The 144179-nt window shown below is 35.0% G+C and overlaps 1 protein-coding gene and 2 pseudogenes across 1 annotated transcript; all 3 read right to left on the reverse strand.

The window, feature by feature from the left end:
- Window positions 1-9338: 9338 nt before the first annotated feature.
- On the reverse strand, window positions 9339-9510 carry LOC117038574 (uncharacterized; annotated as a pseudogene).
- A 17087-nt stretch (window positions 9511-26597) lies between these two features.
- On the reverse strand, window positions 26598-96009 carry LOC117037880 (alpha-enolase-like; annotated as a pseudogene).
- Window positions 96010-107074: 11065 nt separating this feature from the next.
- On the reverse strand, window positions 107075-108944 carry PABPC4L (poly(A) binding protein cytoplasmic 4 like). The gene has a single exon (XM_033134604.1). The coding sequence runs from the start codon at window positions 108543-108545 to the stop codon at window positions 107433-107435; it is 1113 nt and encodes a 370-aa protein (XP_032990495.1). The 5' UTR covers window positions 108546-108944; the 3' UTR covers window positions 107075-107432.
- Between the last annotated feature and the right edge of the window lie 35235 nt (window positions 108945-144179).

Here is a 144179-nt window from a genome sequence, read left to right on the forward strand (position 1 = left end):
CCATGGCTGAATAGTATTCCATTGTGTATATATATCAGATCCTCTTTACCTATTCATCTTTTGACAGGCACTTAGGACTTAGGTTGTTTCCATATCTTGGCTATTGTGACTAGTGCTGCAATGAACATGGGAGGACAGATATCTCTTCGATATCCTGTTCTCATTTCCTTTAGGATATATACCCATAAGTGGTATTGCTGGATCATAACGTATTTCTATTTTTAATATTTTGAGGAACCTCCATACTATTTTCCATAGTGGCTGCACCAATTTACATCCCCACCAACCATGTACAAGGGTCTCTTTTTCTCTATATCCTCCCCAACATTTAGTTCTTGTCTTTTTGATAACAACCATTCTGACAGGTGTGAGGTGCTATCTCATTGTGGTTTTTCGATTTGCATTTCCCTGATGATTAGAGATGTTGAGCACTTTTCCTGTACCTGTTGATCATTTGTATGTCTTCTTTGGAAAATGTCTATTCAGTTCCTCTGCCAATTTTTTCACACAGAGTTTTTTTCTATTAAGCTGAAAAAGTTCTTACATATTTTTATATTAATCCCTCATCAGATATATGATTTGTAGTCCTTTAATAGTATACATGAGGATATTAAAATGTATATACAGCATGTGATTTAAGCTTGAAGAATTGTATGCACTTTATTGTGTAAGTCAATCAAATTTACACTTCTATTTTTCTATTCTCTGGCATTTAAAATTGTGATAAAAGCTATCCTTTAAGATACAAAATAATGAATTCTTTTGAATAGTTCTTAAATTTTGAATTTTAATGACCGTTCTATATTATGTTCTGTGTTACTTATCCTTGCTTTAAATTTCAACTCACTTTATGAGTCTAATGAGATGCATAGAAAAGGTACCATCAATTCATATTAAAAATTCCCCAAATCCCTTTACACTGATTCCCAAAATAAGTAGCATCAGCCTCCCAGATACATAATACTAAATTTATTGATGGATACCATCAGAAAATTAGCAAGCAATGCATTCTAAGTTTCATTTTGAAAATCATAGGAAGAAAACTAATGAGCATGCTGGTGTTATGTTTTTGGACTATGCTGAATATTTCCAAGAATATATTACTGAAACAGTTCATAAATACTAATCATTTCAAACTAAATGAAAAAAAAGGTTAACACATTGTAGAGACAAATCACCTTAATATTCTTTTTTCCTAAGCTTCATATTTATTCAATATGTAAGTAACAATCAGAATGTGTGGTAGGTTTCTTAATACAGGGCTATATTTTCCATAATCACTATGACAGTATTTTTCTAGCACCCTTATCTTAAATATCTGTATACACTTTGTTAAATATCTGTGCATATGTTCACTTTTGAAGATTTGATTTTTCAGTTTTGCCAGGTTAATCCACTAGATTTATTCAATAGACATAATTTATGGTCCTTGAAATTTCATTTACAATACTTTTTCATTGGTGATCATAAAAAATAATTTTCAATTTCCAGAATATGTCCCCATTTAAATTAAAATATACTTACTTACCAATTGACTTTTATGAATAAAAAGTGGAAAATTATGAAGGGGAGAAAAAAAGATGGCTTTAAATTTACTGTTAAAGTAACTCTAGTCTGATTTCTTAGTGAATTTTGAGTAAATGACTAAATGAAGGGCGCAATCTTTCAATATTTTATAAAACGTTTGAAAATATCTTGACATTTTTTTGTATGTCATTTCTATTCCAAGTGTTATTTGTTGCTAGTGGTATAAAGAAATGTAATCAGTTGGATTGAAAAAAAAATTGATTTGAATAGCATGCATAAATGATTTAAATGCAAGTATCCTTTCATTGAAACAACATTTAAATAATAATTAGAGAAACATGGCTTGGAGGATAATAATTGCCATATGAATGAAATTGAATAAAGAATGAGAGAAGAAATCTGTTTGTCAGCCCAACTCATAATTTTAATACTGAGCATTAGCATTCATTGGACTTGAGTTGCTTAATAATCAAAAGATAAATTGAAAGCAGTTATATTTCAGAGAATAATATCAGTAAAGTGAGAACGCACAATAAGCACATAAAATGAATAGCTGAATTCCAGAAAATATTTTGGGTTTAGATGTTAGAAAGTGTAAAAATGCCCTTCATAACTTCCTTCTTGTTTGAATAGGGCAGTGAAGCAGATTCTACTAAATAAGTAAGTTGAAATGAGATACTTAATTTGGATAATTTAATGAGGAACAATGAAGTAGAGCACTATAGGAAAAAAATAAAAACAGAGATAAGTCACTTAAGTGACATCTGATATTTATAAGTTAAAACAGGAAATAAATACCTAATGTGTTCATAGTTTTAAAAATAAAAGCATACTAATAATTACAATCTAAATGAAAAAACACATTAGAGTTTATCACTGGTGAACAACCATGTAGGTATATCAGTCTGGGTTATGCTACAGTACCAGACAACAACAGAATCTTCGTAACTTTAAACAACACACTGTTTCTCAGCCAGTCTGCATGCTTATCACAGATGTTCAGATCTATAGGGAATTTCTGATTATCATTGTCATTCAGGACTCAAGGATGAGGAAAAGTCCCTATGGCTGTAGGCTCCCCCAGTCTCTGTATCAGAGAAGCACGGATGCACAAAGCAAAAGAGAAAATCCTGTTTTTGAGGAGAAATTCAGTGGAATTACAACTCTTCTAAGCTGGTATTCTCAAGAAATTACTCATGTAGAAGGTGAACAGAGAGGATTTGAAGCAGGGGGCAAAGTGTGTCTGGTTATGGACAATTGTTTGTTCTCCTAAACCCTTTCCCTGCTCATTAACTTTTCCAATGTGAGTTTCTTCCAGTATGTCTTTAAAAATGAGGCACCATATCACATGAAATTTGAATCTTCCATTTAAATATTGCTTCTATTTTTGCATTCCCTTTCCCAGACTTTTTTTTTTTTTTTTGGTCTTTCCTTCATTAATGCTATTCCTGGAACCTCTGGACACTGTCTCCCCATGAGATACAGTTCCTTTAATGTAAGTGAGGAGGTTGATGTACAAAAAACTTAACTGAGGTATTAGAGATAGGTAATTAAAACAAATCAAAACAAAACCCCCCACAAAAACAATTGCAATATAGGAACAGAAATTTTATAGCTGTGTGCTGAGGTACATTTTCCAAGTCTAGAAAAAACCATCCAGATATGTCAGATAGGTTTCCACTGTCAGAATACCAATGGTGTTAACCAGGTTTCCTTATCTTGTCTCTATCTTTCCCAAACTCCACTTATTCTAAACACCATCTTCTAAATTTCCACCTACAGGGAGTGAAACCGATAATTACCCCAGGTTCCAGGATCCAAATTTCCTAATATAGGTATATGCGTAGGATCTTCATATACTCAATACACAAATATACTTAATAGCATAATTCCCTAAACTTGACACATTTCATCTTTGAGTAACATCCCAAAGACCTTCAGTGATGAATACTGACACACCAGGTAAATTTAAATGCGAGCCACAGACCCTCAGAGTTTGACATCCTTCAAGATCCCTGTAACTATGAGAAAAAACACATACACACGCTCACAGAGGAATTGGGAGTGCTGTTAAACGGTATAAATCTTAATTCATTGAAGATAAATATTTTCCTAACTGACTCAAGGCTCTGATACATGGGGGCTTATCAAGGCCCACTGTAGTATGTGTATGCGAGTATTTCATTCTACAGATCTCGCTCTGTTAAGTATATTGCTAGTCTGTAGGTTGAGCTGTTCCAACAAATACTGCAACCCCAATTACTGGTCACTGAGTTGAGTTCTTTTCAACATCACCCTGAAACATGGGGATTTTGTGTGCACTGCTATAATCAAGTCAGTCCCAGCAGCAAAGCTTCTGGTTTTCCTGTCGTGTCTCTCCTGCCTTTGTAAAACCATCACACTGATGGAGCTGGGAGGGAATGAGGCAAAACAACACACATTGCAACTGATTTTGTTTTTATCTGTTTTTACGACAGAGTTAGTCGTTTTTCTAGAATAATCCCTTCTCAATTTCTCCCATGCCTATTGTGTTTAAACAATTTCCATGCCATTTATTTCATTATAGGCCTGGTATCCAAAAGTTCCAAGAATAGCATTAATGAAGGCAAACGCAGAAAAAGTCTAGAAAAGGGAAACGTAAGAATGACTGAGATTATGATTTTAAAAACCAGTATTTAATTTCTTACAATGGGAGTTGATATTGTTCCAAATAGTCAAGAATTTTCCTACCTAATTGGCCATAACTATTTGACATTCTACCCAAACTAAAGACTCTCTCTAGGAATTGAATTTGAAACTTTTAACCAGAGAAGCTGGCAGTGTGTGCTATGATTTTCAGAATAGGCAGTGTTTCCCTAGGAAAAAAAATCCAAGACTTCCTATTTTGAGGTTCTTGTCTGGAGCTCTGCTCATCTGCTCCTTCAATTCTGTCATCCACTACAATATTCTTCCAGTCCTTTCCCTCATGTGGCATAAGCTAGAAAGAGTGTTGTCTATCACATTATAGGGAACCTAAGTGTTTTGTATTGGAATTTTTCGGTAGCGTTGCAAATTATACAAGCTTTAGTAGACGACATGCTGAACTCTGTGAAAGGATTCATTTTGACAACATCAGTCCTAATATTAAGGAGATAAAGAATCAAAAATTACTTTCTATACGTAATTTTAATAAACATATCATTTTCATTTAAAATTGTTGACTGCAGAATATGTAATAAAATAGAAAACATTTTTAAAGCAGATGTGATGAAAGAATAGTGAAGTAGTTTTATGGATATAGGTACAACTGAAAGCAGCCATTCAGCAATCCATACGTCCCACAGTGGAGAACTTCTGTCTGGCATATGATCTACAATCCTTACAGTCTGGTCTAATCCAAGTTTGTTTCGGTGTAGAAGTTATAAGCAGGTGATGCCACTTTCTTTTATAGTAGCTCCTGCTCTTGAGAACTATTACAGAATTGTCCTCTTGATTCTTCTCTAGCGTAAGCAATTCCAAAGGTGTATTGCTCTAGTTATTCTATAGATCTTCTTAAACTAAAATACTTAACGATGTTTACATGTCTTAATTGATTCATCCCCTATTGCAATTGGATGTCTGCTTATTTGTTTAGGCTTTTAAAAAAGTCGGTATTACTAATTGTATTAAGGGGGGGGGGGGAAACACTAACAGACCTGAAAATTAAGAAACATAAGAAGTTTGTGTTAGAGGACCTGATGTTTTATTTTGAATACGCTGATTAATGTATCAATTTGTTTCATTATCTAACTGGATAAAGAGCTGTAAAGAAAAATTTTTTCTTTAGAAAAATAGTAAGAATTCATAGATCGTACTATAAGCTTCGTGCCTATATAAATAAACAAATATAAGATTTCCACTTCACTTGCATTAATAGTAGAAGGTACTTTTGCTGTAGATTTCAGGGTTACTGAACAGGACTCATAAATCTAAAAAAAGGCATACCTCTTAAAAATCCCATTGATTTCAACACATTTATGATCATTAATATATATTAATTAGAATGCATTAACATGAGACTGATTTATATAATAGCAAGTAAATGTGTTATATATTCAAAAATGTGTAAAGCATTAAATACAAATAAAATAAAAGTTGGCTAATTATAGTAAATAATTTAATTTATTGATGTAGTCCCTGACAATTTCTCCAGGTTTATTTTTCAAACTCTCTATTAGGTTTAAATTCTTTCAATTCTACTAAGTTGAAGATTCTGTCAGCTCTGAATGTTCACATATTCTATTAACTTCCCTGAAAAGCCCCTTCTAAACACCAGACACATAAACCCAAATTTCCCCGTTAATATCCTACTTATTCTTCAGTTGTAAGGTTCAATATTCTTTTCATGTAGACTCTTTTTAATAAGTTCCCATCACATTTGTGATCAGCTAGCTTTTTGATGTTTGTCTTCCCAATTGAAAATTCAGTCCAAAAGAGGAAACATGCCCATTTTGGGTACTGTTAGAGTTTCGGTTCCTAGCACAGGAGCTGTGTGTCATTAAGTACTCAGTGAACAACTTTGCTAATACGTTGAATTGCATCATGTCAACATTATAAGAGTGAAAAATCAATATTATTTTCAGAACTATGCATGTGATGATTATGTTTCATCTATTTAACTTCCTTAAGGAAATGATTAAATGCTCACTAGCTGTATGCATCACTAGAATAAACATATATTTAAAAACGTCTTGTATAAGTTTTGAGTTTTCAGCTGGAATGTCTCTTTTTTAAAAAATCTGAAGTCATTGAGAATAAAAATGTAATGTGATAATATAGTCCTGGATCTTACTACATCATAACTGAAACTAGAGTCTTGTCAGTTATAACAGAGGACTTTTTTCCTAACTTATTTATCCTTCTAACAATAATTTTCCATTTGCACTTTAAGTAAAACTAAAGATCGACATGCTATTTTAGAATCAAGGGAAGAAGGGATATTTTAACCATACTTATACACAGTTAAAAGTAATAAATGATGTCCTCTATTTTATTTCCATTTTTAATAGTGTATAATATTAGTGGCAATTTTAAAAAATATTGAAGTTCTTATTTTTTGTTCTTTCAATGTAAAAACAAAACCAGGTTTTTATTTTAATCATCTTAGTCACCCTGGTATTGGACTTATACTTGGCACTTTTTAAATGGTCAGTAAATTACTAGTCGACTATAAATGAAGAATGAGTGAATAAGGAAATACAGGCATAGTGGAAACATTTACTGTGTATATTCAAAAAAATAATTTTGTGGTGTCTTCCATACTTCCCTGTTACCTGACATTTTCTCAAAATAAGGAACTGTGGTATGCAAAGCTGGCCCAATAAACAAATCAATCCTGCCAATATTCACACCTTCCTGTCCCCTTCCATCAGGGCTTACCCTACCTTATGAGTTGGATTATGTCCCCCAAAATTCATACACTGATGTTCTAACCCCCAGTATTTCATAATGTATCATTTGGAGATAAGATCTTTGTAGAAGTAATTAAGTTAAAAAGTGGTTCTAATTATATGACTCATGTCTTTTTAAAAAGGGGAAATTTGGGCACAGACACACACAAGGAGAATATTATATGAAGATGAAAGCAGAGATCCACAAGCCAAGAGATGCCAAAATTTGCCAAAAATCACCAGAAGCACAAAACAGATTTTTCCTCACAGCTCTCAGAAGGAACCGACGGAGCCAAACTCATCCAACCCACAGAGGCATGAAATCACATTATAAACTATTTTAAGTCACTAAGTTTTTGATGAGATTCTTCTGTGGCAATAGATAAGTGGGTTGCCACAGTTCTTTAGTTCCTTTAATGTAGTTTGATGGTTCTCAAAATGTTCTCACATGTACATCCCTGGGGAACTGTTACAAATGCAAATTCTTGGGCCTGAATCAGAAACTCCGTGGGTGGGGCCCCACACTTTGTGTGTGAACAGGCTGCAGGGGATTCTGCTGCACGCTGCAGTTTGAGAACCACTTTAACTTCTTTCTCATCACATCTTCTACATTTTTAGTTTTGTGGAGAACAAAGGCAGGCTAAAAAGTAGACCTTTGCCTGGCCTGCAAGTGCTTGTTCCGTCAGCCCAGTACCTGCCATTCAGCCTCCCCTCATACAAAGCCTTGGCCTAAGATATGTGTTCCGGCCAGAGGCTTACCTCAGCCCCTATTTCCTACTTGCTCTGTTCCCTCCACACATCCATGCACAGGTCACTGCTGTGTCCTGAATTTCTGTCCCTTTTTCTCCTCAGCTCTTCTATTAACCCTTATGTCTCAGCGACACTCCACTTCCTTAGGGGAGCCTCTGCTGAGCTCCTTCACTAGGTCAACTGTCCTGTTGCTAGGCCTTCAGTGCCCTGTGGACCTTTGATGTAGACTACTTCTTACAGTTGAACGTGTCAGTGCAATCATTTAGCAGTATGCTTCTCCTCAAAACACACTGTAAACCCATGAGAATAGCGACAATGTGAGTGTGAGAAGGAACAAAATGAAAATTAGCAAACTGATTGTTCAGTAGAGTAGTAATGATATTTATGCAAACTCTCCTTCGCACTCTTTACAGACATGTATATTTAGCTAAGTACCTAATTTAAACAAACTTAGTAAATGGCAGTAAGATGGTCATCCTCGAGTTACGTCGAGTTTAAGGCAAAATTTGTTTTCTTGTCTTTATTCCATGCTTATCACACCTTTCCAAAACAAACAAAAACTGTTCAAACATGGAGTGTGTTTTATACCTTAAAGCTGAAAATGTTCTAATTACCAAGCAATAATATTTTACAAGAAGGGTGCTTTAAAAATATTTGAGGAGGCTTTTTATTCAACAATAACTAAGGTCATGTGTTTTATACACATCTTTTATAGGTATATTCAGACGTAATTATTAAATAGAAAACATGAGCAATGACTCTTTTCAGGGATTGCTTCATATATATATATATATATATATATATATATATATAATTGAAGTTTATTGGGTTGACATTTGTTAGTAAAGTTACATAGGTTTCAAGTGTACAGTTCTGTAACACATCATCTATATATCATGTTGTGTGTTCACCACCCAGAGTCAGTTCTCCTTCCATCACCATATATTTGACCCCATTTACCCTCATATACCACCTTCCTTCTCCCTTCCCCTCTGGTAACTATGAGTTTTTGTTTCTTTGTTTGTCTGGTTCCTTTGTTGCTTTCAGTTTTATATCCTACATCTCAGTGAAGTCATATGGTTCTCGACTTTTTCTGTCTGACTTATTTCGCTTAGCATAATGATCTCAAGATCCATTTGTGACAACATGGATGTATCGTTTTCAATATTTTTTAACAGTGGGCATGATATAGACAACAAGAAATCGGAGGGGTACCTTCCGTCATGCCCCAGACAGTCCAAGAGGACCTGTGCTGTACCAGGCATGAATTCTCTCTTCCCAGACTATGGCTTCCAGGTGGTCTGAGGAGCTTCATGGCTTCCAGGTGGTCTGAGGAGCTTCAGGAGAATGGCCACCATGACCTGGGTACTGGGGTGGGGTGTTAAGAGGGATAAGCTCAGAACAGAGATGGTATTCACTCACAATGGCTACTGGCAGCCCTTCAGTCTGGTTCTGTGAACTCCAGGGTGAGTTCAGACAAGTAGGACATATTTCTTGTTCCTCACCACACCTACCTCCTTAGGAGGCTGGGGGAGCAGACTCTAGTGGACAGTCTCTGCCAGAAAACAGTAGGGGCAGTATGTAGGGATACAGCAGTAGTCCCCACCTCGTAAAACTGGTCTAAGACAGAGCAGATCCTCAAAAAATATTTGTTGAATAAATGATGTTTCTAAGAAATGTACTTGAATTTCTGACATCGTGGGGAGAAATGTTTCTTGTAAGAATCATACACCTACGCAAAAATTAAATTCTATTTATATTAATAGAAGCACTATTGAAGAAAGTTTTACTACACTTGATCTTAGCCAAAAGGCCGAGAAGCGATGAAGAAAGTTTTAAAACTACCAAATCTACTTCTCTCTAATCACATTTTTTCTTATTATTATGCAATTTTATTCACTTGACTTCATTTGATCTCTATTGTTGGTATGGACAGATATCAGATGACAATATCTTCTTCATAATCAAACATGCAGAAATAAAGGAGGAAGGGGAGGAAAAGCCATGGGGACAACACTGACACAAAGCAACCCTATTTGACACTATAACAAAAGCACAATTCCTTCAGATGGGCCACTCTGGGTATTTGTTTTGATAGTTCTAAAAGAACCATCTAATATGTGTTCTACTTAAAATTACACCGGCTTAATTTAGGCCCAAGACACATTTCTTTAGCTATAGTTATCCAGCCAACTAAGGTTTATGTATTCCACTAATTAAAGCAAGGTGTGGGTAGGTAGCAAGTAAACTGTGATGGGAGAAAAACTTACTCCTTGAGACTGGGAGGGTGTGAAGAAACACAGGAAGAAGAATCTGATTTAGAAACACAATCCACCAATTATTTTCTTGTTTTCTACAAGTATATATTCACCATTTATCACTTATTTATTTGCAATAAATCGCATTTCAACTTGTTTTATAGTAACTAAAGGTAACTTACAAACTCTAGCAAAGTGAAGTGTAATTAGAAGAAGTAAGCAAAAGGGAAAAAAAGTACAGAGAAAAGAAAGAAAAGAAGATGAAGCCTGAAATGTTTGATATATAAGTTATATAATATGAGGTATAATAAACATGGGTTACAAAGTGAATAAAGAAGAACCTGCTATCCAACATAACAAGGAAAATCAAGTTGCAAGAATAAAAACTCCCATAATTGTCTTAGAAAATAGTAACTAGTCTTGCTATTTGGATCAAAGGTGATATGTTATTTTTATTATAAGATTCTATAGTGCAAAATTTTATGCCTTGCCAATTATTGGCTGTGAATGTTTCCCTGAATTAATAAATAAATGAACCACTAACTGCTTAGAATGAAAGCTATCATTAATACCTATTTCAACATTTTATATTTTAAATAGACATGTAAATCACCTGCAACATTTAGAAAACTGCTTTGGTAGTGACATTTTGATTATTTGACTGAAATAAATTAAAATTATTTACTTTCTTCAAATTATAATATTTGTAAAATGTCTCCTATTGGTTTAAATCCATGTTGTAAAATAGATGTGCTTCATGTTTGAAGTTCTATGATAATCTATGGTATATGACATTCTAGGAAGGAGAACACAATACTTATTCTTAATCCAATTTACCCTTAGTCAGTGGCCTCAATAAACTAGAAAGCTTTCTAATTTCCCAGTTTGCTATTATCAGAGTCATAAGACATATAAATATATTGAGGTACAGTCATGAATCCTTAGTCATTTTCCGAATATGGTACTTCAGGGATAAAATCTCATTGACTAACTTGAGTTCATTATTATGCTGTTATACTATGGTTGAAATCAGACTTCTGCATAATACATATCATGTTTTAATGTACCTTAATTCATCTGCTTGATTTTATTTTCCCCCCTCTAATATATTTCTGAGTTGTTTGATTTTTTTTTCCCCTCTCATTTCCTAAAATTGGTCTTGTTAAAATTATACTGCTCCCTTAACACCACAATATTATAATTATCTTCATGAACTCAATCTCTCAGTCAACTTGCTTGTGTATATGAAGTTTGGCTGCTAAATATCCATTTAATAGCTGTGAGTTACAACTGTATCTATTAGCAACTGACCAAGATGAAGTAACTACTCGTTTCACACAGTGTAAGTTCTTTCGGTTTGTCCAGAATGAAGAAAATCATATGAAACAAGAGAAATTTTGCCCATGTAGCATTTTGTCATTATTTCTATTTTTTTTTCACACATCTGGTCTTCAGACAATAAACATACAGTATTATACTATTTATTTAGACTAATCTTTTAAAGTTAAATTTAAGTTCCTCAAGAAATGATCTTTTGTCACTCAATTTATTCACTCAAGAAGATTTATTGACTGCACATCATCTGTAGGAACTATTTTAGGTGATTTGGTAACTATGAATAGGCTATAAATTAAAAATAAAAGCACCTTCAAGGTACTTTTAAACAGTAAATTTTTTAAAATGAGGTAATGGTATATTTTTATATCATTGCATTTTTGTAGAATCTATATACTTTTACATGTCTTACGAATTGCTCTTTATTAAACAATAATTCCATTTTCTAACTTGTACAAGTAAAGGAATGGTATTTATATTCTATCAGCAATCCCACCAGAGTTAGGATGAAGACTTCTATACCTGAAGTGACCACTGACTTGTTTGTCTACACCAGTACAATTTGAAACAGAAATGAACAGGAATTTTGTCAAACAACAGGTTTGAATCAAGACGCTCAAGGCCAACCCTACTTGTTGTCCCTGTAATAGTTTTTCAGAACTGGGAAAGAGATTTGTAACCAATTTTGTGTGATTCTAACCAACATACGAGACATTCTGCCAACCAACCAGACACATTAGAAACAAACAGTGAAGACAAAATGGTGTAACTATCCGTTTTGAAGTAAGCCAGGTGAGTGAGAAAGACAGCCCCAAGTCCGTTTTATATACTTAGAAGCTATGCAGTCACATCTTTTCCTGGAGGACTCTACATGCTATAGTCCAGTTCCTATTTTTGCTGTCATTAAAGTGGAGAGCTTGGGGGTTTGTGAGTCAGTGATCTCTTTCAATCATCACTCAGTTATTCACCAGAAAATGATGGTCTTTTCTAGTGTTTTTGCATATATTATTTAGAAATCTCTGGGCACTAGATTTCTATAAATCTGTTCAAATTGCTTAGTATTAATTTAATGACGACATTTTGTTTTCCTTTTCACCAAGGGATGAAACAGCTTCCTTCGAGCTGTTACAGTCTAGAGATGATGCTTTCTACACTCCCTGTCTCATGGAACGGGAAAGTTCTATTTCCCACATCACAACGAAAGTTCTATTTTATTTTCTGAAGTCAGATTGTATTTTCTCCATAGTAATAACCACTAGATGAAATGATATCCATTTATTTAAATAGCATTTAAATTATTTACTTATATTATTAAGCAATGATTAATTTATCCATTATTTGAATATTTATTATTTAAATGGATTTGATTAGTGACTGTTCTGTTTCTTGAAAATGTAAGCTATATGAGGGCTGGGGTTTTATCTGTCACTACTCTGTCCCCAATGACAAGAATGCCTGGAATAACAGGTGCTCCATCAGTATTTCTAGGATTATGAAAATATTTGGCTCTAAAATGAAACAATACTGAAAAGTTCACCAAGTCACCGGGTTTGGGAAAATATTATAAAATAAAGATGTTGACTGGAACATAGAAGGGAAGCAGGTACTAAAGTAACTTTAGCAATCAAATGTATTATAGCTAGAAAATTTCACAGCAACAAACTGGCCAGTAAGATACTTTAAAAAAAGTGAAATGGAACAGACACATCTGTGAATGAGATAATTTTAATAACCATTAAAATCACTTTAATAAAGCACACTGTGAAAATCTGAAAATAGTACATATCTTATCCTGATTTCTGAATGAGAACAAAGGAAATTTAATGTAAATCAGAATTTATATAAATGACAAACAACATCATTAGGATTAAGGTTTTTTGATAGATAGTCCAATCCATATATGCTATATATGTATGTATGCATATACACTTCTGAGATATATACTCATGATTTAGTATCTTTGCAATTATTGGGGTGAGTTTTACCATCACTAATTTTAGGCATAGTGCATAGTGCAAGCCATAGGTTAGATATGAAATAAAACTGAGTTCCAGAAACTCAGATTAAAAGCACACAGAGATGTATAATGCTTATTAATGGGAAAATTGAATGCTGGCAGTCATTTGCAACATACATTGATATTGTGCATTTATGCCTCAGCATTAGAATGATAAAATTTACATTTAATAGCATATTATCTTCTACTTTCTCTCCGTACCTTATTATTTGTACAGCATTATAATTCTCACATAATATCATATCATTTCTCATTTTGTTTTGACGGAAAGAACTAAAGCGATGAGATAATTCCTCACACAGGCCATCATGAGTAAAGCGATGCATTCTTCAAATCAAATATCTACCTAACATTTAGTCTGTTAATAGTGGGCTTAAAGTTGTTGTTTATAATTTTCCTCATCTTTCTTCCAAACACAGTTTTATTTTATTTCTTCATCAAGAAGAAATTTTTTTTAAAAGTTTAAAGAGATAGCACATTTAAATTTTACACTTTACCAGTAGTATGCATTTCTTTGGTTAGCATTATCCTCTGAAATATTAAGGTTAAATTTGACAACTTGTATAAAATGAACAATATTAAAATTATCGGAGAACTATTTCTGAATACTAATCCTGAAAGATGTCTCTTCACCATGTAGAACGACCCTCATACTTGTTTACAAACATGAACCCTTTAATCATTAGCTCTGTGTGCTCAGTGTTCTCATCTACATAGTGAGTATAGCAAGATCTCCTGGTCCTAGAGATTGACTGGGAGTGCATAGGGTTTAACGTAAGGAAATGTACATCTTTTTCTGGGAAAAGTAGAACACTGATGCTTTCTTTTCTTCTAGAGTTAGTGGCATAAAAATATAAGAATTGGAAGTTTTCAAACAACACAGGTATTTAAAATCATGAGAAGTGCATAGAGCTTGAGAACAGACAAGGATTAAACAGTTTCATTTGTCTTCTAGCTAGCAATATGAGACCTACTCTCTTTGCTGACAGTCAGGTTTCCAAAAAACGATGTCCTTTGGTAATGAGACCAAGGCCTTGTGATCTTACCACTGCTGTCCTAATTACTGCCCCACTCTATAGTTTGAACGGAACTCCACCCCCTTCCTTGATAACTTTCACCTTCAACACAAGCATGCTGGGTAGCAGGCTTTGCTGTCATGCAGATTGTTATTCATCTTTTCTGAGATGTCACTGTGGCACATAATTTATAAGCTATGGTCTCTAATCTGCTCACTATAAAATCACGTGTATCTGGGACCTTAATGAGCGCCCAAATTCCCCCATTACCATTGACACTAAGTTTCATAAATCTGTATTGTTTTCAGCTCTTACACACACACACACACACACACACACACACACACACACACACACACGCTAGCTTGCAATTACGTGACAATCTGTGACAACTTAAAAGCAGAATCTATGTCTACAAGTATGCCTTCCTTCCTTCCACCATCATTTGCTGTTCAGAATTAAAGTGGTCTCAAAGCATGGCCATACATCCTCTTGAGGGAGACAGAAGGGACTGTTAGTGATTGAAAGGTTAGATTATGCTTTAAAGTTGAGTTTCTTTCATATTGTAATGGTCACTCAGGAGTTCAGGAAAGAAAATACCTCCCCTGGAATTCTCAATTCAAAGCAAGCATCATCACCACTCTGCAAGCAGAGGTGACAGTGTTTTGGGTCATATCTGTTTCCTTCACAATTCCCAAGCCTACTCACTCATGGTCAGCCTTGAGCAAAGAACACAGAGTGCACAAAAACATGATAGAATAGTGAGAGTTCCATATTACCATGGGAACCTGCTCTGTTTACATCTGGAATAACTGTCTCATAGCTAGAGGCACTTCTCTAAACTGAGGTGAAATAATTATTTCCAGAAAATTAGTATTGGAATATACGAATGGTTTGGCTCTCATTAACACACTGTCACAATTTACTTCATTAAATTAAGGAATCGGTGCGCTCAGCATTCAGCAAATTAAAAAAAAACAAAACAAAACTGTTTTGCTTCAGGAAACAGAACAGAGTGCAAACATCTCTCTGGGTGAGAGGGTGGGTCTACAAAGGTCTCCACAGAGAACCCTGATGTCCTGAGGTGGTGACTAAAGCCTGAGGACTCAGGTACCTCAGGTAGGCAGGCTGCACTGAATCTAAAAGCAATTCTGATTTTTTTTTTTCTCTACAGTTTACCCTATGGTCGTTCCTGATATGTTCATGCTTAGAGTGTGCCAGGACATGCAAAATGTCTCCTTTATTTTAACGGGGGTTGAAGAATGAGACTAGATCTGCAGACTTTACTATGCTACACGCTTGCTGCATTCATTTTGACATTTTTGGACAGCACAGATGACTGAACATTGGAATGAACTTTCAGAAACCATTATAAAATATGCTTTTTCCGAAAAGCTTCATGTATTAAAAAAATCAGGAACTATAACTCTATTTACAGGTCTTTCTGAAAGCAGAGTATAAAATTAATGACTTTTCAAGATACATTCTCTCTTTAAAATAATAATTTCATAAGATTTTGTAACTTGAAGATAAACATCTTTTTAAACATATGTATGTCAATGTACAATAAACTAAGAAAACGTAATTAACACATCTCTTTGCCATACCTAAATCTGAGGTTAAGATTTAAGAATACACAAGCACTTCTTTGGCCAAGTACAAGATAGGGTACCAATTAAAAATTCATCCCAGTTGAAATTTTCTTTCACCATTTAAAGCAGTAATATACTCAGATTATTTGAAAGTATTTAAGTGAGATGTGGTATCATGAGAGATGAATTTATGTTTTTCATTTTAATCTACTGGAGGTGATGAATCTCTGGTAATTAGAACAATTCCTGAGCTTGCATCTTTATGATCATTCTTCACAGGTGACAGTGAAAGAAACATTACATTGTATCACATTTGCATAATTACTTTGCGTGTCAATTATACCATATTGTTAAAAATACAATTATTATACCTGGAATACTTTCATTTATCTATTTCCTGCTTTTTTTTTTTTATTTCTTGCTTATAGACATAATAGTAATGTTGGGTCTATGGTTCAGATCACATTTTCCCGTTTTCATTTCCGTCTGATTTTGAATACTTTACAGTATAAATAAATAAAAACTGACTATGTGTAGCAAAATTATCATCACAACACTTTAATTATGTGAAATTCCATCTGAATTATTTAATGCTGGGATAGGAATATTAACTGCTGCAGTAAGGCAGGAGAGAGTGCATTTTGTGGAAGTACTCGTAGATACACTTCCTATTTATCTCAATTTTCTAGGTTGTAAAGCTTCTCCTGATTCTATTGTTCCCTGTGTGTGAATAATTATTTAAAAATGGTCAAATTCTAGATTCAAGAATAATATGCAGCACTTGGGGTTTCTGGGTCATAGTGCCATTATCAAATGTTTCAACTTCAATACAAGGGATTTAAGTCACCATCCAAGTCTATATGAATTATACCTAATATAATCAGTCACTAGTATCTGGTCCCAAGCTTTCCAATTACCCATTTTGATAAGACACTAATTAATGCTTTGAGTTGAACTACTAATGCTTTCAAACAAAAACAAATATTTAGCATCAAATCTACACTGAGCCAAAGTCATTATATTGAGGGAATGACAATGAGAGACTCTAAATTATTCAAAAAAGTCATGCTGATCACAGCAGCTTAGTGAATGACAAAATAATCAAGTTTCAGAGATACAGGTGCCTTTCCTCATTTATTTTTTCAGGTCAGTTAAATGAATACCATCTTGTCAGCAGGAAAACAAATGTTATTGTTTTCTTATAAAGCATACAATCAAGAGAAAGTCTGGCTATAGGTCAACATAGTAATTGGATATCTCATTTTATTATTTGTGCTGAATTATCTCCTTACTGTGACAAAAAAAGAAAATGCAATAAGGATTTCAGCAATGATTACATGGGCAACTTGGTAAATTTTAATACTTAAAGACCAGCCTCCAGAGTACCAGGCAATTCAACATGTACTTGTTGAAAAGAGCTGTAGTGTAGCTAAGCTGTCTTAGTCCATCCCAGCTCCTATACAGCAGAAATAACAAAAAACTCAAATACATTCTGGAGTCTGGGAGGTCCAAGATCAAGGTTCAGGACAACTGGGTGTCTGGCAGAGGCCCACTTCCTGATTCATAGATGGTCATCTTCTCCCTGAGTCCTCCAATGACAGAAGGGGTGAGGGAGCCCTCTGGAGTCTCTTTTTTAAGGGCACTAATCCCATTCATGAGAGTTCCACACTCATGACTTAATCACTCTCAAAGTTCCCACCTCCTAATACCATCACACTGGAGTTAGGTTTTAACATATGGACTTTAGGGGAACACAGACATTCAGTTTCTAGCATCACTGACTACCTGGCAATGCTACTTGTCACCACTTAGGCTATTTGTTACCACATTTTGCTTTATCTCCTATTATCAGATCAGGATTATGTATTACCTTTAGGATATTTGACATCACTTTTTAAAAGACTGGAAGTTAATTTGGAAATTATTTAATCAACATGTTATAACATTAACAGTGTTATCTGATAATCAGCTATCAGAACCAAAAATGGTGAATGAGTCTAATTCTTATCAATGTATATTTAAACTGTAAAAGACAATGAACGTCATTTCATAACTTCAGAGAAATCACCTTAGTATGCTGAAAATTAGCATAGTTGTAAGATGCCAGCATTTTGATCTTTGTTCACCAGTAGGATCAGGCTCATGTGTCTTGAAGATAAATTTAATTAAAGAGTTTGATATGTTGTGATTACCTGGTGTGCACTCTAAAGACTAGATGAAGTATAGTGCTAAAATTATTTAATAAGCAGACAAGAAAATTAAGAAAACAATAAGAAATTAAATAACAACATTTTAAACCTTTTTTTCAGCATCATGTAGGTTTAGTCTTTCAATAGGGAAAGTTAGGGACAGGTTGGAAAGTCATTTAATTAAGAGACCTCGGGAACACTCAAAGATAGTTCCTAAATACTGAAAAACCTGCCACAATCACAGACACGACCTGAAATTATCCCTTATTGTTTCCTATGGATGACAATGATGAAACAATATCATGATACATCAATTAATTCCTGCCATAGATAGAACATTGTAAGAATGCTGCAATGAAGTACAAGATAGTGCGTACAGACATAAATAGGTGAAACAATTCCATAACTATATAATAAAAAAGGACAGAGATCAGAGTTCTATTGAATTATAAGTTGTTGGTATTAAAATCGCAGATGTGAACTGACAATTACCTCTGAACAGCTTATTGGCCGATTTCTTCTCTATGTACTCACATTTAGAAGAGAGTTTATAGGAATGTAATAACTACTCATCCAATTCTGCAAGTAGCATTTTTGGATATATTTTAATTAATTGTTCTATTTCACATTCAAAGTTATCCTAGCTACAATATAATAAAAGCTATAATTTTTAAGGGTCACCAATTCAGTATCACAAAATGTATTTGTGAGAATAACAAATCCATACTCGCATGTTTTTGCTAAATCCCATTCTCAATTAAAATAAAGTACCTAAAATAATAAATTATACATGAAGCATCAACATGTTATAAACCCCAAATTTGAAAATGCTATGTCCAGTTTTCTGGATATCTCACAGGTGGGTGGAATAGGAGAGTCAGTGACAAGGTGAAAGTAGGACAAAGATGACATGAAAATGTCAATGAAATGAAAATAACTGAAGCTCTAATAGTGTTTTTGGCCTATATTAACACTAGTCCTGGCTGTTTAAACTTAGGTTACAATTTTTCCAATCACAGTGTAGGAAGACACTGGCAAAATGATATAGCTAAGAGTTTTCAGAATCTTTCAGCTGATACAATAACAACGATCTGAGTGATGCCACAGTAGGTTTTAAATCCAAGACAAGTCAGCTTCAATGCAGGGAATTCCCACTGCTAATCAGGAATTCTGGGTAAAAGTGCTTTAAATAATGGATGTAGTCAAAATAAATTTAGGTACACTGATTACTGTAGCTTTCAGCGTAAGGAATTTTATTAGAAAATGTTCTTTTTAAGCATTGAAAAAAAAATCTTTAAAGTGTAAATAAGCCTTGGGGAGTTATTGCAACTAATGACACAGCCTGAAAATAACTGAAGATGCAAAATTCTATGTCTAAAGTTTAGATTGATTGTCACTATGGTATAGAATTTTATAGCCTCTCTGGAACAAAGGAAATATCACCTTTTAATGTGAAGTCATAATTTAATTTTCTTAGCTGATGTAAACTATTTTGCTGATTTTTAATGAACCCAGGAAAATGCTTAATGTGTCTATAACCTGAGCTGTAAAAATGGGTTGCGGGATTGGATATAAATTATATGGGATTAGTTTTTCCTTTCGTTTTATGTAAAGTATTTTAGATAAATAACAAGTATAGTTGATTAAGAAAAAGGAGAAGAGTAAGTTTTATTTTTTACCAGACTATATAAAAATGTCCTGTCTGTTGAAAATGGGGATATAGAGTACTGCTGATTAAAAATATGTTTCTGGACATGGTCACTGGAGACATTGGACTGAAATAGCTTGAGACCCGTGGACTATATCATCTACCCTTGGTCAACGTAGTCTGCTTAATGCCACAAATACTTATATTAACATATGCATAAGTCATAATAACAGTAGCCCTCAAATTATTCTAAATATATATTTTAATTTATTATTAAACACTTTAATTCTTGTTAAAGAATTTTTTAACATTCATATTTTTTTTTAAATTCATATTTTAAAAGGTTTGAATGTATATATAACAAAGATGTATTTTTAAGATTTTTCTCCCTCTTATTTAGAAAGTAATTTGATATTCTCATCAGATATTTTCTGTTAATATCAACTACTTTAATAAATTATTCTTTAGTTTTTGAATTTCACTTTGTAAAAATAGGTACTATCCTCAAAAAGGGGAGCTGTTACTATGTGTTCCGTGATCTTTGTCAAGGTTTGTTATGCAAGTTATCCATGGTGAGTTAATTTCCCTTGCCACACAAAATGGAAAAAGGCCAAATGTACAGTAAAAAATGACCACAGTCCTAAGGGAAATCATTCGTAACAGGAAAAGCCCCCATACTGGCATCTCTGACTTTTTTCTGAAGGTTTTGAAAAAGAAAACTATACTTATATGGTTGAAAGGAAGAAGGTACAGTTATCACAGGATACATTTAATACAACTGGTATCGTACAAACTTGATGTAAGGGCACTTGGTATTTTATAGAGAGAAAAAAGTACATACACTGTGTTAAATTTTAGTTTTATATTACCTCTCGTAAGTTATAGTCACAAATAATTCATTTTTGGTGTTCTAGTGTAAACTTGATAGACACAAGTATTTAAATGTACTAAATTAAATATTTTAAATGTATTTTCATTGCAATGGGGGCTGCAATAATTTTCCTTTCTTTTTAAAAATTATGTTGCCTCAGTTTAGTGGGTACCAGAGAGTAGGGGAGAGAGGGGTGGTGGAAGAGGAAAAAGGGGGTCCGATATATGGTGATGGAAGGAGAACTGACTCTGAGTGAGGAACACACATTGTGATATATACATAGATGACATATTATATAAACGTATACTTGAAGCCTATATAGTTTTAATAACCAATGTCACCCCAATAAAATTAATAATAATAAAAAGAAATTCTGTTGCCTCAACTAGCTATCAATAACATGCATCATGGACCCACTGATAAGGGCCTCGTTTCCTTGAAATTCTAGTTGCAAAACAGAGTTTGACCACACTAAACAGGAGCAATTGTTTCTCATTTAGTTCAACTTCAACAAATTCTTTCCTAAAGCCACTAGGAAAAAAAAAAAAAGTACAATTTAATCAGCCTTGAATCTATAATAGTTTTCAGAAATGAACTTCGTACATTTTTCAATTAGTTTTATATGCACAACTGCAAGCTATTGCTTTGATTACTCAAGTCGCCAAGTGCTGCTGAATGTGGGTGGGCACCTTGTTTACTGATATACAGCAGTATCTCCCCGCCGGGTAACGTAAACGAATCATTACCTGTGGGTCATTAATGCCTGAGTGGGTGCAATGATTTCTTTACAGGCATGCAAAGCAAAGTAGATCAAATCAACAAATACAGGGCCAAGTCCAGAGTAACCACCCTGTAGAGAATAGGGGCAACTATCGGGAAAATTCTGTGGAAAATATAAAATATTTAGGAAAAATTTAGGATTAAACACACACACACATACACACACACACACTAAATTCACCCAGTTCCCAACATGTGTCCCAAACTGTAATTAAATCACATCTACTCCTCACCCCACCATTCTTGCCCTAAGGGGACAGGGACATTATTTCAAGTTATATATGGTAACCCAGATCTCATTAAGAGGGCATTGGTAAATACTTCAGTGAAAGTAGAGACTGGAGTTTTTATTTTTTGTATTACTTACTAAAGGACTTGACGTTTAGAATAATGTGCTCACTTTCGTTCTGTGGTCTAGTAGTGTGAAAAATATGAAATGATATTCATTGTATCTATATATCCATAAAAGAAATCAGGATGCTTCTATCTCACTCTTATATTTTTCATAGAATGATCATATCCATGCAAAGAACTCTAAACACGAAATCCCTATATTGAACGAAACCAAGCACTTCATGAAGAAAAACAGAACAAAACCTGTGTTAATTCCTTGTAGTCATCAACAGCACCTCTCTACAGTGACAAACAAGGAGTGAATAAAAGTTAATTAAGACATTTACCTCTCAACAAATAATGTACTCTAAGAAAAGTAAGAGAAATGTTGCTCCAAATGAATTTACAAGTTTAAACTAGTTACATTGAAGCTTTTGCTCGTATTGTTTTGACTATACTGCCTTTGTTCATAATGTTTTGATTTTTTTTTTAATCAAGAGACCCTTTATTGTCTACATTAAACCTAATTACACAATTATTTCTATTCCTACCTCACTCAAAGTTAAAATCCCTGAGGACTAACTATGTTGAATATCTTTCATGGCCCTATACAAGGTGTGATCACAAAATACAGTGAATGTTTAAATTAAATTTATTGCAGTAACAGGCACATTGCCATTAATCCTCCTTAAAATATACCCCCTCACTTTGAACGCACTTATCCCATCGTTCTTGCCACTTCGTGAAGCAGTTCTGGAAGTCCTCTTTCATGAGTGTCTTTAATGGCACTGTCCTGGCTGCCTAGATGTCCATAATCGATTCAAAATGTTTACCTTTCACAGTCATTTTGAGTTTGGGGAACAGCTAGAAGTTGCAGGGTGCCAGATCCAGTGAATAACACACCATAATGTTTTTATTTGACAGAATTTGCCAGATACCAGAAGCGATGTGTGACACGACGCGCTGTCATGATGGAGGATGAAACTGTTTCCCCATTTCACGTTAATGAGTTGTTCCTGATCCATGATTTACGGCACACTTTAAAATACACCTTCTGTCAACCGTAGCTCACACCCGACTGACTGCACTGCACAAATTCAAACTTGTCATACACTGTTATTAAGGTTCGTCGCACCACTTCCCTTATTGAAGATCCCTGATTTTCTGGATGACACTTGGCAGCAGCATTCACCGTACTTTGTGATCACAGCAGACAGGCTCCATATCACACATCACTTCTGGTATTTGGCAATTTCTGTCAAATAAAAACATAACAGTGTGTCCTCATCTACTTTATTCACTGGATCTGGCACTGAGCAACTTCTGGCTCTTCTCCAAAGTCAAAATGACCATGAAAGGTAAAGGTTTTGAATCGATTCAAGACATCAAGACAGAAACGACAGCTCAACTAAAGACATTCACAAAAGAGGACTTCCAGAACTGCTTCAGAAAGTGGCAAGAATGATGGGATAAGTGTGTTTGAAGTGAGGGGGTGTATTTTGAGTGGTATTAATGGCAATGTGTCTTTTACTGTAATAATTTTTTTTATTTACTGTATTGTTTAATCATACCTCATATGCTGTTATGAACTAAATTGTGTCAATTTTCATATTTGTTTCCTAAATTGACTTGCCTAATAGTTTGTAGTATTAATTGCACTTTCCAATTTACCCTGCCACAATCCTTATTCCACCCTCTAAAAGAAAAACAAATCCCTTATCCATTCCAAGCTGTTAATATGTAGCACTGGGTAAGGTGTAAAAATCTTCAGGTCATCAAGGAGACAATTGCAAATATTGATGCTGCTGTTATTGTGAACATTAATTGTAGGAGAACAAAACTTATTACAATTTAAGAGGGTTCCAATTCTTAGATTTCAACAAAATTAATTAAAACTTTATTGACAGATGGTAAATCATGAAAACTATGTTTAGGACATTTTACTATGCTATTTTGACTGTGACACTTAATATTATAAAAATAATTGAGTGATATCACTGTAACAAAATTCTGACCAGTTTTACCTAACTTGAAATGTGGAAAACAGTTCTTAAAACTTTCATCAAAAAACGGTAAGAATAAAAATAATGGGAAAGACTGAATCACTTTACCAAAATAATATACAGATATGTGCTGCATAACATTTCAGTCAACAATGGGCTACATTTACAACTGTGGTCCCATAAGATTATAGTGGAGCTGCAAAAAAATAATTCCTATCGCCTAGTGATGTCAAAAACATTGTAATGTCATAGAGCATCACTATCCCGTGTCTGTAGTGATGCTAGTGTAAACAAACAATGTGCTGCTGGTAATAAAAACTATATTATACTTATGTACAATACAGGAGACTTACTAATGATAATAAACAATTGATGTTACTGGTTTATGCATTTATTATACAACAATTTGTATTGTTATTTTAGAGCGTACTTTCTCTACTTATAAAAGTTTGTAAAACAGTGTTACTGCTGCAGCAGCCTCATACATCTGTGGTGCTGCATCACCTGAATGCATCATTTTCTTTTGTGGTTGATTTAATCCCATGGTGTTTTGTTCATCTTGGCCCCTAAGCATACAAATCCACTGCTAATGTTGCCAGGAAGAGGCCGCATTGAGTGACTGACCTGGAAACAAAATTAAAAATGATTAAGGAAAAGCAGTAATGGTTATTGCTCTCCAGTCAAGCGTGTCCCATTCCACCAGAGCTACAATCTTGAAGAACAAAAACAAAGTGACAGAAGCTGTTAAAAAGATCTGCTTCATTGACGGCAATGAGACTAACTAAAATTCCAGACAGAACTGTATAAGACACGGAGAAACTTCTAATGACATGGACTGAAGACCAGACACTGAAGTTTATCCCTCTCAGCACCACCACCATCACAGCCAAAGCAAAAATGTGTTCATGTTGTTGAAAGAAAAGTCTGGACCTGACTGTGATGCTGAATTTATTGCTAGTTCTAGGCGATTTAAGTGATTCCAGAATCGTTATCCATTAACTAACGTGAAAGTGAATAGTGACTCTGTGAGAGCTGATGTGAAGGCAGCTGGAGAATTTTTGAAAACTCTGGATAAGCTGATTGTGGAAGAAAATTATTTGCCAGAGTAAATGTTCAATATGGATGAAATTTCCATATTCTGGAAACAGATGCCTGGAAGGACTTTCGTGTGTAAGGAGGCCAAATCAATGCCACGTCTCAGGGCTTTTAAGGACAGGATGACAGTCTTGCTTGGGGGCAGTGCTGCAAGCTGCACATTGCACCTTTGTGACCTGGCACAGTGAGAACCCCACGGCCTTCAAGCACATCAATAAGCACCCACTGGGAGTGTCTTACAGGAGCAGGAAGAAGTCATGGATGGCCCAGCTCCTCTCCCAGATGCCTCCTGATTGCTATGCCAGTGAAAAGGAGAAGTACCATTTGGAGAATAACATACTTTCAAGATTTTGCTTATTGTCCATAATGTTCCCGACATCCTCCTTTTATTGGTAACTTTCACCTCAATATCAAAATGGTGTTTCTCCCTCCAACACCACCTCCTTGCTCCAACCAATAGACCATGAGTCGTAGTAGCTCCGAAGGCCTCCTGCCTGAGGAGGACCTTTGCCCAGGCTGCTGCTACAACTGAGGAGACGCTGATGCAGTTCTGGAAGGATTCCCTCGAGGACGGCATCAGGAACCTTGATGGAGCTCGGGGCGATGCCACCAAGGAGCGTATGGATGGCATCTGGAAGGAGACACTCAGGAGGTTCTCCCATGATTTCAAAGGATTTGCCAAGGATGAGGAGGTTGCAAAACTCACGAAGGCTGTGTCTGAGGTGGGAAACAACTCGGACCTGGGTGTGGGTGAGGATGTCACTGAGGGGCTCCTAGAGGGGCTTCCAAGGAATTGACCAAGGAGGACTCGTGGGAACTGGAACAGGAGCGCACCGCTGGAGAAGAGGCCAGGGAAAGGGAAACTGCAGGAGGAGAGAAAGAAGAAGGACTCCCAAGAAAATTCACAGTGAGAGGGTTTGCAGAAGCTTTGCAGACCTCAACAAGCTCCTTAAAAAGATTGAAATCATGGACCCCAACACTGAAAGGTTTTCATTAATAGAGAATTAATATTCATGTTGCGTTATCTGCTTGCAAGCAAATTTATGATGAAAAAAAGAAATACAAAAACCAAGCAAACCACTACTAACATGTTTCTGAAAAGGGTGATACCTCCTCAAAAAGAGCCTCAGGCAGGTCATTCAGGGGGTGTTCCAGAAGAGGCCTTGTCGTCACAGGAGATGACAGCTTTGTACATATGACTGCCCCTGAAGACCTTCCCAATAGGAAAAGAGGTGGCCATGGAGACAGTGCTACTGATGACGCTGACCCTGAGTAGACCTGGGCTACTGTGTATGTTCGTGTCTTAGTTTCTAACAAAATAGTTTAAAAAATTAAATAAAAATAATTTAAATAGAAAAAAGCTTATAGAATGAGGATATAAAGGACTTTTTTTTCCACAGGTGTACAATGTGCTTATGCTTTAAGCTAATTGTTTAGAAGAGTCGAAAATGAAAAAGAAAGTTTATAAATAATTACAGTAAGCTAAGGTTAATTCATTGAAGAAAAATGTTTTTATAAATGTAGCGTAGCTTAAGTGCACAGTGTTTATAAAGTCTGCAGTGTGTACAGTCACATCCAAGGCCTTCACATCCACTCACCCTCACTCACTGACTCACCCAGAGCAGCGTCCAGTTCTGCAAGCTCCACTCATGGTAAGCGCCCTATTCCGATGGACTTTTTTTTTTTTTTTTATCTTTTATACCATATTTTCACTGTACCTTTTCTATGTTCAGATATGTTAAGATACACAAATATTAACATTATGTTACAATTGCCTACATTATGGAGCACAGGTACGTGATGTCCAGTCTCGTAGCCGGGCTGCAATAGGCTGTGTCATGGAGCCTCGGTGTGCAGTGGGCTACACAGTCCAGGTGTGGGTAGGTGCTCTCTATGATGTTCCCATGACGAAACTGCCTAATGATGCACTTCTCAGACCGTACTGCTGTTATTAAGGGATGCATGACTGTATACCCACAAATGATGTGTAACCTATTCAAAAGGGGCAAGGGACATGCATTTCAAACACAATGCTAATTGGTTCAAGTTTAGAAATCATCTATTAGGTCCCCATTTTCAGCAACGCTGTAGTAGGAGGTACAAACTAATCTCCCATTTGACAAGTAAACAAGCTGGACAGCATGTTTAAAGTATTTTCTTCAAGACTCTGTTTGAAGGCTCTGTGGGCAACCAAAGCTGTGAGGACTTAGGAATACAAAGGTCAAGAGGTAGGAGAGAAAAGCCCATAAAGGTAAACTTAGCTTTTGGGGTGACTTTCAACTAATAGAGACATGTTATCTATTGCCATAGTGAAAGGAAAGCTGTGCAAGAAACTAAGCTAAGCAGAGCTTTTAATACACTTTCTGGATTGAGGGGACAAAATTTAGATTCTAGGGACTGACAAGGAAAAGGTTCAGTATTAACCGTGCTCTCTTGACTGTCACCTCCTCTTGAACTCTTAGTTCTCTTTAATTTCTTAATGCAGCGCTGTCAACATAAAAGAGAGCAGCAAGATAGGGCAAGACAGGATACCTTATGCTGAGGAGAAGTGAGAAAGGTAAATGCCTGGGTAAATCTAATTAATATGGACTGTATAAAGAAATAATACAAAGAGAATTAAAATATTTAAAATATAAGCCAACAATACTAAAAAAAAAAAACACTTGCTAATACTGACCGCATGTTAAGTCACAAAGGAGAACTCAACAAATATCAAACTTACCAGTTATTTAAAAAATGTGACTCACGCTTTTTAAAATAAGGACACTAATTTTCAAATACTTTGTATTAATCTTAATTTTGTTTAGATATAAAATCTTGTCATTACAGTCAGTAAACAAATAGTGATAGCTGGGAAATAAAAAATAAATAATGTTATTTATCTTTGTTCTTAATAAATACATTTTACTGTTAATAATGTTAAATATGAAATAAAAGTTTCTCTGACAATCTTTTCTATATATTTTAATCTATTTATAAACAAACATGTAGCTAGAGAAATTAATTAGGATATTATAAATCTATATCAAAGTAAAAATATAAAAATTATCCCTAAAATATTTTAGGTGGCAAGCACTAATTTGAAATACCAATTACCAGGTTTGTATCTTATTCTAAGACAAACTACACACATAAAAAATAAATAAATAAATAACAGTGAAAAGCAAAGCCATTCTCTATGATAGTTAGTTTTGTATATATTTAAAAGATGTGATACACATTTTGGGAGGAATAGCATTTAAATCCAATGAGTATTAGCTTGTCCAAATTAGAAGTTGGCCTTGTTTCCTATTAAAAACCTAGGGGAAACCAGATAGCAGAATGCCAAAAAGAAATCAGGTCAATCAAACTTCAAAAGAAGGATTTATGAAATCTGACAATAGTGTTTACAAAGAGTCTCAGGGTACTTTATTATTAAAATCTTAATTTTTAAAATGTAATTAAACATATTTACATGTAACATTAAAGAGGAAATGTAAGAACTTAAGATGAAGACCATTTGATTGACATTAGAGGATAAATGGAGATGTAACTAACGCAATGGGAGAGTTGCTTTGGGAAGAATAATGCACATTGTGTAAGTGTGATCTCGTAATAAGGATAAAGCCTACTTCTCTCACATCTCCTAGGGATGTACTATTATTCTTGACCATCAGAAATATGTGTTTGAAAACTTGTGCTAATTGAACCTGGGGCAGTCTGTCAATTTTGATTGACACCCCCACCCCACCACACACACACACACACACACACACACACACACACACACACACACACACATCCAGATCAGTATTAAAGCCTTTGGTCTTTTTATTACTCTATTAATTAGATTCCCGTGGTCATTCCTTGTGCCTCTCACACCTCCCCATGCCTTCTGAGGGAGACTGTTCTGCCTTGAACTGAACTATGGGGAGTCCTTATTCATACAGATAACAATATTTGAGATAATTTTTATAATACAGTGAGAACCAACTCTGTCACACATTCGTAAGGAATCTTACGTGCATTAAGAATATTCTTGTGGCAGACCTGTGAAGTAGTGGCCACAATCTCCATTTATATAAAGCCTGGAAGTTGTAGCAAGGAGGTCAATTGCTCAATATATAGCTGTTGTGAACAGTGGCATTAGAACATTGTTTATCCATCCCCACAACTCATGTACCTAATACCCCCATGTAACTGCACAGGAAGCATGTACTCAACAATGTGACCTCATCTCTGTGGCTGCAGCAACTGAATATATTGTGTGTGTGTGTGTGTGTGTGTGTGTGTATGTGTGTGTGTGTGTATTTGGAAGGAGGCTGAGGAAGTTAAAATGGAGTCCTTTTATTTTCTTTGTAAATTGAGAGGCACACTAATTTGCAAAGAATAAGAACAAGGTGGTGGGGCCAAATATTTGCAAAGAGTAAATATTTCAAAATGGTACAGAGAATGAGAGAGTTAGCCAATTTATAGAAATCTCATGGAATTCCTGAGCAGTTTACTTGGCCCTGTTCATACAGGAAGGGTAACTTGATAGTTGTCTGGTTGAGTGATGATCTTTAGTAATCCTGGCAACCCAGACATAAATATGGACAAAGTAAACCTAGGGAATCCTCTAGAATGTAGGTTTTAGCTACATAGGAATGATGAATGGACTAATGGGTACAAGGATTTAACATTGAGGAAATATTCACTGAACTTATAAACAATTTAATATAAGCATAATTCAATAGAACATTGCTATAGGACCTGAAAAATTAGATATCATTTCCCTTTGGGGGGGGGGGGAACATGTGTTCACTTTTTGCCTGAAATGAGTGAGGAATTCAAGAGCAATGAGTGACACTAACCATGAAAATGTATTCAGACTTCCTCTGCTCCCTATCAAATGCACTCTCATATAATACCAAGCTGTTATCCCCACTAGTTCCAGCACTTTCCATAAAGATGGGATTATCCAAGTTAGTCAACTTGTCCAAACTCCAGAGTTGGTTTGAATCTATCAACTACGTGTTCACATGGCAGCTCTCTTCCTGAGCCTTTCAGCTAATTCTGTACAAAATATTAGACCTTGAAGCAGGAGCAGGCCAAGTGTTATAGTTTATAGTTTCCCTCAGTGTATAAAATGTGGCTTCATGTTGATATTCTGTCAAAAGTGTGTGTGTGTGTGTGTGTGTGTGTGTGTTTGTTTTTTTTTTATCTCATTTCCTTAGAACACTAAGGTGTATGTTCCCTATAGTTTATAGCAACTTGAAAAGTGGGGAAGCACAATTTGCAAGAGGAAAAGCATAGGTACTTAGATGTTTCCCACAGATCTTCTCAGCAAAGAAACTCACATATTTTGGTTAATTGTTTAAAGACAATGGACAATAATCAGTCAGTTAACCTCATTTGAATGAGAGAGAAAAATCATTACGTATTTATGTCACGTGATATTAAGCCACGTGTGACAATTTATGAATGTCCCATAACAGAACTGAAGCCTAAAAGTGTCTGTTAAGCAGGGAAAGCACACAGAGGTTAATGGACTGGATGTCCCCAAGGAAGTTACAGACAGGTGACGCTGGGTTTTGTTCAGGAAATAGCCTATTGAGATCTGAGAGCGTCTGATGTCAGAAGTGGAGCACTTTCAAGTGAGTACAATTTAGAAGATGTGAATGTGGGAGTGGATGGCAGATGTTTGAAAATGAAATTCAGACAATAAGGAGGCCAAAAGGGCTGAGAGGCCAGGATTTAAACGGGTCATCTATTTCTTGAACCTATCTAGATTCATGGCAGTTCTGAAGACTAAAAAGTAACTAAGACAGTATCTCCACTGAGTAATTTAATGAATGAATGGATTATAGCCATATTGTGAAACTTCAACTGGAATGATATCTGCAGCATAAGTAACAAATCACAAGTATTATTAAGTAACAAGTATTATTAATTATCTGAATTCTTCTAATAGCCTAAGTGGACTATGGTCAGCCTTTTAGCTCTTTCCAACATAAGTATTCCCCAAGCCGTCATCAGTTATTTTTGGTAATGTGCTTTCTTACAAGATGACTTCCTGTTTTCAAAAAATAAAACACAATACCCTCCACAATCTAGTTTCAATTTAATTTTCCATTATTATAGTCTGACTTTCCTATCCATTAAACATCCATTACTTGTTCTTTATTCTCAGTGGACCGCGTAATGTCTTATGTATTTGACAGCATCTGCTTTTTGTCCGCCTAGCATTCCTGGCACATTCGTGTACATGCATTCATCCATTCATTCAAAAATATATAATGACTCTATATGACATTCAAGTGCTCAACAACAAAGATCAATTGGTTAACAAGACAGATATTTCCAAGAAATAAGTAAATAAACACATGAACAGAACAATCACGACTTACGATAGGCCTAGCCAAAAAAAAAAAAAATGAACTATGTCATGTACTACTTCTTCCTCCTTTTCCCCTTTTTGGAAGTAGTAACCTAGAGATCTAATTTTGCTAGAATTTTAGGGAAAAAACTTCTCACAGGAGGCAAATTGGCTGCAAGATGAAGGTAAGTGCATTTAAAGTGGGAAAATCGGAGTTCCAAAATGCCAAAGAAGCCCTGAAGAAGAAAAAGGATCTGAAAAGTATCTGATGACCAGACTGTCAACAGATGAGTTCAGGAGCTAGGCTGGGTTAAGACAAGGTCGTTGGATTTTATTAACCCTGACATGGGAAGTATGCGAGGTGATTTAACAAGTGACATGATCTGATTTACCCTTTTGCTTACGCTCCCTGGGGAGTGCCGAATGGACTGACAGGTGAGGCAGATGTAAGACCAGCAACAGCAACGGAACGGGGACATGGTCACTGCAGACAGAACGGGCACATGGTTTGAGGCATGCATCCACAGTGCTTGCTGCTGGCTTATACATAGGGGTTAGGAAAGGAAAGAATCAAAACATATACTTCCAGATTTGAGCAGCTGAATAACAACTGGTCCCATTTAGTGAGAAAGTAAAACTGATGGAGGGGAATGTGTTGGAGCCATAGTAAATCTAAGGCTCAGCTGTACACCTGTTAAATTTGAGATGCATGTGAGATATCCAAGATGTCCCACGTAAGCAATTGGGCATTTGTGTCTGGAGCTTAGAGGGAACAGTGAATACAGATATGGAGAGAGACAGAGCTAAAGACAGAAACAGATATCTATGTATACATATATGCATATATCTTCATATAAATGCATAAATGTGTATGTGTGTATATACACTATACACCTGTATATAGATATGTGTGTATCTATGTATGCATATACATATATGGATATGTATATATGTGTGTCTTATGCATGTATAATATATATACTTATTATGTACTTTGCGAGCACCTCATCATCTAGATGCCATTTATGTCCATGGAAATGAATGAGAGTAACTGTCATGGTTTTAAATCTCCTCCAATGTTTCCACTTTCATGCCATTGCCCATTGTAACATTTTTATAGTGCTGATAGGTTACCTCATATGTAGTTTGTTGTACACGTTTGTTACTTCACATAATAACAAACTTCTTTGGAAAAAGTTTGATGTGTTATTCTTTTCTGTATCTTCTATAGTGTTTAAATTGTGTATGCATGCGTTTCCTATACTACACATGATTGAATTAAAGTTTCCTAAAATTTGCAATCTTGAACACTTCTGTTCAATAATGGATGCTTTTTCTGCTACATTTGTTGAACATTGCTTTCTTTATATTAATTTATCCAGTGTAGCCACAAATGTGAGCAATCTGGGAACACAGTCTATTTTTTTCTCCCCAATAGTAAGATTTTTGGTGAAAGCCTAACACATTTGTCATCTTTGCTACTTTAAAAATACCACTGTTACATTCAATGTTTTAGAGTTGGGAATGAGGGAATAGGAAGTTTAACTACATTGTGCAAATCAAAAAACCCTAGATAGATTTATTGGCCTGGGTTCTGGGTGGCTAACACATAGGCGGGGGTAAAATAAACACGATTTTTTTTTTTTTTTGGAATAAGTAGATTAGCGACAACAACAACAAAAGGCTATAAGTGGTTTCTCTATGAGTAGTTCTGCAGGTTTTCATCTCTTACCTAAAGTCTCTCCTTAGTAATGAAAAGAAAAAAAAATGTCCTATGTCCTTTCTGGATTTTTTTGTCTCCCTATATCCTACTTCCTTGCCACCCTCCTTAATCATTTGATTAATTTCCCCTATTTTAGGGATTCTTATACGTGTTTATTCTTTTGGCAGGCTGTTTTTAATATAAAATGATAGTTTCTTTTTATATATCTTGAAGAAAATATAAACAATATATAAAGGTTGCTTTCAAGTTTGTACTTACGTGACATGTAGAATTTGATCATGCTTTGGCAATTAATTAAATCTTTTTCTTTAACTAAATGACATAAAACATCACTGACTAGGTAAACGTTCACGAGGGAAAAAAAACAAACAAACAGAGGTTCAACAACTTTAGGACCAGTAAATTATATAACAAATTGTGCTCATGCAACTACTTACCTAAAACAACCTGTTAGAAACTAAATGTTTAAGATGATAACTAATTTAAAATAACCCTTCCCACTTTAAATAAGAAACACTGAAGTGAAAGCTTATATAAATATCTTTATGTTTACACCAAGCACAAGAGCTATTTAACCATTTTTGCACGTCCTATTTTGCTAATCAAGGCATAATGTATTCCCCGTACTTTTCCATAAATGGAATAAGGAGCATCAAAAGCTTGTGCAGAAAAACAACAGATGTGGGCGGCTTTCTTTTCTGGTTAATATCACCTGTGGATGTGTCACACAATGTGTATTGAAAGGATCTAAAAAGGAAGTGGTTATTGAAACAGGAAATGAAACCAGTGTCACTAAGACATGAGCTTGCTCTATTGCTCAACATTAAAAAAAAAAGAAAGAAAGAAACAATAAAAGAGAAAAAGGGAAAATACTAGAAAGGATGGCATCCTGGACTTAAGTTGGTCAGTCTGGAAAATAGAATATTCATAGTTGATAAACTCTGATAAAATAAAGACTCCAGTGACAGGAAAAGATCTGTTGTAGTCCCAGAATTAGTAGGCTAAATTTCCTACACAGAGATATGCTTTGCAACATTTACTTTTCAAAACTGTTTCACTTTCTAAAAGTGACAGTAATAATGCATAGATGAATGGATGTGTGTGTGTGCACGCACATGTGTGTGTGACATTTTCCCTTAATTCACAGAGAGATAAAATACTATTCTATTGAAATGCTGAATATAACAGCTAACTAGCATCTATGAAAAACCATAGTGATTCTAAAGTTTAATATTATTTTATAAAATGATTTATATTTGTGATAGCCATTCCAGTGACAGGTTTTTAGTAAAGTTAAACTATAAGAAAAAAAATAAATTATTGAAATGACCTGAAAAATGCAACTGATCAAATGAATATAAAACCTCATATTAGTTTTACTATTTCTCTTCTTATTTTTTCATGAAAGGTTGTCTTTAATCTGCGACATTTCATGCTTCAAATATTATAACAAGATTATTTCATAGTGAATAATATTGCTGGAAATAATAGCTTCAACTATGAAGAAAAATACATGTGGTTTACTATGGTGTTTCAGAATATTTGGGAAAATATTCTGCCTTTACATATGCATCTATTTTGAATTACAGTGTGAGTTAGAAATCAAGATTTGATCTCTTATTTCCACCTGAACTACTTTAATCAGATGCCATACTTCAAAAAAGAACCTAAGAAGCGTCCTTCAGGAGTTTGTCACCTCTCAGAGGTCATCTTCTACAGTTTGCTGATATACCCAGAGCGATGTTTCTCTTTCCCTGGTAATTTGCATCTGGCACTATATCAGGCATTGATTTGCACTTCTGTTCCCAATACAGCAGTAACACTTGGAATCTCTAAGTTGTGGTTAATATTTCATTTGGGAGTTCTTATATTCTTTTGTTGCCATTAAAACCTATTTTTCAGAGGACTGGAGTTAATTTTTCAGAGTAAGTGTAAGATCTTTAATGCTTTAATCTGGGAGGGGAATTAACTGTGATACTTAATTTGGCTAATGAAATAGGAAGGGGTTACCCAATCTTTTGAATAATAAAACTTCATCATTATATATCACAGAAAGCTTCAAAAACTGTTTTTACATTAAAAGATTGTAGGAAGTTACAGAATAAAAAAATAAAGATGAGATTTTGAAAAGTTCTTTTTCCTTTTAAGAATTTTCTTCACTTATAAGAATTAACAAAAAGTTTAATACACTGAAAGTAAGCTTGAGACAATATTAGTCCATGTTTAATCTGTGTAGAACTACACATTATTAAAGCACACTTAAGAAGTTTCCATAAATATATCAGTGGTCACAACACAATGTATCACACGAGATTGAGAAAGGTGACAGCTCGTATCTCTCAAAACTTCTGCAAACAAACACATATGATAATTTCTAAGGTAAAATCAAGAGATAAGTCATTTTATGAGTCAAACTTCAAAGTAAATAATTTTACTTCTATTATAGATAATGTAATCTATTCAGATTTAAGTGTACAGATGTCTAATATTTATTTTTAAATGCATATTCATTAAAGGCTCTGAAAGAACTTGGAAGCAAAAAAATGTACGTTAGAAAGGACTGTTACTCTGAAAGGCTGCTAAAAGTGAGACTTAATAACCTAGATAGGATAGAAAGAAACTGTTTTTTGAGTAGATGTGTTCAAATGGTGTTTATATAAATACTACTAAAATCACAAAGCTATTTTATTCCCACCTGCTTGGTAGAAACATGTGAAATATTTTATAAAACACAAATAAACTTTTAAAAAAAACCTGAATAAAATGACATACAGTTCTGATTTCCGTTAGAGTCCCTAATGATGCTCATTACAACCTTAACTGCATTTTAATGCTGAAATATAATGCCTCTATTCATCATCAGAACGGAATACGGATGCTGACAATTGACAAAACTTCATAATAGAAGAGTTCACAAAATTCAAAACTCCCTGTGTATATTTTCAGCTTGAAAGGAAATGTATGATGGATGTTGATCGCTCCTAGAAAAGTGAAATGACACTTCTAAAAGAGGAAATAAAGATAAAGTACTCTAAAAAGGTTAAGCGGCATCACTCACTTTAGCGAATAGGTATTAGACTTGCTAAAGCCTTTCTGACAAAAGTAAAAAAATAAAAGGAATTTCTTATTAGAATGAGTTTTTCATTTTTAAGGTTTTATATAAACCAAGTTTCAATAATCCTAAATTCTCAGTCATCTTCTAATATCTTTTAGAAGCCAGCTTTGTAGTTTTGGGTCTGCGTGTGTACATGAGTGTGGTGCTTTTGTTTTTTTGAGAAAAACAGATCTCATGTTTTTTTGTTTGTTTGTTTGTTTAATAGGATCTTGAGTTTAAAAGCAGGATTCAGACATGTGAACCAGTATTAGTCTCAGGCCCAGAAAAATCAAAAGGTTAGTAAAGGTCAGCTACTCCATAGGGATAATTTCTTTGCATTCTCTGTTCTAGCAATTGAACAATTGTGTTGAGATCCTATTGCTGGGATGAGAGATATCACTTTTTGATTCTGTCACTTATTAAGAAGTAAAAAATTTTAAAGATTTGTTTTTGTTTATAATTGAAAAATGTTCATGATAAATAATTTTGTAAATACAGAAGCTATTAAAGACAAAATAAATACCACTCATGATCTCATACTCAGAGATAACCTTTGCTGAGATCCGGGAGTCCATCTTCCCATCACCTTTGGGTTTGTACTGAGATGATCTCGCTATTCTGTCCTGTAGTGTTTTTTTTCCTACAACATTACATTGACAGCATATTTTTCCTGTTCATATGCAAACTTCAAAAAAGCCTCAGATATTAGCTAATAAGACACTACTGAAACTAATATTACCATTCAAAATATAACAGTCTAATCCCAAAATATGCCTTTGCCAGGATGATGTGATTGATGTCACAGGACCTACAAACTGTCTGAGACTGGGAGGTCTTTGGAAGTTTTTAAAATTCCTTTGTCAAAATATCTTGGCTTTGTCCTTTTTTGTGGGGTAGTTTCTTCATTACCTTCTCTATTCTTTCTATGCACGTTTGACTGCATAATCTTTTTTGTGGGATAATTTTGATAAACTCTATTTTCCTAGGAAATTATTCATTTCATCTAGGTTATCAAAACTATTTGGATAGGCCTGCAAAGCAGCCTCTTGTGATTTTTTTTTTTTTTTTTTTTTTTTAAGTTCTCTATTTAAATGGTCATTTTTCTTTTGCCATTTCTTTACTCTTGGCTCTCTGGCTTGCTCTGCCTGTCTGCCTTTTTTTCCCTCACCAAATTAAACAGTGATTTGGTTAAAACAAACAAACAAAAACAAACAAAGGATTTTAATATAGAGATTAGTTCTTTCTCCATTCTCTAACTTTCTGATTTTTGTTTTACTTATTATTTCCTTTCCTGTGCTTTCTACCAATTTACTTTATTGTTCTATTTCTAGTTTGAGCTGAGAATTTAACTCATTCATTTTCATTCTATTATTTTTTTAAATTACAGTTTATTGGGGGTACCAATTGTCTATTATTCTTTAATAACAAAAGTAAATAGAGTTATGAATTCTCCTCTGTTCACTTTTAAAAGCTCATAAACCCTATTGTTTAATTATGCTAATATTTGTGTTTTCCCTTTCATCTAAGATTGTTTAAATATAATCTACTTTTTTCCCCCTTCTCCCACCCCTTCCCTCCTACCCTTTTCCCCCCTACCCCCTTCCCCCTACCCAACTCCAAATCAAGCCACTGTTCTCAGTCTAGTTGTGGAGGACTCTACTCCCTGGACCATGTTGGTATTATGAGCCTTGTGCTACACCCAGCTAAGCTAGTCTGTCACCCACCACCGGCAGGCCTCTCACAGCAGCTCATGGCATCTCTTGCCGGCTGCTGGCCGCTCATGCTGGCTGCCCACTGGTCACAGCGGCCCAGCTCCAGGTTGAACCGTTGTTCTCAATCTTAGCTGTAGAGAACGTAGCTCACTGGTCCATGTGGGAATCGAACTGTTGACCTTGGTGTTAGGAGCACAGTGCTCCAACCACGCGAACCACCGGGCCGGCCTAAATAATCTACTTTTACTATTGATGAGGTTCTTTCCAATTATTATTCTTTCATGGTTTATCTGTATTTTGTAATCCTTTCCGTGACATACTAGTAAGGTATTCAAAGACTAGGACTCTTCATTTCTAATAATTTATAAGACTTCCATCAGTGCCATAGGAAATTAAAATAGCTTTTGCTTATCAAGTAATTTTGAGTGATTTCAATAATAAAATGCTTGGCTTGCTTTGGAAGGGGTTCACTATTTTGCTTTCCATTAGCAATATTTTTTATATAAGCTAACCATTTGGATCTAATTTTTTTTCTGTTTCTATTGTTCTTCTATATAAAATATTTGTTAATTCCTAATATTTTGAAAGCCCCAGAAACAGTTCTGACTATATTTATATGTATATAGTTTATAATATACTTATATATGTATAGTATATATTTATTATTATTATTTTTTAATGCCTTGCTTCCTGGCCCAGTGATTCCAACTACTTTTCTTTCGCCTTCAATCTGCCACCATGCATGGTATCTCTTGGAATTCCACCCTTCAAGAACAGCTTATTTTTCACTCTGAGACACTAGTACACACATTCTTTTAATTTTAATGATTTTACTGGTAATACATATTGGGAAACAAAGGTTATAAAATTAAAAACCTCAATGTATTATCAAACTTGAAGGAATGTTATATGTTATTTCCTTTTTTCCTGTGTATATAGTTTTTACACGTTCTTATTAAAAAACATTCTGAACCCACGAGTCAGCCCCACTTATACCTACCCCACCACATGCAGCGAAAGGTGATTCGGTACATAAAATAGATAGAATCAAACTTATAGAGTGTAAAACAAACTCTGATATCAAAACTCTATATTTGTGGAATATATATTTTACCTTTTTCTATAAAGATACCATAGCTGTAAACTTCCATTCTATCCACTTTGTTCAGTAATAAATTCACTTAAAATGCAAAGTAATATAGCAATTGGAGATACAAAACACTTCAGTTCAAGTGATGGTTTTAAATTAGTTTAAAAATATTGATTACATTTTATTCAGCTACAGAACATATCATTATACTTTTCTTAGCCTAAGGATTATATATGTCTACTCTATGCTTATAATAACAGATTTCTCCACCATTTGCCAAGTTACTAAAAATATGTTATATCACTGAAAAAAATACTTAGCAGACATATAACAAATTGCTATTAATGAAATGATATCAAAGGCAGCATTTTTCTTTTAAAATAATGTTACCTGTAAATTAAAGTGGCAGTTCCTGAAGTAATATCTAAGAAGGTAAATGATTCTGTTCATCTCTTTAGGAAAATGTGAAATATAATTTGCTTATGAGAAAAGAGGATATTGTCATTTTTCTTCTGTAGGTTCCTTTATTTCCTAGACACAAAAATTGCTAACCTATAAAAAACAAATTGCTAGATAAAACAATTGAGGAGATTACATAAGAAAACTTAAGTTAGCATTTTCCATTAAAATCACTGACATTATTTAAGGAAGAACATTAAAATTCATGACCTCTTAATTTTTTTTCATTGGAAGGTAACACTTTTTTTTTTTAGAACAGATTGGTTTTACAATTTAATCCATATTCTTGTTAAACTTATTTCAATAAACATGTTTTTACTTCTTTATCTAGTTTGCCTAATTTTAAGAGAGATCTATAATATAGAGCTTTATAATATATTCCAGATGTCTTCCATATGACAATATTGTTCTGAATGTATAACAGACTTAACAGTGCTCGGTTACCTCTCAAGGAGCAATATCATAAAGTGCAGTACTCACTCTAGTATTATACAATGGCCATAGACTGGATAGATTTTTAAAACATTCATAGTGATCTGCAATTGCCTGTTTATAATTATATCTATTTATTTATTTGTATGATCGTGTAAAACTGCACAAAAAAGATGAAAATAATTATGTTCAGATAGTAGATAGAACATTAAATAGATTATAAACTTGTTAAATTAATTAATCAAGGAGACCATCAGACTGAGGTGGCTTTGATGCCACGATAACGTACATAAGCAAACACAAACCTAAGCCTATGGATTGTTCAAGGTTAGGAAATTGAAACCTAACGAAAACCAACCACATACAGACAACCAGCCGTTAAGCTACAGCCAATCAATAATTTCCTTACTTAGCTTCTGCCTTTTCTCTATAAAAGTCTCTCCTTGAGATCTTTTCGGTTGAGTGTTCTTAACTACCTCTGGTTTGGTGCTTCCTGATTAGAATCAATTTTTGCTCAAAAACTTTAAAAAATTAAATGTCCTTCTCCAATCTGACTTATTTCACTTAGCATGATGTTCTCTAGCTCCATCCATAACTATTACATTCTTTTGTATACCTGAAATTAATAAAATATTAAAAAATAAAAATCAAATCAATATGCCCTAGGTTACCTTTAATAAACTCCGATCTGTATATTCTCTATACTTATTGATAGTGGTCACATACTACATTCTTGGCTTACTACAATTTTGATATCCAATCACCAACTTCTAAGCATGTCAGTGGTTTTCTTTTTTTTTTATCATCTTGTTAGATTTACCTTTTCATGAACCACCCCTTCAATATTAAATTTATCTTAGTTGCCTTATCTTGTTATGTAACATTTTCAGTAAATCATCATCATCATCATCACCATCATTGTCATCATTGCCAATATCTGTGCTGTGTACAGAGAATTCAAATGAAAAAAGGCTATTCTTAGTCTAGTAGAGGTTGAAAAGTGTTATAACAATAAATAAACCAGATGTATTTGGGGAGCAGCTAATCAATAACTTTAAAAGTTGAGATCATATCCTTTCAGTTCTGAAACCCCTCCAAAGCTAACAATAGCATTTAAATCCTTACCAAATCCTGGGTCACAAAGCACTATATGATTACTAATTGCCACTTCCTCTTGCTCTCTCTCCTTCAGCTACATCCACGTTGGTTTCTGTGCTTTTACTTAAACCAAGCATACTCCTACTTCAAGGCTTTTGCATTTGTGTTTCCTGTAGGGGAAATTTTCTCCCTCCAGACATGCCCTTGGCCAACTCCCAAACTTCAATAAGGATTCTGCTTAAGAATCCTGAAATACTCCCCTCCCCATAGAAAACTGCTTCCAAATTACCCTGTGAAAAATAGCACTGCTAGTCACTTCATACCATTTTACTTTACTTATTTTTCTTCAATGCATTTATCATTAATTGACATAATTTTACAATATTTTGGTATTAGTCAGCCCCATGAGAATGTAAGTTCTATGAAGCCAGGAATTTTGGTAGTTTTGTTTATTATTGTATACCTGTGGCCTAAAGCTTTTCTTTGCAAAATATAAACACTCGATGCAATCTTTGAATAAGTAAATGAGTTATTATTTTTAAAAAATGTATTGCATTGCCCTGTTCAGTATCAAATACAATAACAGAGTTTATAAAAAGTGGGGTATCTTCAGAGTAAACTGGCAGATGGAACTGGGTTGAAAGGTAAAGACATAGAAGTGAGGTGCTCACAATGATAGTTGAGGCAATCATTCACAAAGATACATGGAAAGCTGCACATTCTTTTGACACAATGTTTATATACCTCATGCCAGTTTCAGATAATCAATCTCATTCTGATTATTATACATTCCCAGTGGTTTATTATTAAATCAGAGAAAGACACAAAAATGTCTACCATCTTCCAAGTATCTCTACCATCTTCCAAATGTCTACCATCTTTCAAATATCTCTATCAACTCTACAAAGATAATTACAAAGTTTCTCTAAGATCATTAGGGCACATTTTGATAACCATTTCATATACTTCATTATATCTCTAACTAGGGAACCTGCTTATCCTCTAGGAAAGATTTTTAGAAGCTAATGAAATAAACGCAAAGTCAATAGAAAAACTATGAACTATATTTTTGTAAAATTGAACTTACATTTTTAATAACATACTTTAAACCACATTTGGTATCCAGCAAGTTTTAGTGAAACTCTATATTCTTATGCAGATTATGTAAAAATGCTACTTGCATAACATTCTGGGAAGAAGCTTTAGAAAGTGTTATCTTCTAAAGATCATTTAAATATAAGACTATGGAGTAATTATCCATGGATGCTTAAAACATCAGATGGTGGGGAAAAAATCACCTCATCCTGTTCAATGGGAGCAATCTGGAGGCAAGTAGTGTGTATTTTAATTGTTTTATTATTTTCAGTTGAGGAGAAAGTGCTTGTCAGTATTTGATCGCCTGCTTAACTCTGCATAAGCAATTACCAAGAAAAAAAAAAAAATACACCTTGGCAAATGTTGCCTATTAGTCCAAGATGTGCTTACATTCAATTTGTGTATGATGTTTGAAGACAGTTTAAAATTAGAATCTTGCAGATTCTTGACATACTTTTTGAGATTCAAAGATCACATGAAAGAAGACTAAAATGAAACTCATATTGCATCCACTAAACAGCTGAACATCAGACTTGAGAAAGGGGAAAGAAATAATTTTATTCTCAAGCTGCTATATATTTGAAATAACTTCTAAACACCAAATGGAAATGATTTTTGCAAGTTTTACTCTTTGCAGAGGAAATACATCAGAACAGGAAGGGAGGAAGGAAGAAATGTAGGAAGGAAGGAAGGAAGAAAAGGAACTGGACTTTCCAAAAAATGTTTCTTTCTTTTAGATTACATACCCATAATTCAGCTTTGAATTTGCTTCCTGTCTTAACTCCTCTAACTTAATCTAGAATGAATATGAAAGTACATTCTCAGAGGTCCCTGCAGTATTTATTAATTCAGCAAATACTGGATGCCAATTAAATGCCTGGCATCCTTCTTAGGGCTGTAAACACAGCTGAAAACTTACAGAGCTTACATTCCAAAAGGTTTGGTACATTATCTTCCTTTTCCTGTTAACTTTTCCACCTGATGACTTCTCTTATTCCCATTTGATCTTGCTGTTTCTTTTTATACCATTGTTCCTAACTGAGAAACCTGTTTGGATTTACTCTCATTGTTTTATTACCAGCAATATTGACAAAAATAATGGCTATATCTCCTTCTTAAGCATTTGCCTGATAGGAAAAGATTCAGAAATCCATTTAATTATCCTAAATGGTGTTATTATTTTCTTATTCTCCTTTAAGATCTGGAAAATATGTATTCATTAAACACTGAGGCTCTTAACACTCAGAGCAGCCTGCATGCTCTGTACTGTTTGCAAAGGAGGTTTAGGACAATTTGCTTGGAAGGGGAGACCACATGGCTTCCCTCTAACTCTAACTCCATTTGCCTTGTGGCAAGGCAACATGCATGGGCACACAGCACTAGGACTATTTTATATAATAATAATGTAATGTTAATTACAGGAATTTACAGGCAGGTATAACACTAGCATATTTGCTATGGATTACAGAGAGAAAGGAAGGAGAGGATGCCTCCAAGGTAAGGGTTGGATATCTGAAAGGACAGAGTTGCCATTAACTGTGAGGGGAGAAAACATCAAGATTGGTGAGGAGGAGGGAGAGAAGAGGATTTTGGTTTGGATTTTAAACATGTTAAGTTTGAAATACCTACTTAGAACTCAAAGTGGAATTGTCAAGCAGGTAGTTATATGCACACATCTGGAGTTGATGGGAGATACCCAGGTTTTAGATAAAAAGTAAGGTCTCATTATATGAGGTACGGCAGCTACGTTTGCGAACTCATACTAGAAAAAGCGCTACATACCTCATTACTGAATATCACTAGGGTCACCTTCAAAGTACTCCCCTTGGGAAGCTATGCACTGATGCCAGCACCTCATCCACCCTTTAAAGCAATTTTGGAACTCTTTTTCTGGAATGGCCATCAGAGCTGTCATCCTGTTAGCCTTGATGTCCTGAATGTCATCAAAATGTCTGCCTTTAAATATTTCCTTTATCTTCGGGTAAAAAGAAAGAAGACATTGGGGACCGGATCAGGTGAGTAGGGAGGGTGTCCCAATACAGTGATTTGTTTACTGGCTAAAAACTCCCTTACAGACAGTGACTAGTGTGAGCTGGTGCATTGTCGTGATGCAAGAGCCATGAATTGTTGGCGAATAAGTTCAGGTCATCTGACATTTTCATGCAGCCTTTTCAGCACTTCCAAATAGTAAACTTGGTTAACTGTCCAGTTGGTACAAATCCATAACAGATAATCCCTCTGATATTAAAAACTGTTAGCAACATTGTTGCAACAAGTTTGCAAACTTAACTGTCAGACCTCGTCGTATATAGGTGACATTTAAAGTTAAGAAACGGGATTACTTAGGATAGAATATAGATAGAAATGTTAGTCAGACCACTCAGCTGTTGGGAGTCTGAGACACAAGAGAAACCAGCACCAGGAGAATGAGAGGAAGGGAATCTCCACCTGTGATAGAACCAGGGGGTTGTGATGTCCTGAGACGCCAAGTGAAGAAATGATTGAAGAAGGAAAGGGTGATCCACCAAGTCAAACACCGCTAAGTAAGATGAGACTTGAGAACTGGTCATTGGAGTTTGCAGAGAAGAATTTTCTGATGACCCTGCCAAGAATACAGCAGCCACCCCTTATCAGTAGTTTTGTCTACCTTGGTTTCAGTTACCTGTGGTCAAGTGGGGTCTGAAAATATTAAATTAAAGAATTACAGAAATAAACATTTCATAAGTTTTTAAAATTGCTCTCCGTTCTGAGTAGTGTGATGAAATCTCAAGCCATCTTGCTCTGTGTCACCTGGGACTTGACTCATCCCTTTGTCCAGTGTCTCCATGCTGTACACGCTCCCCACCTGTTAGTCACTTAGTAGCCATCTCAGTTATCAGAGTGACTGTCATAGTATCACAGTGTTTGTGTTCAATCACCCTTATTTTACTTCAGAAGGGTCCCAACCTATTCACATAGCTTTTATTATAGTATATTGTTACAATTTATTTTTTATTAGTAGTTATTGATGCACCCGATTTTATTGAATTAAACTTTATCACAAGTATGTGTATGTAGGAATATAACATCGTGTGTAGGGTTCAGTGCTATCTGCTGCTTCAGACATCCACTGGGCTTCTCAGAAGGTATTCCCTGCAGATGAGGAGCGACCACTGTATTTATATGCTTCTATGGATAAAAGCCTGACTCAAGTGGATTTAGGAAAGAAGAAAAAGAAAATATAAACCAGCAACTATTAGCTAAGTCTTTCTAGAATGTACTAAACTGTGGTGGGGCGGGGTGGGAAGAAACAGAGCAGCCATTTACAAACAAGCTGATTTTCCTCTGAAACAAGAATCAATGAGAGTTGTTTCCTGGGAATTATATCCTGTAGTATTTTAGAATCAGCCTGGGAATAGTAATCTGCATTTGTTTTACTATCTTGTATTATAGAGAAGCCGACTCCTTTTAAAAACAAGTATGACTATTTTATTTGGGCTTTATGTTACATGCACCATTCAAAGTCAGGTAGACTGTTGCTTCCAAAAAACAAAAAACAAAACAAAAACAAAATCAAAAAAAACATTGTGCTATAACCTAACCAAGTATGTGAATCTTGGAAAAAATATACTTAACCTTTCTATGTTTCATTTTCCTCATTAACGAAAAACTGCTGACAGAATTACTTGCCCAAAACCAGTATGTAAACACTGGTTATTTGGCATTCATACAATCTTTTAAGAATTCTAAATTATACAAAAACACCATATTTTTCTCTTTTGCTACTTTTTTTTTTTTATTTCCTGAGTCTGTTAAATACTTATTTTGAAGGAAGAGTTTCCTATTCAAAACATTTAGAAATCAATTACATAACTGGGATTTCAATTTCTAAGTCAACTCTGCCATTGTAAAGGAGTTGAATTTGGAAATAAGCTTGATATTCAAACTTCGTAGTATTGGTTCCATTGCTGCTTACCATAGGGATGTAATCCTCACAAAAATAATATTTGATCCCAGATAGGGGAAAAAAAAAGAAAAAATAGATAATGGATTGCCCCTCCACACAAAACCATAAAACAGTGTTCTGGGTTGCTGCCATTCAAATGAATAGAAATCGGCAGCGATTTTAACACCTATCCAGTTTCAATTTTGTAACATCTGCAGGCATCATTCTAGGGAAGTGGTAAACATTTTAATGGTCAACCCCTGTCCACTTATGCATTACTATTTCCAGTATTATCCCCTATTTCTCTCAGGAAAGAGAAACTAAAAGGTGACAGATTGCTGTGAATGAAATGAATGGAGATGCCATTTGCATTCATTTCAGCAGCAGCACACTTGCTACTTTTCCATTCCTTTGTTGTCCTTCAGGGATCTCCCTTATTGTTTTGGAAAATTCAAGAGCCAGACACTACATTTTCATAATGCAGCTGGAACTCCAAGCATCAGCACATGAATTGATTTAAGAGCATCAAACAACTTTATAATTACAGTCCATCTCTTCCTTTTAAATACAAATTCATCTGATTGAATTAAGATGGAAGCTACCTATTCTCTGAAAATTGAATTTTTATTAATACAAAAACCTGTAAGTGTCCAGTGCACATCCACTAAAATTCAGAAACTAAATAGCACATTATCTACTTTATATACATTTGAAAACAGATTAAGCAACCGCTTTGTATTTTGTTTAGATCCCATGTATTAAAAAGATAAGTTGATTTTACTCATTTAGTAACCACCACTAGCCGTGTCATATTTGGAAGATAATTCAATGTGTGTACTGAATGCATGAATATGAGGAGACAGCCTAGATGTATATGCACTTTATCTGCTTTTTTCTTTTGCAAAAGGACTGAAAATGAAGGAGCCATTTTTTAACTGTTTGTAAATGCACCTTCAAACAGAGATCATATTTTATCCCGTATTGCACAATGTTAGGCATTTTGCTGAAGGATCTAATTTCATTTGGTTGATGAATTAATGAAAAACCATTACTACAAAACAAAGTCAAATATCACAGTACTTATTACAAAGTCAGATCAGTGTTACAGTTCAAATTGTTCTTTGAAGGAAATTCCCTTACTATTTTAGAAAAACAGACTTACCCTCAGGGTCATCTAAATGCTAGTAAGTAACCATTTAAAGGAAGGAATAGCCATACGTATAGAGCCTTAACTGGGAGTTTATTTATAATCAAAATGAAAACAGATAATATGATTTTTAATGAGACATTTCCTTTTTTCTGCCTTTTGTCTTCTGAGGGTAATACATATTTCCTGTCAAAAACAAATTGGTTGGAAGGAAACATTAGAAAACGCACAGTAGCCAACATCCTGAATCAGCTCTGGAATAGTTGAAGTATTTTGCTAGTCTAAAGACCTATATTATTAATTTTGTAATACACTTTACATCATGATTAGTAAAGTTGATAACTGTAGTTTAACATTCCTGTTTATTTTTTAAACATATATTTATGGAATCTAAAATCGGGGTATCCAAGTTTAAAAGCAAAGGAGCACTTAACTGAAAGGTGGAACACTGCGCCTCTAACATATGTATTTGCATTGTAGTACATTTTAGTATCAGAGTACTCAGATCTGATCCTACCGAGAATTCCAATTTAGGTAATTAACATACTGTGTTTCCCGGAAGATAAGACCTAGCTGGACATCAGCTTTAATGTGGCTTTTGGAGCAAAAATTAGCATAAGACCCGGTCTTATTTTATATTATGTTAGATAAGACCCAGACTTATAGTAAAATAAGACCAGATCTTAATTTTTGCTCCAAAAGAGGCATTAGAGCTGATTGTCTGGCTAGGTCTTATTTTCGGGGAAACACGGTAGTTCAGGTCAGTATTTTTTTCCTTTACATGGGATAAACTTGCCCAAAATTCTGCTTCCAAACATCACAAATTCTGATTGTGAAAGGCTTTTTTATTTTTAATAAACTTTTGCCTTGGAGTTATCTGAAGTCGTCAGGGGTATTTTACTTAAATAAGAAAAGTTGAAAAAAATTATAGAGAAGGAAGGAATTTTCTCTACCTTTCTCAAAAACAAAACAAAAAACCTCAAATCCCCAAACTGAAGCCCCAAATGTCAATTTCAGATCATAGGAAATATTTTTAATTTTATACGACTCTGGAAATTAACAATCAAACAAGTCAGAAAAATACAGTAAAACAAAAGTAGCAGCAGCCAATTTTCTAACAGTCTTCAGTTGAATGTTGATGCATAGACTGATCAGTGGAATTGCAATAGTGCCATTTATTCAGTATGTGTGTGGATATAGCACGAAACAAGCCCAGGAAATCCCGTCCCAGATAAATATTTGGTAAAGCTTCTATCTTAGCTAAAAATTAACTGTCCTTTCAATTCACATATTATTTTAGGTTATATATAAAAGGTGTATGTTACATTCAACCCAGGCTTTAACTTAGCCTATGTTAACATTCAGCACCCAAACTAGCTGGTTTTCATTTGATAGAACTAAAAATAGTCCACTTCTCCAAAGTGGAGTTTAACTTGTTTTCAAATGATGCAGCCCACACAAAATCAAATTTCACTTGAAAAATATTTTTGTTCCTGTAAATACTAAGTAATTCCACCCCTTTCTACCTAAGATATCCCTAAGTATCCAGACCTCTGCACATAATTTGACAAACGGTATCTTTAGCTAAGTAGTCAAGTAAAACAATTCCTATGCCAGACAATATTCCCCAAGCCTACTGTATGATTTTCTGCAACACATATTTTATTTTACTGAGACATGATGAAGGAAAATTATCTTTTCAAGATAAATAAAATGATATAATGATGTTATAAATTGCTACACTAAGACACTCATAAAGGAGATATAGAACTAAAAAATCCCACTGTTTGTCAAACTTTATAAAGCAGTAGTGCTTGTTTGTTTTCCTTTGGCTGACTGTAAGAATTACCTGGGTCATTTTTTAAAAACACTGATATCCATCATCCCCCGCCCTGCCCTAGAACAATTAAATAAGGATCTCTGGATTTATCCCTGAGAACTACAATGCTTAAAAAGATCCCAAAGGTAATTCTAATGTGCAGTCAGTTTGGAAAACTACTGTCTCAAAGGAAGGCGGATGGGTTTTAATTCTCCATTGAAAATCACTTGTAGAAAGGTGTGGTTTAACGCCAATCATGGAAAAACTGGAATACTCCATCAAACATTTCTGTTGAAGTTGTAAGTGATCTTTATTCCATATCAAAGGATTTCCAAATAATTTAATGGCATGGAAATTTTATGATATGGAAATGACATGGAATAGAAAAAATAAATAAAAACATCAAATTACGATGTCCCAAAAAAGGCAAAATGTAGAATTTAAAATATATATATAATGAAATATATCTATATCTATTTATATATCTGTGATATATGGATATAGAATATACCTGTATATATGGGATATAGATATATAGGACACATATAAAGTATCTTTCAAGACATATTAAAATCGTATGGTTTTATTTTTACATTGTTCACATCTATAATTACATGTGAAGATTTATAATAACCCTTGGAAACTTATCTGCACATTTCACATTCCTCTGATCTGGGACATTTGGCCAAGTCTGGACTAATATTTAGATTCTTGAAGTCCCACAGCAAAGTCAAAGACATAGATCATGATTTATAGTACAATATAATATATTCTATATACCACACTTATATCCCACAGAATCCCTAGGTATGTTCACTAGCTATAGTATCCCTACCCTAGAGTCATGAAAATTAAAGTTTTCCCAAAATATTTTTTGCAGTGATAGGTAGTGTATTCGTTTTCTAGGGCTGCCAAAGTACCGCAGACTGGGTAGATTAAAAAACAGAAACAGATTTTCTCACAGCTCTGGAGACTAGAAATCCAAAGTCAAGTTGCCCAAAGGTTGGATTTCTTCAGAGGCCTCTCCCCTTGGCTTGCAGACGACCACCTTCTCACTGTGTCCTCACAGGTTTGTCATTTTGCCTTTCTGTGATCTGTGTCCTAGCCTCCTCTTCTTCTAAGGGCATCAGTCAAATTAGACTAGTCACTGTCCCCAATGGCCTCATTTTAATCTACCTCATTAAAGACCCTGACTCCAAATACATTCCAAATAAGCATTAAGGGTTAGATATGAATTCTGAGAGGACACAATGCAGCCTATAGCAGATAGATAAAGGAAACTAGATAATCAGAGAGATAACCAGAAAGTTAGACCCGCGGACAAAACATTTTTAGGAAAAGCAAGGTAAGGGACGTGAAGACAGTAGTTGCTCATTTTTTCTTAAAATAATTTCGTTAAGTGAAGAGGTGGAGAAGCCCAAATAAGTTCAAACAAGGATGAATAAATAGCTTGACTGGAAAGGAGGGTGAATGTATAGGAATCATGATGTGTTGCCTTTAAAAGATAACTGAGGCAAGATAAGCTCTCTTACAGACAGTTTCAGGAGGATGGATTTTACTGTGTTCAAATGCATAGAGAATATGGTGCGACTTGTCAGTGTCAGAAAGATAACTATTAGAGAATTCAGAATAAGAGGGTGACGTGCACAACTTAGAGATTTATTTATTTTTTTAATGTGAACCTTTGACAGCACTGACCACGAGTGAAAATTTGCTGGGTGCCACACAAAAATAAGCGTCACTTTCACTTAAACATTAGCATCATCAAACCGTAGATTAGGAGAGAATTATGAAGTTTATCTAGTTCTTCTACAACGGGAATCTCCTGTCTTACATCTACCATGTTTCCCCGAAAATAAGACCGGGTCTCATTAATTTTTTTCTCCAAAAGACGCATTAGGGCTTATATTCAGGGGATGTCATCCTGAAAAATCATGCGAGGGCTTATTTTCAGTTTAGGGCTTATTTTCAGGGGAACATGGTATGAAAGGCAGAGGCGGCTCCATTGTCACAAAAAGTGCAGTGCATACTTATCATGAGGCCACTTACTATGATTTTTGTTTGTTTTGCTCTTCGGTACACTCATTAAGAAAATAATTTCTTACAGTGAGATGACTTGATTTTCTTGTATTTTTTTATCAATTAGTGTTAAATGTATTGCTTCCATGACTTTAAGAGACATATTCCAATTCCAAGGTAAGTTGTGATATAATTCATTTAGCATGGGGTGTGCATGCCAATTAACATTGGTGCATACTCTACAACGTAGATCCTGCCATTTGTCTGTCATCAGGTGCATTTTGTTTCTGAGCTGCTTACGATCCTGTTTCCCCAAAAATGAGACCTAGCCAGACCATCAGCTCTAATGCATCTTTTGGAGTAAAAATTAATATAAGACCCAGTATTATATTATATTATATTACATTATATTATATTATATTACAAAGACCGGGTTTTGGAGTAAAATAAGACAGGATATGATATGATATATGGTATGTGTTGTGCAGGGGACCCTGCTCGCTGCGCCATTTGTCGTGCGAGGCAGCCTGCGGGGCCTCTAGTCCCGCTCCCCACATAAGAATGCAGGATGTGGCTAGGCCCAAAAGGAACACCCATGGAGCCATAGGTAGGGGAGTCATACCACTATAGTCTCACTGGAGGCTGGAGCCACACGACCTGAAACCTGCCGTCCGCTTCTCTGCCTGCCAACCAACCAACCGACCCGACTCCACTGACTCTCAACTCTCGACTCACCAACCAGCACAGCCACAGCAGTAATATCAGGGGCTAATTGGCTCACTGGTTACAGCTGATGGTCAATTAGCCACAACCGATGGCCATCTACTACCCGAGCCAGCACTTTTCCACGTGAGGCCAACAGCCTGGAAACTGCTCTCTGGGACTCTGTCCCCACGAGATGATACAATATGATATGATACGATATATGATATGATATATGATATTATTATTATTATTATTATATAAAACCGGGTCTTATATTAGAGTAAAATAAGACCAGGTCTTATATGAATTTTTGCTCCAAAAGACGCATTAGAACTGACGGTCCAGCTAGGTCTTATTTTTGGGGAAACATGGTAATCGCTTGTTTGTTGTTTTTTTAATCCAACACCGATGCCACGTGCCTTTTTCCCAAGATCGCCTATATGTTCCATTTGCTTTGGTCACTGCTGTTTTCTGATATTTGCCTGGATATCTAAATTATTTGAATCAGTGTCATTCAAAACTAAACTGCATGTTTCTGTTTATCTATAGAATAACCTTCATGAACTCTAACCCTGGTTGCTCCTACAGTCTCACTAATCAGAAGCAAACAAGTCATTGGTTTCTCCTGATCATGGATTTCTTTAAGTAGCCTCAAGCTCCCCAACTGTTGTTTTCAACAGAACTTTCGTTCTGAGCAGGATTCAACTGAGAGTGCTAGTCAAGAAATGCTTCCACTTACTCTTGTCCTGATCCTGACCACCATCAGATGAACACAGGTAGTGAATCACCTAAAGCCTTGTAACTCAGTGTTCTCTCTGGAGCAGTAATGTTTATATCATTTAAGAGCTTGTGAGAAATTCAGAATCTCAGGTCCTAAGTCCTACTAAATCACAATCCTCGTTTTAACAAGGCACCACGGTGGTTCAGGTGCACATTGAAGTTCGGGAAACGTCCATCTTTGGGAGAATACTATGTTCCTGTGTTGGCTAGCCTCTCCTTAAAGCATCTCTCCCAACTCTCTCAGTTAATCCCTAGGTACCCACTTGGTGGTGGTACCCCTGCAACCACATAGCAAGATATGACGCCTGTTCCGAATTCCTGGTTCGCAAGTATTTGGAAAGATTATAATGTATCCTTTAATTATTCTCTTCTCAGGTCAAACTTCTTAGTTTCCTTTATCCATATCTCTCATATATAAGTGTTTCCAGACAGCTTCAAATCTTAGCCATTTAGAATACTCTTCAGATGATTTCTGACCTGTCAGCATCTATAGCAAATGCAGGTTTCCTTTTTGCCTACTGCACAGAAGAAAACACCAAGAAGCAAGTGCAAACGGGAGACAGGTATGACCAGTGTGCTCATGTCTTGATAAAGCTGAGAAATCAATTCAATTTTAGCTTTTCTCAGAGAAGTGTTTCCCAATAAGATACAGAATGATGAATGTTGACCTAATAAAATCACCAAGGTATAAAATGTAACCAAAAGTTATTAATACAACCATGTGATTAAGTATGTCTCTATCAATGAATCACAGTGATGGGATTATTCTAGACTTTACCTGCACGAGTGAAAAATGAGGTCGTTAATGAAAAGCAAATGCAAATATCCTAAGATTCCAGAACATTTCTCTTTATATATTAAAAAAAGACATTTCCAACTTGCAGAGATGTACACACTTCAATTTAAAAATATATCTCCATGGCAAATAAAGTTTTTTCCCCCCATAAAAATAGTCCAGTATTTGAAAGCCTGAAATAATTTTTTAAGCATTTGAAACACGTGTGACTTTTTGCAAAACAAGTGAAAATATCCGAAAATAAAATTTAAAATAAAAAGTATATTACTATGAAAATTTACAATTAAATATGTTCTATATATGTTGTTGATTGTTACAGGCCAACAAAGCAAATATTCTAGATTCCAAAGGTGACTCCTTTTTGTCAAATGCTGTCGTTTTGATATTAAAAATTGAATTTACATTTTAAAAACATGTAGATTTCTATGTGTTCTTCACACACACACACACACACACACACACACACACACAAACTCTTGAAACAAAATAATTGAGTTCTTTGCCTCTAAAATATGATTAGACTTCATCACTAATGAAGTACAAAGAAAAGACAATTTGAAATACATGCCTACTGGCTAAAATGATGTAATGAGTTAGAACACCAAAGGTGGGCTGTGGAAAGTTTTTAATGAACTTTATTCTATAATCAATGGTGAGTTATAAGAGGTTACAGAGAAGGGAAATTGTGTGACCTAGGATTTTAAGTTAATTTTGGAGGAAAAGATAAAGAGGTTTTTAAATAATTCAGACCCAGGAAGACTTATCAAGAGATAGTTATAACTGTCCAGAAGAAAAAAGTTACTCTCCTTTGTATTTCCCGGGTTATAACTTTTTCTATATAGTGATTCAATTCTTGTCCAAAGTCATGTTAATCCTATCCTGTTGCTTTTTTAGGTACACTCCTCAACTAACTCAATGACCCTATTGTGACACAACTGATATTAACTCATAACCTGGTACCAAAATCTTTACTGAGAGCTATGATTCTGATCAAGCCTTGTGATTTCTATTTAAATTTAATTCTTTTAAAATATCAGTATGTTCTAATATGATTCCTACTCATCCACTGTAACTATACTGGACATTGTGTTTGCTCAGTTGCCAGATGATTGAATATTTATCTAGAGTAATTCTAATGAATGAAATTCAATTTAATTATGAAAAGGAAAAAAGTAAAGGAAATCAGCTCATTAATCCATACACTTAAAAAAAAAAAAAGCAAGAAAAATGAAGTCCTCTATGCCAGAAACAATAAAAGGAAATGTAACAGATCATAAGAATAAAGAGATAAGACATAACCATTGATTTTACTGAAATTAATAATTAATGAGGAAAAAGCTGGAAAATAATTTTTTAAAAGTATAATAACCGCTACAATCAATGAGAAACACAGGAAAGGGACTTAATGAGAGTGAGGTGTGAGAATATGCTTCAAGGACAGTTTCTGAGGGAGGTAACAGTTATGTTGAAACTCATTCAATGAGGAGTAACTGATGTGACTTTTTCAGTCCGATTCTGATACTCACAAAATGCAGGCTTTATTTAAGGGTTTAGGGAGAAGACTGCCCCCTTTTCCGCCCCTTATACTAGCATCATAGGATTTTTCCACCACACAGTCTCAAGTGCACAGAGCGGTTTAATGACAGACAGGGTCAGGAGTGGTGAGAGTGTAAGAAACGATGTTATGGGAAGTTGCTCTGCATCCTTCAGATACTATTGATGAGACAAGAACCCCGTTGCTTCTTTGTTAGTTACTTAAACCAAGTGCAGAACAGAGTATTTCCTTCCACTTGAGCATAAAGCTGAGTGATTTCAAGAGAGTTTGGTTCATAGAAACGGGAAATATGCAATCTATGACTCTCTATGTAGGTTTAATTAGTTGCATTTTTATGTTTTCCACATTTCCTGAATCCAAATAAGTTAAAAAGCCTGTGTTTTTAAGTTTGACCTTGCACTCAGTTAAAAGGACTTGGAGGCTGATTGTGGTAAGAAGGCAAGAGGTGGCAGTTGCACGTACACAGCTTTATTCTGATGCTGCCTTGTGAGGGGGGATGTGAGGGGAAATCCCTGACTGACAGCCTGTGACCTGCCACGGGCATAGCCTGGGCCACCAACCAGGAGAGGAAGAAGGCCAGGGGACTCTGGGGGTGGGGGCGGTGGCAGAGGGCACCACTGAGACAGCTTCCATGTCCTGAGGGTGTTGCTTTGTCGCACAATAGAGAGTTTCTGTGTCAGACACCTAAGGGCAGCAGGCAGTGGGGTCTTCCCTGGTACCGGGGTTTATCTTATTTATGGCTTGCAGAAGTTGGGTGTAGTTTGTGGGGTATGCAAAGCAGGAAGGCTTTATATGTCTAAACATCTGCTTATTTCAACTATATTTAAAGCAACCGTATGTGTGAAAATGTGAGTTTGGGCTTTTGAGCTATGGTCCCAGCTGCCTTGAAGACGCAAACAATATAGGGCCAATATACAGGGTCCACCTTTAACTTATTTCTATAACTTATGTGATTTATAGGACTCCAAGAGCATTGGCAAAGATGCTCTTTCAAGTTTAAAGAGTAGCTGATTTTACTAAACTAAGTGGAAAATTTACCTAGTAGGGAAGCCTATCATTTATTGACAATAATATACTCCTTTTGTGACATAAATCCTTTAAAGTATATTCAAATACCATACCCTTTTTTGAGCTTCACTGCAGTCGTCAGAGTTAATTTTCCCCCATTTTCATTTCCTTTTTATCTTACAGAGTTAAAAAGGTCTACCTGCAGTAAACACAAAATTCATGGACATATTAAAAATGATTTAGCAAAATGACTTTGGAAAGATTATTTCACCATCATTTCTTCCTCCATAAAATAAAGTAGGTACATATTTGATCTCTAAGGGCTCTTCCAAAGTTAGGTACTATGATTAATATTTTAATATTTTCTTCACTGAGAATCCTAATGTTACAGTTACCTTAATAATTTGCTTAATAAAGCCTATTACTCACAGAAAATAAACTAGTAAGTCTCAATTTAGTTCAGGCTAGTTTAATTAAAAGAAATAATGAAAATGTTTCCATAAAGTGCCAGGTAAGAACTGGATGAAGAGTGTGCACTGAAGTGTGGGCGTGCTATTATTGGGAACAGGAAGCAAAGATAGGATCGCTAATTTTATCGAGTACTTTTCAGTTTACCATGCATTTTTCTACGTTACTTTGTTACAACAGACTTCTTCAGTAGATAGCGCTTACCTGACTTTAGGGATGAGGAAACAAATCCTCTAATGCATCAATAATTTACTCAAGGTGATTTAGTTTATAAATGGCAGTCTACATTCAAGTATCTCTTCATTAAAACCTCATAATTTGATACACTGTTATGGATTCTCAATTCCAGATGTTCAATTAATAAGATTTCTTACTCCATTTTAAATTAAAATTTAAATATTCTTAACATTAAATATTAAATGGTTTCCATCTAAATATAGCCTCTAATGCTTTCTAAACTCTGTACAGACCCAAAATACTATATAAATGTATTCTCCTGACTCATAAAACCACACAATTCTAATAGAAGAGATATGATTCAGGGATGTATTATAAAAAAATCTAAGTAAAGAGACTGATTTAGACACTTGAAATAATAAAATAAAGAACCTTTCATATATACTTGCAGAATTTTCAAGTCTATTAACAAAGTAAATGATAATTTGATTTTAATTAGAAACATCAACAAGTCATATAATCCATGTCCATATTTTCTGATATCCCTTATTTAGAAAGCACAGGAATAAGTACATACACACACATACACATACAGACCAACATACATAACCGTAGTCTCATGACTGTGATACTACATGATGGCTATTGTAAAAATGTCCCATACGTGAAGTAAATAAAATTATGTGGCAGACGTCAAAATAAGACTCATGTTACTTCTAATTTTGTATTGTGTTGAGTCCTGTTTTAAGAAAATTGACAAGCTTTCCTATCTTGACAAGGGAATAAAATCTTATGGAACAACCTAAATAAAAGCCCACCAAACATTAAGAACAGCAACTGAAATGTGATATTAAGTATTAAATTTCTAGTATTAAAGCCATCCGCTATCGCTATTCAAAATGTTGCTGTAATAATTAGGGTAATTATATCACCCAAACTAAGACTTTTGTCCAGTCTTGCTGGACTTAAATTGTATGTATATTATCTTTAATTGAATTCAATCCAAAATGTAAATTTATCTTTCAACCCTTAAAATTAACTTTATAAAAGCCTTTATACTCTATCCCAATTGAAAATGATTAGTTATAACATCATAACAGGATGCACTGATTTTATTTTTTCTTTCTCAAAGATCTTATTTATTTCAGCTAATTAAAGGAAAAAGACACATTGTTTTTATGCACTGAAGGAGCTGAGAATTTTAATATAGAGTCTTCTCTTAATATTGCCTAAAATTTTCTCTTTCTTCTATTTATGTGTGACACTGGCAAAAGCCTCTAGTCAGGTTTAATAAAAATCACAATGTACTAATTAATAATTAAAGCTGAAAAGAAAATGAAATACTTAGGTCTGTCATTAGTTGTACTAGTCTCTAGCACAGCTTGCATCTGACCACTTGAAGAATACGAATTAAGAAGTGCAGAATCCACAAGTGATGCCTATACATATATTTAGTAATTCCCTTCCAGAATATTTAAACTGAGGCATTAGACAGAACTGCTCTTTTGTATTGTGGAATATTGATGATGGACAGCTTGTGATTTTAATCATGAATCCCATGTATGAATTTTAATGTCTGTTGACTCTTTCTTGTTTATCTGAGGTTAATTTGTTCGGTTGTCTCATTTGTTCTGAGCTAAACATTTAACTGATTTAACTGTGACCATATATGTGTGTGTGTGTGTGTGTGTGTGTGTGTGTGTGTGTGTGTGTGTGTGTGTGTGTGTATAAATATATATACTCCCCTCCCTCCACTTAATTTAGGGATGGTGTTTTCATTCAATCTGTGAAAGCAGACCATTTTGATATAGTCATTTGGACAAATATAAAGGCAGTTAGGAGGAAGTTTTAATGGACTAACAATAGAAATCCTCAACCCAATTCTAAACCATTCTGAAATTTACCCCCATTGACACCTCCCCATTTAAATGAAATGAACCAAACTTGAGAAAAAAACACTCATACCATGCAAGCAGTTCAATACACTGACATGTATCTAAATCAAAGTATTTTATGCAACCCGAAACCAAAGAACCTACATTGGTTGATTTGTACAGTTTGTGCTTTTCATACAAAAATACTACGTGAGAAAAGCAAGATGCAAAAAGTATAGATCATAAAAAATCCATTCAGTTAAACACAAATTATAGTCTTTGCATATGTATATTTGGGTATACACAGAATATGTATTTTTACGTATCTATACATACATATGTATGTAAAATATGATTTTTCACAGAGATAAATTTGATGGCTAGTGGAGAATGATTGCAGTTGAGGCCTATATTGGAGGCTTTGGATATCAAGTAGAAACATGATTATAAACATACAGGAGGAAACTAAACTCAGGCACGAGAATAACAGAGAAAAGAAAATAACAGAAGTGACAGATAAATCCAGGAAATGTAATATACAAATAACAGGAAGAGAAAAACAAATGAATGATGATAAGACAATAATTACTCCAACAAAAGTAAAATAACATCCCTACAATGAATAATGATTTGGATATGCAAATGTTTGACATTACGCTGGGTGGGATTGGTGATAAAACAATACAAACTTTGGGAAATTCAAAAAATAAAAGAAAATCTTAAAGACTCTCACATACCAAAAGCAAGCTATTTAATAAGTAAATTGTTTTTCTTCATTAACACTGGAACTCAAGGCTAACAAATAATACTCACAGCTACTGAAAGTAAAGGATTGCAGAATCCTACAGGTAACAATGACAAAAGTAATAGTAAAAAATAGCTGTTAACTAAAAAATGCTATTGTAACTAAGGAAAACTTCGCATACTTTGATAGCGTAGGGTTTGTTATAAGAAAGTACAATTGTTCTAAATGATACTTTTAATTTTAGTAGAAAGAGGCAGTGGAGAACAAAGTAATCCAGTCAGAATAAATAAATATACATATATATATATATTTTTTTCTTCCTTTTTTTTTTTCTTCTTCTGACTAGATAAGGACCACACACATTATAGAGGGTAAATTGTTTTACTCAAAGTCTACAGATTTACATGTTAATCATATCAACATTTACAGCAACTTCTAGACTGTTTGACTACAAACTGGGTATCATGTCCTAGCTACTCTGACACATAAAATTAACTGACTCAGTCAAATGTTTGACTGATGTTGATACATGTATATAATATAAATCTCTCAGACATAAGGTTTTCTTTATTTACACCTATATTATTTGTGTGTTGATTATATTACTTCTTTATGGTCTTATCAATTATTCATTTACTAGATTTTTCTAAAACTGAAAAAGTTATGTAAAAATTGTGTACCATATATTTATTTTTCCAATTCTTCTTATATTTTGATTGTTTACTATGTATGTGAAAGTATATACTAGTATATAGATATGTATTTTATTAACACACACACACACACACACACACACACACACATCTCATTAGTCTGTTTTTTAGAGAACCCTGACTAATATAATGGACACAAAAACATCTTGATAAAATTTTAAGTCAAAGATCTAAATCTCCATAGTATTTTAAATAACTTAGAAAAGGTAAACAGAACAATTAATAGGTTGGAGATGACGGGAAAAGGAGGATTAAATAGAAAATGGAATATCAAATTATCCAGAAAATGATCACCACTTCATACAAAATGGTGACACAGCAAAATCTGTATCAGAAGAAAAATAAAACTGTCTTACAACAGGTTCTAAAGTTTTTTTTAAAAAATCTTCTTTACTAATGAAACACTAGTTTGCATTTTGTCTCACAAGTTTTACCTCTTTTCCAAGAGTAACATTTGACTATGTTCTCCTTTTTTGCTTGTATACTCCATATTTGTTACTCTAGTAAGTTTCTCTGATTTTAGATAGCATAGAGAAAACCAGTGACCTATGTGAAGTTATCAGCTCAGCTTATAATAATCCTTTCTCTTTAAGAAAGCTGTTGTTGGAAAGAGAACAATTCCATCCCAGGAATTACTCCTTGGATTGACCCAAACACCAGCAACTGACCACGTGATACATAGTCTAAGCCTTCTAAAATCTTTTATAAGAATTCTTTCTACAGGCATTTGGAATTGGAACTCAGAAAAGCAAACAAATTAGTCAGTAATTTGTGTGACCTGGGTGCTTTGTAGTGGCCATATGCTCCCAGAAAAACTGAAAATCCAGAAGTAAAAGATAAAAGGAAGAGACAGAAGAAAGAGACAGGGGAAAAAATACATATTATTTTTTCCCCTGTCTCTTTCTTCTGTCTCTTCCTTTTATCTTTATATATATATATATATCCCAATCTGTTCAATTTTTACTTGTATTCTATTGGCTATTTTAATTCACTTCTTAAAAAGTTATCTTTTTCTTAAGCAAAATTGCAATTAATTTCTATCACTTACATCCTAGAGAACCTGGGTTAAAACCACAGTCTTCAGCCCATATTCTATAATTCATATGCTATGTCAGGTCTAGATTAAGTACTCAGAATATGTATATAATCAGAGAAATGTCAGTGCCCTCAGTGAATGTGTGTAGTACAAGAGTGGAGTATTGTAATAAGAGCCAAAAATATGATAATGCAGAATATAATGGACACATTTTAGAAAATTAAAGAAGAATTTAGAAAATTCACTCAGTTACAGGAATTACAAAAGACTGCCGAGCTGACAGGGGAACTGCATGCTTGAGCATAAGTGACATTTAACCATGTACAAAATGTGGGGGAAAGTCATGCCAGACAGCAGAACCTGCAGAAAGGCCCAGAGGAGTAAGAGAGAAGGTCATTTTTAAGCATCTATAAATAATCAAAAGTGTAGGGAGAAGAGGGAGGCATAATGGAAAAAGGAATATAAATAAGACAGGCAACAAATTATGCTCAACCTTTCCGTGATTGTGAAGGAAGCCAAGAAAGATTTAAAGCTGGGTAAAATGATAAATTTTAAATTTTAGAAGAACACTCTGGAAGCACTTGGGAGGATATGGAATGGCCAAGAAAGCAAGTGAAGAGAAATGTGGAAGCCATTTGAAACTCCTATTTGGAATAGAGTAAATGGCTGAGCTAGGCAGGGGGATATGGTGATCAGAAGGAGAGGATGGTCTCAGGAGACAGCCGGGAATGAGCCTCGGCCAGCACCAGTTCAGACACTTTCAGACTTTTTGCACTTACCACACAGGTAAAAATGTGAAACTCATTCATACTGTTTGTGTGAGGACAAGTTAAATAGTATGTGTCAAAGCACCTTGCAAAATTCAAAAACTGTACATATCTTAGTATTAGCCTTATTTAGCTTAGATTTATTATTCGAAACTGAATAACCCTTTCGGTCACGCCACTTATAACTCATTTTTTTCTTAATTGGGAACAGATCCCTGCTTACTCAACTCTCATCCTGAGCATTTCTCATTCCTACCCCACTTTCCACTTCTGACCCATCCTTTCTTTTTTCCATTTTATTTTTTATTTCCTCAACTCCTGTCTATTTCTTCTTTCCCAGAGAACACTTTTTCAAAATGCAGATACAGGCTAGAAATAGGGATTAATATTGAGTTCAAACATATCCATGTATCGTTTATTGAGCCCTTACAATGGGCTGGATGCTGTGGCCATGAGAAAAAACTTGGTCTCTGTCCTCACTAAGCTGAGAGTTTACTATGTAAGATAGATAATTGAAGAAGTATGTGTTTGTGTGTGTGTGTGTGTGTGTGTGTGTGTGTGTGTGTGTGTTTGTATGTGTGTAGAGAGAGAGAGCTAGAGAGCAAGAGAGAGAGGATTTGACTTTCTATGGGATCACAGAACAATTACCTAATATGCTAACAGGAGTGTCGGTCTTCACCGGGAGAAATAATGTTTAGGAGCAGAACTATCATATGAGGAAGGGTTATTTAGGCACCACTGGGGGTCAGGAGATAAGGTTCTTTTCCAGAATAAGAGAAAGAACTTTTTGAATGCCCTGATGCAGAAAATAATACAATAGCTTCCAGCCATAAAGAAGTTCAGTTGGCCTGCAAAAAAGATGGTGGAGAGAGAAATACTGAGAGAGTCACTGCTGTCAAGGACGTCAAAATTAGTTTCGTGTTACTACATGAAGAATACTACGGTAAGAACAACATAGTGATACCAAGATGTGCTTCAAAGCAAAACACCATCTGAGAAAGAACATGTGAATCACAATATTTCTAATTACTATCTCAGCTGGGAATACAGGGAATATGAAACTGACATGAAGAGAAAGGAGATCATGGAATTTTTATAGAATTAAGTAAATATTTCTATAAAATAATACCACTCTGATTCTATTTTTAAAAAGGTAATGTACTGACTGAAAATGTGATTAAATGGATTGAAACTGTTTGCACAGGGAAAGGAACACACACGATAAACAGACATCATTGCAGCATTTAATGCCATAATTTAATAATATAATTTAATGCCATAAAAGAACTCCAAAATAGTGTTATTATCTCCTCATATGAGGGTCCCTCACTCACCAATAAAGGCAGGGGAAAAAAAAACAAAAAACAACAATTGATAGTCAGAACCTGCAGCAAGGACTGCAAAAAAATGGAACACATCATCTCCACATGGCACGACCTCCATTATCAGCAGACCTGTCATTCACACCTACTCAGGATGCTCTGGGTAGCATTCAGAGAAGTTGACGATTATAAGGAGAAGAGTCACATTACATGTAAGTAAATTGCCTATCAGCCTACAACAGTAGGAACTTCCTAAGAAATGATGCACAGGTCAAAAGAAAAGTAATAAAAAGCCCACTGACCAGCAATGCTATAAGCCATAGTATCTGTTTTAAGTTATAGCTCTTTGATGTTTTCCAAGGACTCAAAAATGTACTAGAAAATCCACAAACACCTTTGTTCAGAAATAAAGGAAAAGGGAATCACTAAAACCCATTCCAGTGTGTGAGAAAAAGCTTAATCTGTTGACCAACCGGAATTTAAGATGTGGACTCATCTGTTTTATTCATTTATTCATTCATTTTTTTCATTCATTCATTTATATCTGTGCCCATAATAAAACAGCTGTTTTTCTTTTATTCAAACAACTAGTTGGTGTCATTTTGTTCAGTAATACTATGTTACTAATGCTTGAAATAAAACATAAAATAATGTTAAGATGTATACATTTATTTTACAATTAGAAGATTTATATCTTATTTTTATAAACTATCCAATCATATTTTAATGGTTTTTAAACTTTTACTAATTTATCAGTTCCTTCATTTGATATGAACTTAATTGACAACTGTACTCTTAGCATATGAATAAAATGATTCAATGTATGCATTCACAAGATAAAATATTTTTTAAAACTCTGTATATTGTAGTTTTACATTGTTACTATAATTATATTTCTGTGATCTTCAGGTTGGCACTAGTGTCCTTTGTTCCTTTCCTCCCTCTCTCTTTTGTCTCTCCTTTCCTTCTGAAGGTTTTACACCCCAATATTCCCAAGTGTGTATGTGGGGGTTTCCACGCACTGTCAATCACTTCTTCAACACCAGCTAGATGTTCTACTACTCACCTCAATTCTAACACCATCTACCTAGAGATTGCATCAGATTGCACAGGTTAAGGGATTAATCCCACAATACTGCCCTCCGTTTCAGAGGCCAGTCTCAGGCCTAGGTTATCACCTGTGCTTCTGACCAAATGGCTGTAAATCACAGGTTTTCACAACCCCCTCCTTGCTCTTGATTAATTTGCTAGAACAACTTATAGGACTCAAGAAACGAGTTAACTCACTAGATTAATGGTTTATTGCAAAAGGCATTAAAGGATATAAATCAACAGGCAGATGAAGAGATATAAAAGAGAAATCCCACACAAAGGAGCTTCTGTCCCTGTGGAGTTTGGACCCAGCACAGTGGCAACTGGAAGTGTTCTGGTTCACAAAACCAGAAGCTCTCTGAACCCCATCCTTTTGGGTTGTTGGAGGCCTCCTTACAAAGGCATGATAGATTAAACCACTGGCCATTGGTGGTTAATTTAACCTTCAGCCCCTGTCTCCTCCCCAGATGTCAAGGGGAAGGAATGAAAATTCCAACTCTCTAATCACATGGCAGAATGGCTGGGCGACCAGGCCTCATCCTTAGGTAATTTCCAAAAGTCACCTCATTAACATAAATCTGGTGTGGGTAAAAGAGATTTGTTATGGATATTAAGACATCTTTATCACTCTTTCCATTTAGGAAACTCCAAGGGTTTTAGGAGCTTTGTGCCAGAAATGGGGACCAAGACCAAATCTATATTTTTTATTATAAATCACAATATCACACTTGCCTTCCTTCTGTCCTTCCTTTTTGTTTTCCCCCGTTTTCCTTTCTTCAACAATAATGTGTACAACAATATGGCAATCCGTCCTTTCCAATCATGGCCGCATAACTAATCTTGAAACGCCTGCCTCGCTGAGGGGGTCTTAGCTTCTTCTCTTTGTGTGTGAGTGGGCTGCTGACCAGAGAGGGAGTGACTACTAAGGCTAAGTAACAGTGAGAAAAGATGTCACTTCCTTTGGAGCACTGAGTCTGAGTACCCTGAGGCAACCATACTACGAAAACCCACAAATGCTCCTGAGGAGAGACCACATGGCAAAGCCCAGAAACTACCTAGAATGTAAAAGCTACCCAGACAGCCCCCAACTTCTCCCAGCCCCCAGAGTTCTAGCTGGAGCAGCCATCTGGCCGCAACCCTGTAGCAGCTCTCCAGCCAGCACTGCTCAGACAAGCCCTGTCTGATTTCTGGAGCACAGAAACCATGAGAGTTCATGAAATTATCATTGTGTCAAGCTAAGTGTGGGGTGATTGCTTGCACAGCCGTACAGATGCAGAGGAAACAGTAAGTTTTTGTCGGTGTCCATAGATGCTAAGGTCACAAAAATGACTGGGCTCTTTTCTCTGCGTTTCACAGCCTAGTTGGAAGAAAACAATTAATACATTAAATATGACAATACCATGCAAACCGCACAACAGAGTTAATTAAACATATGGGGAAGCCCAGAGGACTGTGGGGCGTGGCAGTGGGCCCTGGGCATTCCAGAACATTCTAGCTGAGTATGCCAGGGATGCATTTTCTAGGGTTGTGTTTATAGCACCAACAATGGGTTGTGCATACTGCTTACTCTGCTAGGGGCAATCAAGTTCTCTGTCTGAACCAATAGGGTCATGCCTTCTGCCAGCATCTGTGAGGCAGGGACAGTCTGGCTCATTACTTGGTAAGTGATTTAAGAAACAGTTCAGCGATAGTCATAGCAGAAATTTTATAGCTTCTCAGGTGTAGTTGGGCTAGCACACTCCATGTTGGATAGGCTGACTATTAGACTAATGAGAAACTACAAGTAACTGTTTTAAAATAAAATTTCTGGGCCGGTCCGATGGCTCAGGCGGTTGGAGCTCCGTGCTCCTAATGCTGAAAGCTGCCAGTTCAATTCCCATATAGGCCAGTGGGCTGTCAACCACAAGGTTGCCGGTTCAACTCTCGCAAGGGATGGTGGGCTACGCACCCCGTGCAACTAACAATGGCAACTGGACCAGGAGCTGAGCTGCACCCTCCACAATTAAGATTGAAAGGACAACAACTTCACTTGGAAAAAGTCCTGGAAGTACACATTGTTCCCGAATAAAGTCCTGTTAAAAAAAAAAAAAAAAAATATATATATATATATATATATATATATTTTATATATATATATATAATATGTGTGTGTATATATATATATTATATATATATTATATATATGTGTGTGTGTGTGTATATATATATATATAGTTTCTGAATGACATTTTTAATGGTAGTGGAAGATCATGATTGGAATTAGTGACAGTCTAGAAAAACACTTAGATTGCTAGATTAAAAAAAATTTGATTTAACCTTGTTTGTGAAAAATTAAATGTCCCTTATTGCTGATATTTTAAAATTTGGTTTATCTGAAGCTGGATTCCATCTGTTGGTGTCAGAATTCACAGAGGGCGTTTTCTTTGTTCTTTATTTCCTTGATTTCTACCTTCCATTTGAAAAGTGTATTCCCAAGTTTGCTCCAATGGACTGGCAAGTTCACAATTAGTAATTGACAATTACCATCTGCTTTTTAAAAAATGTGATTGTCTCTTGTGTGTCATAATATGATTCATCCACTTAAAATGTAGACTGGGGTAAAATGGTTCAAGACGATTATATCAAGTAAATTACTTGTGTCTCAAGAACAATATGAAGATAGTTTCTTGTTTTACAGCATCTTTTTTTTTCTAACATTGTTCAAGTTCCTCTCAATTAAAGTACTAACTATAAATGCAATCATCATTATCAATGATGAGTCTTAACATTAGTAGTCTATGTAGTGACACTATTTTTTTTTTTCAATTATATGCTTGGATTTTCAACTATTTAGGTATGAAATTGGACATAAGTTTCTTAAACAAGTATTTTTACATAATCACATGCAAGACGTTGATTTATTTTAAAACAGGAAGAGAACTGAATGATTTAAAGTATCATACTGCATTTTATAAACTAAACATTAAATGACACTAATTTGTTTCTCAATATTATACATCAAGTTAAAGGAAGAGCTATATTTAAAACACAAGCTACCTGAATACAAACTCATATAATTTAAAATGATTTTTTTTAGTAGAAGTATATATATATTTATACAGGCTGTCTTCCTCTTGCACATTGTTTACACAGTGGCTTCCTGCAATTATTTCTGATTAACTCACTCCCAGCAAAGAAACAATGGCCTTCAGAGTGTGGAAAGGAAGATTACGAGGAGAGAATAATGTTTACTTATTGTAGAAAATTTAATTGAAATGTATAGAATAAGTGATTTACTAAAAATATTACACTAGCCTATTTTTATGTAACCTTTCTAAGTTAAAATATAAAGAATAAAATTACGCAAATCTTACATTTACAGGTCAACAAATATTTTTACCTTGCAAACACACCCCGTAAGCATCACCCATCTCAATATGTCAGACATCACCAAATGCCCAGAAAATACTCAGGTGCTCTCTTTCCCTTTTATTATGCTTTTTCTTTCCTCAAAGTTACAAAGTATTAAAAGCGTTCCAAATAATCCACATTGTATCATCTCTGCTGAGTATATGTTATTGAAGATCACTGCAGACCATCTGATCATGTATTCCTCTTTTGTGCATATGGGAGATGGTAGGGCAAAGATTAAAGAACATGACCTGTGTTAACCCTAAGGTATAAAAGTGTATTGCTGAGCACAGAAACGGGTTTCAAAGACATACTGCACAATCATAAAATATCCACAGATAGAATCAGTTTGAATATTTTTCTTGCATAAATGGAGAACACTAAATGAAATTTGATGGAAAAACCCAGAGTTTTACATTTGAACTTGGATAATCCCTCTAGTTTTGTGTGGCTGCTTATCTGCTTGTGCTTCTGCATATTTTTCCTTCAAAAATCAACAATATCCTCCTCTTAAAAGGGTAGCATGAATTCAACCTTTTGTAGAAGTTTATATTCAAAATTAATGGATGTGCATTTTGCTAGAAACTGGTGGCCTGGTTTAAGAAGTTACTACACATGGACAATATAGTTTGTGGTTACAATTAAACAATTTTAAAGGTCATTATTATGTGAAGCAAGAGTATAATGCTGCTATGTCAACAGCCAAACTGTTTTTATTAAAATTCAAGTATAGGCGCTTATTTTTAAATCAGTAAATATATATCTAACAATTGTTAAATCTACTAGTCATATCCAAAATGTGTCTTAAAAAGTACATTAATAAAATTAATGAATCTTGGAATCTGTTCTTTCAAAAAGTCAAAACAAAACAAAACAAAATCTTAGGGTTTAAAATGAACTGCTAAATTGATAAAATCATTCATCTGATGCTCTAAAAGCGGTTTAATTATAATGATAATTTACATACATACACACAGAGCTATTACTGCTTTCAAATGCACATTTGGCTAAACATATATACACTGGAGCTGACTGGCCAGTACCTCGGGAAACAGTAAATACCTGTAGATGCCTGATACCAGTAAAAACAGTAGATGCCTGAATATTGAGCCCTGAATATTGAAAATATTTCTTATAGATAGGTCATATATTCAACTACAACTAAGTTGATAAAATCCCAACTTTATCTTCTACACACACACACACACACACACACACACACACACACCTATGTGTGCGTGGGAGAGAGACAGAGAATAAATGACAGTCCTGAATTTCCTGCCTTATATCACCTACTGACCTTTAAACAACACATTTTCCCATGAAGAAGTTAGGTAATTTGGAGCAATACTAAAATATTCCTTCTACAATATGTTGGTTTATTTTTCGTTTGAATTCAGACGTGCCCCGAAAGCCTCATGCAAAAATTCAACTTGAGCTTCCAAATCTATTCTGTCTGTGACCATTGGGCTTCACTGGCCAAGTCCAATTTCAGGTTCTGTGAAGAGGAGTCTAGCTATTGGCCTCAGCTGGCGGCCTCAGCTCGGACAGACCCTCCACCGCAGAACCTCTTCACAGCATTGACTTTTAATGGGAGACACTTATCAACTCTGGAGCCTCCAAGATGGCACACCATGGAGCCAGTCCATGGCCACTGCTTCTGTGACTCCAGCAATCTCTTTAAGGTTTTCCCTCTAGCCCTGGGAGAGCCACTTACACTGAGCCACACTGACCCAGCAGCCTGGAGACACGAGACTGTGCCCCCTTGGTTGTGACCATGTCAAGGATGTGGAGACCCAGTCTTACCCTCATATTCTCACCTCATCGCAGTCCTTTGGAATATGCCTTGCTTCTTCACTGCCACATGAAGGATCTGCATCCCTAACACTCAGAATCACTGTCCTCTTCCAAGTTTGGTGCTGTTTTCTATGCCAATCAAACAGATCTGGAGGCATACTTTGTTACCAGATGCTTTCATCTGCTTTTACTGAGTTTCAGGTCATACAATGATACCTCTGTTTAGTTTCACATGAAAATTCCAGTTTGCATTACTTTTTCCCCTTAAAATTTCTTGAATTTCTTTTTATTGAAACTAGGTCATCGTTAACTCAGAGCACTTGGTATAATTATTATGTGTACCTTTTATTAAGATTGTTATTAAGGTTGTTAAATGTAAAAAAAAATAGTATGCGCTTAATAATGTAAAAAACAGTCTATTCTCATTTTTTAACATAAATGGTACACTGAAAGAAAAAAAAAAACTATGTATTTGACCCATTACGCATATTTTACTAACAAGTGGTTTTAATGACATAAATGTTATTGGACATTTAAATCTAGGGCTCATATTATAATTGAATTCTTCATATATTAAAATAAAATATATTTAATTTTCCTTTCTCATAATCATCTGATTTTAATGCTAACTATCTAGATAAGGGTATGAGTTTAAAATCTCATTCTTAGCAGCTGATGCCTGTAGTTAAATGTTGTATTTCCAATAAAACCTATTATAAATGATGTAATCCGATTTTCAAAACATTAGGACTAATTGATCCTAACATAAAGGTCAGTTGCAAACATTAATATGTTACATAAGAACTTGAATAACAAAATAGATTATTTCAGTGTTAGGATAATATACATGATGATATAATTCTAGACCAGTTGAAATTCATTCAGGCTTTTTTCACCTGAACAAGCTAAAGGGATTTTTAAAGGCATTAAATTTTCTCTTTAAATCATAAATGCAATGGTGGCATGTCATAATGTTTAAATAATTAAAACAGGGATGTTGACTAAAGTTTAAGTGTGCTGTAGAATAAGAACTATATAATAATAATGTAGTCAACCAAAATAACAATTGTACTTTCGGGAAAACAAACTGAAAAAGTGCTTCTTCCTTCTGCTGTATCAATTTCTTCCTGGGAACTGGATTGAGAGGGAGTTGAATCAGTTTTCAGAGGACCCAGTATAACAAGATGGAATTAAATTAATGGGCAGAACCTGGAACCCCAGGTGTTGCGAACAAAAAATCAATAGAAAGGCGAGATGTGCCTTAAATTTAATACCCGAACAGTTACTTTTGTAAAGAATGGCATCCAGAAAGAAATGGGAACTAGAAAGTTAGTACAGTCAATGAATGATAAAACATTTGCAGAAATGGAAGTAGACCAGCTGGACCTGGATAGATTAGGCTAATCACTGGAAGACAAGAAGTGAACTAGTAAAGTAGAAATACATTTCCTTGAAGTGGGATATACACCAATGTCAGAGAAGAAACTTTGCTCTGTCGCCATTCATCACTTTTTTGCTAGTGATTTTCAGCCTTTTTACCAGTTTAAAGGGCCAAGGTTTCTGGTATTTTCTGATCTTATTTTACCATCTGTTTCTAAAAAGTAGTCACGTCATCAGGTCTCTGTCCTCAGATACTCTGTTGGTAATTTACTAAAATAATGTCCACTCTCTAGGTTTCATTTATCACTTCTAGTCAAATCCTTACCAAATCAGTATCTCAAAACTTGACCTTCAGTGTTTGTTCTCAGATTCCTGATAATGCTTTCCCCCAAAATAACTTAAGGGGACTTCAAACCTAACATATCCTTCACTAAGTTTTCTATTAAAAAAAAAAAACATATATATATATATATATATATATATATATATATATATACACACACACACACACAATAGATAGATAGATAGATAGATAGATAGATAGATAGATAGATAGATAGATAGATAGATGTTCTTGAAAATAAAAGTACAGGTAAGCAAAGAATAATATCCATTTCCCCACTTCCTGATTTCATCTCTACTAATATGGTAAAGTAGTTGCTGCTAGTTTTATTTTTCTATTTTTAAGCCAACTTACTCTATTGTTTTGTAAAAACTGTATATGCTTATTAGAAAAAGTCAAACATGATCACAAAAGTGTGAAGACATACTTGAATGCAGGCTCCGCCATTTATAAACATGACCCTAATTAGGAACATTGTGTGAGTATCAGTACAGAGAACTTCTATTGATTCACAATTTACCACCAGTTCTTCAGCACAGCTACTCCATTACCAAGTTCAGTATTTGAATTCACCTTTTATTTGACTAAATGTAGTGGTAGAGTAGGTAATTTCCCACTTCACCCCAAGAAGGACTCAAGGGTTCTTCTGCTATATTGAATGTGTTTCTATTTAAGAGGTCTGTCTGTCGTTTCTATATCTGAATGGCCTATAGGCTGGAGATACATTTATCAAGGCATTCTGCTCTCAGAGTTTGTATACTTTCCTACATTACCTTTGACATGCATTATGTTTGTCTGCCTTAAAAAGAGAGAGGAAGGGAGCAAGGTAGAAGAGAGAGAGGGAGAGAGAGAGAGAGAGGGAGAGAGGGAGAGAGAGAGAGAGAGAGAGAGAGAGAGAGAGAGAGAGAGAGAGAGAATAGGGCAATCTGATTATCTTTAGCTATGTAATAATTTGCTTTTCCTACCTATATTAAGGAATGTTTTTCTTTTTTCCATCTGGAAAAAATTTGCTGTATTGAAATATGTCTCAGTTTTGTTAAATTCTTTTGAATATAGGTCCCTTTTTTGATATTCAGTTATTTTCCCATTTTAAGAAAATACATTTTCTTTTCCACTCTATATCTCTACACTCTTGAAATACATTATGATATCCCTTTGTTGGTTTTACGTTTTTTCAACAGTTAGAATCATCTCAAGCTTTCCCACTATGACAGTGATTTGATTATTAGTGGTATATCTTTTCTTTCTTGTTCCTTTTATATAAAAAACTCAAATTGGCATTGTGTTGAATTTTGTTACGTCTGAAATCCCCTTTTGAATTCATGCTGTTGTTTAATCATTCAGTGTTTGATCTCTTTTTTTGCTAAATTATATTTTACTATGCTGATTTATACAGCAAGAAGCAATTGTGAGACATTTTCTTTCTTTCTTGAAATGGCTTCTTAGATTTCAGGATGCTATGGTTATTTCTATTATTTTATGTCTCAACGTTTTTCTCACTTATTGGCATATGCTATGTCCGTCATTATCTGCTATTATTTTTGTAAGCTTACTTATCCTAGTCCACTCCTGTTCAACACTGAAATTTGTTTTGATGACTGTGAGAATTCTTGTCATCCTTCCCGCTGTATGTGAGGGCAGTTTGTTTTCCCATCTGACCTATAGTGTGAGGGTTGAGTAAGGCCTGGAGTGAATGGTGAGAGGAGATTGAAATGGAAGCTCAATAGATAAAGCTGAAGTCTATTTAAGATGCTAATTTGAAAAAAATATATGCACCCTTGTGTTTACTGCAGCACTATTCACAATAGCCAAGACTTGGAAACAAACAAAATGCCTATCGGTAGACGACTGGATTTAGAAACTGTGATACATTTGTACAATGGAGTATTACCTGGATATGAAGAAGAATGCAATCTTACCATTTGCAACGATATGGATGGACCTAGAGAACATTATGCTAAGTGAAATAAGTCAGTCGGAGAAAGACAGATACCATATGATCTCACTTATATGTGGAATCTAAAGAACTGAATAAATGAGCAAAATAAACAGAAATAGTCTCAGAGATACAGAGAAAAAACTGATGGTTGCTAGATGGGAGGGAAGTGGGAATGAGGGAAAAGGGGAGGGGATTAGAAAGCACAAATTGGTAACTACAATATTGCCACGGGGATATGACAGACAGTTTGGGGAATATAATCAACAATATTGTAAAGATTTGGTAGGGTGTCAGATGGGCACTTGTCTTATTAAGGAGACACTTCATGGACGGTGAAGATGGCTGACCACTGTACTGTACACCTGAAGCTGAAGCTGAATAGTATTGTATGTCAACTATAAGTTTATATATGTATATGTATATATATAGTCACAGGATATGGAAAACACATAGGGAATAGAGTCAATGGAATTGTAACAGCTATATACGATGTCAGAGGGGTTATTGGGGGGGTTATCCTTTTGTGAGGGGTGACATATCTAACTATTACATTGTTTTGTTCACCTGAAGCTATTTTTTTAAAAAAAGCAAATATAAATTAAAATGTACCCTAAAATTTTAAAAAAACAAAACAGAAAACAAAAAACAAAACAAAACAACAAAAAAAAACCAAGTAAAATTGGCTATGCTCATTTTTCCGAGAGTTTTAAAAATGTCTGTACCGAAGTACATTACCCATAGTGTCAGAGACAGAAAAAAGAAAACAATTTCTATGTGATCCCAATTATTTACTCAGTTTAAGAACAGCCCTGGAGGGTTTACTTTGTTCAGAGAGAATCAGCTCCTTCATTTATTGTCCCCAGACGACCTTCTTACCCCCAGCTGCTGTTTCCACTAATTCTCAAACAAAAAGGAAAAACATATGATGTGCTATTCAGTTTGCTTCTCCCCAGAGTTGAGAGGATTAATAAGGAATTTTTGGGTACTGCTTACTCAACTCCGTGGTACCATTGGATGGAGTAAGTGCTTGTCCTATGATTAAGAATCTTCCATTACTTTGACATTCAGTGTTTAAAAGTACAAGACATCGCAGTATGCTTGGTCCTTTCCTTGATTACCACTTAAAGTGTTTTATTGTGTTTCTTACAATAAGAATGTGCTTATTTCCATTGGGTTTTAGAAAAGTCAACGTCTAAAGACACAGTTCCAAACATCCTTCTCAAACAGCCGGAATTCTCAAATTTTAATTATCCCTATTTAATTATCCCAGCAAACCTATTTTGCATTTGTGACCTATAGGTTGCCACTGTCCTTCCAGTCACAAAAGTTAAAAACTCAAGTTCTTTTTGACTCCTTGCCCTCACTCATCTGCAATATGCAGTCAGCCATCAAGTTACATCAGTTTTATGCCAGAACATATCTTGATGGTGCTTTACCTTTCTTGACACTGAATTACATGTTTTTAGTTCAATCCCACATTCCTTCTATAATGGACTATTAGTCAAATTACTTAGTCAGAATTCTACCAACTAGTCCCCCTAAAAATAACAAAGCAAAGCAAAACAAAACAAAAACAGGCCTTTGTTTATACCAACTATGCAAAATACATTTTATTTATCTCTCTATTCCTCAAGTATTTTGTGGCTCTCATGTTATCACAAACATTTCCCAATGACACTGCTTGCTAATCAGGGAAAGAAGCACATTTGAACCCACACATGACAGAATCCATTCCTGAGCTCATTCCATTACTCTAGATATAGTATTTTTCCATTTCTTTATATAACCCAAGCTAACATATGTAGTTTATGCTTTTCATTTTCAGACAGTTGAGATGATAACAAATTCATTATGAAAATACAGATCTATACAAGACTGATGATATTTTGTACTATTTCTTTAAAAAATACCATTGGGATATTAATTGGGAGTGCATTAAATTTGTATATTGCTTTGGGTAATATGGCCATTTCAACTATGTTGATTCTACTAATCCATGAACACAGAGTATCTTTCCATTTCTTTGTGTCTTCTTCAATTTCTTTTAATAGTGTCTAATATTTTTCAGCACATAGGTCCTTCACATCTCCGACACAGGGCTAATATCTAAAATATACAAAAAACTCATACAACTCAACAACAAAAAGACAAATTATTCAATTAAAAAATGAGCAGAACATGAACAGACACTACTCCCAAGAAGACACACAAACGGCCAACAGATATATAAAAAAATGCTCAACTTCACCAGCTACTAGGGAAATGTAAATCAAAACTACAATGAGATATCACATCATACGTGTTAGAATGGCTATCGTCAACCAAACAAATGATAGCAAGTGTTGAAGAGGCTGTGAGGAAAAGGAACCCTCATACACTGGTGATGGGAATGTAAGCTGGTACAGCCACTATGGAAAACAGTATGAAGATTCCTCTAAAATTTAAGAATAGAAATACCATATGACCCAGCAATCCCTCTCCTGGGTATTTACAAAAAAAAAAAAAAAAAAAATCTGAAAATATTTACCCATAAAGATATATGTACCTCCATGTGCACTGCAGCATTATTCATGGTGGCCAAGACATGGATACAACCAATGTGTCCTTTAATAGATGACTGGATAAAGATGTGGTTCAAATATATATAATGGAATATCACTCAACTATAAGAAAAGATGAAACATTGCCCCTTGCGAGGACATGGATGGATCTCAAGATTATAAAGCTAAATGAAATAAGTCAGCCAGAAAAAGTCAAGAACCATATGATTTCACCCATATGTGGGATATAAAACTAAAAGCAACGAAAGATCAATACAAACAAACAAAACAGAACCTCACACAAACAGACAACAGTTTAGTGGTTACCAAAGGGTAAGGGGGGAGGGAGGTGGTAGAAGAGTGTAAAGGGGGTCAAACATATGATGATGGAAGGAGAACTGACTCTGGGTGGTGAATACATAATGTAATATATAGGTGATGAATTACAGACTTGTAAACTAGAAACCCATATAATTTTACTAACCATGTCACGCCAGTATATTCAATAATATAAAATACACATGAACCAGTATTAGATAGCTGTGGAAGGAAAATAAGAAAATAAGCTTTACTGAACACTCAATGTATGGCACACGATATAGAGGCTACTTTACATTTACAATGTAAATGTAAAAGAGAAAAAATCCTATAGAGCTATACTGTATTTTAACTTCACAGATGCGTCTGTAGAAGCTTACAGAAAGTATTAGAAATAATGCAGTGACTACACGATGGAGTGAGTATTGCAACTCTGAAAGGCTCCAAAGTATGTATTCTATGCACTACTCACTCCCACATCAATGTGGTATAAACAAGCTCCATCCGCCCACTAGACAGTTATCACACATAGATGTACAGGAACTTTGCTGTGCTCTAGAGTTTAGTCAAAGAATACAAGGAAAGCAAAATACAACAGACACAAAAAAGCTCTTCTCACAATATGTTGTATCCACTTAACAAAAATTTGCTAAGTGCCAAATTCATATTTAGCTTTGAATGTATGAACACTTGTTTCTTACATTAGAACAGTGTCAGTCCTCTAAACTTGAAGTGATGTTACTGAATCTCAGATATACTGAGATCGATAATGGGTGGTACATGATTAAAAACAGGTTTTGCAAGCAGCCACTTTAAGCAGAAGAGATCAAATAAATGTATAGTTTCAGGACACAAAGCAATGAAGCTTTGCTGCTGACTGCTAGAAATTGACAGCAATCAATCAATTTGACAGGCAGCAATTAAAACATGGTAGTTGTAATTGAGCAAATATGTCAATCAGCTTAAAAGTGAAAGGGCAGAGGCAGAGGAACAAATAGTAAAAAATCTGAAAACACTGGATCTTTTCATTAATCAAAGGGTGGACTTCATAACAATATTCTGTAATGAGCTTTCCAAGCAATGTCTGTTTTCTTGTTCAAGTATCATCTAAGTAAAAAAATATGCATATAGTAGAGTCATACATAATTAGAGTGTAAAGCTATGTTTTACAAGTAATGTTCTGTGGGCTTAACCTTCATTTTTGTAAAACAATACTGAAAACAAGGGTGCTATGGTGTGAAAAGATTCAAACGATTTTCTACAGCATTTATGAAGTATGATAAAATGGATCTCTCAAGAATGTGGGATGCTTCTTATAAAACAGTGCATTTCAATCACAGTATATATGAAAATTGTGAACGGTGTATAGTGATGCATTGAAACACGAATCATATAGCATATTTTTACACTGTGTCAATTTTAGTCTCTATAGGAAAGTTTAAAAAAGAGAAAATGATTTTAGTAGCAAAAGTAATTATAGGTTATTTTAGCGCTTTTACTGAAGTTTAAAATAAAGTTTGGAGACTAAAGTCCAAGGTGAAATTAAAATAGTCTTAATAATCAGTTTTACGTGACATTTCTCTTTAACTATTTATACATCAGTAAAACACACTATAGTGACTTTCAGCCACACTGACTTTACTGTTTTTACTACTGTAATGCATAATGAGGGGAATGGTAAATGTTAGTCACTTGTCAATTAGATGTTTTACATAAGAGTAGACATATGCAGGCATTTTTAATCAAGTTGAGTATTTCCAAACCTTGACATATGCTGTTGATATATAAATTAGAGGATAAAGACACTAAAAATATTTATGTGCTTTTATTTATGTGCAAAGATAATTATATGCGGATTCAATATGCAGATATGTGGAGCGGTTTGATTCTGTTGAGCATAGTTTTAGACAAGGGACTGATCTTGCAATTTGACTGGATGGTTTTAGCAGATGATGTGTGGCCATTGACCATTAGAAATAATTAAGTCCTGAGGAAAAATTAGATTAAACCAAGATGTGACCCAGATTTTCTAAATCTATCTAGAGTTTACTCTGCTTCATTATATAATGGGTTCCATCATAAATATTTTTGAAACTTTTATGTAGTAAAACAAAAAAGCATAGATTTGAAATTAAGATGTGTGGATTTTATTCTGTAAGGAGAGAATTAGAATGAAGTCACTAACTACATCGGTCATGGAAGCAGGAAGCGAATCAATGGAAAAAAACATTGAACCCTCAGTGCAAAGTAACACTTAGAGTTATATAATTCTCCTGAAAAGGGGAGATTATGAAACCATTCAAACTATCGATGGTTCAAGACACGCAGCCCCAAAAGAACTGGTACTCTCAAATAATGGGCAGAAGATACAAACTATCCCCTATGGCTTTTTTGAAGTGTGGCTGGCTGAAAACAGAGATAGTAAGCAAGATGTATTCCCAGTATTAAAGCTACCAAAAATTGAAAGGCTAAATAGGGAGGAAAAGTTAAATTTAAAAAAAAAAAAAAGAGGAAGTGCTATGCTTTTTTCCTACCCTCTATCTTAATGGGCAAACACTTTCCAAGATGAACAAAAGATAATGTGTGTGTGTGTGTGTGTGTGTGTGTGTGTGTGTATGAAATATATATTTATATAGATTTCACTTGACATTCCTACCAAAAGAGAAAATCTTTGAAACATAGCTGTTTTTATTAATCAAATAAAAGGCAAGAATAGTAAACCTTGCCCAATCCATATACCCCACATACAGTCAAAGGAAAATTTGGAGGTGGGTAATCTGCATGATTCAAGCAATTGTTATTGTTAAATTTTTACAAGTTTTCTGATCAATATTAAGACCTGGATTCAAAACAATTAAGCCTTATCGATTCATGTCATCTTCCTCTTCTAAATTCTCTGCGAAAATGTTTGATTTTCTCTTCTATTTTCCCATGTTGCCTTATTTTTATAAATACCAGCCACTAGGGTGATGGAGAGCTTGAGAGCCTTTCCTTTAAATCACATAAAGGTGATGCCAAAAGGTCATCAGAGATGAGAAACAAGCACATTGTGAAATACTGAACAATGTACTGCCAACCTGCTCCGATAGACACACCAAAAAATATCTCATACATGCAAATGGCATTCCAGAACAAAAGACTGTCACTTCTTTATTTGAAAACTAGCTGTCTAGCTTATCTGTCTTGCCTCACCCTCACAATTGCCTTCGTAAAAGTAGAAGATACACAATGTGGATTAAAAGACACATTCCATGTTTATGCAGAAGAAAATGTGAATTTATAAAAATGAATATAGTGATATGACTAAAAAAATATCCCTATATGCAACATGAAACTCTCAGATATATCAAGTGAACTAAGTAATCTCATGATTTTCAAAGATGTCTAGTATTTATTCAATAGCAAAAACAGGTAATTTATTTTGAAAACACTATGATTTTTTTTTAAAGATAACCACAAAACCCAGGTTTACTAATCTTTCAAAAAAAAATCTCTGCAATTCCTATCAAACTGCCAACGTCGTTTTTCACAGAAATAGAACATATAATCCTAAAATTTATATGGGACCATAAAAGACCCCAAATAGCAAAGGCAATCTTGAGAAATAAGAACAAAGTGGGAGGTATAACAATACCTGACTTCAAATTATACTACAAGGCTACAGTAATCAAAACAGCATGGTACTGGCATAAAAACAGACACATAGATCAATGGAACAGAATAGAGAGTCCAGAAATAAATCCACGCCTATATGGCCATTTAATCTACGACAATGGAAGCAAGAATGTACGATGGAGTAATGACAGTCTATTCAATAAATGGTGCTGGGAAACCTGGACAGACACATGCAAAAAAATGAAGTTGGACCACCTCCTTACACCATATACAAAAATAAATTCAAAATGGCTTAAAGACTTAAATGTAAGGTCTGAAACCATAAAAAACCTAGAAGAAAATATAGGAAGAAACTTCTCAGACATTACCCGGAGTAAGATTTTTACTGATATACACCCTCGCTTGAGGGAACTAAGAGAAAAAATAAACATGTGGGATTATATCAAACTAAAAAGTTTTTTCACAGCAAAGGAAACCATCAATAAAACAAGAAGGGATCCTACTGAATGGGAAAAGATATTTGCCAATGATATATCTGATAAGGGATTAATATCACAAATCTATGGAAAACTCACTCAACTCAACTCCAAAAAAACAAACGATCCAATTAAAAAATGGGCAGAGGACTTGAAGAGACATTTTTCTAAAAGGGACATACAGATGGCAAACAGACATATGAAGAAATGCTCAACCTCACTAACCATCAGAGAAATGCAAATAAAAACCACAATGAGATACCACCTCACCCCAGTCAAAATGGCTATCATCAATAAATCAACAAACAACAAGTGCTGGCGCGGATGTGGAGAAAAGGGAACGCTTGTGCACTGTTGGTGGGATTGCAGACTGGTGCAGCCGCTATGGAAAACAGTATGGAGGTATCTCAAAAATCTGAAAATGGAACTACCTTATGATCCAATAATTCCACTCCTAGGTATCTATCCGGAGAAATCCAAAACTTCAATTCAAAAATCTTTATGCACTCCTATGTTTATTGCAGCACTATACACAATAGCTAAGACATGGAAACAACCAAAATGCCCATCGGTAGATGACTGGATTAAGAAACTGTGGTACATTTATACAATGGAGTATTATGCAGCCATAAAGAAGAAAGAAATCTTACCATTTGCAACAACATGGATGGATCTAGAGAACATTATGTTAAGTGAAATAAGTCAGACAGAGAAAGATAAGTACCATATGATCTCACTTATTTGCGGATTCTAAAGAAAAGAATAAGTGAATGAACTAATCAGAAACAGTTTGGGAGACAATGAGGAAAAACTGAGGGTTGCTAGATGGGCGGGAGGGGTGGGGGGTGGGGGGAGGGGGAGGGGATTGGAGGGCAGTCGGTGACCACAGGATGTCCACGGGGTTTGAAAATTAATCTGGGGAACGTAATTTGGTGGTTACCAGAGCGTAAGGGGGTTGGGGGGTGGGGGATGAGGGTGAGGGGGATCAAATGTATGGTGATGGAGGGGAGCTGACTCTGGGTGGTGAACACACAGTGTGACTTATGGATGATGTGATACAGAATTGCACACCTGAAATCTATGTAATTCTACTAACAATTGTCACCCCAATAAATTAAAAATAAATTAAAAAAAAAAAAAAATCCCGTATCCAGTCATTTGTAGGGGTAATGTTATGAAAAATAAGGACGGTCATCCAGCATGAAATCATGAAATGGGGAGGGACACATTTTATCCAGGGAAAGGTTGGTGGAAGCATCATAAAACAGGTGAACAGTGTGAGAAGTATTCATAAGAATATCCATTATGTGGTGTGATTCTGAATTTTATGTGTTAAATTGACTGGGCCACAGGATGCCTGGCCGCTTGTTCAAATATTCTGTGGGGGAGTTTTACATGAGATTAAGCTTTGAGTATGTATTCTAGGTTAAGCAGACTGTTCTGCCCAATGGGTAGGCCTCCGTCAGTCAGTGGAAGGTCTGAATACAACAAATGGATGAACAGTCAGGTAGTAAGAGTTCCCTTACTACCTCCTACAGTCAGGTAGTAAGGGAACTCTTACTACCTGACTGTTTTGAGCTGGGGAATTGTTTTTGTTGCTGTTGTTGTTTGTTTGTTTGTTTTGTTTTTTCCTGACTTTGGTCTCAAACTTTGGTAACATCAGCTTTTGGGTCTCAAGATTGCTAGCTTTTCGACTGGAGCTACACTACTGGCTCTCCTGAATCTCCAGCTTGCCAACTGTATATCTTGGGACTTTTCAGCCTTCATAATTTGCCTGAGTCAATTACTTATTATATATGCATCCTATTGGTTCTGTTCATCTGGAGAACCATTACTTGGCAATTGACAAAATTGGCAAACACATCTGGTGCCTTTAAGATTGGTATATAAGAAGGGATCAACTAAACATTTACTGGTCACGTATTATATGTAAGGTCACAATAGTGCACTGTTTGAAGTGAAAATAATGAAATTAATAATAAAAATAACAATAGTACATAGTCTATGTTGTCAAGAAATTACAATATAATGGGAGATGTAGGACACGTACACAACTAAAAATAATGTATGCAAGCAGTCATTGGTATAATTAAGAGATACATAAGCTGTAAGGGTACTAAAGAAATGAAGTGATTTAATCTCTCTAATATGGACATTCTAACCTACCTCTTATTGCGTCAGTGAGAACTCCTTCAGCAGAAGTTTTGATTCAGACAAGGAAAACTTACCAATGAAAAGACAATAATATTTTAAAAAAATGACAAATTAGCATAAAGCTTTTGAAATCACTCTTCTCTTAACATAATTATTTGTAGCTGGTTCAATTTCTCTTATCATAACCCTGTGGAGCTTTGGGTGTGGGCCCTTGCCTAGTCCAGGCAATGGCTCTCAACTTGCAAAGTTTGCAAATCTAAGACAATTTTTATAGGCATCGCTCACCGAGCACCTTACTCCTATTGAGTAGGAGTCAGGCTAACCATAAAAGACCTGATACCTAAAAAACTACTCACATAAATAAGTGAGATTCATGAAGTCTATTTCCTTCCAAAAGACAGACTGTAAAACTTCAGAGTTTGTGTGGCAAATTATATTATATTAAAACACATGTGACACTGGGACTACTATACTCTTATGTGAACTGAAAAGAACTAAAAATTTCCCATACACAGCTATAGGAGTAATAAATAAACATGAAATTACTTTAAGTTAACAACGTTGACTGATCCACCATAGCCGCATGACACTGGGAAATACTAATACTCGATTCTTACAGATTTCAGAAATTACAACCTTTATTCTATGGACATTAACATTCTGATCGTGAAGTTTGTATGGAAAAGATATAAGACCCAAAATACCCAACACAATATGGAAGGTTGGAAGACTCGCAATACCCAGCTTCGAGGCTTACTATAAATCTACAGTGACCAAGGTGATCTGGTGTTGCAAAAGAACAGATAAACAGATCAATGGGAAAGAATAGAAAGCCCAGAAATAGACCCACATAAATATAATAAACTGACCTCTTCAAAGGAATGAGAGCAATACTATGGAGCAAATACAGTCTCTTCCACAAATAATAGTGAAACAACTGAAAATACAAATGCAAAAATGTGACTCTTGACACAGATCTTACCCACTTCACAAAAATTAACTTAAAATGGATCATAGACTTAAATATGGAATGCAAAACTACAAAAATCCTAGAAGATAACTCAGGAGAAAACCTAGATGGCCTTGGATATGGCACTGACTTTTTTGATACAACAACAAAGACATAACTCATGAAAAAAAAATTGATAAACTCGTTTTCTTAAAAATTAAAAAAAAAACACAAAAAACACTTCTGTTCTGTGAAAGGTAATGTCAAGAAAATAAGAAGACAAGCCACAGACTGGAATGAAATATTTGTAAAAGATAGAACTGATAAAGGACTATTATACAATATATACAAAGAATTCTTAAAACTCAACAATAAGAAAACAAAGAACACAACTAAAAGAGTGGGCCAAAGACCTAAATGGAACCTCATGAAAGAACACACACAGATGGCAAACAAGCATATGAAAAGATGCTCTACATCACATGTCATCAAGGAAAACGCAAATCAAAGCAACAATGAGATACCACTACACACCTTCAGAATGGCCAGTTCCAGAACACCGACAACACCAAATGCTAGTGAGGACGTGGAGCAACTTCATACATCACACACTCCTGGTGAGAACGCAGGATGGTACAGCCACTTTGGAAGATGGTTTGGCTGCTTCTCACAAAAATGAACATAATCTTACCATACAAGCCAGCAACTGCACTCCTTGGTATTCACCCTAAGGGGTGGAAAGCTCATACCCACACAGAAAAACCTGTACACAGATGTTTAGAGCAGGCTTACTCATAATTACCAAAACCTGGAAGCAACCTAGAAGACCTTCAGTGGGTGAATAGATAAACTTAGGTAGATTCAGACACTGCAATATCCTTCAGTTATTGGGAATAGGTTGAGAAGGATTGGGGTTCATTATCCTTTCAATATTTAGTAACATTTACCAGGGAAGCCATCTGGGAAGTTTTTGTTGATTCAATCGACTTTACTAGTTACAGGCCTGATCAGATTTTCTAAGGTCTCACAATGCACTTTTGGTAATTTGTTTGATTCTAGGAATTTGGTCATTTAATCTAGGATATCCGATTTGCTGGCATATGACTATTTATAGTGCCCTCTTACACTCCCTCTTATTTTTGTAAAATCCGTAGTAATATTCCTACTTTTATTTTTGATTTTAGTTATTTTTGTCTTCTCCTTTTATTTTCTTAGTCAGTCCAGCTAAAGGTTTGTCAATTTTGTTGATCTCTTTGAAGAACAAAATCTTGGTTTCATTGTTTTTCTTTATTTACCTCTGTAATAATCTTTATTATTTCCTTCTTCTGATAGACTTGATTTAATTTGTTCTTTTTGTACTTCCTTATGGTGTAAAATTAGGTAGTTGACTGATCTTTTTTAATGTAAATGTTTGTAAGCATAAATTCCCTTCTTAACATTGCTTTTATTGCGTTTCATATATTTTCGTATGTTGTTTTCATTTTCATAAATCTCAAGATATTTTCTAGTTTCCCTCATGTCTTATTATTTGACCCATTGGTTATTTGAGAGTATGTTGTTTAATTTTCACATATTTGTGAATTTTCCACTTTCCTTCTGCTGTTAATTTCTAGTTCCATTCCACTGTGATCAGAAAATATATTTTATATGATCTTAATCTTTTTCAATGACTTGTTTTGTGGCCTAACATGGAATATCTTGGAGAATATTCCACCTGCCCTTTTTCTCCTTTTTAACTCCTTTGCTTCCCTTTCTTTTATTACTTGCATAAGATGTAACCAAAGCTATAATCTTTTTGCTTATTGCATTTCTTGTTCTAAAAGGAGAAGATAACATATATTCATATTATTCTGCATGCGTATTTCCCTGGTGTGTATGTGTGTGTATGTGTATGTGTATGTGTATGTGTTTTAATACCTCTTAAAAATATTACCAGTTGTTGTTTTTAGTGGTGCATTCTTCTGCCAGAGCTCCATTTGTTTTGAAGAAATTATTGAAAAGATAGTAATCATTAGGTTCACTTGAAAAATAAATAACCTTAATAGTTAAGTAAGAAGAATGTGTTAAGATCACAACATCCATATGTATTGATTATGTTTTGTTTCAAAAATAATACATCCCCAGGCATACTGTCACTGAGTGTCTAGTGTCTATTATTTCAAGTCAGGTAAAACAAAACAAATCAAATCAAATAAACCGTAAGAAAAAAGTAAGCACTATAACTCAGTCTTGAATCAATTAGAGTTCATAAGTAAATTACAAAGATGTATTAATCAGCTAAATACAAGGGGGATTTTAAATGGGTTTAATGTTAGATAATGATAATTAAATTAAAAAAAATTTTAGAAGTGCTTTCAGTTGCCTTTCTGGAATTTAACAGCATGGCTAAAATTTATTTTCAATAGAGACTCATATTTTCTACTATTAGACAAAAAGGAAGGCCCAGGTTTTCAATATATCTATTTTTATTATTTTTACATTGTGGCTGTATATTCTACTCATGACAACTGAAATGTTCAAAAAGAAATATGCAAAATTTCTGATGGGAACTGATTTTATTTAAAATGCCTTAATCTCAAAGGTAACCTCCCAGTCAGAAGCCAAAATAGCCCAAGATTTGAATACCATGTTGTATCAGAAGTCAACATTTATTTATTTTAAAAACATGTTACATTATCTTTTTCTTTGCATTAATCAAAAGCACTGTAAAATTCCCCTGCAAGTATTTATATTTGATCAGTAAAGCTCAGTTCACATAAATTAGCAACAAGTTGGTAAAAGACAGTAATAGAGAATTGGGTTCAACTGAACAACTCTATAGGCAAAATAGTAACTTCCGTACCATTATCCCTGTGTTTCCATTTTTTCTAGCACATTAAATTACAACCTTCACTTGAATTTTCCATCGGTAGACACACCTGTTAAATATCCTCTGTGTATTTATCACCATCTTTCCAATGGGTTGCACAAATCACACTTTAAAAGATTCAATTTTATTTTAATATATATCTATTGATTTCATAAATCATTTATTTATAATTAAAATTGTCCTGTAACTGAGGCAGGGACACAGGAAAAAAATAAAACAGCTTAATGAGCTTTCTCTAAACCATTGACTACCAGCTTACAAAGCAGTTCAGCTTTGTTTACATGAAAGAAATACTTCAGATCAACTATAAACTATGGATTTACAGTTATAATTATTTTTCTCATTGACTTTATTATGCTAAGGATCCTGCTGTGATTTAGAATCTGCTTTTAGATGCACTTTCATCAGACAGCTTTCAAAGTATATTTGCATATCTCAATTCAATTACATTAAAATTATTTTTAATTCAAACTACAGCTTTTAGTTATTTCCCCCCCCCTTCTAATCTGATTCATCCTGCCCTTGTCTATGTAAAAATTTATGCTGTCTTATTTTTTCCTTGTTTATAATTTGAGAACCAACTTTGATGCATATAATTAAAACATCTGTGAAGTACAAAACACAAAATGACTGCCAGGAGATAGTCTGAAGTTATTTGAAATCATTTGAACATCAATGCTCTAACTTTTCATGTCACCCTCAAGTGTTTGCAGACCCAGTAAACAAGCTGCATTATCTTTCTCAAGTATAATTAGTATTGTTATACTATGCTCTTGTGCCTTCATGAGCCTATCTGACATACAGAATTCTCAAATGTTAACAAAATAATTCTGATGATAGGTTGCCTATAGATATGTATTGTTTAAATGGAAAAAAAAAATTTTAAATGAAACAGAATAAAGCACATTTCAGATATTATTTTTATTTATAAGAACAAAGAAAAAGGAAACAAAAGACGGGTAGAAATGTAGGCTAACATAAACAATGAAAAAAGGAAAAGAACAAAATCCCAAAGAATGTTGATAGGAATGAAAAGAGACATTCAAAGAATGTAAATTTAGAGCTATTGCTCAATTTAACTGTCCATATATAGCTGCTTCCTTCTTAGAAACTCGGCAGTATTGCTCAGTGAGTGAGCCAAATGTAAATGGGGCTACTGAAGCATAAATGGAGACCAGAGAGATCATAAAATGCAATGCTACTATTCAAAGAAGCCTCTTAAGGTGGTCATGGGGGGGGGAGGGAAGTACATAAGGGCCAACAAAGAGTTATCCATTTGGTCTCTGAGACTTAGCAGAAATTATACTTAAGGAAAATAGATTCCTAATACTTCCTAAAAATGACTGTTTATATGAATTGAATACCATGTTTTTCTAGGATAGGATTTCACAAACAGTGTAATTCTTTAGGCCTACAAAGAAGTATATATTATCTCAAACAAGCATCTCCCTGCTATTAGACATTTGGAAACATTTAGTTTGGGGAATTTAAACTCGAGTAAAGAAATTTGTGAAAAAGTGGTTCTAAAATAACCATTTCACTCTATGTTGAATATGGCAGTGATAATGTGATTTTTATACATCCAGTCACGGGCAGGCCAATGTCTAAAGCTTTCTAAGACAAAATATGGCTGCTGATTTATTTTGTATTGGGAATGTTTTTTATATGGATAATAAACTTAGTAAAATGTGCACATATGTGAGATACACATATTTACATATGCCCAAATTCTGATAGTTTTTATTTTGGGTCTGTCGTGGCTTCACACATCATTTCTTAACTTGATAACAATTATAATAATAATTTCAAAGGATATATTCATAAAATACAAATTGCTAGATTAAAAAAAAATAGTTGATGCATTCTGTTGAACTTCCTCAGTCATTAAAGTTGATAAAATATAGATGATATAATCAGGGCAAATACATTTTAATTCAGTGTAAGACATTCTCATAGCAAATGGCCATCATATCACTCATGTATAATGATGAAAATGATAAAATATTTGAAATTCATAATTTTAATTAAAATGCAATACAATAATTAAGAATGACAGTTCTTCTGTATAAGAAATTTACTCAGAAAAAAAAAATTAGGAACACAGTAATCAAATTAGTGAAGCATGCTATATTTTCACCTTGATAAAGAACACAACAAAAATATTTTCATTACAAAATAATGCACTTTTATTCCATAAATCAGTGTTTTTCACATAATCAATTACACTGTTTATTCCATTCACTTTTGTACTACAAATTCCTACTTCCGTTAGTCAACAAGTTATAGTGCCATATTTTTAATCACATGCTGACCCAAACTAAAAATCTAAACTTATTTTTTCAGTTTCATTTTTAAAAATATAATGTAAACTAATAAGTAGTAAATACTCTTGCTTGAAAATGATTCCTAATTTAAATATAAGAAAAGGCAATGTTCATTCACCAATGTGGCATGGTGTTTATTTCAATTCCTGTTAACTTAATCCCAAGACATACTTCTGATCCTATACAATTTACCGAGGACTTAACTGTTTTTTTAATATTTATTTTTGAGGAATGAAATCTGACAAATTTATCTGGAAATCCAAGGTCAAGTAAGTAAACAAGATAACCTTTATCTTATCACAAAAGTTTGCTTATTATATGGTAAATAATATTTGTACAGATTTATATAAAACAACATTCATTATATACCTTCATGAACAAAAAGAGAGACAAGGTATTCAATTTGATCTGGAAATACCATTCTATCAGGATCTTAAATAATTATCAGATGACCACCATTGTATACAACATGGGGATTTAGAAGTTATCCCCTCCTTTGATAGCTAATGGTCACAGATCACTGTGTGTGTGTGTGTGTGTGTGTGTGTGTGTTCCTGAAAGAGATACTGAGATAAAATCTTGAGCACAAATAATTATTTTGGAGCACAAATGTCATTGGTAGAGATGTGAGAAAATGATAGGGGAAAAAAAGTAATGATGAAGGTTGTATTTCAGTCAGCTACCATTTGAGGAAATGGAATTTAATCTATTGGAGAAACTCTAGAAAGCGTGTAAAAATCACATTTCAAAATTCTCTCACTTGAGAGGCAAGGGTGCTGTATATTTATTCATCAATTCCCAGAGTACTATAGATGCTACTTAATGTTACTACTTCTTAAAATTAGTCACATTAAAAAAAAAATAAAAACAACAAAAATCCACCAATATAAAATGACGGTTAGTAAACATCCCTGCTGCTGTAGATGGTCCTGACGCTGGCCACAGCTGACATTCTTTATATTTCTCTTCTCCTTCTCATACCAAATTTTCTTTGAAACCAACACTCCAGTTAGGCACTGGTACCTGCCCAGTGTGATAAGCCATACCTTTCTGCCTGAGGACTTCAAACATTGGGTTACCATGTCTTGGTCAGATTGTGTTTCCCACGATCGTTATTTCAGATCTTGACTCAATGAAGCACTGAGAGGAAGCCTGAGGAATCTTCTTAGCTCCAGACATACTTCTTCCAGCCCCCATTACACAGCAGCAACTCCTCCCCCTCCTGAAAATTGTGGTCACTTATCCCTGCCACTATAGTAACTCCTTTTTTACCTATTGTTTTACTGGCATGTGTGTGTGGGGGGGGTGCTCAAAATAACTAAATTGAGTTAATTCTTTTTCAGTTGAGTCCTTAATATGCTGTTGAGTAAACATGCCCTACCTCTCAGAACCAGGTCCTCTAGTCCAGAAGGCCATACGTTGCTCAATGAGGTAAAAATTACTGTTATGTCACTGGGAACAATCGTGAGAAATCACTAAGACGAAGGTATTCTATCTACTGGAAATATTATAGGTATTAGGGTCAAACAATTCCATGGACATTTTGCTCATTGTTGTACCACCTTTGCCACACTGTAATTGATTTTCCAAGGCACTGATCATGATCCCATTATGATAAATCAGTCCATTTCTCAGGCCTTGAGTAGACTACTTACCAAGGCACTGCAATCAGAGAAGGAAAACACAGAGCCACATCCATGTCAAAACAAAAAATGCAACAGGCAAAGTTAAAAAGACAAGGAAGACATTATTTAAGACTATTGCAAAAGAGAAAGAGACTGAATTCACCTCCACTTAAACAAAAGGTGGGAGAGTTTTAAAAAATTGGGGCGAACTAGTGGAAAAGTATTAGATGACTTTGGAGGTGGGATTCATCAATGGTATGTGTCCAGCACATTGAGTTATTCCTGAGTTTGCAACTGTTTTTCTCTGTAATCAGGCTACTTGCTAATTCTTGCCCATTGAAGTTAGGTTCCCACCTTTCCTTAGAAATAGGGTGTTATCTCCGTTGTTATCTCCTTTGATGTCTACATTTCAAAGAGATGTTTCCCAGGTCCTTGAGAAAGACATTTCCTGGAGTTATAAAACTGACAGGAGGTTAGGAGAAGATTTACATACATTTCAGAGGGACAGAAAATTAATTAACAATTGAAAATTTTCTGAGATAAATGTTCTGAGAAAAGACAGTTCTGAAGCCATAGTTAGGGTAAAAACAAGAAACTATCTAGTTTAGTGAAGCTGAGGGGCACTTTAAGGTCATCTTGGTCACCCAGAATATGTAGGTGAATAACTTACCCTACAAGGGTGGAAAGGATCCAATGTAATCAATCAAGGGTGGCTAACTGAACTCAAAGGATAGTGTCATACCAGTGGCTTAACTTTAGTCTCTACTGCTAAATGTTTGAATATTCAGGCATTTGTGTGAAAATCATGGAGCTGTACCTTATTCTATGTACTTTACTGTATATGTATGGCAACTCACAGTAAAAATAAAAAGTATAAAAAGTTAAGATCTCATCATTGTGTATGCAAATCATTATTCCCCAAAAACATGGCTGGATTTTTTTCAGTACTTTGTAAAAATTGTTTTCCTTCAGTTTTTCTTTGTTCACCAAAAAACAAACAAACAAACAACAACAACAACAAAAAAATATGATGATAAGAATAAAATGAAGGGGTATAGACAATTTCTCCTGATATTAACTTCTTCTAAGTACATATCCTTTCCGATAATTTTAAAAAATGTTTTTCTAGTCAACGAGGACTTTTTATATTGCACACGAAACCATGGGGGTATTGCCTATGGATACCTGAGTGATTTCACTGTAAACATACATGGCTGCAGACACTTGGTGGGAAGCCAAGTGAGAAACACAATGATTTTGGCCAATCCCATGTTTATAGAGCTAGTGTCCCACAGGGTTCCGGATTGCGAAGCTCAGCTTCTGAAGCAGTTCTAAGAAAGCAGTGAGAGAACATCCCAGGGATGAGACAGGGGAGTTAAGTACCAGAGGCCCCTGCAATGATCAAATGGGAACTTGACCTGTGAACCTCAGGAGCAGAGAGGCCTAACTGGCCAACTAGTGACTGAAGCGTGAAGGGCTCACCTGCCTAAAGCTTCTGTGGCTAGGTGGTTTCTGAAGTTCCTGCTAGCAAACTTAACCTTGCTGCCCAGATCCTCTTCAACTCTGAGGAACTGGCTGTCTTTGGCCAAGTGCTCGGATTGGCCAGATGCACCAGTCTGGAACTACCCAGCGCAGAACTCCATCCCTAGGTCAACGATGCAGGTATATTCAGTCTCCCAGAATGCTGAATGAGACACCACAATGCCCCACCCACTGGACAAGCCCAGCCTGCACACCTGAAGAGACTTGGTCACGGAGCTGATGTGGTTCACACTGAGCAGGAGGCAGCCACGTGATATCTGAACCACAGCCTTGGAAATCTGCTTCAGGTTCGTCACTGTGAGATTATCCCCTCCTACCTGGATTGCTGCACTGGCAGTGAACTTCGGCAGAGCTTCAGTCACCGCAGCCAAGGGTCTGCAACAGACACCACTGGGTACTCCTTGATGAAGGGCTTGTACCGGTTGGCCAACTAGTGGGTTGTGATTTACCTGCTGGGGTCATCAGGCAACTTGAAGTTCGGGTCACACTTTTCCAATCTGAAGAACTGAGAGGGAGCCACGTCCATGCCAATGACAAGCTTATCCCTGTAGCTGGCTATACCCACTGCTTTTTCAGCAGCTAAGGGCTTCTTTATTCTCCAGAAACACACCTGCCTTCAGCCCCCAGACTGGTGGCATCTTTCACATATTTGTTCTTGAACATATTTTTCAGGTTGTCCTAAATCTCCGCTCCAATGTGCATGACTTCCCTGAAGTTTGTTGCACCAATGGGAGGGACCTTGAACTCCTGCACGGCCATCTTGTTGCCCACAAGATGACAATGAGAACTCCCCACTTATCCCACTGAAGCTGCCAAGGTGACTTCAGAATGATCAGCCAAGACAGCGAAATGGAGGTACCTGGGCAGCCCCTTCTCAACAGCTCCAGCCTCGCTGACCCACCAGGGTCACTCCCAGAATGGTGTTAGCGCTACATTTAGATTTTGCTGTCCCTTTCTTCCATCTATATCATCAGTGTGTCAGTCTTCTGTTGTTACATGCACCCAGTTACTTGATAGTCAGGGTAGGTGCAATAGTTTTACAGATGCACTCAAGAGTCCTTGAGACATCTTTCTTAGGTAGTTCTGCCATATAATTTTTGTAGTGGACTCTTAGTAAACTATATACTATGCATTTTGAAGAGAACAGATTTTATGTGTATAGACTGATACATTGTCATAATATCTATTCATTAGTACCAGTTTTACTCACAATCCCTGACACTCTTCCCTAGCAGATATAAAAATTACACTAATTACTAATGTGGTAGCTTTTTTTTTTTCTGTTTTAGATGTTATATATTAATGAAAGTACAAAGTACTATTTATCTGTGCCTGGTTTTTCACACTCAACAGCATATTTGTAAAATTTAAAAGATGTTATTGAGGATAGTTGCATTTTTTTCTTCATTCTAATTATTTTTATTCCACTGAATAAAGATATAATTCATTGAATCAATCTAGTGTTTATGAATACTTGATTGTTTTAAGTTTTCAGATATTCTGAATAATGCTTCTGTGAACAAACTGGTCCATGTATTAATTTTGAACATAAATACATATTTCTATTCAGTATAATATACCTGTAAACTGATACGGGACTGAATAAGTTTAGTACATAATTCCAAAGGATATTCAAATGGATTATACTAAATTACACTCCCATCAGCCTGTGTAAAATTCCAAATTATCTTCATTCCTGACTACATACATTTTTGCATTTTAATGATCCTAGGGATTGGCCTCATAATTTTAATTTGCAGCAAATAAAGTCAAATGGACTTTTATATTTATATTGGTTATTTGAATATACATATTTTTAAATGTCTTTTTAACTCTGCCCAATATTTTAATGGATTGTCACTATTTTATTAATTGATTTATAGGAGTGCTTCATATAATCTGATATAATTATATCATATAATATTTATCAGATGTATGAATTATAACTATTTTTTCTCTTTCTATGGCTTGTGTTTGTCTCTCTGAAATTTTCTGACGGAAGTAATTTCTTACTGGCCTTTTGAGCCTCTTCTTTTGCTTGGCCCGCTCCAAACTCTTTGGAGTGTACTTTTTCTCCTAATAATGTCACCTTGGGCCCTTGAGCCATTCTCTACTGCTCGGGTCTGCTTCTATTTCCTTGGAGTACACTGTCTCTTCTAATAAACTACGCCTTCACCACTTTAAAAAAAATAGTAATTTCTTATTGTAATATTTTTGTTTAAGATCTTTGCATGTGCTATCTGCAAGACATTGTAATCATTCTTTCAATACTATTTTCAGATTTTGTTGTCAAGAATCGCTGCATTATACGTTAAGAAGTATTATAAGTCTGCATTCTCTGAACAATTTTATGTAAAAATCTTGGAATTTCCTACTTAAAATTTTGGGAAAATTCACTGATGAAGATTTCTGATCTTGAAGTATTCTTTGCAAACAGATTTTAATAATGGATCCATTTTATAAGTAGATTAGACTACATCAGATTTTTTGTCCTTTCTTATTTCAGTTATGTAAGTCATGTTTTTCATGGATATTGTAAATTATTATAATTGTTAACTATATTGAAGTAAATGTGTTCATAGCATTCTATCATTTGCTTAGTAATGACTACAGAATCTGAGTGATGACTCCATTTTAAATTCCTGATAATTTTAGTCTGCATTTTATTCTTGATAAGTCATATACCAAAGTTTCATTAATCATTAATCATTTACAAGAACCAACTTTTGGTTTTGTTGATTTTATATATATTTTAGCCTGTGAAGGTGGAAAAACAATTTCCCTCCCACCTTCTGATTATTTCTGGCTGGGCTAATAATCAAATCAACATGAAATAGATTAACAGGAGAAAATGACCAGATTCATTACCTATGTATATACAGGGACTTCATAAGAACATGAGACCTGAGGACGTATTCGGCAGCTGAGGCTTATATGCCATTCTGGACAAAGGACAGGCAAGGGGCAGGGATTTCAAAGAGAAAGCAGCCTATTCACAGGTAGATGAGAAAGAACAAACGTGGTAAACAAATTCTTGCTTGGACCGCCCCAAAACAGTGGGACACAGAGGAGGATTAACAAAAAAACCCACTCAGATCTTCCCTGTGTGCCACACTTAATTCGTATATGTAGGTGCTTGTGCTAAGGTGAACACGCTAAGGTTCCCTTCCTAAAGCAGCTTTTTCTATCTGAATTCCTTTAGGCAGGTAAAAGGGTGGGTCAAAGGTTCTTTCTTTCTTTCTTTTCTTTTTTTAAACAACAATTTCATGTTTTACTTTCTTTTTTATTTTGTTAGTTTCAGGTGCACAAAACAAAGTAATACTTAGACGTTTATCATTTCTATCCCTCACACTGTGTCAACCTCCCTTCCCCCATCCACTATCCCTCTGACATCACACACGGCCATTTTGCATTTCCACTGTCTCTATTCCTAATGTTGTACTCCGCTTCTTGTAAGTATATACATACATATATACATATATATATATATATGTATATATATGTATATATGTATGTATATATATATGTGTATATATATATGTATATATGTGTGTGTGTATATATATATAAACTTGTAGTTGACATTCATTATTGTTCAGCTTCATCTTCAGGTGTACAGTGCAGTGATCAGGAATCTACATCTTCCCTGAGATGGTCTCCCTAATGAGACAAGTGTCCATCGGACACCCTACAAAATCTTTATAACATTATTGATTACATTCCCCAAATTGACTTTCGTAACCCTGTGGCAATCTTGTGGTTACTGCCTGTGCTTTCTAATCCCCTCACCTTCCCCCTTATCCCTACCCCCACTCCCATCTAGCAACCCTCAGTTTTTCCTCTATGTCTCCGAAGCTGTTTCTGATTAGTTCATTCACTTATTCTCTTCTTTAGAGTCTACATATAAGTGAGATCATATGGTACTTGTCTTTCTCTGTCTGATTTATTTCACTTAACATAATGTTCTCTAGGTCCATGCATGTTGTTGCAAATGGTTAAGATTGGTTTCTTCTTTATGGCTGCATAATACTCCATTGCATAACTGTACCACAGTTTCTTAATCCAGTCATCTATCAAAGGTTCTTTCTGAATCTTTTATTTCTTAAGAATACCCAGCTGAAAATCAATATCTCAAAAGGTATATTTTGGGGTGGCAAATTCTGATCCCCATCATAGCTTAAGACACAAAGCAATGATGACAAGATTAGAACAATAAGGGTGAAACACTGTGGGTGTGATACTAGTAGTTTGTCTTACATGGTTAATGTTAATTACCAAAAAAGACAGCTTTTATATCAGAAGATACATATTTTTGTAATTTGAATTTCTAAATTAAACGTGAAATGAGCTAATTCTAATAATTGTGCAATGTGTTATCCACCTATAATTTAAAAAAAATTGACATCTTTAGTGTCTCGTGTAAGGATCAGCAGCGTAAGAAACACCACATTCAGAATGAGCCAAGGTACCCTTTAGCAGACATGTTGAATTATAATTTGCCTAAGGATTACCAGGATTGCTAACATTTGTATATTTAGATTAATAGTATATTTCTACAAGGTTTGTGCTGTAATTGGAACTTAAGTAACATTTGTAAAGTGTTATCTGTCAAAGCCTGAAGAGACCCAAAGAGAATGTATGTCATTATGCAAAATTACTAATTAAGTACAAGTAATTTAGCAGATAATTTACATGTTCATTTTATAATAGAAATTATTTAGTTTTAGGGTTCTCTCTGTATTTCTAAAGTAACATTGACCCAAGGGATCACAGACTGTTAAGAAGTATAAATTATAGAATGAGACATATGTTTAACTGACTCATAGAGCTTTTGTTGTGGCTAATGATTCCTCTAACGGTAATTGCATAAGGGAAAACATTTTCTTTGTAAGTAAATAATGTTCCTTACCTCTTAAATCGACTGTCACTTGACAACATTAATGTGGAAAAATGTCTACCTTCTTGATTAGCTCTCCAAGGAAATCCAGCAGCTTTAAATTAATATTGATCAAACAGAACCATCATGTCCATCCAAATATTCTTACAAATGTTGATGCACAGAAAAAAAATATTATTTCAATAGATATTTCTAGAAAGAAAAACTGTCCTGAAATATACCGTCCTGATATACCTTGTTTTATTACACCTCACCGATGTTGCTTTTTTTACAAAATGAAGGCAAGACCGACCCTCCACCAGCAAAAATATCACCACTCACTTTATTGCAGTGGACTGGAACAGAACCCCCACTATCTCTGAGATATGCCTGTAAATATTAGGTTGGTGCAAAAGTAATTGCCAGTTTTGCAATTATTTTTAACCTTTTAAACCACAATTACTTTTGCACAAACCCAATACACTGTAAATTATTAGTGTAAGGAAGTTGTGAAGGAATAGTGCCTTTATTTTGTGACTATCAATAAGTATTATCTCCACTGATAAGTCTTAAATATTTCAATATATCAAAGATTTGTGTATGTATAGTAAAATAGTAGCCATATGGTGTTAATAATTGCTGCCTTAAGCTGCAGCTTTGAGGAGAAAAGAAAACAACTTGCCTCCCTATCCTTTTTTTATCTAAAGCATCTGAATGATCCATAAGAGTAGGAATTTTGTTTATTCACAGCTTCAGTACCAATAACCTGAGGTGCATTTTAATTTAGGTGGCGATAATCTCAAGTTCTTCTTTCTGTTTTCTTTTGGTTTATTGTTGGTTTTTAATAACTTTTTCAATGTTGGTGTTTAATTATTTTATATTATTTTTCTAATTTGCATCCTTTTATTCTGATCACTTTGAATGTTGTTTTCATATGTCTGTCCCTTCTATAGAGCATACTTTTCAGCCAAGAAGAAAATATTTTCAACTGGTAATTTAACCTAATTTGGTTATTACTACAATTGATATACTTAGCCTCTAATACCATATTTTTATAAGTTTTATTCACACGTAGGTATATCAATATTTGGTCATTTATTCTCTCATCACATATTTTAGTATTTAGAAAAGTTTGCAGTTTTAAACTAGTGGTTACCTTTTATATTATTTTTTTTAGAACATTCACAGTCATCTCACTTTTTCGGATGCTGTCCATTGTTTCCTTTAATGAGCAATACTGAATTCAACAAGCACCCTTTTCTTCCTCCTCTCCTCCTTTCAAATCCAACCTGAAGTAGTGTGTTTTATTCCCAGTAAATACTTGAAAGCAATCAAGTAAATACTTGATTCAGGTTGTTGATGTTGCTTGCCATTGAGTCGGCTCCTACTCCTGATAACCTTCTGAATAACTGACATCCACAGTATCTGGTCCTCACAACCCTGCTCAGCTCCCGTGGACTCAGCCTATGGATTCTTTTATGGAGTCTGTCCATCTCGTGTTTGGTCTTCTTCTTTTCCAGGGCCTTCTATTTTCTTAGCATTATTGTCTTTTCCAAAGAACCCTGTGTCCTCATGATGTGCCTAAAGTAAGACAGCTTCCGTGTTGTCATTTTTGCCTCCAGTGATATTTCACTCTTAATTTGCTCTAGGATCCACTTGTCCATCTTTCTGGTGCTCCAGGGTATCCACAGAGCTCTTCTCTAACACCGTATTTCAAATAAATCAATTATTTCCTATAGATGGTGATAGAATTGATTTTACTTTCCATACTGTCATGTTTTTAAACAGTTTTGATTGTGTTACTTTATCTAAAATATCAGAGCATTTAACTCACATATACTTTCCTTATGTTTATCTCTTACTCTTTCTCTTAGAGATAAATATATATTCAATGTATCTTCAGTTGTTCTACATTTCTAAAGATAATCTTCTAGTAAGTTTCCTCAGGGAGAGAATATAAGGGAGATTATTGATCCCTTTTATTATATTTTCCTATTTCTTTAATTTCTTCTATTTTCTTATAATTTCTCCAATTTCTAGAAAAAAATACTAGTCCATTCTTTTCAGTCTTTGTTGCTTTTCTAATATACGCATATGTATAAGAATATAAATTAATCACAAAGCATATATATCTCTCACAAGTTTGTATAGATTGTAAACTGATTATCATTCAATTCAGAAAATTTTCTAATTTCCATTGTAATTTCAGAGCATATTTTGTAATTTGTGAATCTGTAATGATTTGCCAGACATATTCTTTTTTTTGTTCCTATTTTAATTGTACAGTGATCGGCAGATATATTCAGTGTGATTTTAGTACTTTGAAATATATTATGACTAAGTTTATGGCTCATTATATGGACGATTGTTGAAAATATTCTACTTGTACTTGAAACTAACATGAGTTCTGCAGTAGTTTGGTCTTGATGCTACATATGCCAATCATGTCCATTTGTGCTATTCTGTATCCTTACTGATATTCTGAGTGCTTATTCTATGTGTTTAAACTAGAGAGAGATTAACAAGAAACAGATGACTTGTACAACACTATGTACAACTAGATCTAACAGATGTTTACAAAGCACTAGACCGAACAACATCAGAATTCCTATTCTTTTCTTGGGCACATGGAGCATTTCCGAGGATAGATCATATGTTAGCCATAAAAAAGTCTCAAAAATTTGTAACTGAGAAATAATACAAAGTGTGTTTGCCAACCACAATGGAACAATACTAGAAATCAAGATCAGAAAATAATTTGGGAAGTTAAGAAATATATGAATTAAAAAACAAATAACCAATGGATCAAAGAAGGGTTAAAAAGGGAAAATTAGAAAATACTTTGAGATCAATCAAAAATGAAAACATAACCAAACCTATCTATTATACCTAGATAGCAATGATTAAGGGAAATGTATAACCACAGATGCCTATGTGAAAAAACAGGAAATATTTCAAATGAATAACGCATCTTCCACCTTACAGGATTAGAAATAGAAGAACACACTGAACCCAAAGCAAGCAGGAAGAAAATAATAAACAAATAGACAAAATAACAATAAAAAATAATACAGAAAATGAAATAAAAAGTTGATTCTTTTAAGAAGTAAACAAAGTTTATAAAGAAAAAGATAATAACCTTTGTCTATGAATATACTCATGAGAATTAAAAACGTAAATTCACCCCAAAACTTGTACACAAATGTCACAGCAGTATAGTCACAATAGCTATGAAGTGCAAACAACTCAACTGTCCAACATGGTAGATAAACAGAATATAGTATGTCCCTGCAAATGAATATCCAGACATAAAACAGAATTAAATACTGATACATGCTGCAACATGGAGGAATCTTTAAAACATTAGGATAGGTGAAAGAAGCCAGATACAAAAGATCACATACGGTACATAGTATTTATATAAAATATCCAGAACAGACAAATCCTTAGAGACAAAAATTAGACTAAGGTCGCCAGGTGCTTAGGGTGAGGGTGGGATGGAAGAGAGAATGGATGTATAAGGTTTCTTTTTTGAAGTGACAAAAAATATTCTGGAACTGGATAATGATGATGTGGTACAATCTTGTGAATATGCTAAACAACACTGAATTTTACACTTGAAAATGGTTACTTTTGTGGCATGTGAATTATATCTCAATTTTAAAAACTAGACATCTATGTAATTTTCATAGCTGCGTTATTCAGTATAACGCCAACATGAGAGCAACCTAAATGTTCATTCATGGTAGAAGGATAATTTGTAGTATAGTCACACGAAAGAGTGACATATGAAAATAGCAATGAACACATCATGACTGCACTAAGTAGTATGTATGAATCTCACTGAAATATCTTGATTGAAAGTGACACAAGAGGGTGCATGCTTTTGAAATCAGTTGAGTATAGTTCAAGGTATCTAAAATTACTCTTTAGAGCTTACAGTTGAATAAATGTGATAGGGAAGTGGGAGGAGGTAAGAGGAGTATAGGTAATGTTTCTTGGCGTTAGTGGTAGTTACATAAATGTACATATTTACATTATTTATCAAGTTGTATGCTTAAAATTTGTTTTTTATTTGTTATATCTTAATACATATTTTAAATTAAAAAAACACACTAAATAAATACATAAACACCTTTCATTGATATGTGCAGTTTCCCCAAAATGTTTTGCCCATATTTCTTAGGTCTATGTTGTGGCTATGTGTGCCCTCCCCAAGCTGACACCTAATAATAATTTAATGCGATTCAATGTTTTGCTACTGACTGTTCTTTCTCTACCCCATACTTCATCTTTTTAAAGACTTAGGGCTTACTTTATTTTTTCTCTTACAATGGCTGCCCAGTTTCCTTCATGTGTTCCTGTTAGAATAAGATCAGATCCCCTACAAAGAAATATATCCACACTACATCCTAAAACATGAGAAAGCATAGGTAGGGAGAAGAATGAATTGTTATACAAAATAATAATAATAAAATATTAAACAATAACATTCTAAATATTTGAAGGTAAGCCTCTTTGCCTTGCAAAAAACTTGCCCCCCCCACCCTCCTTACAACACTATGCCATGTGGTCTAATTAAGAAAGTATTGCCTCTGTAGAGTACAATCGTCCTTACCACTTGTGTGGGAAAATAAAATAAAATAAATAAAAAAGAAAAGGAAAAAACAATACTTCCATTTTGGAAAGAAGATCTATTACTTATTTTGATATGGTAACGTATCCTCTATCATTTTTTTTTTCATAAACCAGTTGGACCATTTATTTCACCCCTTGTAACAAGCACCATTCTACCTGATAAAATATTAAAGCTTTGGGTGAGACAGGGATTAGTTTGACACTTTAAAGGACTTGTAATAAGAACAGTTTATTTTCAGCATGTTGAGCAAGGGAAATAGTAGGAAAGAAAAGACTTAAAAGATACACAGGGACCAAATACAAAGTTTCCTAACCATGGTAAATATTATATGTGCCTACCTGCCTTAAAAAGTAAACGGAGGCCATGAGAGGTTTTTAAACTAATGGCATGGTCAAATTTGTATTTGACAATATATTTTGGTTAAAATAAAAATAAGATTACCATACCTCAGTACCAACTGCTTTTTACCAATTGTAATCTATACAATATAAATGTCACTTGTATAAATATTACATATAAAATATGAGTGAATAGAGTAGTGAATTATACTAGATTATCATTTCATTGATTCAGTAATATAATGATGTGTCAAAACAGTCTAGTTATAATTCTGAGATCTGGCTTGCATTCAAATTGAGGCACTTCTTTAATTAACAAAAGGTTGTTGGAATGACAATTATAAAGGCTCAGTTGAACTTCAAGAAACTAGGATTGGCAATAAGTCAAAACTGTGGGACATTGGTATGCCACTGGCACATGTACAAAGATAAAATGGAATGTAAATCAAAACTGTGATTCACTACAGACTGTCAGCTATGGTTTCCTGCGATAAACAAATCCTACTGTAAATACCAATTTAAAACACACTCACAACACAATGAATCATGACCAATAGTCACTCTATGCAAATAAATAAATAAATAAATAAATAAATAAATAAATAAATAAATAAATAAATAACATCCACCATTTCAATAACATCCTTTGGAACTCATAATGAGCAGTTAGTACTTGGCAGAACTTCAAACTGGGGATATTTATAATATCTAAGGTGATATAAACATAAAAGGATTAACAAAATCTGATGCAATATCATTGTACAAACTGCCCGTGTCTCTCAAAAGCGAAGTATTTTCTCTACTGTGGCAAAAATGCCACTAAGAGGATCATTTTTCTTCTCTTAAGTCAGGTGTTTCATTTCACTCGGGAACTTCAATACAGTTAAGAGCATTCTGTGAACTCACAGATAAGACATGACCATGAGACAAAACCAACACATAGCTATAAATATTTCCTCTCAGCAAATCTGCAATCTGACCTCAACAAATTCAAATCCAAGTGTATTTGTAACTCACAATTTCATAATCTGCATTTTTTAATATATGTGTTGCATGGTTAAATGTGTGAGGGTTATACCACATTTGTGTAATACAGACAAAATATATTGAAAAGCTTTAAGTCCAATTTTGTTCATTTTTATGACTTAAATGTACTTACTAAAGGATCTAGTAATAAATCCTTTAGTAAAGAAAATGAGCACTGCTTAATTTATCTTCGTGTTATTTTTATATATTGGGGCCATTTTGTAGGCATGTAACTTTTTAGGTTTTTTTCTCAACATTTATGCATTGCCTTGTAAGTAGGAACTATTCTTTTAAAATTCTTTATATAGAACACCACAACAGTCGGTGACATACACAGTGCATTAATAGTCCCTTTCCTCTGGTGGTACAATTATAAAACATAAGCACGAAAACATATTTGCCTTAGAATACTCTAAATTAAAACTCAAGAAACCAATACTTTACTAAATGTGGTTTATTTTGAAACAGTCTTGACCATTTGTAATCTGTCGATAATTATTTTTGGTGGAAACCCATTTGAGTGACTAAATTGAATCTAACTATTTCGTTGTAATTTTCAGTATGTGCCTAATTTAGATCTAAAAGGATATAACATGAAAAATCATGAGCCCCATTACCAAACAAAACTGAATTCAATTTTATACAGAATATATGGCATATTTATTCCCTAGGATTGTGCAATTTGAGATAGAGAAAAATCACCACTTTGACTCTAGTGTTGAAAACTGTCTGTAGGGTGAAAATGTGATTTTAAATCTATTTGTTAGCAAAAATTAAAACATTAAATACCCAAATTCCAAATTAGATACAAATAATGAAAAATATCCAGAGTTTAGTGAATGCATACCCTTAAATTCATTTATATTCTTGTTTCTTCCTACCACAAGCCCATTCTGCATAGAATTTGGAAAGTGACTCCTTCCTCAATTTTAGTGACAAACCTTGTTGAATCTATATACTGATAATGGATGATGAGAACTCCAGGGGAAGGCTGTAAAAACATGTCTAGGAAAGACATTGCCTGAATGTGGTTGTAACTGTGTGACGCCACACATTCCTGTTAAAATCTTGTCATTTGCCTGATGACGAAGCTAAGATACAGAGGCGAAGAGCAAGAGACTTCAGGAGAACTGGAGCAGACGTCCTGAGATACCCTGCCTGAAGATACCTTCAGTCTGAATTATTTGTTAGGGGAAGAAATGTCCTTTTCTAGTGTGACTTGGGAATTTCTGTTACTTGAAGCCAAAGATATTCTGAGGGTATTTAATTTCTTCCACTTTTAAAAGGTAAATGAAAAACTATTTATATATATACATATACATATGTATATATATACACATACATATATATGTATGTATATATATATAGTTGAATATATATATATGAAAAACAATATATATAATATATATTCATACACATATATGAAAAACTATATATATATATCTTTTCTATCTACTGTCTTTATCTACTTAAAAATTACATTATGAGGAATATTTTCCTAATGTAATACAAGTAAGCTAATTCCAAATCCTCAACATGTTTGCTGAATTTTACTTCAACAATTAAATTCAGAACTGTCTTTAAAATAGTCAATTATTCTTCACGAAAAACTGTTTGTATTAGCAGTTCTTCTAGATCATGGTGCCACAATTTTGAGCAACTTAAAAAACAAATGCTAATTCATAGAAGAGTTGGTCTTTTAAAACATGAAATATGTGTATCTTCATTCTAAAATGCAAGTTGTTTTCAGTTTACTGCCAAAGAGAAGTGATCTTTAAAAAATTAGAAGAACTTAAAAATTAAATAGAAATAATTTTCAGACATGGCTTCACTATTCAAAGATTACTTTATTTGATATTTTCAATATGGATTTATAAAAATATCAAGAACACAAAATACCAACACTAAACCACTTTAAATAAAAAGTATATTTTTACCAACTATATATTTAAAATTTAAAATAAAATGTAAAAAGGCACATTTATTGAATTGGCGGTACATGAAAGCAGGCATCTACACAACAAACCTGGCAACGTGTTTGGGGAGAAGGAGAGGAGAGAAGCATGAACTCAAGGCATCTCTAAGTAAATTAGCAGTTACCGGAAGATAAGTAACTGCTTATATTCCTTGTATAACTGCTTATACAGAATATAAGTAACTGTATCAAAAAAGCGAAGATTCTTCTCATTTAATCAAGGCACTTAGACATAAAAGATGAAATTTTCTTGAAACAATGAACCTCTAACATCAACTAGGATGACGATATTACCACACATACAGAATTTAGAACGAGCAAAATTTAAATACATGAATCAAGAAAATCCACAGTATCATATATATTTTGTAAACTGACTTTGTCATTTATGGTAAATATTAAAAATAAGCAATTTCTACTAAAATGATAGATTATTGTGCCATGAAGCTAGAGCTACAATTCATCTAGACTTCTAATAGTATGCTTTATTAATTCTTTGTGCACATAAACGAGAACACAATTCCCTGATACTATTTTGATAACCCATTTACAAGCATTATGAAATATGGTTAAAATACTTGAACATTTTGATAGACTGGGTAATCCAGAAAGAGATATCAAAGTTTGACACACCTACTACACTTCCCAGTCCTATTACCTGGCACCCCTCCTTAAAAACTCTCTGCTTTTGAAGTAAATACTTCTGAACACAGTGATTCAGAGAGCTGATGAATTAGCGCTGGCATATGAGGTTCACATATATTCTTATAATCGAACAGTATTTACCAAAACACGCTATTAAAAATTGACAAGCAAGACACTTTTAAAGATTCACTATAGTCTTTGGGTAAGATACTGTACAGACCAAAATTTGTTTAGAAAACATTGAAAATATGAAACTCTGAAAGTAACAGAAGACGACAGAGATGAGTTGTGTGTGTGGGGGTAAATATATCTTACGTGTTCAAAGCGTTTTGAAATACAGCATCAACATCATCTAAGCAAAGACTGAAAACTCTTTGTTTAAAAATTTAACTTTGGAATAAACTCAAAACTATACACAATGTGAGAATATCAGGGAAAAAGTCTAAACTTTTGTTCTTAACATGTAAAGAAATCTAACAAACCCATATAAATAATTAACAACAAAAAAATAAATCGCCCCAATTGGTAAATAGACTAAGATTGTGAAACACTGGCTGATGACTATGAGACTACAAATGGTCAATAAATATAAGAAATGCTGTTTAACTTTTGTAATAAAAAAGTAAAAGTAACCATGAAATATACATATATATATATATTTACATATCACGCTGAATCGGCCAACAACTTAAAAGATCCTTGCTCTCGGAGTGTATAGAAATGGACAATCATGCACACTTATAATAGAAGTGTAAATGTCATAAGTTTCCTGGACAGAATTTGGGCAATATTTATCAAAATTATTTTTACACTGTTGTCTTTTTAAACATTGACTCCAATGAATTATGCATCTTCTTAAGAAAATAAATGGATTGATATATATCAGCATACATGAGTTTGCAAGGATGTTTTCCTAGTTATTTATGACAGAGGAAGAAAGGAAAAAGGAGGGAATGATCGAGCCACCTGTATCTTTATCAAGAGCAACTTTGTTGTATTACGCTTATATAATATTAAATGAAAGATAAAGGTCATTAAAATTATAAGCAAATAATTATTTGTGGACATGGAATTTGACTATGGCATACTGTCAAATTAAGAAAGCAATTTCAAACAAGGTTTATAATATGATTCTATTTTTGTTAAATTATTTCTGCGTATAGGTATAGAAAACAAATTGGAAAGATATGCAACAAATTTTAACAGAAAATGTCCGCATAATAGGATTATATCCTGCTATAATTTTTTAAATTATCCATGTTTTTCATTGTCTAGAAGATACTTTTAATTTAGAAAACGTGACTAATATATAGTTTATACAAAAATAAGCAGAAAAAGCTTTGTCTCATTCTTTCATAGCTAAAAGACTAACTAGTATTGCCAAAAAACTAGTATTTTTTTGTACTGGTAATACATGAGGCAGAAGCTTTGACTATATGGTTACATAAAATAACTAAAAAGAGGAAGGATTAAAATAGCAACAACAATAAAACTATTTTCTAGACACCTTTGGTATGAGTGAATCACAAATGTGAAAGTAATTATTTAAATATGAATAAACAATTCTTGCCTCTATTTTCAAAGTGGATTTCAAATGGCACACGGTAGAAGTCAATATAATATAGCCCTTTTCAACAATATGAAAAGAAACTAAGTAACATAGACCAAAGGCAGGAGAGGAAATACCTGGGAATGGGACTAAAATAAAAATTATGGTAATCAACAGGCTAAGAGGCATAACTTCAATTTATCAGAAAATCACTTAGTGAGCTTCTGATCAATCAAGGCTAAAAGTGAACCTTAAGAGGTTAACACAGCTCTCATGGTCTAAGAAAAGGAGACGAGTTCATAAAAATAAAGCAAGTTTTACTTTTCTGAACCCTGAGACAATATCACTACATGAACTGTATAAAACAGACACTCAAAACACTTAGTTGTTAAGCAGAATGTCTATGTTTTACACACACACACACACACACACGAGTTTTATAATATTGGTATTGGCTAAAAACTTAAGGCATAACATTAAGCTGTAAAGGTATGAAGAGAATTAAGATCAGGCCAACTTTTTGTCGCTTGAATGGACACAGGTTGATAACCTAAGGAATGTAGAAGTTACGGTTTTACTATTCAAGTCCCAATTTTGATAACTCGCAAACACCTGAATTATAGTCAACCAATGGAAAGAACAGCAAAATATTTTTTAAAGCAAGTTTGTAGGTAACATTAAAAACCTCCATCATTAATTTCAGCCATCAGAAAAACAATCATGTCAGGATATAAATTTAAAAGATGTTCAACTATGTCCTAGTACTTTAAACATTAATTGAAAATGAAATTAAATTTGTACTAGTGATTTTTAAAATGTTAGTTTCCAAAAAAAAAAAAAAAACCTTAGATGAGAAATCAGAAATTTTACTTGTAAAAATAAATTACTTTGCAAGCCTTAGGTAAAATAACTATTTTAAGCATATTTTCAACAGAAGAAATTAAAGCTAGCTATATTTTTAAAATAAGAAAATATGCAATAAACTCAATTACCTCACTTCAGTTGATTCAAAATGTGTAAAAAAAATATATAATTATACTTGTCACCATGAATAATACATCAAAACCACTAAAAAAATACAATATTGTAATTCAAGTTGTGCCTCTGTAAAATGAAGCAACCTTCTAAGATGCATTTATTTTTCCGCAAAATAAAAACAAATAGCTTTGGAGACAAAAACTTTTATCACAACATGTACTAATCTAAGCAGCCATCTGGTGGGATTTGAACTTGACGTAGGAAAACTGAGGCAGAAATCACTATCACTCCCCCACCTGCTGAACACTCAGACTGCTGCAGTCAGTCTTTGTCTCCTAGGGCCTCTGGGCCAGGGCGATGTTGAGTGGCTTGGAGCCCAAGATGCGGCCATTCATCTCAGCCATTGCTTTAGCGGCCTCCTCTGGAGAGGAGAAGCAGATCAAGCCAAACCCTTTGCTTCGTCCTTCTTCTTGCATTACCTTAATTCTGTTAATTGATCCAAATGAAGAAAATTCCCTCCTTAGTTGTTCATCATCAATGGTTTCATCCAGGTTCTTAATATAGAGCTTCACTCCCCGGGACCGCCTGTATCTCTCCTGTTTCATCTGTTCAAACATTTGCTTTAACTCAGCCTGTCGTTCTGCTTTCTTTTGCGCACGGCCTACAAAAAGCAGCTGTCCACTTATGTCCTTCCCATTCATTTCTTCAACAGCCTTTTGGGCAGCCTCGTGGCTATCAAAACTCACAAAGCCAAAGCCTTTGGATTTTCCATTGGAATCTGTCATCACCTTAACGCTCAGGATTTTGCCATATTGGCTGAAAACTTCCTTCAGTCTCTCGTCATCCATGTCATCTCCAAAGTTTTTGATGTAAACATTGGTAAATTCATGGGCTTTATTTTGGAGCTCGGCCTCCCGATCTTTGCGGTTTTTGAATCTGCCAACAAACAACCTGCAGTCCTTCAGCAGGGCCCCATTCATCTCCTCAATGGCCCTGTCTGCAGCAGTCTGGTTCTGAAAGTGCACAAACGCGTAGCCTCTCGATCCTTGATCGTCACTCATCACCTTGGAGGACAGGATCTTTCCAAAAGCAGAAAAATGTTCGTAAAGCGTTTTGTTATCAATGGATTTGTCCAGATTCTTGATGAACACGTTCCCAATTCCAGATTTCCTTAAGTAGGCGTCGCGTTGAGACCACATGAGCCGGATAGATTTGTCTTTTATCATGTCAAAGTTCATTGTGTCCAGGGCCTTCTGGGCATCGGCCAGGTGCAGGAAGTTCACGTAGGCGTAGCCCAGAGAGCGACGGGTGACCAGGTCCCTGCAGATGCGGATGGACAGCACTGGTCCCACAGCGCTGAACTTCTTGAACAGCAGGTCCTCGGTGACATCAGCATGGAGGTCGCCCACATACAGGGAGGCCTGGCGGTACTTGGCTGCTACATTCATCTCCTTGTTCCTCCCACTGGGAGCCTGTCCCTAGGAGCTCTTGCAGGGACTGATGGAGGAGGGTAGCCAGACCACAGCTTGGGCTGGGCTCAAGCCTGGTGGCCTCTGGATCCCCGCTTAGAGCCTGAGAGATGGGGTGCAGGGACAGCACCCCTGGGCTCCAGCAATACCCTCATCAAAAGGGCTCCCAGCAACCAGTCCGGCCCTGCCTGGACACTGGCGACAGGGCTTTGCAATCTCAAAGACAGGCTACCTCCCAGCCTATGCCTGAGAAAGCTTCAGTGGCAGTCTGGCCCTCAATCTGCGCGTCCTCCACAGACAGTCTGGTGGCTGGTTTCCGAATAAAAATAGGCCGCACTCAGGCTGGTTTAGAGTTACAGCCGCCGGGAAGAACTCCACAAGTGGCCTCGGAGGCGGCGGCCCCGGGGCGCGGAGCGCGGGCGGCGGGCGCGGGGTCCCGGCCGGTCCAGCAGCGCCGGGCCGGGGTCCGCAGGCGCCGCAGCCAAAGCGCGGCCGCGGCGACACGGGCTGCGGGAGCCCTGCAGAGCCGCCGCCACCACGCTCCCACTGCAGCCCCGCGCGGCCCGGAACGGCGGACGGGGGCGGGGGTGGGGAGGCGGACAGGCCGATGGAGAGACAGACGGACCCGGCCCGGCGGGCGCGCCGAGCAGGGGCTGGGGGCTCACCCGGGCTGCGGCCGGCGGGGGCGGGCGGGGAAGCCGGAACTCGCGCGCTGAACTTCCCGCGCACTCGCTGCCAAGTGGGATGTTTTCTTTTTGATATTTTTTGAGACTGTTTTTTTGCTTTCCCTTGCCTCTCACACATTTCCCACCCCCCTCAGACAGTTCGGCTGAGGAGCAGGAGGCGGTGACTTGGGTGGAGAAAGGCAGCCGAGGGGAGTGGCCCTAATAACCCACCCGCCTGCAGGGCTGTGCTCGGGTCCAAACGCGGATCCGAGCTTATCACCAACTCGCTTCAATGGCTTCCTTAGGCTCTGGGCTCAGTTCCAACATCCGCACCTTGTCTTACAAAATTCTGCAGGATTCCTGCCAGGTTCAGCCTCAACTGCTACTTGGTTCCCCTTACTGAACTCCACGACACACCTTTCTTTTTCAGGGCCAGCTTTACAAAAATGTGATCCTCAGAAATCCGTTTAGATGCCTTTTCAAAATAGAAGTTTCCCCTGAACAATCTCTGAAAGTTTCTTTCCGTCTTAGAAATTTACAGAACTTTGTATTTTCGTAGCGTTTGTCTAATTACAGTGGACTGCGCATTCCGTGATAGTGGAGACCATGACCACTTTTTATTTCCAGGCCAACTCAGGGTCCCAGAAATGGAATGTTCACCGTTTTCTGAGTGAATCCACGGTATGGAATAGAGGAGGTACCTAACCTGAGGCCGGTTTTCATGCCCAGAAACATGGAGATAGGGTCCCTTTATCTCGGAGATTATTGCAAGATCCAATGAATTAATAGATTTGGAAATGTCTAACAATATATGGCACATAATAGGTTTTGAGCAATATAGGTTTCATTTACTCTAGCATCATTCACCTAAAACCTTGAAATTTGAATCATAATGCACCTTAAGGAATATTACCACAAAACTGAATTGGATGGATAGGTTAATGCAAGGCTAATTTAGTGTTTTTCAAATTTTAATAGCCATAGGAATCACCTGCAGATCTTATTTGAAAGCAGATTCTGATTCAGTATCTTGAAATGAATTGGAAATTGTACATGTCTAAAAAGCTACTGAGTAATGCAAATTCTGTTGCTCTCTGAACCACCCTAACTACTGACTTTAAAGCTAAATGAGAGTGCCCCCATAGAGGCATGTTTTCTAAGGTAAGATTAGAAAAAAAATATATCGTGCTCTTTCAGAAGATAATGATACTCTAACAAAATTCGTTCTTAGTCATACATTAAAAAAAAACCAAACAACAAAAAACAAAACACTAAACATAGAGCATGATTTTCACTATAAAATCCGAACCCAAATTAGTCATAATTAATGTTTTTTATTTGTGAAATGCATTGCTCTTGTAGGATCATTTGTTCAAATAAATAAATTGAGTAATCTTTTCTTTAACCACGTCATATGGGCTGTGATTTAAAAGACGGAAGACCACTGATATAGTTAGTGGATACCATCAATGGATATCAATAACATTCTGGCACATACTTTAAAATTCAAACATTACCTGGCATTGTTTAAAGTAAATGAAAGTAATCATCTTAGTCAATATCAGCAGATTTAAAAAAATAAAGTTGCTAAGTGTATATTTCCTGAGAATTTTGTGTCAAGACTTTATTTCTAAGAAAAATGCCTAGGAGCATGTTAATTTTTTTGTACAATATTCAACTATAGCAAGGTACCAACATGTTTCAATAACTCATGGGCTTTTCATCTTACTTTAGTGTAATTAATGTTCACTCAACGTTTTGTGAAAAGTGAGGAAGAGCTTCCAAATTTAGAATTTATTCCTATATTCTTGTCTCTAATCAACTTATGTGCAACAGGTACAAATCTGAATTTGTTAAATGACCACCAATCGTGCTCCCTCCTATTTATACATGCTTTTTTTTAAAATGTTTAACAAAGTAAGCTTTTTTAAACATCTATGATTGTTTCCTTTCTTTAATTCTCTAAATCTCATTTTTTCATCAGTTGTGTTCATTCAGTCATTTCTTGATTTAGGATGTTATTTACATTTGCCGTCTTTTCCCAATCACACCGCCACTACTTTTGCCTCATTTCCTTGTGTACTACTGCATGAGTTTCATTTATTCATCTTCTGTCTCTATGCCAGTCCATCTTGAATTCTGCTACCAGAATAATTTTACTAACATTTCGTTCTTAAGATTTAAGTAAAAAATAACATAGGACTGCCTAAACTTTGGAAAATCAATCCTATCCTAGCTACATACTCATATATCTTTTCTCGAGCTAATCCTGCATTTGTTTTACCGTGTTTCCCTGAAAATAAGACCTAGCCGGACTATCAGCTCTAATGTGTCTTTTGGAGCAAAAATTAATATAAGACTCAGTCTTATTTTACTATAATATAAGACCATGTCTTACATAACATAACATAACATAATATAACCAGGTATAGTATAATATAATATAATATAATATGATACCGGGTCTTATATTAATTTTTGCTCCAAAAGATGCATTAGAGCTGACTGTCCGGCTGGTCTTATTTTTGGGGGAGCACGGTATATGCACATGCACTTTATTATTTTAAAAATATCCTTTCCCTATGATTATCAAATTCTATCATCCTTCAGCTCCATTTTCTCTAATATATTTTCTCTCCCAGTAGTCCCACTGACAATTACTTTTCCTTTTCTGAAACAATTTGTTTGATATATTTATATATATATATATATGTATCCCCCACTTTCTGAAAGTTCACTTTATGTCACTTTGCTTTTATGAAAGACCTATATTAGTACTTGTGTTCACTAACCACGAGAAATCACAAGAGGATATCTGCTTTTATGGAAAAAAAAAGGCAAAAGACAAAAACAATGTTTATCTTTTGTTTTCCAGTGAATTATTATGGAGGCATTGCCAAGCTCCTTCCCATTCAGCATCAAGCCTCCATAGCTTTGAACTGTGTCTGTGAGCATCTTTGCTGAGTCTCAATTTATTTTGTGTATCATTTGTTAGCAAGATGTGTCCTAAGATAATTTCTTCTTTGCTTTATGCCATTTTTGGCTTCTGATAATGGGGGAAACTTAACTGTGGCATGAGTTCAAGGTTTTGATGGACATTGACTTAAAACTGATAACTCCTATACTGTTAACTGTCTTATGTGTTCCCCAGCCAACAGTCATGACTATGTATGTTGCTGACTGGCATGTCTTCTTAATTCCTCAAATGTTCTGACAATATTTCAATTAATTGCCAATTTTTGGCCTCATTTTAATGTGAGTTGTCATTTTGTCCACCTCAGGTTTTTTGTTTGTTTGTTTTGTTTTGTTTCGTTTCTTAGCTCAATTGCTCTTCAGTTTACAAATTTGTTACATGGGTGGCTCACTACATTATGCAGGAGTAAGATGCTGTTGTGCTTAATAAATGGCAGGAAACATGTCAGTGTTTCTATTCATCGATATCAATGTCAGTGGAGGTCATTGCTTACTTTGGAATTTATTATGGAGAAATGAAAATGGGAATACATTTTAAAATAGAAATCTGTTGTAGTATTTAGACCAAAGTAGTTTCTGATGCCTACTTAAATCATTGCTCCGATGCAGTCAACTATTAATAAAATTTTCCTTATTTTTGTTCAACATGGTATTAATAGAAAGTAATTAAATATATGAAACTTCATTTTAATATATTTTGAAAGTGTCATGTTCAATATTTACTCCAAAGTATAATGCTGCATCATTCAGATTATTAAGTTCAATGTATTTAACAATTATGTTTACTTTTCAAATTTTGATTTTTTTTTTTACCCAAATATAACTTCTTTTGAATGTGACATATGCTTTTCACATCAAAGTTACCTTTTTCCAAATGGAACAGATAGAGATGTCTTAATAAGTAATGTTTGATTACTCATAGGTTGTGATCAAAAGTTTGATTTAATTCAAAATACCATTTACCAGTAAAAATATTAGACATCATAGCAATGAAACTGAATATGACACAGCATCGTTCCTCAAAAGTTGCATGGCTCTTATTAGAAAAATATAACCAAAACAACAATTGTGAAACCATATAAAATAAATGTAATATATAACAGAAGTTTAGCACAGAAGTATATGAATAATTCTGCCTACATGCATCAAACAGAAACAAAAACAAAAACAAAACATGGTATTGGCATTAAAACAGACACACAGATCAATGGAGCAGAATAGAAACCCAGAATTAAATCCATGCCTATATGGTCATTTAATCTATGACAATGGAAGCAAGAATTTGCATTGGGGTAAATATAGTCTATTTAATAAATGGTGCTGGGAAAACTGGACAGATTACATGCAAAAAAATGAAACTGGACCACTTTCTTACACCATGTAAAATAATAAACTCAAAATGGATTAAAGACTTAAACATAAGACCTGAAACCATAAAACTCCTAGAATAAAATATAGGAAGTAACTTCACAGACATTAACTTAACAATATTTTTACTGATATATCTCTTCAGGTAAGTGCAACAGAAGAAAAAATAAATAAACATGCGGGAACTACATCAAACTAAAAAGGTTTTTATTTTTTGTTTTTTTGTTTTTTTTTTTCCCTTTCAAAGCAAAGGATGCGATCAATAAAACAAAAAGATATCCTACTGAATGGGAGAAGATATTCACCACATCTGATGAATCTGGTAAGGGGTTAATATCCAAAACGTAAAAAAACTCATGTAATTCAACACCAAAAAAAAAAAAAAAAAAAAAAAAAAAGACAGCCCAATTGAAAAATAGGCAGAGGACATGAACAGACATTTCTCTAAAGTGGATATACAGAAGGCCAACAGACATAAGAAAGGATGTTCAACATCACTAATCATCAGAGAAATCCAAATGAAAACCACAATTAGATACCACCTCACTCTGGTCAGAATGGCTATCATCAATAAAACACCAAACAACAAGTGATGGCCAGGATGTGGAGAAAAGGGAGCTCCTATGCAACTGTTGGTGGGATTGCAGATTGGTGCTGCCACTATGGAAAACAGTGTGGAGTTTCCTCAAAAATTTAAAAATAAAACTACATTATGACCCAGCAATTCCATTGCTGGGTATTTATCCAAAGAAATACAAAACACTAATTCAAAAACTATATGTACCCCTATGTTTACTGAAGTGCTATTCACAATAGCCAAGATATGGAAACAACCAAAATGCCCGTCAATAGATGATTGGATAAAGAAACTGTGGTACATTTATACAATGCAGTATTACTTGGCTATAAAGAATGAAATATTACCATTTGCAACAACATGGATGGACCTAAAGAATATCATGCTAAGTGAAATAAGTCAGACTGAGAAAGACAAATACCATATGATCTCACTTATATGTGGAATCTAATGAACAGAATAAATGAGCAAACAAAACAGAAATCAACTCAGAGATATAGAGAAAAAACAAACTGATGGTTGCTAGATGGGGGTAGGGGAGAAGGTGAAGGGATTAGACGGTACAAACTGGTTGTCAAAATATAATCATGGGGATATGAAATATAGCATAGGAAATATAAGCAATAATGTTGTAAAGATTGTGTAGCATGCCAGATGGTACTAGACTTATCAGGGGGTTCACTTCATAGACTATGCAGATGTCTGACCACTGTGCTATACACCTGAAGCTGAAGTAGAATAATATTGAATGCCAACTATAAATATATAAATACACACACACACACACGGTGCCAAAAAAGTATATACAAGTGGACACTTCAGTCAATGTTGCTCAAGCAGTAGTTTGCCGTAATCAGAAGTGTCTCGACGCTGATGGTAACCACTTTGAGCACCTCTTGTAATTGCAGAAGTCAAACGTGACTTGTATTCATCTTTTGTTATGAGTACATATTAAGTATTGCAATTTTAATACAGATTTTTCCTTTCTTAAAATTCATTTACATTTTTTCGGCATCTTCTGTGCGTGTGTGTGTTCATTCATAGGATGTAAAGTACAGCATAGGGAATATAGCTATACATGACATAAGAGGGGTTATCACTTTGTGAGAGGTGTAAATGTCTACCTATTATGTTGTTTTGTACACCTGGAACTAATAAAAAAAACATTTTTAAAAAAACAAAAAAAAAAGAAAGCCTTTGCAAAGAAGATGGTATTAAAGAAGACTTGGGTGTCTTTTTGTGATCTCTGGGGAAATTTAATATAAGTATTGTTGGTATCACCAGTATCCATTTAATATTGCTGGAATACAAAGTGTGAAGAAGGAAGGGGCAGGGATTGAGAGAAGAGAAGACAGACCAATAAGTTAGAGGGCCTCACACCCTAGGCTATGGTATAGGCTTCATTCTAAATGGCAACCGTTGGAATAACTGATCTAAGAAGTGACGTGTCTGTATTATATTTCAGAAAGGTAATGTGAAGATAATGTGAAAGACATGGAGTCATGGAAACAGGAAGCAGGGATAATGTAAAATTGCATAATCATGAACAATTTTGAGTGTGGAAATGCAGTTTATTTTATTTTTGTTTGCATTTTTTATTTTTAGTAAATTTATTGACGTTGGTTAGTACAGTTATATAGGTTTCAAGTGTACAATTCAATATATATATCATCTATATATCACACTGTATGCTCACAACCCAGAGGCAGTTCTTCCATCACGATATATTTTACCCCCTTTACCGTCTTGTACACCCCCTTACTTTCTGATAACCACCAAACATTGTCTATGTTTATGATGTTTAAAAAGCTGTTCCACTAATTAGAACAAAGCCATTTCTGAAGTCTACTTGAATCGTTGCTGTGATGTAGTCAACTACCAATAACACAGCACTAGGCATTAAGAATATGGTGGCTATAACTGGCGATGGGGAACATTTATTTAAAGTTCCAATCTGATTGCCCTCAGATAGGAGCCCAAAAGCCCTTCCTTTTATCACTTCACCCTGTCTACTTGCACCTCTCTCTGCTTGTTCCTGACTTCATCTTACTTTTGTCAAAGCCAGGAAAACTCTTCATGCTGTATTCTCAGATTGTTCAGAATTTGTTTCTACAAAGCAATCAGATTATCACCAGTGCTGATCAGTTCTCATAACACTAATTCATGGTATTATCATGCCAAAACCTCCTTAACCTCATAGGGAGTAAAGTTAAGGAAGAACAGAGGGAGTGAAAAGGTCAGAGGAACCCCTTCTGGGCTAGCATTCTTTTCTTAATGGAACTCCTGTGCCACTCAAAACAGAGTCCTATTTGCTCTAACCTTGATGGAGAGAGGGATCAAGGACTACAATCTTACTTTTCATACCAGGGAAGATCTGGCATCTTCCACGGAGACAGATGTCCATCTCATTACTCATCTTTCACACGTGGATGGTTTTCTGACACTCATTGGGGGGAACTGTTTTCTGCTTTAGACAGAGATCTTTCCCTGCTCATCATTTTAGACTTGACTTATCTACACTGCAGCCATTAGTGTTAGTCAACCGGATTCCTACTTAGAACACAGTATCTCAGGTTCCACAAGCACAACCTCAAATGTCTCTGCCTTGAGATCTATGGGAGTCAATGCAGTAGAGGAAGTGGTACACAACTGACGGGTCACTGGGAATTAATCCTTTAGGATTAGTCACGGATTTTCTCATTCTCCTTCACCCTTCATGCCTCTTCCTGAAGAGGACCCTTATTCAGTACGGTGAGCAAGCTATTACAGTTCAGAGTGGGCTGTCCTATACCAGGCCCATTGCTGTAACTGGGTAGAAGTGTTTTATGATTCAACAACTTTTCTTGCTGGATCCAGATTCTGGCTTCATCTGGCAAACTCCAAATACCCAAAAAGATCTCGATATAAAGTCCCTTCCCTACAGTTAGCTAATTCCCATCTTCAATACAAAGTCTTTTCCTCAGGTAGCAATTCCCAAAATCTTACCTTGGTGTGTAATTGCATTTTCTGATGCTTGCTGTGATCCCAAGCTGCTGAAACCACTAGTAAATTACGGGCTTAGAAATCATCCTTCTGTTTGTGATACCGGTTATGTGACATTCTCCCTATCAATCTCACTATCACATATATAACTATATTTTATTATTTTTCACTCCCCTCGACATTACACACCACACACACACACACACACACGCCATACAACCACCACCACCACCACCACAGTTTCTAAAATGTAAATTCCATTAAGGTAAAAACTGTGTGACTCACAGTATATATATATAGGGTGACTCAGTCACCCTATATTCTCAGTGCTTAGAATGAGAGCTAGCATACAATAGGTTCTCAAAGCAAATGTTTAGAGTGTTGGCAGACAATTACTGATAAACCTCTCACATTGTTGTACATCTTGTAAATAAAGGCATTCGATGCTTTTGTTCTGGATTATGGCTTAAATTACGTTTATATAGCAAACAGCTTCAGAAGATGTTGATAGTGATTCTCTCTGATGCAAAGTGCAGGTTTGCTCCCAGCCTTGCAAGATGGAAATGCTGTCTCTCTTTGGAGCATAGAGTAGGCATGCTTCCTGTCCATTATAAAAGCTTAAATTTTTCTAGGCACTCGGTGGCTCTCGTCTCATGCAACTCATTGTGGGTACAGGTGTTACCTGAACGCCCACACATCACCCTGTGGGAATTTGGGCTTGGGGAACTGTCAAAAATATTAATACGCCGGCTACTGCTATTACTCTGAGTAAGAATTCCATTGTCTCTAACTCAGGAGCATTTCTTATTTTACCAGAAGCCACAGAGCTGTGACAAGCTAACGTAGCTTACGTGTAGAGTAAACTCTCAGACTCCTCAGAGTTCTTGACAGTTTTGGTGATGAGAATGGGATCCTGATACAAACATACCTTTTGGGAAAGGAAGATTTAGGGCCTCACAGGCAGATGAATGGGATTTAAAGGAAGTCCATGGAATTCAACAGCAAAGATATTGGCCAAATAATACCTACTGGTCAAAAAAATAGCTCTCCAGTTTATTGACTGTTATCAGGTGGAACGGGAGAGATGGCTTCAGGCCAAGAATAGGGAATCAGACACAAACGGTGTCCTCATTGTTGCTATCTCTTCCTGGGACAGACAGTTCCTCACTGATCCTATAGGCAGCCTCATCATGCCCAATTCACTGAAATAACTGCTCCTCAGGACGATGAGGATCCGTGGTTGGAAGACGGTTCTGATACTTCCAGACAAGAGTTACAGAGACATGTATCTATACTGAATGCAAAAAGAAAAAACAAAAAACTCCATGACTACTATAGGCATTAACAAGACAAATCAACAGAACTTTGTCTGGTCCTCATGGTAGACGAGGCTGGAGTGGAGGATGTAAATCTTGTGAAGGAAGGATGGCGATACTTGTGACATCTCCTGGCCCAGCTGCTCTTGTGGTCTACCTTGTCAATCTTAGAGACATTTGAAGCCAAGAGTGAAGGGTCTCCAGTTTGTCTGTTTTTCAGTGACTACAGACTAGGAGAAAGCAGCTTTGGCACATGTAGGGAGATTTTCTGGAGACAGATGACTTCTTGTGGAAAACTATAGATGAGTTCTTGACCCGTATTCATGTTTTACTATCCTGACTGGATTTGAAGACAGTAAGCCACTGGAGAATACATCATTAATTGGAAGATATGATTGTGATAATGGAGCAACAAATGCCTCAGATGAAGGTGAACTTCTTTTTAAAAAGTTGCTGCTCAATGAGTCAAGCTCAAATTGGCACACAAATCCAGCGGCCCCCAACAGCAAGTACTTAGCCTGTGACTGATGAGTAAGTGTACTCCAGGCTGAGAGAGACGGTGTCAGTCAATGGGAACGTAGTGCCTGGTATGACCTTTAAGCAGGATGAAAATATTGGAACTCATTTAGTTGAATCCCAAACTACCATCAGAAACTTGAACCTGATAATAATTATGAAGCCTTATTTTAGGCAAGGAACAGCTTTCCTTATGTGCATCTCCTGATCCTTTTCTCCACCTCTATTTCCTCTTCAACCATTTTAATGAGAAAGATAATTAGTGATTAGGCCAAGGATTCCCTGTCCCCAAAGAGAAACCAGATGTCCAACAGATCTGCTCAAGCATGCCCAGGTATGTTAGGAAGGGAGAGAGTCAAATTTCAAAGGCTTTGTTGGCTATTGATGCCTAAGGCACAATCCTAACTGGCCTCTTGGAAGGAGGGAGTGTCCAAATCCAACTGATGGGGTTTGGGCACAGCTCACGGTAGAGAAGAGAAGCGAAATGTCCCTTATGGGTGGGTCCTTTGAGACAATTCATTATACAGTTTTTGTTGATTTTACAACTGAATTTGTTAGGAATTTATGTATTAGAAGCTGGTACATTCCTACATACTGGCATTATCAAAGGCAACCCTTTTTAGGGGCACTGAATTACGGACAGAAATAGCTGCTCCTTATTGAAACATCTGGGATCCTCATATAAACGCCAATGTTAAGGGTCCTTCACTCAGTGGACTGACAGGAATCAAGTTGATGACTGAACGCCCAATGCTCACGTTACCATTATCTCTGCCTATGCCCATCATCATGTCTCACATTTCAGGACCATGTTTCTGAGGAGAGAAAGGCGACCTTGCATTGCGTCCTGCCCACTATCGTCAACCTCTATCGGGGTTGCCCCCTCTTGGAACAATTAGTACCGCTTAACCACCATTGACACATGCTCAGGGTACAGTGTTGCTGTTCAAGTCCATTCTTACCATTGTGACCGCATTATTGTGGCCTGTGAAGCTAAACTGCCATATTTTTGGCTTTTTGAGCCAGGAATATTTATAGTCTGACAACGCATTACCTTTCATCACCAAAGCCGCTCAAGATTAGGATGATAATCAAGGTGTTCAATGGATTTTCAGTATGCTGTACTATCCACAGATATCTGGTGTTATGGAAGAAGAGAATGTTCTCCTCAAAAAGCCACTCAAAATTATTCTGACTCTACCTTCTGCGACTCCTCCTGGCCCACACCTTTCAGTCAGAGCGTTTAATCACTGCATGAGGCTGTCCCCAGAAAGTGATCAGCTCACTGGGCCACTTCCTGGGTAATGATCATGATCAAGAGGGTATGTTATACAGACCTATTATGAATAAGTGGCATTCTGCCCCGTGCATTTCTTACCATGGTGCTTTTTTTCCTCTAATGTTATCATCACCTGGCTGGACTGGTTAGAAAACCCTCCAAGTAGTAGCCTGGCCAAAAGAGGCACAAGGGATTAAAACTCTTTTGTAATTCAACCACCTGGATAACCTTATTCACTGGGCATGTTCCTGGGTCATAAGAATAATGACCACTTATCAGTCGTACACTACTAATATTACTAATATTAAGTAGTAAACTTCCTGCCAAGTCCCACTCTTTCGGTCCATACCAATTAAAATAGGGCATGTATGGATGCTGTAAGTATAATAAAAAATGTCCTCGTGCCTTGTGTACCTGGTCTTTATAGATGAAGGGTCTAGTATGCAAGTAGGAGATTATTAGGAAAAGGTTGTGGTTATAGTTCCTAGAATGAGACACTGTGTAATTTTTGTGGCAAAGTAGGGAAAGTAACTACCTACATGCCCAGGGAATGTCTCATACTCTAGGAAGTATGATGAAGGAAGAATGTGAATGATCTTTTTCAGAATCATCCCAGAGCCTTGCTCATGAAGAAAAACACCCTGGTGTGCTGCTCCCAAACTGTGGAGAGCATTTCAAATGTAATACACTGCTTTGTCTTCCATTCTCTACCACTTGGCTGTGAGCATGATTCAAAAGCCATTACCGGTAAACTCACTGTATAATCTATTGAAAACAGCAGGTGATGATGGTCTTCGCTCCTACACTTTCCATGCAAAACAACGGTCAGTATCTCAGTGTCTTCCCTACTGCCCTCACCACTGCTGCCATTCAGTCATTCCATGCAGTACATGAATGTCCCCCAGCTGCTGGCGCAGATGAAAAGAATAGGCGGCACTGCCTGCTGTCAGGTGGTCCCTCAAAAGCATTCTTAGTTAAACTGTACTCGGAATGCTAACACGTACCAGCTAGTTGGGGGACACATCAGAGCCGTTATCAACCTGTGACCCTGACTGATGTAGGTTCCATATGAGGCACAATGAATCATGGTGACACTTTCTTTCTAGGAGTATTATGTGAGTTTCTGTATAAGCACAGATCTATCCTCCATATGGAGATTACTACCTCAGGTCAGGTGGAATGGTCAGTAAAGAAAAGATGAAACAGTGCCATTTGTGACAACATGGACAGATCTTGGTATTATTATGCTAAACGCAATAAGTCAGAGAGAAAAAGTGAAGAACCACATGGCTTTCCTCATATGTCAGATATGAAACTGAAAGCAACACAGGAATAAGACAAACAAATAAAGAAATAAAAACTCATAGACACAGACAATAGTTTAGTGGTTACCAGAGGGTAAGGGGGGAGGGGGTGGGAGATGAGGGTAAAGGGGATCAAATACATGGTGATGGAAGGAGAACTGACTCTGGGTGGTGAGCATACAAAGTGATATATAGATGATGTATTATAGAATTGTACACTTGAAACCTATGTAATTTTACTAACCATTAATACCCCAATAAATTTAATTTAATAAAAAGAAAAAGAAGAAAGTCATTCTCTAAGGTAGAATGTGATGGTATACAGGGATTGCTCATTTGATTGGCTACAGAACGCTGGTGTACAGTTGAGAGCAATACTACAGGTTTACTCATCCTGTTGTTTGGAGTCCTGTCAGTGGTAGTTTTAATATCAACAATACACAGGAGGCACAGTGAGGGAACTTACCCCAGCCTCTGTTGGTTAGAGTGGCCCACAAAGTGGCATCTCATGGGAAAGTTTGTTGAAGACAAGATGGTATAGAAGTGAGAGATGGATACTGATAGGGAACAACTCTCCATGGTTGTCCTTCTGCATGACTTGCCACGAGAGGGGCTGACTGCCAGTTTCCCAGACTGTCTTTTCTAGGATGTTTAGGCAGCAAACAGCCTTGGAAGATAGAGTTGTCTCTATCCAAAGCAAAACGCAAGCATTCTTACCATCTCTTATAAAAGATCTTGGTTCCCTAAGCTCAAACGCCCTTCTCTTTTGTAACCTACTTAATATTGAGGGCTCACCTGACTCTCTTCATATGACCCTCTGGGCATTGTACTTGGGGAACCAGCATATGAAAAGGCATACACTCTGGCTGCTACTATTGCCATGGTGATCACGTTCTTTGTATCTGAATCAGGAGTTGTCATGACTTCTGATAGCATCCATGACACTGTGGGATGCTAATGTGGTATGAGGGGACCTTGCAAGAAGGGTAAAATATCAAAGCCTTCGCAGTCCTTAACATTGAACAAATAAATGAATTAATTATGGATACACTCTGTAATGTATGGAGCAGAACTGCAAACCTCACTGGCACTGTTTTTCTTTTTTTCTTCTCCATCACTGCGGTATCTCTGTATCCTCATACTGCTCTCAGCACCACTTCTCCGTCTCCATTGGCCTTAAGTGGACTGAGTAAGACTGGAAGCTGCCTGGTATGCAGCCTTTAGCCCCCTTTCCTCTGTAAGGTCTCTATTTTGCAAGTTTCACAGGGTTTCTTTAGCCTACTTTGTTCCAAATGCTCTTAGCAAAATTAGCTTTAGCCATATAACCAAACTGAAAACAACTTGGGTTTAGAGTACATTTTTGGCATTTCCTACTCCATCAAAACTTATTTAAAAAAAAAAAGAAAAAAAAAAAAAACACCTCGGAGAACTTTTAGCTTATCCACCACAGCCCAAGTAAAAGCCCTTAGTGTCTCCATAATCCTTTCTTTCAGTCTCTGGGACATTTCATTTTGGTCTCTGAAGCCAAGCACCTGCTCCACGTGCCCTAAAAAATCCTAGACTTTTGCTACCTGAACACAGTGAGGAGAGTTTGCTTATCATATATTATTTCTTTTCCAAGACTGAAAGCCCACGTTCCCTTGGTGGGCAGGGTACAATCCAGAAGTGACCGGGATACTGCAATTAACTCCACTGTGTCCTACATGCCATTTGTTTCTTCCTCCCGGAGTGACATTCAAATACTTTTAATGTCTGGAGTCTTAGGATTACTCACCACAGGATTCCTAATTTCTGTAGAAAATTCTCTGTACGCATCATCCCAAGAAACTTACATAAAAAGACATAGTCTGGCTGGCTTGTTAGAAAAACTCTTTTGAAAAGCCACTCGTTCAGCTGTCCTAGTTCTAAGAGTACTGTCCTATGCTCCATTCTTCTAATGGTTTCTAACCACTGTAATTTGATTCAAGGTAAGCAGTTACTACACTGAAGCTCAACATTCCCGAGGAGAGACCTCACAAGTGCAAACCTACCCTTATATCCTATATAGTCTACAACTGTGTACAAGTCTGTACATTAGTCAGGAAGCACTGAGCCTTACCTGCAGCCAATCATAATCACCTCCAGACACACAGTCAGTCTCAAATGGTATACTGGAAGTCCTTTTTCATTAATAGTTTTTTCACTTAGTCCATATTTAGTTCTATCTCAGGATCCGGTTTATCCTGTATCATTTCTTTTAACCAAGGCCAGCAAAACCTGTTGACCTTGGAAACTAATATTCTTCCAAGAGCACATATAAAACAAAATACATTTTTTTTTCATGCTCATATCGTTTGCCTGTTGATGTCATACTATTTTAAAACAATCAGCCCCTCTTCCAGTGCAGGAGCACTGAGCAGCTAGAAGACTTACATACATAACTTCTGTTGGCAGATATTTTAAGCTGTGACAACTTTTTTATTGAACTGGAGTTTTTATTGATTTCTTTTTTAATAAAATATGCATTTTAAAATGTCCTCAACATCCCTTCATCTATTCTTTCACCAATATAGTTTATCTTTGAAAACATTTCTACCTCTTACTTTTTCTCTAGTAAACCATAATTTATTTTATCTTCCCCTATCGATTATTAGTAGGTACTTTTTGTTTTACGGATACTTTAATCCTTTTATGGCCATTAAAGTATTCATATTGAATGGTGTTTATTTCCACTCACTACACACACACACACAGACACACACACAGACACACACACAGCATTTCTCGATCATAGACTTTCTGTATCCTATATGGTATAGTCTTACTTGTGGTGAAGATGTAAAACTCAATAATTTAATTCCTAAAGAGAAACTCTCTAGTGGTTCCTATCATATTTCTGTTTTGCCAATGATCTTAAGAGTACCTCTCCTCCCGCTGCCTGTGAATGATAGTTTATGTCTTATCTAAGTGATACTACGTGTTTTCTGCAATAACAATTCATTTGGCTCTTATGAAGCTCACAAGTACTAAAGAAAAGTGCCATTTTCAAAAATCAGTTTTATTATTGTATTAGGTTGGTGCAAAAGTAATTGTGGTTTAAAAAGTTAAAAATAATTGCAAAAGCCGCAATTACTTTTGCAACAACCCAATAGTTGATATTTGCTCTTTCTGTAGCATCAAATACTGATAAAATTGTTTTCATTTTTCTTGTAAAAAATATTAAATAATGTTCGACTCATTAAAAATAAGAGTAGAAAAGCTAAAAATAGAGCTCATCGTTAAACGTATTTGGAAGAACAAAGGATTTTAGATTGGACAATAGGAGGTTTATGGAGAAACTTATAATTATTTTGAAAGAGTGAATTTTAACTTAATCTCTTTTGTATTAAAGGACAGGACTAGTACTAAAAATAAGAAGAGTTTAAAAATGAAAACTGGTTGGTTTTTGTGGTAACAAGTATTCAAGCAGAAGTTATATAAACACACGGCAGAAGTATGATAAAGGAAATGCCTTTATGGGAGGCTGGAATAAATGATCTCAGATTTATTTGTATTTTGTTATTTATGGTATATTCTATAATTTTATGGGGGCATATGACAAATATTAGAAACAGTGCTCAAAATATATAAAATTTTAACTAAAGTACATGCAGGGATGTTTGATTTGTATTGGGTGTTTTGAATAGTTACACTAGAAAGATATCTTTAACAGAGTGTTAGATAATCTGCACATACTGTTGTTTGTTGTTAATTCCACATTGTTCCAGAAAATTTTTATACTTTACTATAATTCCAGAATGTTTTTCTTTCCCCTACATTTATAGTCTTTTCAGTAAATATGGACTATAGATGCATATTCATAGGAACATTTTCTTTTAAATATTGATCAAAGCAATAACATTAATAACTATCATTAAAATAAAAATATGACAGCAAAATTTTATATCCACTGTTTTCTTCACCTTCACTTTTACAAGGGAGGAATGCCAATATATATAATCCTCAGAACCTGCATTTAAATATCTTCAGATCACTTGAGTAAATATTCTTGATTTTTGCAAGGGCAATCAGTACAATTCTTCTCTCAAGTATAGACTCCGGGTCTACAAGAGTAAAGCTCTTTACAAATGTATATGCATGTATCTTTTAAGCAGAGATGTTTATGTGTTATATATAGATGTGTTTTGTGTATATTTTTATATTGAAGAGAGTACAAAAATACAGTAAACGTACAAGTGTATCTGAATGTCAAATCCCTCTTTACTTGAGGATGTGTTATTTCAGGTGATTTTTAATACATATGTAAAGTGGTTGTAATCAGCTCAGACTTGCTTTCAACAAACATTAGTTTGGTACTTGCCAAGCATTGTACTAAATATTGAGGGGCTGGGGGATGTATATTTCTTCATTATTTTACTATAAGACCGGGTATAATATAATATAATAATTAATATAATATAATACTGGGCATAAAATAATATAATACTGGGTCTTATATTAATTTTTGCTCTAAAAGATGCATTAGAGCTGATGGTCTTGCTAGGTCTTATTTTCGGGGAAACACAGTAGTACTTATTACCCATTTCCAAATGGTAGTAGATACTCCCGTGTTTTCATCTGTTGTAATGACACCAGTGCTTCACTGAATGATCTTGGTTAAGTCGATGTCTAACATCGCTGATTAAGTGAACAGCTAAGTTACTAATGCAGTATCTTTGTATGCAGCAAAGCTGATAAAGAGTATCAATCAATCAAAATAAGTAAGGACATAGTTTTCATTGGTTAATGTGTTACAAAGCTGTTGGTAGAAGAGATTTGTGAATGATGACACTTAGATATCCCATGTAAGGATATTGCTTTGTAACACACAATGTGATATGCAGACGACGTGTTATAGAACTGGACACCTGAAACCTATGTAACTTTATTAACCATTGTCACCCCAATAAATTCTAATTAAACCAAAAAGGAATATTTGCTCTGAAGTACTAAATTAGCCCTATTAACTACAGTATATTATTAGTTCAAAGGATTTGTGAGCAATTTGTTTTACATTGAATAAGAATTGAATGAATAAGTAAATACGTACATTGAGAGAGAGAGAGAGGAGAGAGAGAGAGAGAAGGGAGCCATACATCTAAATATATTGAATATATGACATGAAGCTTGATGTTAGATCATTAGAACTAAATAGCTATAAAACGTTATTTTTGAGACACTTCAGATTTTGAATACAGATTTGATATTAATGATGTTATGGGATTATTGCTCATATTTTTTAATAATACTGTGACCAGGTAAATAAATGTCCTAATTATTTAAAAAGGCACATACTGATGCATTTGTGGGTGAAGTTTAAAGTTTTCAAATGGTTTAAAGTAAAAAATAAGGCAACATAACTCTTACACTTAGATAGTAGGCATATGGATGTTCATTGTATTATTTTATTACTTTTATATATGTTTAAACTTTTTCCAAAGAAAAAGTACAACTGATTTCATTTCTCCTCAGAAGATATGCGGAGCTTTGAAAAGTCTAATCTTGCCCCACAGTTGTAAGATTATGGTAACCAAGCACTTCAGTATATTAGGGGTTGGATTAAAACTTTCTACACAGAGTAATTTATCAAAATGCATCAAACACTATATTATGTGAATATTCATTCCTGCCTAATTTATAGTATCGAAATTGGAAATACGAAGCTATCTATAAACAAAATGTTTGGATGCATATAAACAAAAGAGATAAGGAAAAATACTTATTTTTTAGTAAGTGAAAAAAGTTCATTGCAGTTCCACATATCCACTCTGATAATAGGTAGAAGAGAGTTAGGATAAATCCATTTACAGAATTCTGAGAATGGAGTCTAGAAAGAAGACAGTTTTGTTTTATTTTATATGTTTCTTAAACCTTGGGAAAAAATGAACAAGTCTGATGATCAAGTACTGTTTTTTTAGTAATAAAATTGATCAAGACATACATGTCAACTTAAGTACTGAATCTGGAATTCACCTTAGAGATCGTCTTCAACTCATTATTTTTAACTTAAAACAAAAGGATAGTAAAAAAAAAAAAAAAACAACCTCGAACCCAAATATTCATATGCCTTCCATCACATAGTTTAGCCAGATTTTTGAAGAACCAGGGAAAAAACCAGGCCCCAGGATGCCCATGCTTTTTTTGTGCCACGTTAGGTCCTACCTGTATGTTTTCTAACTTTAAGGTTAACTATAAAATGAAGCTCAAGATAAAATGCATTGTCAACATTGCTTAAAAAAATTAATAACATTTTCATTTGCAACAGGCCTATTAACATGAGCAATTTTCTTTGCAGTATGATATTTTAGAGCTTTTACTAAGTATCCAGGTGAAATTTCATGTTTTTAAGTTGAATGACATTTTAAAAAATATAGGTTTCATTTTAAATAAAGAAAAGGTATTTGTGTTTATAAGTTTTCTCCAAATACTGAGAATATGAAATATTCACAACATCAAAAATGAATTTAAAATATCAGTTTGTCCATTCCAATGAGCATAATCTGCTTAAGTGATTAGAGCATGAGGCTGAGGGGAGGGGTGGGAACAATTACCGCCTCCATCCTTCATGACTCTAGAGAGTAGGAGGCTTACACTCCATTCTCAGGAGGATCCATATCAGCTTTGGTATTCTCTATTCCTCTTCCCCACACTCCCTTGTCCTCCCTTATGGAAGTTAGAAAATTAATGTCTGGTTGTGGAATTGGTAAGAAACTGACATCCATTGACATCCCATGTAGTGTATCTACCTCTGGAGAATAATCTGTAATATATCTAAAAGGTAGGAACCAACAATTTGGATAAATTCATCACACCCTTATACAATACGCATACATGCACGCGCATACACACACACACACACACACACACACACACACACACGCTAAACCCAGATCTAGAACACAATGGAGGCTAGTACCTGTAAATAAGTTCCAGCTCCCAGCACATTTTTACATGTCGTTGGCAGCCTCTCAGATCTTAGTTTGACTTTAGTAAATTTAGCATACCTCAGCTCAAGGCTGGCTCTGATCTTGAGAGAATGGTTTGAATCTTGGGAGCCTAATACACATGACCGGGCATGCTTTAGGAGAGGGCTAGATTCATTCAGTGTTACCACTATTTAGAGTTCTCTTAAATGCCTCGAGGCTGAAGCAAATACTTCATTATCCCGCACTACAGAGAGATAACCCCATCTTTTATCCATTAATTTCCCAGATTATGTCTGCTCCCTTTATAGAACTCAGCTGTTAGCATTAAAAGCCATAGAGGACTGTGCTTTGGCCATTATATTGAAGGAAATAATATGGGCAAACCCTTGTATTTTCTACCCCACAGTGATAGTTTCTAAGTAAGAAACTATTCTTCACTGAGGAATAGACCACATAGAAAGTAACATTCAATTAATATAATTTCCTCTGAAGTTTTAGGGTACTCAACCTAAATTCTGATATACACCAGACTCCCAATAACGCTGCCTGAAATAAAACAGCAGCCCTACAGTCTACTGTTATTGCCAACACATAACATTTTAAATAAACAAACAAATAAATAAATAAAGAGCAGGGTCAGCCCAGATTGTTTCTTACCCTCCAGGGTGACCAGAAATCCTTTGCATCTGACTCTGTGACACCGGCTAGGATTTCCACAGGCCCAGCAAGGCTTTTCTTTCCCTCTCTGTGCTTTCTGCTCTATTACACTGATTAGATGCCGTAATCTTCCATGCAGTTTGTCCAGGCAAGTAAGTGTCTGTTACCCAGACCCCATTTCCACAACAACAAAATTCTGGAATTTACACGCATTAGATTTGGTGATTAGTGGTGGGGAGGGTGATGGGGGTGGTGGTGGCACGGGATGGGGGTGGCGGTTTAGACAGAAGGAAGCTCGTTTTTTGTGTGGAACCCAAACTTCATTTTCTGATCTCGCTCTAACAGTTAACCCTTATACTTTGAGTGTTACGGTACTTCTATATGGTGCGTTAATAACACTAATGCTGTATTTTAACAGTCTCCTCTAATATTTATTTTTAGATTGTAAAAATCGTAAGAGGAGAGGGGGACTGATTCTGCAACAATTTTGAATAATCACATAATACTGACTTGATATGTCTGAATTTCCATCCTTTTCTTTTTTTCCACCCTGAATATTAAGAAAACAAGTTTTAGAACCTAGTATTCATTAATTAAATAAGGACTATAACACTGAAAAAGTAATCTTTTTTCTGTATTCTTAAAAGTTCAAACTTGTGTTCTGAAGATGGCATTGTGATTTGTCGGAATGAGGGAGGGTATAGGAAGACAGTAGTATTTAATATATTGTGGATAATAATCAAGCAAGAATCTTTATTCTCAAAATTTACTGAGGCATTGTTGTGTCCACAGAGACAAAAGCAAGCCAGAAAATAGGCAAGACTTGCAATTGCAACTTCAAATGTTTACATTCTTTCACTTATTCTATGCTAGCTTAAAATGTAGGAATTCTTCTACAACACCCCACAGTTATCGGTTTTGTCCCTTTTACACTAAGGTAACTTAAGTCTAGAATATGAGAGCTGAAACTGGTGATCAAGGTGTGTAGGAGTTGTAGATGCAGATAAAATGCTTTCCGGATTAATTAAGTCTGAAGGTTATATGCTCAGACTATACTAAAGAGAAGGAAAGGCTCAAGGAATCATACTATTTAATCAACTAAACAGCCTATCTCTAAGCAACCATATAGGACTAACTCTGATGGATTCCTATGTGCTAAGCTTATCCCTCGGCTTATTGGTCTCGCTCTGTCTTTTTTTGTCATCCAAAACTCCCTTATACCTTAACGTTACTTTAAAAATATTTTATGCATTTTTGTAAACTACATCATATCTTTTGTGGGATGGCATAAAGCATAGTTGGTGAAATATGTTTTCAGTTTTAAAGAGTTTAGTGTGTTTTTAAATGAGCTTTTGATGCTTTACACAACCAAACTGGTACTTCAAAATTCAGTCAACTTTACTACTTAAGTACTTATTGTTGAAACAATTGTTTTATAGAATTGATCATTTTATAGGTGTCGACATTTTATATATTTAGCAGTATGGATGGAATTTTGGGAAGATGTAGAAAATATTGATTTTAGTATGTAAATGTTGATAGTCTATTACTCAAGTAACAATATACTACTTTTCAATTTTTAAAGTGGTGCTAGTGATTTTTTCACTTAAGATGCTATTTAGCAATATTTTCAAAGAAAGAACATAATAAAATAGGTTAATTTGAATATCATCAAACTATGCTTGCTTCTTTGGAAAATGACTTACTTGCAGAGCAACCCACCCAAAACAATATATAAATATCCTGATTGTAATATTGTCAATCGGGGAATATAGTCAATATAAGATCCGCAGAATGTAGTTTTAAAGAAGTTTGTTATAAACTTCTTTTGCTACTGGCAGTTTCCAAGTCAAAATTTCAGAAACATAACTCTCTCAACTTATTATATTGTTTTCATTTTCCCTAGAAATAGTTCAATCGTGTGTACATGTTCAAGTTGGCATGAAATGAAGTAGATCAATGTTTAAACAAGCTTGCTACAGATGTAACACCAACTCAATTTGGTATATATGCTTCGTTTTCATGACTAATGCATTTGTATCCATGTGACCTTCAATAGAAAGTTGAATAACTGGATTTCAAGTCTTAAAATTGACTACAATACATTATTTGGAGCCAAACTACTTTGAAAAATTGAGACACTATTGCCAATTAAATACCGTCAATGGAATATTAATGTTTGAAAAAACATCTCCATAAAATGACAATTTTGAAAAAATCATCTGGTATTGCACTTTGCATAATTTTACAAACCTTCTTTTAATCTAATCCCATTTATATATTTATCCTTATTAAATTTGAGCTTTCAATAACCATTACTTTAAAAAAAAGAAAATGAACATTTTTACATTTAAAAAGTAAAACGATTTCCAAACTTTACCCATTAAGCACACACTTCAAAGAAAAAAAATGAATGTGAAATTTCTTTGGTATCTCATCTTCAATCAGCTAAAGGAAACCTAGAGGATTTGATTTTGGAATATCATTCCTTCGCCAAGTGATTTGGAACTTTTCTGGCACATCTTTCAGCTTCTCCATAGGTCACTATAATATGCCAAAGCTACTGTCATTAGGTTGCTGCCATGTAACTTGTGGCATGATAGTATTAGTTACAAGTTTTTTTTTTGTGTGTGTGTTGTTATTTTTTTTCCTGAAGGATTTGGCATAAAATTTGGGATATTGTACTCCTCTACTTCTCAAACTTTATATGCATTTTATAAGAATAAGCATATTTTCATATATACAATTATCAAAGTCCAGAAATTTAACATCAATACAAAATTATTATCTAATCCACAGTGCATATTCTCAAAATATCTCCCCACAAATTACCAATTAATTACATGTTGAAAGAGTAACTTGACAATGGAGAAATGTGACATGTACTACCCTAAATAACTGATTAAAATTAACATCACTAATACTGTAATGAATTGTGCACCAATCTGACTTATGTGCTTCCTGAAACGATGACATAATACTATTTCTCAGAAATCTTGCCCAAAATGTAACCTGAATATAAATATGAGGATACATCAAACAAACTCAAATTGAGAGGCATTCTTAATAATTTGCTATATCCGTCAAAACATCAAGGTCAAGAAGGCGAAGGAGAGGTAACAAATTGTTCCAGATTATACACATCCTTTTAGTTAAGTGGTAATTCTTATTAAGTGTAAATAAGATACTTTAGTCTCTCCCTTCATTTATCGGAATATTATTGACTGTCTCACCTCACTGTTTTATTTTGGCACACTTTCTTATCCTTGTCTCGTTTGTTTTCTTCATTAGTTTAAATATTTTTACATTCATGTTTTGATTTATATAAGTGTTAAAGAGTATATTGATCCTCAAATATAAAACAGGAAGGAGGACATTTGGATAATTATCTTTATTTTTATCTATATGTGTTATTTTTTTATCTTTTAAATTGAGATTACAGCATTTAAATTTTGTTCCATAGCTATTATTAAGTTTCCTGTTGGTGTTTTCCATTAGTTAAACTCAATTTCATGAAATCACAGAGTAAGGGACACAGTACACAGAGATTCACATACCAGGACACAGACCAAGTTGAAAAAGGTTAGAAACTGGCACAACAGGTCCCTGAAATATAGTGACAAAGGTATTCCCAGGATTTTTCTGTATGATGCCTCTAAAGTCAAATACCAATAAACAGCACATACAGTGTTATGATTATGTAAACATTATTCATTATAAAAATTAATGTTACTGAATCAACTTTTTGTATTTTCTTATTTTTCTATACTTCATGGCTTCATTAATTTATTTACGTATGTATTCTTCATGACATCAATGTGACCATCGAAGAGTGCAGTTGTTATATGTAAGAAGTCTGCTGGTTTGAACCAGAATTTCTCTTGACATACATTATGCTATTCACTTTTCTCAATAAACTCAATGATTCAACCATAAGGAATTGGAAACTTAGACTGTGATTTTATTTATAAAATGTTTCCTGTTGTGTCTTTATAACTCGGGGTGGGGGGACTCAGACTGTTTTTCATGTTATTCTTCAATAAGGGTAACATGGAAATAATCTTGTTTCATAGAAATGAGTATGACCTCATATTTATAATATCCCAAGATAAAACATGGATTGAACATAACTCCAGGCGATGCATTCATATTACAGAAAAAGTTTACATTTAACTTTACTTCAAGGACCTGTTGTGCCATTTTCTACACTTTTCCAACTTGGTCTGTGTCTTGGCATGTGAATCTGTGTATTGCATCCCTTACTCTCCGACTTCATGAAATTTAGTTTAGCCAATGGAAAACACCAACAGGAAATGAGTGTGGGAGGAGGAGCAGGATTAAGTTATTTTCCCAGCTCAGCATCTTCTCCCAGGCCTTAAATTAGCAGGGACTGTATTCCTTGACTAAAGTTGCAGCTCTTGCTAAACGGCCTCCGCCTTAGGATATCATAATATTCCGAATAACTCTATTTGTGCCACTTTTAAAATTATTATTGCAGAAGGAAGCTTAACTGAAATAATCTCTAAATTCCTTATTTCTTATTATTCTGGAATAATTTTTACAAAGAATGACTTAGCTAGGTATCTAAAAATGTTTTATTACTGTAATATTCAAATATGGAAAATTAATACATTTTACTTTTTATATGCTGAAATTATGTAAAGATTTTCAAGTTACGTATTTTCTTACAATACAATTTTCCAAGGAAATGTTCTTAGCAAGATATATACAAGTAGTTTTTTAAAAACTAAGCATTCAATACTAAAAATGTTCTAGGCATTGTGCTAGTTAGGGGTATAGAAAGAGAGAACTTCAACTCTACATCTATATGAGAGTTTTCACTTTAGCAATTGTTTCTTTGTGACACTATAAAATATTTGTATGTATAATGTCCACACTTAAATACTATTTTGAAGTTTGCTTCTTTTGGAATTGTTTAAGAGCTATTTACAGGCCATATAAAAATTCATCTCATTCCTCAAATTTGAGTTTTTAAAAAGCTAAGCTATTGCCAAGCATGGATATCCATGTTTTTGACCAGATGTAATTTTAAATTACATTTGGCTCTTTCTAAGTAGTAAAAGCATCCTAAAAAAAAAAATGTTGTCACCAACTATGATGTATTTAAAATATGTCCTAGATTTGTATAAAAAAAAGACATAACAGCTCTATAATTAGATATCCAGAGGCTGGAGCTAGTACCAGTTCTGCCACTGAGCAGCTGGATAACCTTGACCAAGGTATGTACAGTCTCTGGAACTTTGTCTCTTCTTCTCTAAAGTATGGATAACAGTAGCACCTAAAGCATAGCCTTCTTATGTAAATCGAATGAATTTATATTAGTACAGCATGTAGGACATGACTAGAGCTTTCTAAATTCTAGATAAATGTTAGCTCGGCAGATTTAAAAATGAATGCTATTAAAGAGTTATAGCAATGACAGCAGCAGTGGAATAAAATATAGCAATAGAATATACATGTTCACCAGGGAAACTATTTATTTTGCATTTTCAATCCTGTCTTTTTTTTCACATAATTTTAGTAAAAACTCACAATTTGTATGTTGAGAACACATTGATTTTTTTATGCTTTTTTTTATTATTAGTTTCAGGGGTACAAAACAATTGTAATAGTTAGACATGTATAACCCTCACAAAGTGATAACCCCCCTCCCCCAATCTATAACCCCTCTGACATCGTATACAGCTGTTACAATTCCATTGACTCTATTCCCTATGCTGTACTCCATATCCTGTGACTGTATATATATATATATACACACACACACACACACACATATATATATACGTGTATATATATACATACATATATATATACGTGTATATATATACATACACGTATATATATATGTGTGTGTGTATATATATGTTTGTGTGTGTGTATATATATATATGTAATTATAGTTGACAGTAAGTATTATTCAGCTTCAGGTTGACTTTTTTTTAATGTGGTCTATACTATTGGGGATTTTTCTTGTTAAAAGGTATTATTCTTGACTTTAAATGAATCAAAATAAAAGACAAAGAAAATACACAGATAGTTTTATTTATATACATATGTGCTGTATGTACTATTTATGTATATATATGTTATATACTGTTGGCTGTGAAAGCATATGCTGTGTTTGGCTGTATAATCTAGTAATATCAAACATTATAATTAAAGACTAAAACTTAAAACTCTTCTACCCAATGTTATGGAAAGCTTTTTACATAAGAACTCTGTTGACTATTAAGGAACTCATATGATCCTTTCGATGATTAAAAAAAACAAATCTAGATTAAGAAATCATGTCTGAGAGCAGGGAACTCATTTTAGGTACTTTTTGAGGACACTGTAGAAGACATCATGCTATATGTTCATTATGTAAAAAAGGAACAACAGAGAAATGTCTCAGGGTTTAGTATGAGAAGTAGATATTCATCTTAAACATCTGATTTGTTTCTATATTACAGACACTGTGAATCCTGTAACTGATAAAGATCAGGTATTTTGTTGCTGTTTTTTTTTCTTTTCTGATCAGATATACTTTTATTCTTAAGTAGGCAAATATGTATTCAAAGTCATCTCTATGGGAATGTTAGTTCCCACTGGGTATGGAATTATTTTCCTATTCTTCAGCACCATACAACCACACTTAGTTTAGTGTCTAATACATAGTAGGTACTCTGTGAAAATTTTCAATATAGAATGAAAGAAAAACTTGTTCAACCAATGACACCAAACAGAACACTGAATTTCTCTGCATTACATATGAAAACTGCATGTGAGTCTACATTTTTTTCAAAATAAAAATTTGAATTAAAAAAAAAAGGCAAACTACAATTGGAGCTGTAAAAATGTTGTAAGATTTAAAAATAATGCCCTTTGATATAAGGAATGAGAAAAATATATATATCTTATGTCATCACTTACATTCAACATATCATCGGTTGACTTAGCTATAACAATAAAATAAAAAGGAATTTTAGAAGTTAAAGGGTGCAAAAAATATCAATATTTGCAGATTCAATGATTGTATACTTATTGAAACTAAAGTTTACAGAGACAAGCCATTAAAATGAATAGAGGTAATTTTGCCATATACAACGTTAATATAATAAATCAAATGGATTTTATATACCAGCAAGAAACAATCAGAATGTATGTTTTAAAAGATACCATTTAGAGTAGTATCAAAAATTAAAAAAAAAAAAGTATGAATGCGTCTAACAAATATACCGTAAGATCATTTTTAAGAAAATCATACTACTTATTTGAAAGACACTCAAAATGGTTTGAAATATAATTGTGTCATATAGGTAAAAAATCATATTATAAAGATGATTATCTCTACATTGAGATAAACACTTCATATGATTCTAATCACAATCAGTATAGTATGTTGTTTTCCACTTGACAATATCAGTCCAAAATTAACTTGGAAGAGCAAAGGATTAAGAACAAAGGAATTCATAAAAGGAAAGAAGGAACAATCCATTCTAATTCCAAATATAAAAACTTATTATAAAGCTATAGATATTTAAGATTATAAACAAATGGTACAAAGGAAGACAAATAAAACAGGGGAGCAGAACAAAAATCTAAGAGACAGACCCACGCATTTATGGAAGTTGGCTAATAACACTGGTGTCACTGTAAATTAGTGGGACAAAATGGACTATTCACTAAGTATTGAAGGATTGTCTATACAAATTTTTTAAATGAAAATCAAATTCTTACTTTAACCAAAATTAATTTCAGAAGGCCTAATGGATAAAACTGATACATTAAAGAACATTAACTTTTAGTACTCCCCTTCATCAAGACTCATAAAAATAGTGATCAAAGTCTCTGAATATGAAAAAAAAAAAAAAAACATTTGAAACACATTTAACACCCATGCATTCAGATCTAGGAAATATGAAGAACACCTACAACAACTAAGAGAAAGATAAATATTACAATAGAAAAGTGGACAAAAGAACTGGCAAAGCATTTTATCAAAAATAGAAATCCAAGTGTTCCAAGTGGAAAAATGCCTGATTTCATTATTTATCAGAAAAAAAAATACACACTAAAACCACAATGAGATGACAGTGCAACCCATCACATTGGATGGCAAGGATGTTGATCAACAGAAAGTCTTATATACACTGTTAATTAAAGGATAGCTTTCTACAAGCACTTTGGAAAATGTTAGGATTGGTGTTGTAGAGCAGAAGACATGCATGCTACGAGAATGTGGCTTATCATTTCCTCTTTAGGTATAAATCCTGTAGGTATTCTTCTATCTGTCACCCTCGCAGTGTCTTTCACTTCTTCATTACTGGCAAGTATATGAAAGAGGTCACTTATGTGGCACCCTGGATATTTTCAGATCCTGAACAATGTATTTTTAGTGAAATTTTGGACGCATACATGTAATGTTATCCATTTTCTTTTAAAAAATGTTTTATTACATTTATTGGGGTGACATTGGTTAGTAAAATTATATAGGTTTCAAGTGTACAATTCTATAATCATCATCTATATATTGCATTGTGTTTTCACCACCCAGAGTCAGTTCTTCCATCATCATATATTTGACTCCCTTTACCATCTTCTACCACTCTCTCCCCCCTTACATTCTGGTAACCACTAAATTGCTGTCTGTGCCTATGATTTTTTGTTTGTTTGTCTTGTTCATTTACATATGCTTTCCTTTTGTAAGACAAATGGCATATTTTGAAAGCTGTGTTCTCAAGCTGATGAGTTTTAAAACACAGTACGTATGGAAGATGAGAATATAGAATTAACATAGATTTCCTTAAAACTACCCCGCTACCCCATGCCTCAGAACCACTTGAAAGTTCTCATATTCATCCAGACGTTACTCATTTTCTTCTTTAAATATTAATATTCTAGGGTAACCCTCTGGCTTCTTAAGCATGCCTTTTCTTCTCTGCCAAAGTGGAATGAGTTACCTAGTTATTAGGCCACAACCATTAATTCAGGTGTGTCCACTGGGTAGAACCAATCCATCAGAAGTCCTTAAGTACGAAAGTGACACTTCCACAGCTCATACTGGGCGTGCAGTGTGCCTGAGTACTTATGTAGATTCTTTAAATCAAACATGCTAATTGAGATATCCTAAAGTACAGACTGGGGTTGAGGCTGGGTCCATTTGACCTTCAAATGCAGTCGCATTCAAAGATCTAATTCTGTCAGCAATATAGGTCACATTTTGATCTCCATTTATTCAACTCCTCAGTCTATATCCCAATGGTATTTGAATTCAGGAATGAAAGATGGTGTTATATGGTCTAAGATCAACATTTTATCTGTAGACATTATCTAACTGGGTTTGCTCATTCCTTTCCTAAAGAAAACACATTATGAGTTAAGAAACAGTTAAGAAACTTAAAGCACTATTTTCCATGATTTCAGATTAGAATTTGTATAGAGCAGAGCCCATAACCTCTCCCTGTCTATACTCTCAAGAACGAATGCTGCTTCTCAAGCAAAATACAAACACAATTTGTTCCTCCAGAGGATATCAAGTTACTCTCCAAACCTTTGGAACCAAAAGGCCAACAGAAGCTCAAAATATCGCCCAGTACCCAAATCCCTAATGACTTATACTCTTATCCATTCTTTTCACCATGCTTTCAATCCCCCATACCTTTTTTTTTCTTTACCCTGATGAAAGGGTAAAAGAGGACTTGTTTTTCTACCATTTGATACCAGAGTGATGATTTCCTCCTTTTTAATATATTTGTATATTTTATCATTGTTCAATTTATTTTTCATTTTCCTGATGATTACATCCAAGATTCTTTTTATTTTTTTTTAAAGTAATCTTAAATTGCATTAGCTTTTTAATGCAACCAATACAACAGATGAGTGCTCTCTATTCTGTGAAACCTAGATAGATTTATCTAGAACTGCCTTTTTTGGAGAATTTCACTAAATTCCCTGGCTTTCGTTGAATCTGTAGAGATTCATGCTCCCATGGCACACTCTGCCTTTGGGTCTCTTAATCACATATGTTTTATTTTGTGGCATGTCATTCCAGAGAAAAAAAATGTCATCCTTTTCGTTGTCAACTGATACATAGCGAGACAAATAGTTCCCAGACCATGAGCAACTTAGATTTAAATAAAAACGTAGAGATGACATGAGGGTTTGTATTGTAGCAACTGAAATTTATTTCTCTCAAAATTGTTGGCTATTCTAGTTTGGGAGGTTTCATCATCCCTCTCTCTCAATTCCCGTCTTTTTCTCACTGGGTCTTCACAGATTCTACTACTATCTCTCTTCCTTCAGTTTATGCTCTGTTGTGAGAGTGAAGAACAGAATCACTCCTCTGGCCTCATACACAGCTCCGTCTCCCCCGACACACACACACACACACACACACACACATACACACACACACACACACTGCTAAGGTCCAGATCTTGGGGGGAAGAGGAGTTAGCAAGTTACCATCCTATCTCCAGGCACTTCAAGGGCACCCCTCCCCCTCAAAAGGAGCAAAGAGATAAGAGAAACTCTCTTTCTTGTTGATAAATGTTTCTCTACTTTGTAGCAATTATAAAAATGATACTATTAAAATTCTAACATTTGTCTATATGGATACAAAGTCAAAAGTGAATTTTTCCTCTTCAGACTCTTTCTACCACATTATCACTAGAGTTTATTTCTGTTAACGATCGTTTTATTTAGGATAGTGCCATAAAGTGTTAGTGCATAGAAAAGCATTTTACAAGGTTTTGCTTCAACTACGTATCTTGGACATGCATTGTATCACCATTTAGAATCACAGTTTTGAAAAGGTGCAAAATATTACATCATTTAACAATATAATATTTTATCCAGACTATTTCCAAACCTCTGCTCTTTCCATTTTACTATCTCATTATTTGGAAAAATCCTGTAAACACCTGAAGAGATTTTTTTTGTGGGGGTGCAGGGGGTGGAAGAGGAGGCAAGCTGGGGTTGGGGGATGGAGGTATGAGTAATACCAGTACACTGCGGGATCAGAATGCCTTTTGCAAACCCAGCCAATGGCATTTATGAATATAATCACTGCTTATGAGAGAACTATTGCAATTTCTGGTAATTTCTCTATGAGTCTCCCTTTTCCTCAGAATATCATCCTACTTTCATCTCTCAAGTGAGACCAGCAATACTTTTGAGTCCCAGATTATTTCGCCCCAATTCCTCGCTAATTAAAAATAAAATATTTGGATGGAAAGAGTAAAAAACAAATAGATTAGGGAATAAACAAACTGAGTTCTGCTGTGCACCAAACTCTGTACTCATTATACTATACAATCCTTACATCACTCTGTGGCTATATGTGCGTCCAAAATTACTGCAGGTGGGAGACTGGGGCTTAGACAGCTTCAGAAACTTCCCCAAAGTCTCTGAGCTCTTTCTGCTACATTATACCATATTTCCCCCCAAAGGACAAGAAAGCATCCCTAAAAGTCAGAACTAACATGCCTCAGGTTGTTGCATTATGTGATCTTCCACTCTCCTAACTGAATAACTCAAGGTTATTGTAGTGAACTGACTGCATAGGTAACTATAAAGGGTGCTGCCAATCAGGAGAGAGACAAGAAACTTACTAACTTACTCAAAGATACCTCCGATTTCATTTGAGACAGGAAGTGAGGGTTAATGAAAGAGTTTTTCTACCAGTAAAAGTCATAGAGTGAACCCTGATCATTTTATAGACAGGGCAATTGTCTCCGAGGCATTACGCGACATCTGTCCTGTAACAGATACAGTTGATGGTAAAACTCAGATTCCTCTGTGGTCTGATGATATTTCCTCTGACTCCACTGTGCTGGTGAATGACACCACCCCCAAATGAACAGGTATCTCATTGCATGAATTCCATAGAAATGGTGGGCTGTGTCAAACAACAGTCTAACATAGGCTTAATCTGAATAAATCCCAAGAAGTGCAAGAGAGGTCGCTGTCCATGTTCTCCAAAGTTTGTTACAGAAAGACTAAGCTAAAAGGCCTATTGAATGGAAAGGCCTTATTTCAGGTGAACTAGTTTGCTCTCATTTGTCCAGGTTTAGTTGTTCTGTTGATCAATTTGGGTTCTAAGAGATGAAAATCAACCAGAAGAAATAAGTACTGGCAACAGCTTACAAGGGCTCAGTGCTCAATAGCCTTAAGGAATAACATTTAATTGATGTAATAAACAAAAGGTGGAAAACTAACTACAAAACAAACAAACAACATATGTATTCCATTTGGAAAATAAACAAAGAAAATAATTATTGTACTGCAAAACAATGGTTGCTTATAAAAGAATCTTTCTCTCATAATTTAGATGACTTAGTTTTAATAATGTGCTATTGCAATGTAAGTTTAAATTTAAGGTGATTTAATTTACGGAGATCAACATAAAGTGTGACACTACATTTTTTGTTTTTCTTACCCTGTGTCTCTTAAACGCATTTCCCCAAATTTTTAAACAGTGGATATGTTTTGCTAAGATGATCGTTTTCAGGTTGTGTATGTTTTCTCTGTGAAATTTTCCCATAACACTATGGCAGGCCGTTTTCTGGGCTGTTTCAACTCTCCACAGCAGTTGCACAGTTTAAATTCAGCAATGTTTCACATCTCTGTGATGCAGTCCTATCCTAACAGAGGTAGAATCCGGACCACAATTTATGTCACAATGGTATTAAAAGGAAAGGAGAAAGCTCTTCACCTACCCACTGATGTTCTTTCTGCTCCACACAGAAGCACAGAAGCAACACATCCAAGCTCCAGTTGCTGAAAGCAAACAATTAGAAATCAAATCAGAGCCTGTTTGGCTTCACAATTGAATGCCACGAAGCAATAGGAATAGCAGCAATGCAAAGTAATAGCCTGCCGAATTCAATGAATACGGCTTAATAACTTTGGACCACAGCGAGACCTGGGTAAAATTAAAAAGTAATGTAAAGCTCCTCGGGTATGATCCACCGCATTAGCATTCTGAGGCACGTGCCTTCACACCATCCATAATGAGGACGGCTGGTTTCATTTACAGACACTGTCTACATTAGCTAGCGCTAATGTGTATAAACACATTGTGTGCCGGTCTATAAGAGGCACACCAAATTTTCATTATGTTTCAGTCAAAAAGTGCTTGTTTTGCAGGACGGGAGCCCGTGTCAATAAAATGGATTGGGTGTCGCTTAAACCAAGTGACATGCTAATCTTCTAGAGCCCTCTGTCCTTAATCTCTACAGGACATGAATTAGTTTAGAAGTGTGAGCTGTTCTCACAGGTAGCAACTACTGAGCTCTTTAATGTAAATTCAAAAGCAAAGCTTATCGGTGTGTTTCAGATATTGCCTCAATGTGGTTGCTGTCTATGGAAAATAAATAAATAAATAAAATCCCCATCTGCCCTGAAATCCATGGGCAATTTCCAAGTTTTTACAGTGCCTGGGAGCACCTTTTAATTATAAAGAAATTGGTTTCGGTGATAGCTGCTTTAGGACCAATTGGATTAAAGGCATTTCTTCTGGCTGTTATGAAGCTAACTTGACTGTCCCTTGTGTAGTTAGGCCTGATCAAAATATCAAGTAAAGCAGGGTTTCAATGGAGAAATTCAAAAGCCGGTAGCCTAAGTTCCTTACGAGGAATGCCAAAAATAATCATTTTATAACAAACAAAAGGGCCAAATAATAGGATTGTGATCCTCTGTTGGGTTTGTAAAGAGAGTTAACAAAGTATATGGAAAGTGAGTTGGATTATTTTTCTTATAATTTACAATTATATGTATGGTCTCATGGAAAAGCTAGAAAAGCTCAAACACAATTTACAAAATTTCTCCTGGATCTCAAGAGCTAAATTGGTTTATGATAAAATATTTAAAATATGAAATTAACTAGAAGTCTCCATTCTGTCACCTTTATAGTTGACTTTCTAAATACCAAGACGTGCACATTTTCCACTTACTTGTTCTAAATACCATAAAACACAATCATTTAAGAAACTAATGATCTCTGATCCAGTTTAACATTTTCTACAAAAAGAATAAGAGTCTTACATCTATTATTCTGTCTGGTATTAAATGCCACTTTGTTAATAAATACAAACATGAACTTTTGAGGACAAAGTAACATCACTTACATAAAAAGATATCATCAACAGAATAAAGTGACCAAATATCCCGTCATCTCTGAGATCAAAGCAACAGAAAATATGTTATGGAATTATGGGATATATTTGTATACAGGACTATTTTCTTTAATTCAGAGTTTTTAAAAGTAATTTTTTTTCATTTACACTTTTTTTTTTTAAGAGTTAGTGCAAAATTTATTACCACTCTTAGGAAGTAAACTATGTTGAATCAAATTTTATTTTGTTTGATGATTTTAGATCTGTCACCGAGTTAAATTGTTGTTATAAAGATGATTTCTCTTAATTACTTACATATAAACACTGTAGCTTATCGAGTGGTATCTGTCATGATTCCAGGATAAAGCAGTCACATTTGTCTTTTTACATGCACTTCTTATCAGCTTATGTTATCCCCACATTTACAGAGTAAATAATGTATGTGTTGTTGAATAACCGATGTATTGTGAACTCTGGCTAATGAAAAATTGCATTTACAATAATAAATCAGTTTATTTTTTATTACTGGTAGCAATAAAATACAGCTTATTTTATTGTATTGTAAATAAATGTCTATGTAAGTACCACGTGCTAACCGACGGTGCTACTGGAGCCCCAAACAACATGGATGGATCTTGAGATTATTATGCTAAGTGAAACAAGTCAGACAGAAAAAGTAGAGAACCATATGATTCTACTCATAAGTGGGACAAAAAACTGAAAGCAACAAAGAAACAAGACAAACAAAGAAATAAAAACTCATAGACACAGACCATAGTTTAGTGGTTACCAGACGGTAAGGGGGGAGGGGGGTGGTAGATGAGGGTAAAGGGGGTCAAATATATGGTGATGGAAGGAGAACTGACTCTGGGTGGTGAACAGACAATGTGGTACATAGATGATGTGTTA

Source organism: Rhinolophus ferrumequinum, chromosome 18, assembly GCF_004115265.2.
Source record: "Rhinolophus ferrumequinum isolate MPI-CBG mRhiFer1 chromosome 18, mRhiFer1_v1.p, whole genome shotgun sequence".
Lineage (NCBI taxonomy): Eukaryota > Metazoa > Chordata > Mammalia > Chiroptera > Rhinolophidae > Rhinolophus > Rhinolophus ferrumequinum.

Excerpts from the sequence above, each read along its gene's own strand:
- PABPC4L (XM_033134604.1), bottom strand. The coding sequence starts at position 108,545 with ATGAATGTAGCAGCCAAGTACCGCCAGGCCTCCCTGTATGTGGGCGAC.